General features: G+C 44.2%; 3 protein-coding genes and 3 long non-coding RNA genes across 9 annotated transcripts; 4 read left to right on the forward strand and 2 right to left on the reverse strand.

Annotated features, from left to right (window-relative positions):
* Nucleotides 1-721: 721 nt before the first annotated feature.
* Nucleotides 722-19,356, reverse strand: LOC127592437 (uncharacterized). The gene is made up of 3 exons (XR_007960131.1): nucleotides 19,276-19,356; nucleotides 18,583-18,767; nucleotides 722-1,345 (listed from the first exon to the last, which is right to left on the reverse strand). It is a non-coding gene; the product is annotated as an uncharacterized LOC127592437 (long non-coding RNA).
* Nucleotides 6,610-15,579, forward strand: LOC127592400 (PR domain zinc finger protein 1-like). Its single transcript, XM_052053133.1, has 7 exons — nucleotides 6,610-6,812; nucleotides 8,270-8,527; nucleotides 9,754-9,873; nucleotides 11,342-11,594; nucleotides 12,884-13,833; nucleotides 14,470-14,598; nucleotides 14,678-15,579. Exons 1-7 carry the CDS (start codon nucleotides 6,786-6,788, stop codon nucleotides 15,242-15,244), a joined length of 2,304 nt encoding a protein of 767 aa, XP_051909093.1. The 5' UTR covers nucleotides 6,610-6,785; the 3' UTR covers nucleotides 15,245-15,579.
* xkr5a (XK related 5a) lies at nucleotides 16,773-23,019 on the forward strand. Its single transcript, XM_052053149.1, has 8 exons — nucleotides 16,773-17,031; nucleotides 18,560-18,743; nucleotides 19,301-19,485; nucleotides 19,564-19,776; nucleotides 19,914-20,083; nucleotides 20,423-20,534; nucleotides 20,628-22,000; nucleotides 22,422-23,019. The coding sequence occupies exons 1-7, from the start codon at nucleotides 16,899-16,901 to the stop codon at nucleotides 21,569-21,571; spliced, it is 1,941 nt and encodes a 646-aa protein (XP_051909109.1). The 5' UTR covers nucleotides 16,773-16,898; the 3' UTR covers nucleotides 21,572-22,000; nucleotides 22,422-23,019.
* LOC127592395 (glutamate receptor ionotropic, kainate 2-like) lies at nucleotides 22,826-99,582 on the reverse strand. 4 transcript variants are annotated; one of them, XM_052053111.1, is made up of 16 exons: nucleotides 99,205-99,582; nucleotides 67,206-67,373; nucleotides 66,708-66,971; nucleotides 61,819-62,000; nucleotides 59,966-60,019; nucleotides 57,466-57,639; nucleotides 44,983-45,126; nucleotides 44,235-44,342; nucleotides 43,315-43,428; nucleotides 43,022-43,228; nucleotides 42,304-42,527; nucleotides 36,604-36,722; nucleotides 35,630-35,847; nucleotides 34,466-34,691; nucleotides 27,066-27,316; nucleotides 22,826-24,980 (listed from the first exon to the last, which is right to left on the reverse strand). In XM_052053111.1, exons 1-16 carry the CDS (start codon nucleotides 99,251-99,253, stop codon nucleotides 24,816-24,818), a joined length of 2,667 nt encoding a protein of 888 aa, XP_051909071.1. In that variant the 5' UTR covers nucleotides 99,254-99,582; the 3' UTR covers nucleotides 22,826-24,815. The 4 variants fall into 4 exon arrangements, with proteins under 4 accessions (XP_051909071.1, XP_051909070.1, XP_051909069.1 ...); XM_052053110.1 differs by lacking the exon at nucleotides 99,205-99,582 and adding an exon at nucleotides 87,833-88,506 and having other exon boundaries at nucleotides 66,714-66,971; XM_052053109.1 differs by lacking the exon at nucleotides 99,205-99,582 and adding an exon at nucleotides 87,833-88,506.
* LOC127592435 (uncharacterized) lies at nucleotides 24,980-26,015 on the forward strand. The gene is made up of 2 exons (XR_007960129.1): nucleotides 24,980-25,663; nucleotides 25,737-26,015. It is a non-coding gene; the product is annotated as an uncharacterized LOC127592435 (long non-coding RNA).
* LOC127592438 (uncharacterized) lies at nucleotides 77,423-82,545 on the forward strand. Its single transcript, XR_007960132.1, has 2 exons — nucleotides 77,423-77,678; nucleotides 81,712-82,545. It is a non-coding gene; the product is annotated as an uncharacterized LOC127592438 (long non-coding RNA).
* Nucleotides 99,583-129,313: the final 29,731 nt, after the last annotated feature.

A 129,313-nucleotide genomic window follows, 5' to 3' on the forward strand; every position in this document is an offset into this window, starting at 1 on the left:
CTGCCATTAGAACGGAACTTTGCCGCAAAGCGAGGCATGTATTTCCAGATCAAAATGTAACTGTTCACTTCTCCGGTATTTCGTCATCGTCAACCAGGAAGTAGACGGCTAACTGACAAACATACGGAGTGCCGCACGGTGCGTTGTTGGTTTTTTTTTTTCCACTTTTGTGGACTGACTTAACAGCGACCAAACAACTCGACTCATTAAACCCGTGGTGTCAAACTTATTTTTGTGGTGGGCTGTGTCAGAGTTACAGTACCTCATCCCTTGGAGGCTCGTTACGATAGCGAAAGCGAAGAAATGTTTCATTATCACATCGTATAATTACTTGTACACAACAAGCGGATGGATGACTAGTTTTTAAATCAGTCAACTATTTTGTTGTTTGTTCAATTGAGTTTAAACGGGGGAAAAATTTAGCGTAAAATGTCAACATTATTCATGAAAATTTGACATTTTGGTACAGATTCTAGCAAGGATCAAGAAAGTTGTTGACATAGCTTGCTTTGGCGGGCCACATAAACGACGCGGCAGGCCGCATCTGTCCCCCAGACCTTGAGTTTGACACATGTGCATTAAAACCATTCAACACATGAAACAGAATTTTGTCATCCTCCTAAAAAAAAGGGCTAAGTTGTTTTTTTCGTTCAGAAAGCACCCCCCACCCAAAAAAAAAAACGGAACCAAATGAAATTACTGGCATATCGATTATTTTTTTTGTCTGCCTGGCTAAAGATGCAGCCTGTTTTTAGCCGAGGTGACCAGCACCCTTAGGAGATGTCTAAAATTATTATTCTTTAATCAATATAGGACCATTGTTTTTGGAGTCTGACGATTTATAACATACAGAATGCCCTTGTTCAAAATTGACCCGACGAGCAACCCCATGAGAAAAATAAAAGATTATGATCTGTTCCAGCAGCTGATCAGAGAAGAAAAAAATGTTCATATTGAAAATTATTGAATGAAGCTTTCATCCAAATGTCATTTTATACAGCAGCGAGGAGCAAAACACTGTCTTTGGGCTTTGTAACGTAAGCTAAGAGTACAAAAGAAGACCCCCTGATGTCATCATCCCTTTTCCCCTCGATCTTTGAACCTCACTTTGTGGAGGGTTTAAAAAAAAAAAAAGGTGGACCGGGCAGTGAGCAGAGTGAGTGTAAAGCTTTTGCGTGCAGACGGATATTACCCTTTTAAAAGCAAAACAAATATGTGTGGGCAAGGTGTGCCCTGTAATTTGGCTGTTGACATGTGCACTTACAGTGGGGCTCCAGGACCCTGTTAATGACTAGGGCAGGTAAGACATGGAGACAGGTGGAGGGCAGTGCCGTCTGACTGCTCTCTAGAGAAGAGGGAGAGAGTGCGTGATTGCGTTAAAAAAAAAAGAAATGTCACAGACAGACACAGTGGCACCTGATGATGTCATCCATGTTGTCACCGGGCGCCTTCAAAGTTCCCCCGTTTACAACATACTCTCATTCCTAAAGCAGTTAAAGCTTTGAATCACAACCACATTGTTCTCCTCTCTTGCTCAACAAAACAAAATGACATCGCGGCAACGTTGCCTCTTCAAAACAAATGGCGGCAGGAAGTAGCCATGCGGGCGAGCTATCATCAAACGGCGGACCGGAGCAATTCACGGATGGCAGGGCCACACTCAGTGTTTGAGCTAGCAATCTTCGTAGTATTAAAAAAAAAATATATATATATATATACATATATATATTTTTTTTTTTTCAAAAGAGAGATTATATAATATTACCCCGATACTGATTTGTGAGCTGGAATTTGTCCTGACATTTGAATGTGACTGTGAATGGTTGTTGGTGTGTATGAAAATGACATTTAGCCTCTAAGCAAACGTGAAGACCAGAGAGCTGTCTATGAGAGAAAAAAAAAAAAATCGAAGCAGAAAGGAGAAAATCGATCTCTATGCATTTGATATAAAACGATCATATGAAGGCCTATTTTTTCTTTATTTCTGGTGAGAACAGACTGCAGACTGCTTGCTGGCAAAGTTCATGTAAATTCAAAACAATTATGATAATAATTTTTTTTTAAAAAAGGAGGGGAAGGAATGACAATCACAAACCATAAAGGAATATGGATATGATTTTTGGTTAAGTTGGTACAGAAAAAGGCCTTCTGAGATATTGGGGAGCATCGAGTGGTCCTGAATTCTTGCCAAGATGACAAATCAAGACTCAAGGGAAAGCAAAGAAGTAAATTATCGTAAGTGATGAATTGGAGTTAAACTGGCAGATTCAAGTCCAATAAAAAGATGACATTTGAACCGCGAATTACTCAAGGCGTCACTTTTGCACTATGACTGTCCTTTTTTTTTTTTTTTCCTCTCTGTGGGTGGTGTGGATAATATTTCAAGCTGCGTAAGCGCGCTTGTATATGTACGTGTGTGTAGCGCAGCAACATTCCTCTTCGCCTCGAAACTACGATAATAACCTGTCAACAGGAGATCATCCGCGGGTGGAGGAAGCACACTTGGTGGACATCCAGGTGGGTGGTGCTGTTGGATGTTTTGGTGCCTCGAAATGGAACTAAATGTCAGGCTGCCCGCACGCTTGGGTAAAGCTTCTATTGGACAAGCACTGCATCTCCGAGCCGTAGGAAGCACAAAATAAATGCTTCGCGATAATTCGCAGGAAGGACGCTTCTCTGTTTGAAGCTTGAGTGGAAGAAATGTACATACTCTGACTGCAACCTCAGGGGAAAAAAAAATCAGTGAAATCCCTTCAGGTGATCGAAAGGTGCAAGGGCGGTGGGGGGGGGGGGGGTCTGCGGGAAATCATGCGGACTATTTCTCCTTGAGTCAGCCATAAAAGTCAAAGATGGCCTGTGTTAGCTATTTCATGGGTTATAAAACTAAGCTCTGGCACCAAACCTTCCAGGTGAAGATTAGCAGTTTCCTCCCTCGAGGGGAGATAATTAGGACGGGATTGGTCACCTTCAGTCCCAGAAACGAGAACCGTAGGCAGGTGCAAAGTCATTCATTGGAATGAGAGTTAAGCTAGCTCTGCAGCATGACAACACACCGAGCTAAATAAAAGGGGAAACATCCGAAACTAACAATAGTCCACAAAGACATTGCATTGTAAACTTTTGCTTACACTTCCTTGACTAGCATTAGCATCCAAACAGTCACGCACATTCTTGGCGTAATTTATAGGGCCTGCTCAGCTAGCATAAAAATACAAAAAAACCTGTTTCTTAATGCAACGCTGCATATTGACTTGACTGATGCTAACCGCGACAATGAGTTAAGTGGAAGGAACAGCGGATAATGAAGCCTGTGAGGCAGGGAGCTAATTGTAGCAGCTAACTGTTAAATGTATCACATCAAGGGGACAGCAGTGGTTTTTTTTTGAGGGATTCAAATAGTTGCTGGTGTGTACACTTGGATGTACAAGTAAGGTTTGTCACATCGCTACAAAGCCATTTATCATCAGACGTCAAGTCATCGCGGCTACCTCCTCGAGCTAGCACGCAAGGTACTATGAACACAAAAAGCTAGCATAAAAATAAAAAAAAACTGTTTCTTAATGCAACGCTGCATATTGACTTGACTGATGCTAACCGCGACAATGAGTTAAGTGGAAGGAACAGCGGATAATGAAGCCTGTGAGGCAGGGAGGTATTATTGTTAGCTTTAGGCGCTAATTGTAGCAGCTAACTGTTAAATGTATCACATCAAGGGGACAGCGTATTTTTTTTTTTTTTGAGGGATTCAAATAGTTGTTGGTGTGTACACTTGGATGTACAAGTAAGGTTTGTCACATCGCTACAAAGCCACTTATCATCAGACATCAAGTCATCGCGGCTACCTCCTCGAGCTAGCACGCAAGGTACTATGAACACAAAAATCCATACGTGGACGGCTCACAAAACGCGCGCGCGTATTCAAGGCAGGCGAACGAGATTAGGGATATGGAAGCCTCAGAGAGGAAGAGGAGGGGAGATAAATAGAAGGTGATGAATGAGATGACCCAAGGCGAGGAGAAAGAGACAAATAGTGAGACGCAAGAGCGGATTCTAAATTACACGGTGGCTCATGTCAGCAGTTGTAATTAGTAGCTTAGTCAGGTGTGGCGAGCAGGACAGGATGTGTCAGAAAAGAAACTGAAGGGAGTGGTGGGGGGCGGGGGGGTGCAAAACAAAACAATAGCACACAAGACACAAACTCTGGCGCGGGGGGGCGGGAAGAGCACGCGAGGCAAAGGTACGGCGATGCTGAATGGAAACAAAACAAGGCAGGTTTGTTTTCGGCGTGTCGCGTGTCAAGCACGAGAGTGACGGGTGCGGAAATCCAGGCGCTTCTCGAATGGGCTGGCGCGGCGCCAAGGTAAATGTTGCTTTTGGAAGGCAGGACGAGAAAGAGAAAGAGACAAGAGTGAAAGCCGGATGACGCGTCAACATGCGGCGCTAGCACGCGCATTGTGGCGGTGGAGAGAGCAACGCGGGGAGGCCGAAGGAGGCACAGAAACATCCAAAAGAACGGAGATGACCGATACACTCGGCTGCAACGTTCGGCTAGGGATGCATATTCACTTGAGCTAAATGAGCAACCATGCCAGGGAGTGTCACATTCAGAACGGTGAAGCTATGTCACGGAATCATCATCAAGCCAGGAGATCCAAATTTCGATTCGACATCCGTGGAAAACGTCGCAGTCAAGTTAAAGCGAACCCACAAAAGACTCAAGAAAATGATGATATCACTGAAAATAAGGTCGGTGACATACGAGCCGAATCGCACGTCAGTGGATGAAAGTCATCAAAATTGACGAACAACCAATATTTCTCGTAAAAGGGAGAATTTGAAATCAGATTTTAAAAAAAGAAAATAAAAAGACCTGGATGAGCAACTGGGCTGAGATTAAATTTGGCGCTTGTCATCCTCTCTATCCACCTTGAAATGCATCAACAGATTTCTTCATGAAGATGCTTTTTCGTCTTGGCTGGACTTTGATGCGATTATCCATTCATCCATCCATCCATTTTCCGAACCGCTTAATCCTCACTAGGATCGCGGGGGGTGCCGGAGCCTATCCCAGCCGTCTTCGGGCAGTAGGCGGGGGACACCCTGAATCAGTTGCCAGCCAATCGCAGGGCACACAGAGACGAACAATCATCCACGCTCACATTCACACCTAGGGACAATTTAGAGCGTCCAATCAGCCTGCCATGCATGTTTTTGGAATGTGGGAGGAAACCGGAGCACCCGGAGAAAACCCACGCAGGCCCGGGGAGAACATGCAAACTCCACACAGGGAGGCCGGAGCTGGAATCGAACCCGGTACCTCTGCACTGTGAAGCCGACGCGCTAACCACTGGACGACCGGGCCGCTTGATGTGATTATAACACTCATTTTGTCTGCGCTAAAAATGCTACCACACAAAAACTTTTCATGCACCAATAATGATAACCCGCCACCTGATAACATGACAAGCTGTCCACTGTAGCAACCGCTGCGCCTGAAATGGTTTGTGCTCCCTCTGCAAGTCAACGTTTGGGAGTGTAAGGAACGCATCGAACGCATCTCTTTCCTTGTTTCCAGGTCGACTGGATGCTACATCTGTGAAAAAGATATATATATTTTTTTTTCCGCAGAGCCATGGTTTTAGCTAGCTGTGAAGTAGACGCCGAGCCAAGCGGATGTGAACCCAAAAGGTGGCGTCGAGTTTCAATATTCATTCATTCATTCATCTTCCGAACCGCTTCATCCTCACTGGGGTCACGGGGGTGCTGGAGCCTATCCCAGCTGTCTTCGGGCAGTAGGCGGGGGACACCCTGGATCGGTTGCCAGCCAATCGCAGGGCACACAGAGACGAACAACCATGCACGCCCACACTCACACCTAGGGACAACTCACTGAAAACTGGAGGCAGAAAAAAAACAGCGTGGCTCAGAAATCGCAAACTTGAAAGACAATCGCTTCGGCGAACAAGGTCGCCCCCCACCCCCCGCCGCCATTTCCCACACCTCCCCACTATGCCCGCCATGTCATGCCATGCTTGCTCTTTTGCCCGCACGGTGCTTTCACCTAATCAAATAAATTATGTAATCCCCCCCCCCCCCGATCAGCAGTCTTCACTTCTAAACACAAATTGTCTTGCACTCGGAGACGGGCGGAAGTAGATACAGTAATCCCTCGTTTATCGCGGGTTAATGGGGACCGAAACCACCCACGATAAACGAAAATCCGCGAAATAGCGTCCAATTAACATAAACAGGTAAAAAAAAATTATATACCGTATATTTTTTTTAAAGTCCGCAAACAATCTGCGAGAAGCTGCAAAACAACAGCGAGTCACATAGAGCAACATATACAGTACTGTACTCCATGTATATGTAAAAAAAAAAAGTTTACTTATTTTTATTTTTTTTATATGTTTGAAAAAATCCACGCTGCACTAAACCCGCGATAAACGAACCGCGAAGTAGCGAGGGATCACTGTATTTGGAAGAATGTAGACGGATTTGTCTGATCCGGACATAGCTGGGTGACAGGCGGGAGGGTGGTGGTGGTGGGAGGGGGGGGGGGGGCGGACGTGCTTCTGCCTTAGGGCAAGAGAGTGACACACACACACACACACACACACTGCAAGGAGGAGCCAGGGCTGTAGTCAGTCACAGACAGGTAGGTAAGAGGCTGCCTGAAACAGAGAGAGCGAGAGAGAACAAGAGAGAGCGCGAGAGAGAGCGAGAGAGTTTTTGCGAGTGACTGGTTGCTCACACACACTCAAGCTCACCACGCAGCCTCACTTATGTGTGGCTCTTCTCAAGGCTTCAAAGTAAGTACCGTCCCATCCTTTTCTGACGACTGCCATTTTTTTTTTTTTGTGGTTCCTTTTTTTCCATTTCAAGGTTTTTGCACCAGCGGCGTCTCTTCGTGACATGCACAAGCGAGGTCACAGCTGTGCGGCTTTGAGTCATGTCATGATTTTCTGCAGAGTCACCCGCCGGCATCCACAGTTTCGGAGTGAGCTGTCAGCCTTGTGACACTCATTCCGGGACGCGCATATTTTTGGGTGAAAAGTTAACATCGGTCGGCGTTTGGTTTGGGGCGCCCGCATAATTTTTTTAAAAATTGGATTTATTTGAGTAAAATTATGCAAATTGTATTTTAGTTGCGGGGTTATCGCTTGCTTCACGTGCGTTGCGAGAAATTCCTGTTGATTGAGTGCGTTATCATTTTGTTGAATTATTTTTGTGGGGGCGTCTTCAGTTCGACTTGACTCACTTACTTTTGACTCACTTGCAATATTCCAGTCGAGCGTTTTTTGAGACAAAAGTGGACTACTTTGGTCACATTTGCTATCTTATCACCATCGGAGTGGCAACCAGAGGATGCCTGAGGAGGAAACTGCTATATCCCAGCATTGTTGATTTGTAATCAAAGCTTCTTCTGTCTTCACTGTTTCATCCCATCAGTCGTGGGTAGGAGAGGGAGGGTGGGGGGGGGGGGGTCTTGGGTAATCAGTCTACGATCTTCATGTGAACTGGAGGGAGAGACAGTACATAAGCGAGGAAGAAGAGAACACAGAGCCTCTCATTGGGCTTGAGAGGAAGTCTGCTCCGTTCGGTGAGAACGGCCGGCCGGCTGGCTTCCTCGTGAAAGTGGAGTCGCATGCTGCAGGGCCCGAATGACGCGCACAGGAACCTCCCTCGCTGCTCCGGGGGGTTTGTGACTGGGATTTTCACAGGATGTATGAGGGGCGGGGGGCAGTGAGCATGAGGGCTCGGCTTTGAAGTCTGTTTGTCCGGTAGTAGCCCAGGCTGGGAAAGTAAGTTGCGGCCGCCTCCTCGCTATAATTTTTACATCTTGTAAAATGCCCCCCCCACGCCTACCCCCACCCCTCGTCCTGCTGCCTCACTGTTTCGAGTGACAGTATTTCGAAAACGAGCTGATCGTATTCATGTCTGATTGTTGATTGGGCAAGTTGGAGTTTCCTTGAGCGGCGTGAACAAGGGCGAGCGTATGAAAAATGAAAAAGCGTAAAATGCTCGTTTTTGTGGGTCACGTTGCGCCAAAGTTAATTTTGGTACTTGTTGAAAGCTCTTCAAAGATTACACTGCGGCCTAACTTTTGGGATATTCAAACGGCGTTTTTGTATCTTTCTCAGCAAGACGACCATGTTGGTGTTGCTTTTTTTTTTTTTTTTCCGGAAATTGTACATCAACAAAATATCACATACTTGACATCACAATTATGGTCAAATAACCTTATTCAAAATCTCGCTCCTTCCAGGCCTCGTCCTCTACGTGCGGCACAGTCATGTTAACCTCTGACGGCTCACCGAACAGGACAGAGGTCATGGCGGTCGCCATGGCGGAGTCTGCGGACTCGGACATGACGTCGTGGAGCGAGGCCGACTTTGAGGAGAAGTGCACGTACATCGTAAAGGACCAAGCTCTGGAAGAAGCGTCCAAAAAATGCAGCAGAACACGAGCCGAGGGTTCCTTGCCCAGGAACTTGGCCCTGAAACGCTGCCTGGACTCAGCGCAGGTCAGGAAAGCGTTTTCGTTTATAACCCCGCCCCCCCCCCCCCCCCCCCCCGACACGTTTTGCGCTACCTCACGTCACTACTTCATCTACGTATCGTTCGCCGAAACGGGAAGAACTTGACATGTCGCCGTCTAATTTCGGCCTTTCGAGGAATAGCCAGAGACAATTGCAGAGCCCCCTCGGGTCTGTGTGACGAGTAGCTCCCTCGGATTCTCAGCCCTTTTTTTTTTTTTTTGGTTCCTAGCGCTCAATTATACCGGAAAGCAAAGTAGAGGCACCGAGAATCCACCTTCGAGGTCAACCACATTCTGCGATTTTATTTGCATGCATGCTGTCAGGCGGTTTATGTTTAACCCCGTCGCAGGAGATCATACATAGTTAGGCAGACAGTAAAAGATTAACCCCGTGGATGATGTGTGGAACAGGGGTGGGGGTCGGGGGTCAAGATCAGAGGTAGCGGTTAAAGATGCTGAAATATTACGAAGGTCCGTCTGGGGAACCGTCCAACACCAAAGAGTCGGATTGGTTACAGCGACCCGTGACATAAAAGACCTGCCATGGAGCTGCCTGACATGCGGGCTTGAACGCACGACTCAAGGTGCCATTGACTAGAGTCGAGGGGCGGGGGGGGGTGGGGGTTGCCTGTGATACTTTATCCTCTCTTCACACCTGGATGTGACAGAACATGAGTCGCGGTGAAATTTTAATGCTAGGAAAGGGGGGGCGGAGCTAATGGAGTTTGACATATTCAGCATGCGAAAGGGGGAGGAGCACAATCCACCACATAAATGTTTTTCGGTAAGATTGCTTCTTCCCCCCCACCCCTCTTGACCCCCCCCCCCCCCCATGTTCTGCTTTTCAAGAAGTCATACAGCCACCGCCTCTTAAAATAACGTAGCGCTCGTTTGTGGGTTGTCAAGTTTCATGGGATCACTGGCTGGGACCATTAACGATAACCAATGTTTTTTTTTTACGTAATTCTTCATATGGGAGCTAGTTTTGCCAAAATATAGTTTTACCAAAAAAAAAATTGCAAAAAAAAAAACCTTAGCCGATTAGCTAAACTAATTTCTGTATTTAAACGTACTTCGAAGGGGCGAAAATAATGCCACAAGCTTTTTGGTTGTCCATCCGTCTAATTAGGCTCTTTCAAGCACCCGGACACTTGCCTCGGACTTCCAAATTGCAACCGACAAGATTGTTGACTCTTTGTCTCTTTTGGACAGGTGCTTGGAGTGACCAGTAAAGAGTTGATACCGAAGGGGACACGCTTCGGACCTCTGGTGGGGGAAACATACACCAACGAAACGTTGCTGAAAGATGCCAACAGAAAGTATTTTTGGAGGGTAAGCAAGTGAGCGCATGTTTTGTTTTGAAAACCATTCGCGTCTTCTCGCTCCGTGTGAGAAGTCGATGCGGCCTCGTCGCGGGATTGGCGAGCCGTCGTGGCTTTCGCCTCCTGTGAAGTCGCTGCGGTGTCAAGTACATGGCTGAATAACGCCGCGAGCGCACAGCTGTTTGGTTTCAGTGACGCAGCGCTTCTCTCCTCTCTGCCGGTAAATAGGACGTACAGAACAGCCGCGCTTTTCCAGCGTAGCGAACGCTTGCGCACTGACGCGGCAAAAGGAAGTGGCTTTTCAACCCGAGAAGCGTCACCTTCCATCTAAGCAGCGTTTGGACAACTTTCATCAGACACTCTCACGTTTCGACGCAATTCGCAGACATTGCAAGTGAAACTAGAAGAGTTTATTCAAGCGCTTTGTCAACCTGAAACAAGTACAGAGAACTGCTAAAATATTGTAAGGGCTGTTTTTGGGGGGGTTTGGCCTGTACTTACGAAATTAATTGGTTCTAAAAGAAATTTAACTAGAAAATTTTGTAAGTCGAGACGTGTTTTTCATGTAAATGCCCTAATCCGTTCCAAGCCCCGCCCAAAATCCAGACATGTTTTCTAAAGCATAAAAATGCATCAAAATGTGTAACAAATGCATGTTACAATTTGACTATTGCGCAATAAATGAGAGTTATGCATAATGTAAAAAGCAAAGAAGAGAGTCATGAATAAAAATGAGGTTCAACTTTTAACTGCATCCTCTTTAGTCCATGTTCTCTCTCAGAAGTGTTTTTTCCTGGCCTTTTGCGAAGAACTGATCCAAGGAAGTTTGCTTTTGTCGGCTATTAACAATCCTTTGAAAATGTCCGAGGCAAACATCAGCATAGTGAGATGGATGATTCACATTTACGTAAAATTATCGGAACACCTCTCTACGTAAGTGGAGTCTTGATAATCTCTTCCGATTCTGTTATTACGATGAGTCAAATCAGATCAATTTGGTGTCAAACAAGAGCTTCGGTCATTCTGAGCGTGAAGACGATATCATGCAGTTTAATGTCCAACGTACCGTTTAGAATAACGTAAAAGTAGCTACATGAAGAAGTAAGCTGTCCGCTGCAGTGACCGCCGTCCTTGAAAGAGTTCAAGTAAATCACGAGTAAAATCCTTCATAAAGTTCAATAAATTCGGTTTTTGCCAGGGCTGAAATGTGACGCTGATTGTGAATTTCCCAAAGCCAATAAAATTGCCGATTCATCCGTGATGAAGCGAATGAGAACGTAAACCGCCCGGTGCTCATTCAAGTAAACTTCCTCTGTTACTTGTTGCCATTAAGGCCTTGCGGGCGCCTATCTCGCAAACGATTCTTTCGCGTTTACCATAAAAGCATCAAGCGGGCGGTGACTTCATGGTTTTGGGTTTGAGAGCGCATCAGAAAGCCGATTAGTCATCGGCGGCTGACTGCATCCCCCCTGCTGCAGGTCTTCTCCCACGGGACCTTACACCACATCCTGGACGGTTTGAACGAAGACAAGAGCAACTGGATGCGATACGTAAACCCGGCCCGCGGCACCGACGAGCAGAACTTGATCGCCTGCCAGAGCGGTCTGGACATCTACTTCTACACCATTAAGCCTCTACTCCCCGGCCAGGAGCTGCTGGTGTGGTACTGCTCGGAACTAGCCCGGCGTTGTAACTACCCACCCCTGGGGCAACTTGCGAAGGACCGTGTTGGTAAGTGGCTTCTATTTCATTTGCGTTTAGGATTGAGGAAGCAAATAAAGACTCGCACGCCAAACAAGTAAACGACTGACACACCGTTTGTGAGGCCGTTCGAGCGCTGGCTCGGGCACGCCCATGGCCCTTTTGTTACCTGGTAACACAAAAGAGGGAAGACCCCCTGAATGGAGGTGTAGCCAGGAATAGCCATAGTCCCCCACCCGCCCGTAGGTAAGCCGAGACCAATTTCTGGTCTTGTGTCAGTTTCAGAACGCCACGTCGAGACACAGCTGTGAGCTGGCTGCCTCACCGTTCACAAACCTCCAAAATAGACGGCTGGAGGGTCCCCTGAGCTGCTGACAGCATTCTGGCACGACTCGTCTTATTTATTTGGCTCTTAAAATGAGGAGAAGTAGGAAGCGCTCCGGTGACTACTTGAACTTCCTGATAGGGCGACCCGCTGACAGACTGATGTCTCACTGAGTGTCGGCTGTTTGTTTGCCCAGGGTTTGGCGGAGGGGAGGGGCAGGAGGGGGTCGGGACAAAGGGAAATGGTAGATAAGGGCTGCACGATGTGTTTTTGTGGCCGAAATGTGTTTAAGGAGAGGTGAAAAAAGTGCAGAGGTTAGCGTAGTCGTACTTATGATCTCATCATGTGTTAACGTTATGAGGATATGAAGAGAGCAAATTTGAGGAACATTTAATGAAATGGTTCACTGGAAACATCCTTATTTTGGAGTTAGGTGAAAAATCTTTACGCGTCAATTTACGAGAATTGAACAACAACTTTTTTTCCCCCTCTCATAATTTTACATTTGTTTCTTTTTTGCTCAGTTAATGAGAATTTTTCTTGGAATATTTTGTCTTTAATTCAGTTTAGAACTATTTTTTTCTTTTCAGTGTGGCCCTAATACTAAATTAGCTAGTTATATATTTTTAAAAGTCATACGATTCTGAGAATAGAGTTGCAATATGAGAAATGGAATTTTGCAATAAATTAACAAAATCCGAATTTTGCATAATTTCCGGAACTAAAAGACAGACTGGAGTCAAAATTGTATTACACAAACATCCCGTTTTGTTTTTTGTTTTTTTGCCATTTCAATACACATTTAGGATTGTTCTGCCTTGCTGTAAGTTTACCTTCGAAACATGTCATTAGGGAAAACCTCAAATGAAATAAAACACACCCAAACTGACAAAAGTGGAATATAAACGACCACTTATATTTTCATATCACTTCTTAGTAAAACAAAAATGTTCTTGCGGGATCTTTTCAAATACCACGTTTCTTTCGCCAACAGAGCATTGCCATTTACAGAAGACGACGACGGAGAAACGCGGACACACCGTGACCGAGATCCTCCGAGAAGAGCCCCCCAAAGCCCTCGCTAGCTTTTGCCGACAGATGGACGGTTCTTTATCTCAGGACAACCTCTCCATTTTCCCCATGGCCTACCCAATTCAGTCCCGTTCGGAACCCGTCCACAGGTATGCAGCTCTGCCCCCTCTACCGGCTGCCAAAAAGTCAGCTTTAAGTAGCCACCTTCCTTCCAATTTATACAGCTTCCAGCACAGCCCGAGACATGTCCTAGCTAAACCTTACCCAGAACCCGGAGTACCGGATCGAGTTTATCCCACCTTGAGGCCCGGTCCCTATCTCCTGCCCCGCTACTCACCTTGCCCTGACAACATTCTACCTCACCCCTACTTGTCCTACGCCGATCGCCCAAAACCTTACCTGACGCTCTCCGCTCACTTACTGCCTTTGGATGGTTATGTAAACCTCCTCCACTCTGAACAAAATAACTTAACTTTTGCACTATCAAACACCAAAGATGACCTCGTTCCTTCTCCGACCGACGAGACCAAAGATGAAAAGAACCTCGTATGCCAAAGAACAAACTACCTCAAAAGTCCTTCCGAGCAGCCCGGACAAGCGGACGTCCCTTTAGCGTCCACATCCAGTGCCACATCTGCGGTCAGCGCCCCATGCAGAGCGCAGCCGTCACTCGAATCAGGAGGATGCTCTCCACCGCTCGGTACGGCGGCGTCTTTGGACCATGACCCCTGGAAACCAACTGAAGCGATGCAAAGCAACACCGCGGATGCAGCGGATGTCAGGAAGGCCAAACGAGAGGAGCACGCGATCGGCTACAAGACCTTGTCGTACCCGCTCACCAGACAGAATGGAAAGATCCGGTACGAGTGCAACATCTGCAGGAAAGTCTTTGGCCAGTTGTCCAACCTCAAGGTATGATGACTTTTAGAAAAGGCTCAAATTACCGTTTTGGCCCGAATATAAGACCACCCCCTGTTTTTCAAGACTCAAGTTTGAAAAAAGACCACCAAATTAATTTTTATACAGAAAATAATGATAATACATTTGAAACAAATGATTCTAACAATATATTTGAGAGAACAAGCATGTTATTTTGCCTCATTCAAATCTTAATATCTGAACATTTAAATATGTAAACTGAATGGCTTCTGGTTTTTGAAATGTAAATGACATCATAACTTCTCCTCAGCTGCCGGTTAATCTGGCCGATCTTTGACCCACTTTTCTCCAGATTGTCGCTACGTTTCTCCATTTTCTGTTATCTCTTCTATTATTTTCTTCTCTTTTCTTTCTTCCTGCTATTTTTTATTTTTCTTCTTAGTGCTACCGCTAATTTTATTTTTATTCTTCGTGACGGATTCACTTTGGCCTGGAGAGTCAAGTTCAGCATTCGCTTCAATGATATCTGGCGCCATCTAGCGTCGTGAATGGATATAATGTCTAGACCCCGAATACAAGACGACCTTATTTCAATGCAAAAAACACTGTCTTATATTCGAGCCAATACGATATTTGGAGGAAGTTAACCTGAACGAGCGCCACCCTCAGGTCCACCTGCGGGTCCACAGCGGCGAGCGTCCCTTCAGATGCCAAACGTGCAACAAGAACTTTACTCAGCTGGCACACCTGCAGAAACACTACCTGGTTCACACCGGAGAGAAGCCCCATGAGTGCAAGGTAGTTTTTTTTTTTTTCAATCAGCTCTCTCATGATGTGATAAAATTAGGTTTGGAAATGACCACCTTGTTTGGCGCAGGTCTGCCACAAGCGATTCAGCAGCACCAGCAATTTAAAGACACACCAAAGGTTGCACTCGGGCGAAAGGCCCTACCAGTGCAAACTGTGCCCGGCCCGGTTCACTCAATTCATCCACCTGAAGCTCCACAAACGCCTCCACACTGGGGAACGTCCGTACCGCTGTCCCTGCTGCCCCTGCGCCTACTTCCACCAGTGCAGCCTTCAGGTCCACCTCCAGGGGTTCTGCCCTATCTCGTCTTCGCACAAACACTCCCCCGAGGAGTTCCACAGGGTCAACTCTGAGATCGAGAGGTTCGACGTGAGCGAAGCGGCCGAGCAGCTCGAGGCCATGGCGGCGGAGGCCAAGACGGACAAGAGGGATGTGCTTGCGCTCATACAAAGGTTGAACACTCGCGCCTCCAAACGACACGATGGCGCCGCGGCTGACTTCGAACTCTTTGAATCGGCGAAGGCGGCTTCGCGACACCACCTCGGACCTCGTCTACCTCTGCATCCGAGCCGCATCAAGCGCGAGTCAGGCTGCATGTCAGAGCCTGAAGACGGCTTTGCTAATCCAGTCATATAATCCTTACAGGTCAACTCGGCAGCTGTCTGGCACTGCCCTATTTGAAGTAAAGCCTTATCTATAAACGACCGCTTCACGTGAAGTCCCAAGACTCCACCAGCACGACCTGACACTTTGTTGGTTTAACGTATAAAAAGTTGCTAATTTATTCAGTTCAGCTCATATTGATTTATACAAACGGGGTTTCGTGACATGAGGCGTCACTGTATCGTCATGTCAGCCAAACATGCCATTATGCATAACGCCATTTGTTTAAAATTCCTACCAGCAAGAGTAAAAATGTGTTTGTGTCTTCTTACTACAGATACAAATAAAGCAGTAAAGGTTTGACTGTGCGCGGGGGAAGCCTGCATTGTTTGCGTCGTGGCGGTGCCCTTTTGAGAGCGAGCTTCATTGACGTGAGGGCTTCAGGGCGGACATAAATTTCCTGTTATGGGCTCAGGGAGGTATTTACAACACAATGTGTCAACCTGTTACCTCGTCAACTCGATTTGAGCAGGAGTGGGCACCCAGTTTCACGCGCATACTGTATCGCCCCCACAGCAGCTTGGTGCGTGAGTACCGGCCATCAATTAGGGCCATTGTATAACTTGAGTTTTACAATGTCTGTTCCTCTCGCTGCATATGACGGTGGTATTGGCACCACCTGTGGTACTTTTAACCTAAAGGGAAAATAACGAGGCGTCTGTTTCACTGTTGATTATGATGAGGCATTCATGACACTGTAAAAAAACCCAAATTGCATTTAGGTTTTTTTCACTCATGTAAATTGGAACAACTTCCAATTATAAATGATTGACATAACATGGTAACTATGTTAATTAGCACGACAAAGCATACAAGTTGTTTGCACCAAAACCAATTAGTTGTGTCAACTCTTTTTTTTTCTTTGTTGTGGAAAACAATTTTCAGAACAGCACAAACTATTTTGTTGAAATGCGGTAAAATGTTGACATGGAGAAAGCATTACAAAAAAAAAGACATTCTATTTGTTTCAGTAGTATGGCAAAAGGTATGTTTATAGCCATGGTATGTGCATGGCCTATTATGGGATGTGGAGTAGTTCTTCCCATACAGACTGACACATACACACTTGCATCAACCACATATACGACTGACTTACTATAACACTTCCATTCCACACTGCTAATACAACATCAGATTCAAAATACAAAAAAAAAAAAAAAACATGTTTGCACTTCCCACTTCATGTTGCCTGGTTAGTGAATTTGACCCGCTCCGCCATCATGACATTGGATAGCCTGCTCGGACAATAGGCCACCTGACACCCTTTAAAATTGTAATTTGAGATTAGCTCCACGGTGGAACACAAGTAATGAAAGTCAAACGGAGTGTTAAAAAAAGTGCACAAAAGAATGAAAATTTTACAAAATTTAAATTTAACATATGATGGGGTAGAAAATGTGCCGTTTTGACTAAAAGTAAAGCGGGTGAAGAAGGAGAGGCGGTCACGGGCGCGCAGTGGATGAGCGGAGCGTCACTGGCCCTTTAACAGTGCGCAGTGACGTCATCTATTTTGACAGCAGGCAAGTCAGCGGGTGAAGAAAGGGAGCCCAAGCACGGAGGTGGGGGGGCGAAGGATGCGCACGATAAGGTCGCCGCTTTGCAGCCTCCGCCGCCGCCGCCCGGCAACATGATCAGCACGTCCGAGGCGGTGGGCCGCAGGATGCCGTCGGCGGCACGGCGGAGCGAGCGCTGGATCGCCTGGTGCCAGGCGGCGCTGCTCGGCGTGTCGGCGCTGGTCATCGCGGCCGAGAGGAGCGCTCGTAAGTGCGGAGGGGGGCGGATCGAAATCGATACACGGGCACGTTCGGGCTGCAAGGAGCCCGATCATATCGATTATCGGTGTTATATATTCGGCTCGGGTGGATTTTTTTTTTTTTTTGGACGTTTAGAAGCAACGAACGAAGGCCCTCGAGGTACTGTTAAGGGTAGTGCCGGTTCAAAAACTATTGGGACGATGATGCGGGATGCAGGTTTCTATTCAAGGAATGGCTGACCTTTAGGGGTGCTCAACTCGCAGTTAGAATGTCAAAAATATGCCTTCATTAGGATCAATATGGTGGTTGGTTTTAAACCATAAAAAATTGTAATGAAACAAAAAAAGAATCTATAGCTCTACAAAAGTGCATTCAATTAGGGACACATTAGTTGGTTGCGTGGTTGCTACCTCACAGTTCCAAAATAAAGCAAGTTAGGTTGAGAAAAGACTAAGTTGTCCGTAGGTGTGAATATGAGTGTGAATTGTAGTTTGCCTATGCAGTGTGTGAGTTCAGGGTGGGGTGGGGTGGGGGTGGGGGGGTAGGCTGGATGACCCAGTTAAGGTTGCAAAATATAATTTTAAAATGTTTAAAAATCACAGAGCCAGTTCAGGTGAGTCGAGCATGGCAATACTTTTCCCTGGCAGAAAGTGAGGGATGCTCAGATGTGAGCCTGCTACAACTCTTATTGTACTACATGCTGTTTGATTGTCTGGCCCGCACTGAAAAAGAACACTCACAGTGGTTTGTGTTTAAAAATATATCTTTTGTGACGCCGAACATTTCTGACACATTGATTACATGCCCTGCAATGGGCCGTGACAGAGTGTGACCAGCAACTGGAATAGGCATCAGCCAAACACTGACCTAATAGATGGATGGATGGATGGATGGATGATAGATGGATAGATGGATAGATGGATAGATGGATAGATGGATAGATGGATAGATAGATAGAGTGTAGTTAGCTACTCGGCTAGCAACATGCCAAAAACTCAAAAAGCCAAGATGTTAACCTTGAGCAAACCACCCTCTTTTGACAGAGACTATCGACGTCAGAGTTATCGTGTAGCAAACATGAAACTACCGGAGAGTGAATAAGCGTCTATTTTGGGGTGCGAACATGTCATTGTGCGCTGAGAACAGATTTGATGGAGGACTGCCCGACTAAGCAAATCGATGAGGCAAGGGCAGCCAGCCCATGAAAGTGGAGCGTAGACTTGAAGTGTGACTTCTCCCCAATGGCAGCAAACGTTAACAACTCCCGCGCAGGGTTCAGTGTCTCACAGAACCTCGAATCACAATATATCAGAAGCCTCTGTTGTCTTTGACAAGCAAATTTTCACACAGCATTTTCAAATCATGTAGTAATTTGCAACTGTTGTTGGTTCCTTGAAAATTTTGAATGGTAGTACGCCCTGTATGAGGCCTTAATATCGGGCAAATATTGTACCTCTGATTTGTTTTAGGTTTAATATTAAACATACCTCTCACAAGTGTAGTAATTCTTGTTTTTTTGGGGTGTATTTCCCAGTTATCTACTGTATAGGATTTTACCTTTGGAATGACGAGACACGGTGGGCCGGTTTCACGCTAGGGCTCTTCCTCCCGGGTACTGCGGTGCAGCTGCTGAGTGTCAAGTGGCATTACGACGATGGCGACAATAGGCGATGGTACCTCTCGACCATACACATTCTTCACTTGGGCATCTTCAAACGGTAAGACCCGTCCGTCTTCACCACCTGAAAAGTATATCCAGTGAAATCTCCAGAAATATTTTTTTTTTGGGGCGGGGGGGATAATACTGTTTAAGTGGCACAAAACAAGATGTCAGTATAATTTCTGTTGCGAAAGCATCGGCCTTACCACATTCAGTGCACATGCTCACATCATCATACGTGTCGTCACCTTGGATCAAATTTAACGGTGACGCATAATGGAGTTGAGCTTCCGTGCGATTTTGCTTTACCCACAAGCCAAAAGTAAAAGCTCCGCTGAGTTTTGGTTGACTAACCCTAACGCCTTAACTCATTCACTCCCAAAGACGTTTTTAAACGTCTTTTCAGACTTGGTCCAGAATTGGCTGGTACTGAATCAGTTAATGACCATGGGGAGGGAGGTGGGGGGGTGGCAATTGGACAAAACTACCCCAATTCTGGGGGTTGTTTTGCCCATGGTCATCGTGCCATTGCCCCAGGTAGTATTTGAATAATCGTGTTCCACTGTACTGGACTAGAAAGCGAGTCATACCTAAAAGGTGTCCCTCTGCTGGCAGGCTTTGGGACTGCATGAGGTACGTGTCGCGCACGCACGGCTCAGCGGCAGAGCTCGACGCGGTCGTCATGCTGCAGGCGGACGTCGCTGCACTTTGGCTTTTGGAGGCGCTGGTGGTCACCCTGCCCCAGAGCTTACTTCAAGCGTACATCGTCGTGTCCACCGACGTGGGCATCACGTCGCCGGGTGAGCATGTCTTACAAGCTGCGATCGCCCGTATATGTTTATCGTCAAATAATGCATGATTTTCGGGTTTCCGTACAGTGGCCTACTGCTGCGGTCTTTGCGTGCTGTCCGTTTCCTGGGCCCTGGTGCTGTACAGCCGCGCCTGCTGTCTCATCCGGCCGGGCCATCTCGCCATGCCTCCGGCGGCCCTGCTCTGCCAGCTGGTGTGGAGGGCGGGCATGCTGGGCGCCAGGGTGACCTGCCTCATGTTCTTCGCCAGGGTGTTCGACTGGTGGGTCTGCGGAGTGGCAGGTGCGTGCACGTTAGTCATTCGGTAAAATGCGTGTCGAGGCGGGAGTTGGAAGGTCGCTTTCGTACGACTCACCTGCGCCCGGTTGACAAGAGTACACACGTCCTCGTCTATTTTCTTTTTTTACATTGACCTGCAGGCTTTCACTGGCTGACTGCTTCCTTCTGGCTGGTATCACAGCAACCGGACATCTGCACCGGGCCCTGGTGTTGGCGTGCCTTCAACGCCCTCCTGGGGCTAGTCCACGTCTTCCTCTTTCTCAACGTCAAAGATGGACCGTCGCGATTCCGCATGGTCGGCTTTTATACGGTAAGCAGCGCTCAAGCTTACGTTTGAACGCGCCGATTCTTTGTCGTCAGACTGCCGCGGTGGTCGTTTCAGCTGCTGCCTTTTCATGGAGATGGTTTGCCCCGAGGCTGGATCAAAAATAGTCGGGTTGTGTCATCTAAAAATTAGACAAAAGCACGCGTGTGACTTGCTGCTTAGTTGCTGCCGCTGGCTAGCTAGTAGCGATAAACTTTGCGCAGTCTCTTGCTTCTTTAGCCGTCAAACTAAGCGACAGACTCATCGAGCGCCGGTCGTGGACTTCATTTTACCTCCTCAAAATAAGCTACTTTGGACAATGTGGTCTTTTCTTCCTCTTTTCAGTTCATGCTTATCGAGAACACCACGTTGTTGCTAGCTGCCTCCGACTTACTTAGCCAAGCGTCGTGGGACAACGTGACGCTCCCTATTGCCGTCCTATGTAGCTTAATCCTCGGTGAGTCCCAACGCTAAGTGCGTTGAATAATCGCAATTTGATTTTAAAGCCACTACATTTTCAAATATTTCATCGCCTCAATGGTGTCACCAGGTGCTACCTCACTGGTCGTCTACTACCGCTTCTTGCATCCCAAGTCAACAGAGATTGCGCAGGGTCTCCACCACAACCACATGGGTAGTACGTGCATTGAACGAGGGGAGTCCTCCTTCTCTCTCGGGGACAAAAGTCTTCCGGTTGGCGGCGAACAAAACCACGGCAGCTTCTCCCACTCCGGAGTGGCTGGCTCACTGCTGGAGGATCCGAGCGCGTGCGGAGGGAGGCCAAACAGCTCCTATCCTTTCTACCACCATCACTGGTTACTCATCCGGCTGGCCCTCAAAACAGGCGACCTGGGGAAGATCAACCGAGCGTACGGGGCAGGTGGAGCGGCAGCCATACTGGATTTAGAGGAGTACAACCAGGAGTTTAAAAGTAACGAAGGCATCAGCAGCTTGGCAGGAGGCAACTGCGAGGGCGTCTCCACGTCCGAGTCTCAGGGGCGAGGCTCGGTACCTCTGTCGGACTGTAAAGACGAGTTCCAGACTGTAAGTGAACCCACTTCTTTCGAACAAGCGGAGGACGACAGTCTAGAGATGGAGAGTCCGCTGGAGTCGCCCGAATCGGATTTCAAGCGCAGCTCACCAGAGGGCAAATCTGTATTTGGAGACAGTCCGGAGCCGGATTTCTGCCCCACGGAGTCCAGTTCGACCTTGTACTTCAGCGCTGACCCCCAATCTCCCAGCAGCACCAGTAACCCCCGTTTAGACCGGGACACCGGGGGTTCGGAACAGGGCGTGCGTCTCAATTCCATTCCGAGCGATCCGGCTCTTCATAGGGACATCCGAGGTTTAATCAGCCGGGTCGGACCGCGCTACACGTCCACCCCGAAACTGGACTCGGGAGCGCTGGACCCTCCCCCCTCCAGTGTCCCTCACCTCACCGGTCCCAGAAGACAGCTCATAATGTCCCGAAGAGACGACGATGAACATTTCTGACCGATTCAGGGATAGGCTGATAACGTACGAGTGAATCCATTGTTACGTTTTTATCGTCTGTATTTTAAAGTGAAAGGACGTTTCTTAAATCGAGCAATGTGAGGCTTGCATACAATACTGCACAGAGACCATTATATCCGCGAAGGAAGAGCAATATATCATACGCGTGCTAAATTGACACATGGAGCCATTCGATGCTCTTTTAATGCTATCAGTAATAATAAGCTAATTGGCTGTGTATCGACTCAGATTCAACCTCTCAGCTGTAATCGTTTATGAAGTACCGTATACCCTCAAATAGTGATCCTACCTTTCATTCAATGTCTCAATGAATCCCAGGTCGTATCATCCACTTATTTGTGGAAAAATATTATGAATGAACGCCGAAGAAGAAGAATGGCCCCAAAAGCGCCCGTGGCATTGTACAGGGTGGCCCACTTAAAAGTAGCCCGGATTTTTTTTTAAATTAAAATATATTTTTTATTTTTTTCAAAACATGTATTTAATTACGTGAATGTTACAAGTGACCCAAGTCTTTCCAAAACCTGTTTTTATTACTTACAGGTTACAAGAGATGCTGGAAGTGTTCCAAAACTGCTCCGGTTATACACGTTGGCGCTGAGCCAATTTTTGTTTGTTTTAGATTATACACGAACAGTAGTATAACCGGAGCAGTTTTGGAACACTTCCAGCATCTCTTGTAACCTGTAAGTAATAAAAACAGGTTTTGGAAAGACTTGGGTCACTTGTAACATTCATGTAATTAAATACATGTTTTGAAAAAAATTTAAAAAATATTTTAATTTAAAAAAAAATCCGGGCTACTTTTAAGTGGGCCACCCTGTATAAGGAAGTACGGTAACTGCTGACTGTTATAAGATTTCCTATTTCACATACTTTGGAAATATCAATATGGAGCTGCTTTCTGGCCTTAGATGCCGTGTAGCCTTTACGTTCCAAAAAAAATAAATTCAAATGATGTAATCACATAATTAAAGGCTGCACTTTGAAATAAATGCAATATCAGCACAAGCCGCCACTTCATTGGCTTCCTTAAAAGCACAACCTGCAATGTATCTGTTTAAAAAACAATTACTCACATGTATACACACACACACACACATACAGTAAAAATATCAATTTGCTGTGCTTTGAGCTGGATTGATGTGACAGCCTGGACAGATATTAGAAACTTGCTGTGACTTTCTTTAGTGTGTTCTCAATTGCTATTTTTCGAAGGGGAAGAAAAATGCATTTATCTTTTTTTTTTAACTTTGCTGTGAAAAGGAGGCAATCCACAATCGAGCAAAGATTTGCATTTCTTTTGCACTCGAGCCTTGTATGATATTTGAACTGTGAATCGAGAAGCCGCCTGCGGCTTTAAATGAGCAATACAACGCAGACATATTGGGGTGAGTGAAATAAAGGTGTTCTGCTGTCAACTGTGACACATTTCCCTTTGTGTGTGATGTAAATCTATTGCACAGTTCGCTATGTACACACACACACACACACACACACACACACACACACAAACACACAATTTATTCCATTCCTCTATTGATCTAAATTGTATTCAACACATCCGATATTATGCAAGTTCCTTGCCCAATAATGTGCCGCCCTTCACCCCGTCTTTCAAACCAAACACCGCCGTGTGTTCTATGTGCAGAAGTGACCAAGAGTGCCCAACACGCGCGTCATAAATGACATTTCAAACGACATTTTGAAGGCTACTCATCCCCCCCAAAAAAAACACCGATGTCGGGTGCAGTTACCAAGACTGACCTGTGGGAGGCGGCATTGTGACGCATAGCAGCCAGACTGACCCCAAAATAAAGAGAAAAGGGTGGTCGTCGTATTCGAACTTGTTTTTTTTTTAAGGTGGTCAACAAGAGCCTCCCCCCCCCAAAAAAAAGTTAAATTACAAGTAAGAGACAGAATTTAGTTCATCCAGAGTAGTAGGAGTCATAGATTTAGTAGAAGAAAGAAGGAAAAAGTAGAAGCAGCAGCAACAGTTAGGCTAACCGGTTGCTCGGAATTACTTTTTATGATTGTTGGGTCTTGACTATTTGCCTCACCGGAAAACAAATACATAAAACACCCACATCACAGGACATAATGTTCAAATTTTGCATCAATTACAGCAAGTCAATTTTTTTTTGGTCATCATATGGTGTCTTGAGCGTACGGTCGTTTCCCTGCTTGAAACGATGTTGCAGCACTGAGGAAAACTTAATGACACATTTGTATTTTTATTTTCTTTTGGCCTTAAGTATTGGTGGCTGGTATCGACAGCCCAAACAATTACCCGATATCTTAAAATATTCTGTTGTAGGTATTCCGTTTTAAAAACAAGCTCCTTTGAGACTCCAAGCACAGCTTTATTACATTGCCATATTTTCTCCAGACAACGCACACAAAAAAAATGAAAGCGGAAATGTGGCGTAAGTGAGCGGGATGGAATCCTACAGAGGCCCCCACCTCCCCGCCCCCTATGCGTTTTGGGGAGCGGAGGGGAAGGGCTTCATTTGCGTCCGCTACATGTCGTGTCCTCGGGAGGGGCTACCATGATATAAAGTCCTATAAAATGTCTTGATCTTGTACAAAAACAACATTTTTTTGTTTGTTTTTTTGGTAAGAAATCCTGCATTAAAAGAACTCGGAGAGACATTAGAAGCGTATTACATTGAGGCTTTTGAACCAAAAGCTTTGGCACGAGGAAAAAGACGGTACTATGAGTTGGCGAAGATGATTCCGAAATATACACACCAGTTCGTAGTAAAAGTGTTTGTGGTGATGTCTACTCATCATCTTCTTCTTGATGGGATTTCTTCGGGGTTTTTTTTTTTGTTTTTTTTTTAAATCTCCAAATAATCCTAAAGAAACTAAGGGGAAGGGGTATATTGGGGTCACACAGAGATCGGACTAAAAAAAAAAACCCTACATCCTGTGTCACTGTGTGTGTGTGTGTGTGTGTGTGTGTGCGCGTGTTGGTGTTTATTTGTCCACTCTCAGTCCTCTTCATGTCCAGCTGCCTTCACAAAGTGACCATCACAGTGAGGTGACACTGCTCACACAGCTAGCTTGATTTCCACGGGAAACATCTCTCGACATAAATCAATGGTGCCCATCTTCAACCCCCCCCAACTTCAGATGTGATGTCACCCAGCTCCCCCCAATGCATTCCCGCACACAGAGGGGATTTTTTTTTTCCTTTCCTTTTTTTTGTGTGTGTGTGTTTTTACGCCATGGTTTCCTTTCCCGGGAGTCTCCTGTCGTTGAACGTGTGCATATTGATGACTTCCTCCGTTTTAACGATGACGGGTGGCTGCGGCTTCTGCTTGAGACGACGTTGGCACTTCAGAGACACCCGCAGCTCGTCCATCATGGCGCTGCAGAAGGATCTCTGCACAGAAGCGGAGACGGCAAGCGGAGGAGCGTTTATGCCGCACTGCTCACGACGCCGATGATTACGTTCGCGGAGACGCGACATTAGGCACACCTGCACTGGAGACCCAAAATGAAAACCAAAAGGTGATCGTCACTCGCCGTGAGTTGCCTCCATATAGTGAAATGCGCAGCTCTGATCTGGAAACATTTGTTTCAACGGCATCCACACTTGGAGTGGCCCCGGGTTCCATTTTTGAAAATGAAAACGACTGACGGCGAATGAGCAGTTAACATTGTAATAACAGTGTTCACCACTAGATGGCGGGACGTTGCTCAAGAGCAACTCCAATAGAGTTGATTAACACGTGTATGAACCTTGTAACCCGATAACATGATAAAGCTGTCCTCTGTAGTAGCCGCTGTCCCTGAAAGGGTTAAAACCGTGATTGGCAACGCAAAACTCTGGCTCCTCCCCATTTGACGATTATGTTTGAAAACAATAATCTGTGATCTTGAATATGTTCAAAACGAATGCCGATGGTTATTTTGTGTACATGACACAAAATCTCTTATATAAATTGGTATCACGGCTGTGCTCGGCCAACGTTGCCGAGACGAAATGACTTTAAAATCACTTTCAGATTACGCCGAATCCTATTTGGGCGTAGGAGTGTGACATGTAGGCGGCTTGGACAGCAGGTAATTTCCTTTCATTTAAACACACAGTTTGGCTGCTGCATGAATGACATCTTGTGCCTTTCTCTCTGAACAGGGTGATTATAGAAGAAGAAAAGCAAGCGGAAGTGTGCGCGGGCAAAGGGGAACAGAGGATAGAAGAGGCGGATTCAAAAAAGGAAAAAGTCATTGGTTTCATGTGACAGGTTGAGCGAATAGAGCAGGTGGGAGGCGGGGCAAATAAATGAACCACCACCTCGGCGGCGTGGATGTTTTGGCATTTGAAGTGATTCAAACACGGCGAGCCAGCATCTTGATTAATGATCGCCGAGATGTGCTCGCAACATACGCAGCCCGCAACAACAACAAAAAAGAACAAACTAATCAGCAGTGAGATGGCAGGTGGAAAAAACCCCCCCAAAAGCATCCAGGTCATTGTGTAAGTAACACTGCCCTGCATGCTGTTGACACAACGGGGTGAGAAAACGCGTGAGCTCACTGCATTCGGAAAAGTCAAACCAATGTCAAACTGAAATGTTGCGTTTGTGAACGACAACGGTGGGCACTCAGCACAGCACAATCAAAGTTAAACTCGCCTTAAAAACACAAAAATGGCAGGACCGGTTTTTGATTCTGGGCTATGGGAAATTGTTTTCTTTGTTTACTTCAATAGGCATTGCGATGCCATTCTGGTGTTTGCGCTTTGCAAACCAGGGGGCATACCATATTTTCCGCACTATAAGGCGCACTTAAAAGCATTCCATTTTCTCAAATAGTGCACCTTATAATACGATGCACTTTCTATATGGATCAATATTCAGATTTCTTGGACGTAGCATCTTAAATGTTATGTAAAGCGCTTAGTCCCAGCTGCAGCGGTCTAATAGAGCTTACTTGGATTGTAATCCTTTAGTGTAGCTCCATCTAGTGGATGCATAACGCAACTGCAGCCACGATTGTAGCATCTATTCTGTAGGCCTTCTAATGCTGTGCTCCCTATCTTTAAAAACAGTTTTAAAATATGACATTCCTTAAAGGTGCGACTTATACTCTGAACCGCCTTATAGTGCGGAAAATACAGTACATAGATGGGTTGAATGATTTTGAAAAATATTCACATTATTAAAATTGCGATTTAATATAAGATCATTTTTGTCAGTTTCCCTCCCATTCCTTTTTAAACAAACAAAAAAATATGTTTTTGTCTAATCAACAAAATGTCATTCCCTCTTTTTATATTTAGTTTTACAGCTACCTTCATCTAGGAGTGGCACTCAACAGCTTGAATCAAGCACACTGGGCATTTATTTTCAGGAATTGTTGGCTATCTGCCAAACTGTACACCAAGTGATTCCGGTACTTAAATGATATACAATTAAATGTATAAATGGATATTGTATGGTGGTAAAAAAAAAAAAAAAGGTACCTTCTCGAGTTGGGCGTTCTGCTTGGACTTGTACAGCACCTCCCCCACGGCCACAAAGACAGACAGCACCAGGCCGGCGGCCAGCACGATGAAGATTCCGCCGATATTCTGCACCCCCAAAGCGCTGGCCTCTTTGCTCTCTTCTTCGGGGCAGCCATTCCCCCGCCACCATTTCTCTTTCATCATGTGCAACTTGCCCTCCTCCTGCAACTGCAGAATCGCAATGGTGATCTTGTCCCTGTATGGAGAGCCTGCGGGAGACCACCAAGATGTCATCGGGTTGGGTTTTGTATGCGGACTCAAACGCTGGCGAACTAGAACAGGAAAACTACAGTTGTCACTCCCGACTGCTTGCTTAAACTGATCGTGCGTAATTGTGAAGGCCGCATTGTAGCAAAAAGATGATCTTTCGTGAAAAAAGGAACCGATTTAATGGCACTCATGAAGAAACACAGCTCAAGTCTAACCGTGAATATAAACTTCTTTTGAAGTTAAGGACAGAGTATGAATGATTACGCTATGCAAAACACTGACAATGACATCTGTTCTTGTTTTGGTTATATCTGCGTAGCCCGCAGAGCGTCTTTAAATGCTGTTGAAGGTTGCTACCATTTTTTTTTGTCGGCGAGATGCTGCCTCAAAACGAGCCTACAGCTCGCCATGACCTCAACAAGTCAGAAGCTGAGCAGCACTGTGTTTATATACAGATTAAGATAAATTATTATTATTATTACTATGAAGATATTGATGTGCTTGAGAAAAAAAAACAAGGGCAGATTGGGGGTGGATGAGAAAAGCTAACTAGCATCTGTGATTTTAACAATGGGTACCAAATTTGTAATTGGCCCATCAGATTTCATAAGAGGGACCTAACCGTGTCGAAAGTAGTTGACGCCCCCGCGCAAAGTGCATATAATTGCCCGTATTAACAATTGTAACCACAACCCGTGACGACAAATGAAACTCATATCACGTCAAGCATCTTACGACACTATCCTTCAAAATGGCTTAGTTGATTTAAAAATGGCAACCCTTAAGCTCCTCCCCCACATGAAAAGTTCATCCCTCAATACAGATGCACCCCTTCATATAATTCTTTGACACCAATGGACTCCTTGCCGATTAGATGGTATCTCTTTTTTTTTTTTTTCCTCGACTTGACACCTGTTCCTCAGTTGCACGGTGGCAAGCCTATTTACGGCTGTGTCATCGCATAATCTGTTACATATGGCTGCAGGCGAAGGGGGTCCTCCTTCAACTCTCACTAATCCTGATCTTCGCAGAGTGACTCCCCCTTGCCACTCTGCGTTCCCATTAAGGCACAGGGAGTGGCGACAAAGTATCGGCTGCAGAATTACGGAGCGCCCCCCCCGACCCCCACCCTCTCCCCGTTTGCGCGCAGTCAACAGCGGCCCACCTGGGTGCACATTACACGGCGGTGGGATTATATATGTATATTTGAAATGGGGTTTCATTTTTTTTGTGCGTGGTTGAATATCGTGAGTGTGTGTGGGGGGGTGGGAGGGGGAGGGGGTGGGTAGAGGGGGGCATTCGGAGCTACTGGTGTGATCAAAGAAGGAGTTATCTTTGCAGAGCGGGGGACTTGTTCACGGCGGTTCCATAGAATAGTGCCCCCCCCCCCCCACACACACACACATTTCCCAGAGAGAGATGAATCTTGTTTCATTCATTTGTAAACCATGACAAAAGCATCTTCCTATTTCTGACTTTAAAAAAAAAAAAAGGAAATTCATATCATCAGTTTACAAAATGCACAAAACACAGAGGCAGCCTTTTGAACTCATTTCCATTTAGATGCACTTTAAAAAATCACAAGCATGCATCGTTTTGAAGGGCGAGGGGGAGTGGGGGGAATGCCTGAACGACAATTAAAAAAGTAAATCCATCATGTGACGGTAATGAACGTAATAAGCCAAAGTTGGAAGGTTTTTGCAAAGCATGCTAGTTGTGTTTAATCGTTCCCCCATATGTTGCCGACTCACGACTGCAGTTTCAGGTCTTTTTTATTTTGCAGTTTATTCTCAGCGCCATCCATCATTTTCTGTTATCATCCATCATCCTTTCATCTTGCAGACTCCATTTATTTGGACACACAAAGGGCAGAGCCAGACAATTACGCAGAGATATTTTTTTTAGAAGCACGCGCCAGGGTCCACAAGTAGTTGGACACTGAGTTCTGCAGATGTTGTCTTTGGCAAATAATAAAAATTGATATTTTTTTTTCCCTCACTCAAGTTTATTTATACAGCCTCAGCTGCACTAAAGCTTTCGACACAAAACAAAAATAAAAAAATAAGACAATCCAATCAGAAATAACCAAACACAATTTCCGTCTCCTTTCATTCACATATGGATTTTTCTACAATGCTGATCGCCATTTGGGTCACGAGGTGAGCTGCAGCCTATCTCAACCGACTTTGGGCGAGAGGTGGGGTACACCAAGGACCGGTTGTCGGCCAACTACAGTATAGGTATAGTTATAACTTGGGAGTCACTTCGAGCGCAGTATAAAATGGCTGTCGTTAGCAAAACGGTGTATTTTGGCATAATTTCCTCAATTCAAACTCACAATCGACTCTAAATGTAGCCGCGGGATTATTTTACTCTAAAGGCACTGTGATGGTTTACTAAAGGCAACACAGTAATATAAATGTTTCCAGACATGACTGCGTAGGCTCAGTATGTTGTTATTTTTATTTTTATTTTTTTTACGCGGCAGTCAATAATAGCAAATTTTTGCTTCAGGACTTTCTTACAGTTGTAAACGTGTTGCTTATTTTCAAGCCAGTAGTAAAAATGTACTTGGGAAAACTGACAAAAAGAAAAATAGAACGAAAAAAGGCACGTTTAAAAAATGACGACCTCATACTTCATCATAATTATAGTAATGGATCCGGCGTCATGTGATAGTTTCACGACTCGGAAATCCGCCATCACTAAATGCAATCCGCTGTCTCCGTGGCAGTAAGAGGGTTGCTTTTTTTTTTTTTTTTTTTTTTTTTACAAGACAGTGTGCCATCAGTGTCATTTTTAAGCAGTTGTTTCAATGTAAAGTTGTAAAGATGCTGCCGCTTTCATAGATGCCTTTAGGCTTACACGAGCATGAAAGCGGGTTTTAGTACAGTACATATAAAGGTCTATAAAGAAGGCATGTTTAACAACCCCCGCTACCCCGAGTGTGCTATCGACATGATTTGTAAGCTGTTGTTTTAAAGCCCCGTCCGACGGAGCGGCGAACCATTGCGAACATTAGCGACATCCGCGAACACTGCGTTCACAAAACATATTTAAAATTCCCTTGCAACAAGAAAAAAAAAACTGTTGGTGGACATCTTGCAACCGATTAAGCAACATTGAACGAACCCTGACGAACTCGAATGAGAAACATTTCGCTGCTTTCGCAAATGGGGGTTAACGTAAAAAAAACCCCCCAAAAAAACCCATCACATATTATTGATTCAAAGTCTACTTCCACGCTTACGTGCGCTCACATGCTTGCGTGTACATATCAGCCCAGACGACCCCTCATTTGCACGTTCGTGTGCTCAAGCAGATGCTTCATTTGAAGGTGGGAGATCTCTCAAGTATCACAGACTCCTGATGAGATCCCCCCCCGCCCTCCCCGTCTCCTCCCCCGTCCCGCCGCAAACCCCTTCATCATATTTCAAATGATAAATGATGGCCTAACAAAGGAGGCCTTGGATAAATGCTAATAGGATGAGTCCTCAGAGACAAAGATAGAGAGCCGCAGCCGCGGCAAATGGAAAAGTGTGATGCTTGACGCCGCGTGCATTCATAACTACCTTACAGATGTTGAAAAGCGTAAGGCATCCATCACTCCCACGCAGTCGATTGGCTGCGATGCTAACGCATTGAGTCGATAGCTTTGCTTTTAGGAAAGGGATGGGGGGGGTGTACACCATGCCACCGTCAGTGACTCTTTACTTTTTTCCTGGTCAAAACAATGTGAACAGGCAGAAAATTGTAAATCAGGGGCGAAGCTATGGGGTGCCCAAGGGTGGCCACGGCCACCCGTACAGATAGAAGATCATGTTGATATCTGAGTTTTTTTTCACGAAGTAAACCCACTCATCCGTTTTTTTAAACGAATGTTTTGAAAACAAACCATTATTTCGGGGGTTTCCAGGGTTTTTTTTTCTAGGGGGGAAACAAATGAAAACATTATATACGAATGTTGTGAAAGCGCTATATAAATCAGAATGTATTGTATTGTTGTATTGTACGAATGCACCCGTTTAAATTGTATTTAGTTGAAAAATTTTTTTTTTCAATTTTAGTTGTGGTTTTCATATTTCAATAGTTGCCGGGAAGGCGAAAAAAACTAAACAAAACGATTGGATACCGGTGAGGGGATCGACTAGCTTCCAGCTGTTGAACTGTTAGCCAAGCGAGCATTTAGCATTAGCCAGAGTAATAACATAACCGCCAGTCGTCACACTTATTAGTGATGTTCCCTCCTCTGCCCGAAGCAACGAAATAAACAAATTCAAGCGAGACGTGGCCCTACCCGATATTTTGTATTCGGTCTGAACCTAGCATAATAGCGCTAAATCTATCAAATAAACACATGACACAATCAGAAGAACCTATTTGACATACAATGTTTGACGAAAATAATGCTCCTTATAATGCCTACACCTTATTGATATGAAAATATTTTAAAATAGGCCCATTCATTAAAATTAATTCACATCCGATCGAACAAACCCCATCGATGGGGAAACAAACTAGTCTTGGATCAAAACATTAAATGAGAAGGACGCCCAAAGTCAGAAGGAAAAAAAAAATCCTATTCTTTTGGAGCGCTGCTGCATTTAATGATTAAAAGAGACATTTTCTATCACAGAGGAAACATTTGAAGGAGCGTAATCAGCTTTATTCTGAAACAGTGAGTCATGAACACACTCAATGTGAGCGCGAAATGAATTAGCGGGAAGTAATAACTCCTCCAAGCAGACGTCCTAATCTGTAGTTTTTATGCATTTATCAGTGCAGCACTTATCAGGGAAATGAAGGATTTGAAATATAGCCGGTTCCCGTTTGATACGCTGCCGCGTGGCAACCGATGAGAAGGAAACCGGGGAAGGTCTGATGTCCATCTCAAGGACGTCCGTGTAAAGTCGGCGCCGCAGCGGGGCGATACATCAACGCGCCCGCCTCGGCTTTGTTACGGCCGTGGCAATCATCGCATCTCTGCAGATCTATAACCGCGTCGCACTCATCAGCACGAGGCAGCTCCAGATGTGGATGGCCGGAATTAATCATCCGTATTTTGATGGCCTTCATATCGCCAGTGATGGATGCGGCTATTAGCCCCACCTCCCCCTTCCTCGCTCCGCCACTCCCTCATTGATGCCCCGGCCACAAGTGCTCCCATTGGCCTCGTGGCGACCAGTTTAACCTTTACGGCAACTGGGACGGAAATCATCGGCAGCTTTCCCCTCTGACACCCTTGAGATACATTTATCCACCCGCCAGCTGCTTTGCATACAGCGCAAACACAACACGGCACACTCCCCTTGCGTGAATGATGAGTGTTGCATAAAAAAAATAAAAAGTTTGATACTTTTAAGAGTGTCTCATCTTTTTTGACAGGCGCAAACGGAGATTAGAAAAACAGACGCGCGAGCGGTCGGATTGTCATGCGGTTGTTTGCCGCCGGAGTGTTTTGTTGAAGCGCATAAATGCTCGGCTACAATTTCCGTAGCTCTTTGTGACATGAAAAATACGCTGAATCAAACCATTAGGGGAAATTCGCCAATATAAAGCCGTTGCTTGTCTAACATTGAGTAAATATGGAATGACATCTGCATAAGCTTTTTTTTTTTTAAAAGAAAGCATCAGTATTGAACATTTTACATCTGACGACAATGTTTTGACAGATTATGAGAAACAATAACAAGCAATTTGTGTATTCCCGTTCATTTGAGCCGACATTTCGGGGAGGAATATGCTTTAAAAGTTCGAGTTCAAAGTATCATTCCAGTATATGGAATGTCTGAAAATCTTCTGAGACCTCAGTTCACTTAGTTTCAAGAACAGGGATGGGTGAGTGGCAGGCTGGGGAAGTAGCACATTGATCAAGTCCCACCCCCTGACCCCCACATTTTTAGAAAACTAAAAAAAAAAAAATGCCCCCAAAAATATTTAAATAAAATGTGGGTGGGGGGGGGGGGTTGATTGGTGTGCCCTTGGCACCCAGGAAAAAAAATATCGTATATGGTTATTTTGTTGTTTGCTTCAAATCCTTTGTTCATGGGTTAGCATAGTGGATCATAATATAATAATATAAAAACAACAATATATAATATACAATAGTTTGCACATATTTGGTCCATATGGAAAATTAGATTAGACATCCACATGAATTCCGGTAAAATGCCACTGGATGACTATTTTCTCACCATTACATATCTGTTTTTTGCAAGGGGGAGATATTTTACTTTATTTTAGTTTTGGTTCAACGTGCTTAAAATCTCTTTCGACTTATGTGAGACTTAAAATGCGAATGGTGACAGTCTTACACCAAAAGAAAGCCGATTCACTTGACATGATTTCCTATTTCTTATTGAATTCCAACAACTTGACAGTGACGGAATGGCTTGCGTTCAGCTTTGGAGGTTCTACAATATATGAATGTGATGGAGAGAGGGTGGGGGGGGGGGGTGGTGCTTTGTCTGCAGTGCTGCAGACTCGGCTTTTGATTTGGGCCGTGACCAGAAGAACAAGCTAGTGGAAACAAGCTCAGCAGGGTGTCCGGCCTCTCCCTTAGAGATACAGAGAGAAGCTCGATCATTCGGCAAGCGCTTCGAGTCGAGCTGTTGCTCCTCTACATGGAGAAGATGTGGCTCGGGCATCCTGCTTAGTGAGGTGTTACGGGCACATCGCACCAGATTAGGAAAGTGATGGGGGGGTGTACACCATGCCCCAGGGATGACATGCTGGAGAGACTACCGTTTTGTCATCCAGCTGGCCTAAGAATGGTCTTGGGGATCCCCGGAAGAGCTGCATGAAGTGGCTGGGGAGAGCTAAGCTTTTTACGTCTAATCTGCTAATCCCCAGATAAGCGGAAGGAAATGGATGGATGGAACATCCCCCTCTTCATGTTTTGAATTGTCCCGCATTGATGCTAGTGTTGTATTGAGCAAAATAATGCTGCCTGGAGGAATTTTGTCATTGTAGCTTTTTGCTCGCGTCGTGTTCTATCGACAGGAAGAAGTTGAGACGGAATCAATAGCCGCGCATGCCATGTCGTTTTGCCAAATGCAACAAATCACAAATCAATTCCACGCAACCGCCTGATAATTGACTGGCTTCCCCGTCGCTTTCGAGAGAAGGGTGAGTGTCACGCTCCTTACCCATCGGCGTTCCCACTCCGTAGGCTTTGGAGTCGATGAGGCCTCCGATCTGCGTGAGGTTGCAGTTGCGCTGGGTGACAAACTCAATGGTGGTGGACTCCATGAGGAAAGCGTACTCGGAGGTGAGGGCACGCTGGATGCCCTCCTCCACGTTTTTCACCATCACCGACTGCCTCCTGCTGTTCATGAACTCCCACATCTTGTCGTAGGTGGAGATCTTCGTCTTCTGCGTGAGAAAGATTGACAGGCGTTTGAGGGGGACTCAATGACGGCACTTCTGTTGATACTTAGACGAAAAATGTTTTGCACTGCAAAATGATCTGTGGTAACATCTTTACATACACTAGTTTGGTTGCATGGTCTAGCTTAGCTTTCACATCCAAGGAGAACAGAGACTGACGGATAGGGTGCCTGTTCTCAGAAGTGTATTGTTGAAGTTGTTCTTTTTTTCTTTGCAGAGGAAAAATAATATATGCCTGTGAGTTTGCGTTATATTGTGTTACTGCCAGTCAAATATCAGTTCTTTAAAGTGGCACAACACAGCAAAGTTAGGAATGAGCTATTCTTTAGCTTGACAGTTCACTTGAACTGGGAGTGGCATTCAACAGATTGCAGCCTCTTTGTTTGCCAAACTGCTGCTTGTATGCTAAAATTCAACTTTACGTAATATATTTTTTTCGTTGACAAATTTAAAAGCCGATAAAAAAAATACCTATCAGGTCTATTGTAGATTGTACAGTAAACGATCAAATGAATACATTGAAAATAAACTCCAAAAGCTCCTGAAAGAGCAATTGAAAAATGCACTATTTGCTAATTATGCTAACAATGGTTCGTTTTAGTTAGTTTAATGAACCTGAAATGTACTTTCAGTTAATTGTTTTTTTTTTTTTTTTTTCAAAAAAAAGCATTTCTGTTTCTTTATTATTATTTTTTTATTCAACTGACGAACATTTTTTATTTCAGTTTGTGTTATTTTGTTCGTTAACCATAATAACCTTAGGGAAAACATGTTGCAGAAGGTCTCGCTGTTGCTGGCATTGCTGTGAGGGTTTGATTATAAGCAGGACATTTGACGGCCTACAATGATTCCCTTGAGACACCTTGAAATGGAAAGAGCACAATGGAAAAAGAAGATGAGGAGTAGCATTGTTTTTTTTCTACCTTGAAAAAGGTCATGGTGGCCCCATCCTCGACCACGCCATAGAGGATCTTGGTTTGCTTGGCGAGGTCGTCGGCAGAGTCAATGGGCGACTCCATCCTCTCCACGGTGAGGAAGGCGGCCAGGTTGGCCGTGTAGGAGGAAATGATGATCAGGGTGAAGAACCACCAGATGCCTCCCACTATTCGCGTCGACAGCGCTTTGGGCATGAGCTCCGAGCCTGAGGTGAGGGAGGCGGGGGGAGTTAAGCTGCCAAATATATGCATCCCCGCAGCCGATCATCCGGCATTCACTCTTCCGGTCTCCATTTGGACCACATAACAGCACACAACAAGCTAACGCCGTATGTTCTAAAAAAAACTGTCAAACAGTCAAGAACTCTCTTGTGGTTTTTTTTCCCCTCTCTTCTTTCTATTCAGCCGGAGCGGATGCGCCGTTCGCTTCAAGATGAAATCACTTGGAAAAAAAAACTCTCAGAAAAGATAATTGTTGGATTTCAAACACGCTTACCCCCCCAGCCCTTCCACCTCCCGCCACGAGCTGACACAAGTGAGCACTTTGAATAATTCAAAGGGATGGGAGGGCTGGGGGGGGAATAGAACATGTCCCGCAGACAGGTTGTTTTCATGCGTCGAATGCATTCGGCAGCAGAGTGTGGAGAAGTGATGGGCTGTTTGGGCCAGAGAGTCATGCACCCAAGGTAACCTCACATCCTGACTCCACACCCCACTGGTCTCTCGGCGCTGATGGCCCGAGCGGGGACAGAGAGAGGACCGCTGGCGATCAGAGAATTCACACCCCCAAAAACATGGGAATCATTTTTTTGGGGGGTGCGTGAGAACGCCAGATGTCTATTTCTCTGTCTCGCGTCGGCTTGGGTGCACAAAGCCCCGCCCCCTAGCCCCCCCCCCCCAAAAAAAAGGCCAACCCTGAGAGACAGTGGGATATTGAGAGCTGTGCAGGCTGAGGCAACTACCTTGCTGCATGAGAGCCCCAACTCCAAACCAGAAACTATTGAGCAGCGTAAAATTGTTTTCCACTACATCCGAGTCGGGGTTGCACGGGTGCGGGTTGTACCACTCGTACGGGCTAAACCTGGAAAGGGGAGAGAACAGAAAAGCATGTCAGTTAATTATTTCTTCCCCCCCCCCCCCCAAAAAAAATGCAAAACAGGTTCACATTGTCAATGTAGGAAAAAATATATATTTGGAGAATAAAGTCTTACTTTTACGAGGGGATAAAAAGTCAGAATTTAATAAGGATCATAATTCTTTTTTTTTTTACGAGAAAAATACCAAAGTTATGAGAATCAAATCAAAACGGAATGACGGCAGGTTACAAGCAGATAAAAGAAAGACAGATAAACATAGTTAAGAATGTAGTTAAGTGGCATCTTTAAGTCGAAAGAAATGCGGAAGTGAAGGTTTCATGGGGGACTTTTGTTTTAAAAATACAACTTCATCCTTGCTACATGATGACTTGTCACATAAAAATGCGCTTGATTCTCAGAATACCTCCCCCCCGCCCACTCTTTTTTTTCTCTCTTGTAAAAATTCATGCGTATCCCTACTATGAGGTTATGACTTTCTAAAAAGTTTCTTCCTATCATAAAAGACATAAAAAACTCATAAAATGACAACACTTTAACCTGATTACGTTGCGGCTTTATTCTCGGGAACATTCTTCACGGGGTGGAACTTGTACTCCTATATATTTAACATACATTCGAGTATCATAAATACGGAGAGAGAGCTTGACCGCACTGGTGCCGAGACCAAATCATTCAGGCTTTCACCCGAGATCAACTTATTGGCATTCCCAAATGCCTTCACTTTATTGTGAGAAGCGAATCAATAATGTGGAATAACACTGTCACTGGTGATCATGTCCCGGTGCCTGATGATCTTACACGCTCGTTTGGATTCCCTGAGTCAGGAGCTGTTGTCCTCTCGACAGCAAGCCCACTAGGCTATTACTCGAGCACACACACAGAAACACACACACACACACACACACACCAAATTTGAGCTCAGCTTAGGCTGAGAGTCGGGTGTCTTCGGGTCAGCCGAAGACAGCGGCGATGAATTCGTATCAGCGAAAGTGGCGTGGCATTAGTGCGAGGTGAATGGGTTCGGGTTAATCATCAAGGAGCTGATGGAGTTTGTGCTCAAGTGCTTGATGCATGGCTTACGCAAGGTTGAGGAGCCCTTCAGGTGTTCCTCCAACGTTAAGTGCTGCACGGCTGCATCCAAAAGTCTTTAAAAGCCTCATGCAGATATGTGCAAAAATAGACTACTGCAGTGAAGTAAGCAGAGGAGAATCATTTGGAGCACAGGTGTCAAACTCGAGGCTCGGGGGCCAGATCTGGCCCCGCCACATCATTTTCTGTGGCCCGCGAAAGTCAATAGGTGTTCCTCCAACGTTAAGTGTGGCAACGGCTGCATCCAAAAGTCTTTAAAAGCCTCATGCAGATATGTGCAAAAATAGACTACTGCAGTGAAGTAAGCAGAGGAGCATCATTTGGAGCACAGGTGTCAAACTCAAGGCTCGGGGGCCAGATCTGGCCCCGCCACATCATTTTCTGTGGCCCGCGAAAGTCAATCAAACATGTCGACTTCTATGCTGCTTGCTAAAATCTCTTGTAAAATTCTTAGATGTACTAAATACTATTAAATAATAAAAAGAATAATAATTTAAAAAATGTAGACTGTAAATTTCCCCAATGTGGGACAAATAAATCCTTTATTTCTTAATCTTAATAAGAGAGACAGTAATAAGAGATAATGTAAGTATTTTCTTGTTACGAAACCCCTCATGACAGTAACGTCAACAACAGTCGGCCCTCCAAGGAAAATGGTAACAGAAATGCGGCCCGCGACAAAAATGAGTTGGACACCGCTGATTTAGACAGGCCGCCGTGCTGTCAAAATCGAAAAGTAGCAAGCAGAGGAAAAAGCTTGCTGCGTGTGGTCACCTACAGGAACGGAGTAGAAAAGCGTCATTTCGAACACGAGTCAAGAAGGCTTTTGGGTTTTTTTTTTAGGGACGGCTGCGCCTTGACAAGACAGCTCCTAGTGTTCCGTAATTTACGTCAGGTTCCCCTTGAAAGCCATCTTTTTCGGAAACGACCACCGCGCCACGCCATCATTCTTCCTGTCAGCGGCATCACGGCTCCTGATTTGCTCGAATGTCAATGAGCCCTGTCTCCTTGGAGGCGCAGCTAAGTGAATCCGCAAAATAGCCTTGTGGCTAATATACCGTACGTACGGGATGTACGTTTTTCCACACGCGTCCTGTGCTAAGAATCAGCTCAATCAAATGCAAAGTCAGACCTTCAGGCGATGGTTTTCCTGTGTTTATAGACCGCCGTCCGTACATCGATGTTTTTAAATACGGATCTGCAGCCTGCGGCTTTCTTTCGGTGACCGTGTGAATGCGAGCCGTCGCGCTTTGAGCCGTATACAAGATGGGTGGGTGTAAATCTGCGCAACACGCGCTTGATTGGATTGGGTTGTTCCAGATCGCTCCGCATCCGTATGTTTATTCTGTGAGCGTCGGGCTCCTCTGGATGACCTTTGCATGCAGCCGGGCTATATTCCCGCAGGCGGTGTTCGCCACCACGCCGTTTTTTGCGAGGAAGACGCGCATGAGGAACACGTGGACATGAGGTCACCTCCGCCCGTCGTGCACATGTCAAATTTGCGGGCAGAATGCTAAAGATTCCGCCTTCTTGGTTGGGCTTCCACAATGGCGCGACAGCACTACTTTTAACTGTCCCCAGGATTCAATTACTTGGCCTGGCTTTATAGATCTGTTGACTTAATGTTCAGGGTGTTCAAATCGCCACTCCGTCGACTTCGAAGCGGCACTAGTTGCAACTAAAGACGCCATTTAAATCATCTGCTCTCCTGGGCGGGGTGACATTTTCTTCCTTGAAAGGGACTTGTGATGTGAGAAAATATCATTTGTTGCTGTTAATAAAGAGAGAAATACGCACAAGCACAAGACAGCTCTGGAAGGATCCGCTGGGAGAAGTGTGTTTGTCTCTCGCCTGAGATGGGATAACGCAGTCAGGCAAGGAAAAAAAAAGTGTGTGTGTTTGCGTGTGTGAAGTGCTTCAAAGAAGTGAATCCCCAGCAGGAGACTCAAATGTTCTGTGTTTTATTGTGCAAGACCACAATTTCATGAACCCCAAACTGTTTATTTGCAAAGAACGAAGGAGGACTGGGGCAGCGCACAAAAGGCAACGTTGTGAGAATAAAGTCGCGACGTTACGAGGGAGAAAAAAAATGTCGCTTTAAACAGAGTAAATGTGTCATGTTACAGTGAAAATAGTCAAAATTTCTTTTGAAGTAAGTCAAGGGAAATGTGGCAAGTTGATCATCGTACGGCACAAGTGGAAATGCTACGAAGAATGAAGTCATTGGGTTACCAGAATCATTTAACGTTAGAATATGTTTATCGGATTTTAAGAAAATTGTCGGAAAAAAAAAAAAACGTCGTAAGGTTACTCGATAAAAGTCTGTATAAAAAGTCCAACAGTCAGGAGAATAGATGTGAAACACTACGAAGAAAAAGACCGTCACATTAAAAGAAAAAAATTTGTAAGATCACAAATCGTACGACAGTGACCAAAATTAAGTAACCAAAAAAAGAATCAAGTTGCAAGGTTGCTAAGTTAAGGTCACAAAATGACAACGTAAACTTCGTAAACGTAAAAAAAAAAAAAAAAAAATCGCTTCAGGTTACCAGCATAATATTACAAAAAAGTCATGTTGGCTAAAGTCGTGAAAATACAACAACAACAAAAAATAATAAATTAAAAAAAAAAACTCTGAGGGCTGCTTAGTAAAGTCGGAATATTATAAGAAAAAAAAATTCTTAAAGCAACTAGATTGGTCATAATATTGCAAGGAAAAAGCCTTGATATTATTTGAAATATTCATTGATGTCAATTCATTGCCCCGAGGGAAAAGGGGGATTCATAAGGTTTTTAGCGTCGAGTCAGAACATCACAAAGAAAGAACTTGTCGAGTTGCTCTGAAACAAAAAAAAAATGACATCACAAAGAAAAGGGTCAAAAGGTTACTCGATGAAAGTCATCACGTCACAAGACTGAAGTTGTAAAGTGATGAGAAAAAAGTTGTCACGTTAGAAGAATAAAGGAACGCTCTCCACCCCCCCCCCCCAACCCCCCAAGTGCTGGCAAGAAAAATTGTGCAATGCTACAAGTCATAATAGCACCAGAAAAAAACCCCACTCATAACTCGATGACAATAACAATAAGCATTCAGAAAGAATATTAAGTTGAAATGCTAACCGCAATAAAATTGCAATATTAGAAAAAAAAGTCAATCAAACTGCATCCTCAAAAGTCCCTTCAAGAGATATATATTTTTACATTTCCAAAACTTTTCTTTTTAGTTACATCTTCATTTTTTTTACTCTCCGAATGTTCTGTCATTCGTGTGCCCCCCCCCCCCCCCCCCAGTAAACCCCAATGCTCCTTTCCTGGCAAAGGATTAAAAGAAAAGTGTGTTTCTTTGTTTGGATTTGGATACAAATAAGGAAAGAGAAAAAAAGTGACTTTTACCTTCCATTCTGCGAGCATTTTGAAATTCCAAATCGTACACAAACAAGAGCTCCATTTGATATTTTTCCCCGCTGTGGTTTGCAATTAAAATCATGAGGCATAACACAATTAGATCAAAGCCAATTCATGAGACGAATATCAACAATCATCGCATGCCCGTCACTTACCGCCGCCACGATTGCTAAATAGTTGTGCAAATTTGCATATTCTGAACTAACTTAGGTGACAGTTGCTGCTTTTCCTCTCGTGAGATCATATTGCCGGTAACATTTGGCAAAAAAGAAAGATGGGCGGGGGGTGGTTGTAGTCCTGTACAATGTCAGCAGTTCATTTTGCGCCTTTCCGAGCGCTAAATGAAGTCGTTTTCTATGTTTTCATCCATTTACTGCATTGAGATCAGAGTCATCAGTTATTCGTCTTGATTTTTCTTTCCTTCAAAGCATCCCTATTTTAAAATTCTGCTTACACCGCAAGTTCTAAAACATCCCACGGCAGAGTGTGATGTTTTTAGTCCAATGTACTCATTTTTTTGTGTGTTGGCAGCATTACATTTTTTAACAGAAATTGTGGAAAGGAGTGGTAGGAAAAAAAAGGAAGAAAGCATAAAAAGTGGTATTGATCCAAAGTGAACATCGCCACCACCTACAGGTCTGGAGTGGAACTGTTTCAGTTATTTAAAATGACTCGAATTAGCACATTTTGGTCAGGGAGCTATCATCATTTATTCCCTGAAACAACTATTGACTGTTTTCGTGCTCAAGCCAGGACAATAACAGCGCCACCTGGTGGCATGTTGATGTCGGTGTCGTAAGTTGAAGTGAGTGGAGGGGGCCCTATTTTTGTAGCCGGCGCAAGTCTAGCTGCCACACGAGTGGAGTTTTCTTTTTTCGGGGGATATTTTTCCTAAACTGGCGCGGCAAGCACTGGTCATTTGCGCCGTTGCGGATTGTCTCGAATGAAATATGACGGCATGCGCCACACTCGTCTGCAGAGCTCAGAATCAGTCCACAACCTCAATCAAATCCAGCAAAACTGACTGAGGAAGCGGAGTGAGGTGAGAGGGTGGGAAAGGCGTCATGTTACCTGGCTATGACAAACAGCACACAACTGACACCCAAGCAAGCCAGCAGAATATACATCCAGATGTCAGGTGAGAGCGGGTTTAGGAAGGAGAAGACCCCCGGGTTGGTGCCGTTGGGCTTGCGGTACAGGATACTTATCCCCAGCATCATGAAGGGCTTGGAGAAGTCAATGACCTTCTCTCGCACGTAGGTGATGGCCAGAGGAGCGACCGCCAAGTCGACTTTCTGCAGCGACAACGTAAAAGCAAAGTGGATGAGGCTGGTTTCGGTAAAAAGAAAAAAAAAAACAGCAGAGTAGACAAATCAAATTAGCATTCGATTTCTGTCGTCAGCCGGCGAGGTCAACGTGTACGGGCGGAAGAGCCGAGAAGGAAGAGGTGAAATAATCAGGGCCCTCGATTCAGTGAGACTGCGGACGGGCGTATTAATTTTTAATGGAAATTACATCCTTCGGGTTTATGTTTGAACTTTCCTAAATGGTGTCGCAGGTGAGTCACAAAGGCAACAACTTTAGGATTACAGTTAGCAGGCAGGAGGGAGAGCTTCTTCCACTGTGCAAAGAGATTTAAACGCAAAAAGTAATTACAGTCATGATTGTGGATGTAGGGGTTCTTCTTGAGGTTGGTTAAATAAGTTTATCATTGAGAAAAAACAAAAAAAAAGATTGTCTATTTTGTTTAGTACTGTCTGATGCCGAGTTGAGGAAACGGGAGACTCACATGGTCCATGAGCTCGCGCACCATTCCGTTCCATTGGCCCGTGCTCTCATCCAGGGCGCCATACTTGCCGTCTTCAACCAGCCGCACTTCGTACTGGAAGCCCAAGATTCCCGAAAGCTCCCTCAGCAGGTCGATGCAGTAACCCTCGAAGCGGTCGTTCCCGTACAGAGGTTTGTCCGACTTTTTAAACATGACGTACGGCTCCTCCTGAGCGGGGCGGGAATGTGAGCAAAAGGTCAGCTTGTGAACATTTTGTAGGGCTCTCATTGTTATTTATAGCCGACTTTGTCTACCAGTATGGTGGAGACGCGCAGGGATTTGTTAGCCAGCGAGTCGGTGATGTTGGACGTCTTGCTTTTGTGAGTCTCGGACATATTCAGACCGCTCGGAGGATCCCATGTCCCGATCTGTGGAGACAAGCTCAGCATCACACTTTTTCTCGTCCCGTCAATGTGCGCTCACAAGAATATTGGAGGAAATAGGGTGTGTGTCACGTTGCGTGGTGGTGGTGGTGGTGGTGGACCCCAAAAAGCAGGCAAGAGGGAGGAGCAGGGTTGTATTTGAAGAAGTGTATTGATAAAACACAGAAAATTAAATCCTAATCAAACAAAGTCCAAAGTATCAAACAAAAACCATGACTGACGCTCAAAACTATCAATAACAGAACCAGGACCAAAAACATGACCTAAACATGACAAACAAACAAACATGACAGCAGAAAAGAGCAACAATGAGCCGAACATGAGTGGTCGGGTGGGAGTCCTTTTATAGCCAAAATTGCCTAATGACCAACAGGAGTGCAGCTGCAGGGAAAAGCCCCGCAGTGCCACCTGCTGGTCACAAATTATTATTTAATATTATGTAATGTTAGCATCACTGTGTGGAATGGCGCCAGCACGAGTGGCGGTCTCGGTTAAGCGCTCCCAAGTATTGTCTTCGTTTTTGTCATTTTCGTTCGTTTTGGGAGACCGAGACAGTTCTAACACAGCAGTCATCGAATCAGTCGGTGTTTCTCTGAAACCCTACCTGGATCCGTTCCTGACCAGGTAATTTAAGGTAGTCCTTGGTCAGGTGTCTAGAGCTTATGTAACACCAGTCCTGGAACCATTCTGACATACATCCTATCATTTGGGACTACATAGGTCTCTTGAGACCAGTTATTTCCCTCCCATTCAACATCGACGCGGAAGACGGCGAAACCGCATTATCGCACCTTTTCCAGGCCTTCCTCCTTCAGGCTGATGACATCCAGGTCGAAATCCGTCCTGAGTCCATTGGTCTTATTGAAGAGAACGCGGCCGGTCAGGCCGTCCCAGTGAGCCTATAAACATAATGTTGATAATGATAATGAAAAAATCTTCAAGCCTCCGAGCGCAGCCGCTCCATCAAGCTGAACGCGCCGTCTTTCTCCGCAATATCAATCTAACCTCTAACCACCTCATTTTATTTCCGAATCATGCACTGCGCCGAGCTCTCTCCTCTCACTGTCTGCCGCAGTAATTTAGCACTAGACGGCCGAGCCGCTAAAAGGGGGGGAAAACAGTGACGAGTTCATCATGCTTGCGTGCTGCAACTTCAGCTTTGAAGAAACGGAGCCTCGGTAGCAGGATGAAGAGGATGGGGTGGGCGACGGGAGGGGGGGACAGGGGGTGTTTGTCCGCCAGTACGGCACATTGATGATCATGAAAATTACCTGCAATGATAACGTCCCCGGAATGAAAGAGGAGCAAGAACAAAGCGAGCAATCTGCTGACCCGCACTACAACGAAGACGCTTTGATATCTACAAGGACGGAGACGCGCACTGGAAAAAAAAAGCTATAATGATGATGTTTAAGATGTAGTCATGGGTTATTTTCGGCGGGAGATGAGGGTCTAAAAATCAGCGATTCCACACGGTAGTCCGCGTTCATCAAAGGCTCAGCGGCTACCGGGTCAGAGGTGGACGTGGCGCTACGGTACCTCTTTGATGAGGCCGATGAATCGCCCCCCGAAGCGCCACGGCTTGTGGCGATTGCACTGCAGGGAGCTGACGGTGATCTGCTGCGACTGCTGGACCGCCACCGCCACCACGTGCACGGCATCGTACATCAGGGCTGCGTCCGTCTGCCAGGAAAATGGAGAGAACATCAGGAGGCGAGTTGGGCGGTGCCCCCGCAGATCTGGCAGATGGCACTGTGGTGAAAATAGCTTGTGAAGTTATTTTTTTTTCGAGAATCGGGATTTTGTCTTCAAACCCGGGTCCCCAAATGTTTGCATTGTCATTAAATCATGAGCCAATTTAGTGGAAGTCTGTTAGATTCGGTCAGGGGCGTCCAAACATTAATTTAACTCATTCACTCCCAAAGACGTTTTTAAACGTCTTTTCAGAAATCGGTCTAGATTTGGCTGGCACTGAATGAGTTCGTCAGCTTTCTGCTAAAGGTGTGAAGGCAAATCGTTGAAGAGGTTTTTGACAAGTTCAAGACCAAATCCAACCTCCACATTCAGAAAAAAAAAAAAACCTTAAGTGAGGTGGCCATTTTCAAGTGACTTGAGAATCACTAATGGGATTGTCTTCATAAATCAGCCAGAGAGTACAAAGTGGAAGAAACTATTTTTGGAACTAGCTTTTATTGTGTCGGTATGACGATGTGGCCGCCGGCTGTACCTGTCCTTTCTCTGTACTGTGAGGCAACAGATCGCTCAACCCCAAGGGGCATCTATGCTTATTTTCATCGAGTTGGCTTTGGGGGGGGGGGGGAAATTAGCATGTCCCAGAAATACTGCCAAGCAACGACCACGCAAAAGAACATAATTACTAAGATTTTATTATTATTATTATTTTTTTTTTTTTTCATAACGAATCACGTATTGGTTTAGCACATTGCTATTGGGGGCGGGGGGGAGGATTTTGATGTGAAAACATCACTGTGACTTGCATTCTATGCCTTTATCGGATCATTGTGTGGGAGAACACAGTTCAGAAATTGTAAAAAAAAAAAAAATGTAATCTCAGTGTCTCATCATTTCAGTGTAATTTCAAAAGCTGCAACAGGGAGAGTCTCCGACCTCTCGCCGTGGAAACTAATGATTCCTGATGGGTGTTCCTGTCCCCCAGAGAGATAGCAATGCAAGCCAGGCAACCTGTCCAGACGGGAGGACTCTGGGTGGTAAACTCCATGTTACATGAAAAGTACAGAAGCGTAAAATACAAAAAGTGGAAAATACACGCACACAAAAAAAAAACCCATTATTGATTCTCATCCACATTACACCTTCAAACTACTGTACCCATCCAAAGATAAATAAATAGGAAATAAACACCCTGCACTTATATTTCAATAAATACTTACCGGTACTTTCACACACACGTCCAGTCATTCAGTTATTGGCTTTTTCAACAAAAGGCGTGCAACAGGGCTTCTAACTCAGCATTCAATATAATTGCACGGATTGATTCAACGCGTCTATTACGAGACTGGGGATGCATTATAAAATAGTGTGGTACAAATTATGTAATTGTAGCACTTTCAGGATACTTGATTAAATATTCCTGGCCCTATACAAAAGCAATCTCAAGAAGTCGGCCTTCTGAGTCCAAATTCCACACCTTACGTGACACTTCCGTCCAACCTCATATTTCCATAAAAGGTACAATTTGACTGACAAGAGTTCCCGTCGAAGCCACACAAGTGCTGAAAGATGTGGCTCATTAAAGTAAATGCCCGAGAGGGACAAAAGGCAGCAACGTGTTCATCCGTCTTACGGTTCTCCGGCGTCTCTTACTCCGTTGTTAATTATTTAAATCATCCTTTGCTCACCACTGTGAGCGAATTGCAGAATCTTGGAATATTTTAAGAGCATACATTCATTGTCATATTTTAGCTGCACACTTTGAAAAGGTCTTTAGAGAAGAGCAATTCCTCTATGCACTGGCTTGTGAGGGGAAACAAGAGGCTGGTGGCATAGAGTGAAAGAGAGACAGATCAAGGCAGCAAACGTGAAATAATGGCTTACATCTCGGGCAGATTGCCTTCCATTTCAAAACAATCCAAGTGTGATCTGGATATTTGCTTCGGTGCCAAACGTGGCTGCTGAGGGCTGTTTTAAGTGCTTTAAGTGAAACCAATCTCCAACCAACAGGGACATTCGGGCGCTCAGGGGAAAGGTTTCAAGCAAGATGGCAGGGGAGTGAAGTGGGGGGGTGGGGGGGGCCCTCTTGTGCCGGCTTCTCATATGAAATTAGGCAATCAGCAAACATGTTCCAACAACTCCAAGAGAACTACTTTTATGTCTCTTCATTCGCCGATGGCGGACAGCTAGTAAAAATTACCTCAAGAAATCATCTAAATAAAACTCCAATGCAAACAGGAGTTTATGAGAACACTCACAGCCCCATTTCATTAGGTCAGTAAAATTTTACCAAGTTTTAATTTCATTTCAGTTTATATCACATACTGTACTGTAAAAAAATGAGACTTACTCTGTGTCTTGCGTCATATTCTTTGATCACAAATTTCCCTGTAATTATTCCTCACATTTTGCATTTTTTAAAGTTACATTTGTTCAGTGTAACGAGTGTTTAGAAGGGTATAAACATCACGGAGATCATGGAAAGTATCACCCCGGCAATGTGAGGGAACACTGTAAAATCTAAAACTAATGCTAAAACTAAACAATACTAATACAAATTAGATGAAAATGAAGCATTTCCGAAAACAGCTCGAAAATCCAATTAAATTGAAAAAGAAAAAAAAACTACATTAAATAAAAATGATTAGAATTCTGATCCTTCTTCTACCAACGGAGTATTTTTGGAGTAATTCCTTCAGTAGGTGTGGCAAATTTATTTAATTTGTTTTTGGGGTGGGGGTTGCGGGGGAGACTTTGGGGCCACAAATGCTGGTGCTCTGTGATTTGCCTGGCAACAAGCAGTCCGGAGAATGTGTGACATGACCAATGGGGTGCAATTTCCGTTGATCTACCTGTTGGCATCGACTGAGACAGTTTAAGTTGTGCTTCAGTTGCCAAGGTTTATGAATCCCGAATGATTTTATTGAGTTCGGGAAATTGAAAGTCATTTTTAAACAAGCGCATCCCCTTAAGTGGTTGGTGCCTCATCACTTTTTCTAATCGAAAAACACACCGTATATGTAAGAAAGAAAACAAATCATCGACACAGAAGTGGTGCGAATGCCACATGCGCAACGCATGCACTCAGCAACAAAACCCAACTCTCTGGAGGCACGCATCATTTACCCAAGTTGCATCCGGTTTCCTCATTTGGAACAGGAGGAGTGAAAAACGGCGCTGTGTGAACATTTATACAAATATATTCCTTCCCGCCATATCAGTATTCACGCCATCCATCCACCTGCGCATAATTCCATAATTCCTTTGATAATGTAGCACTCTGAAAAATGACATCCTTTTTTCTCATTTCAACTCCGCGCGCACACAAACATACACTAACATCCACAAACGCACGCGACCGCCGGCCCAGTGATGGACGGCAAGTGCAGCTGCAGTGGTTTCTACATATCATATACATCTGATTAGCCTTAACGAGATTAAGCCTGACCTGTTATTCACCATGCATCAGTACTCTGCAGCTGTCGGGCACATAGCAACAACACACACACACACGCACACACACACACCAAAACGGCAACCATCAGCGTCTCAGTCTGCCACCGAAAAGGGAAGCTGGCTGTTTTCACGGCGCCTCAGCCGCTCTCGCTCCACAGACGGCCCCGTGGGACTTGATGATTTACTAGACGAGTGGGCTAATTATTCATTTCATTACCAAGTTCATATGCATGTGCGTCGCTCCACTAGGCACTGGATGCGGGCATTTAATTCACAAACGCCACTGTCGGTGTCTCCAAATGTATGACTTACAAGCGGCATTTGTCAAGCGGAGTTTTCGGCGTGGAAAAAGTGCAATGATTAATGCAAGAAAGTCTGAAGCAAGCTTTGGACTCTCGGTTGTGGTGTTTACATGCTGGGAGATGTCTGCACACAATTACAATTTGGCAAGAATACTGACTCCTGTGGTGGAGCTAATCAGACTCCTGCACATGTAGCTAAAGTGACGCCTTTGCAAATCTAATGACTGAATTAACAAGTGCTTTAAGTGTGCAACAACAACAAAAAAACCCATACATTATTACTTTTGCTATTAACGTGTTTTTGTCTAATTTAAGATACAGGAATTCCGACAGGTTTGCACTTATTTTAAGATAAACTGATTTTAATTCCAAATCTGAAAATCCCAACTGATGAAAGGCATTGATAAACTTATGCCGATCCAAATAAATAAATGAATAAATAACATTTCTAACACCGAGTCTTATTTTCGTTTAGACTGTTATGTACAAAGCTAAGCTAGGCTAATTTGAGCTCTGCTACGATAATAAACCAAGCCAACCAAAGTTAAGCTAACTGTTTGCCGGTAGTTTGTACAAAAAAATACAAATGTGTATAAAAGGAACATTCAATCCAGTTTGTAGATGTGTGAACATTATTCCTAACATTAAGTCTCATTGGGATTCAGACTGTTATGTTCAAAGTTAAGCTAGGCTAATTTGAATTTTGCTAAGATAATAAACCAAGCTCACCAAAGTTAAGCTAGCTCTTTCCCAGTAGTTTGTCAAACGTGTATAAAAAGAACATTCAATATAGGTTGTCGATGTATCAACATTATTGCGAACATCCAGTCCCATTTGGTTTCGGACGGTTATCTTCAAAGCTAAGCGAGGCTAAGTTGAGCTTTGCCAAGTGAAGATCATAAACCGAGCCACGCTAAGTGTGCTAATCACTTGTCGGCGCTCTGTGTCAACAGAACATCCTGAAATATTTGCGGTTGTATAATAATGTCCAAGTTAAGATGAAGTAAGATCAGAAAAGATAAGCTAGCTACTGGCCGGTTGTTTGTCAAGCTGCCTGTAAAAAGAACATTTTATACAGTTTGTGGTTGTGTTGAACATTATTTCCAACACCCAGTCTCATTGTGTGCTGTTTTTTGGCTCGCTTCCATTATCGATAGAGCCATTCAGCCATTGAGTGTCGTACTGTGTGACTCACATTTGCCCATAAAAGTGAGTTGCTGCATTGCAAGCTGTGCAAAGCAGTGATAGAAAGCGTCGAAAAAGCCGAAATGTGAGAAAGAGAAGTGATTTATAAGGCATATTGTGGCTGTTTCAGGTTTCTAAGTGGGCTCTCGTCAGATGATGTAGGCAAGTAATGCAGCATCATGCAGTTTCATCTCACCTTCTCTCCTCTTTCCTTTCACCCTGTCAATATCTTCTTTTATCCTCTCATTCCTCCATCCTTCTCGCTCGTGCTTTCTTTACGTTATGAAATTGAGGTGCGTCGCCATTGTCACCACTGATTTTCTTCATTTCTGGCTTCTAATGTTGCAATTCTACATCCTGCATTCAAAGTGGCACGGCAGTCTTCATTTATTTATGCGTGTTGGTGTTTTTTTTGGTTTTTATTTATGTCGCAGGAAAATAAAACTTTTGCCATGGAGGATCTGTGGGGTGATAGATCGACTGATGGCGCCGAATTTATGTGAGAGCGCATTCACGTTTCCACTCGAGAAGCAAGCACACTTGAAAGTGTTGGAAGCGGTGTGGAATACTGCAGAGTTTTCGGTCTAACGAGAGGCTCATGTGGGGATAGAAGGAAGAAAATACGATTATTTTGTCGACACGCAATACATCTAAACACAAGTTGCCTCCTGACATTTCGACTTTGCATACATTTTAAAAGAAAAAATCCCACATAGTTTTCCCTCTTCTGTAACCTGCCAGCAAAAACAAACATATTCAGAGAAAGCAATTGCAACTGCCCCCTCACCCTCCTCACAGTAAAAGCTAAAACTTAAACATCCCTGCAAGTTTTCTAAAATATGTAACTTTCCAATGTGAGCCATTAAGGACTGCGGTATGGCGTTACCTAAATAGATCTTTCAAGTGACAGCTGGCTGGCCACTTTTCACTAATTAGCAGCATGCCGCCGCCCAGGTATGTCTTCTCAAAAGACGGTTTAACACAAGGACCTTTTCTGTCAGCTTACCTCGGGCCACTTTAGCTCAAAGGCTACAGAGGCGAGACATGCCAATTTGGATATTCGTGCTTCTCCTCAGTTGCAGTTTTTTTTTAGCGTCTGCAAAGATTTAAGGGGCAGGGGATTTATGCTGGAACAAGAATCAGTTTGCTGCATGGTCAAACATGGTCGACAGTTGGACCTCCAAGTTTTTGTCCAACGTCTGATACATACTTAGACCAATTCTTTTCCTTCACTTATTTTCTCGATCGTATTTCATTTTGTGTGCAAGATGTTGTGCTTTTGTGTTTCGTCGTGATATTGCTCCATATTCTGCACAGCATGACGTTTGTGCTCGTCTTGATGACTAGGTGGGTTGGGGAGGGCCGGGCCGGCTCCGCCAGGGATGATGGCTTGTCACGACCCCCCCCCCCCCACTCCTCCCCCAAGGCCAGGCAATATTCCTGAGCGCTCGTGTGACCGTGACACACATGCGCCCCTCGCTGTCTCAACTCATGATGACTGCCGCGGCCCTCTACGGCCCTCCTATGTCACAGCACCACTGCAGAACATCACTAAGGCAATGGGGCTTGTGCCCCCATTAGATTGTGCAACATTACCGCTTCAGTGGGGTTCACAAATACTCATTTTTGGTAAGAAATCACATGCATGATGAGGTAATAAAGCTACATGTGTGTTTCTTCTCTTAACTCATTCAGTACCAGCCAATTCTAGACCAAGTCTGAAAAGACGTTTAAAAACGTCTTTGGGAGTGAATGAGTGGGCGCCATATTCAAGATGATGATCTGTTGTAGTACCGAGACTGACATGTGAGAGGCAGTATGGTGCCGCAAGACGTCCAGACAGCCAGAAAACAAGAAACATTTGTTGTCGAAGGAGATGATACAAGAAGCGAGGCTAACTGTCAACTTGTCAAATCGTTTCCTTTTCGGATGTAGGTTCTTCTTGTTATTTTCACTGCGGTGGATCATTTGGGAGACGCGTCATACAAAGCTTTGCGATTGTCGCATTCACTCTACGTCGCTAGCAATTGTTTGACATTGGATAGTTGTATTTATAAAACAGCGCATGGGAATCATAGCTAAAATGAAGGAAGTGCACGAGGGGTAAGGACAGACGTGCTACTACCGCATCACAAGCTAGCGCCTCCGTCGAAATAATTCTATGATATCAAGACCATTCGGTGACATATTGCGGCTTTCAGATGACGACTATTATATAAGACACCAGGACACAAGGCAATCTTAGACTGTGTCTTCCTGCCTCTCCTTCCCCACAGAAAGGCTTCTATTGGCCAAGGGAGTATTGGCGCTAATGATGTTGATGCTGTGCCAAGCCCAGCTGGTGGTGCCCGGCACAGGGCACCGAGTGTCTGCTCTCCACAGCCGTCGTCTTAAAAAAGCCTCTCTCTCTCTCCCCCTCTCTCTCTCTTGGCCCACTGGGGACACAGTCATGAACCGACCATAACCGCCTCAAATTAAAGCGGCATAGTCTCCTGCGCCGCCGCAAATAAAAATGTTGACTCGGACGCCGCTTTCCAACGGTAAATAAGTATTTACCCGAAACATTTTGCCGAATAAGGCTTGCCATGCAATGTGGGCTGACTTGCTGACAGGGTGCAATATATGATAAGCTTATACGCGGAGTGATAACAGTGCTGAGCTGTCAGTCAAGCCTCGCTCCTTAATGGCTGCAGAATTATATTAGGTGTGGATGCTGCACGCAAGCATACCCAGTGCTGTGTAAAACTTAATTTAGGCTGCAAAGCTTTGAACAAATAAAATAAATCCCCCCCCCACCCCTGCCTCTCACCCACCAATGCCGAATATACTATCCAGTAAATCCTATTTGCGCATTGATTCATTTCAGGCAAAAATGCTGAATCTGTCATCTGACCAGGAGGATGGACCAGAAAGGGCTAACCACCCACAGATGACCATTATTCGCTTGAAATGTTGTCTGAATGGAGCCATGGGGGGGGGGAAAGTCTGGGCGGTTAGTGTAGCGCCACTGTCGGATTCAAGCGGCGCCGTGACAAAATGGAATCAGACGTTATCGCAAAAAAATCAAAACAAAACAAAAAAACAAAACAAAACGAGGACAGCACTCAATCGGGAGCAGAGCTCCGCCGTTTCCTCGGCCATCAGCATGACAAGAACGTGGCAACAAATGTCATTTCGTATGAACGCATAAAAAAAAACAAATTTGCTCTGCACTCTGGTACGACATCAAATGTTAAAAAGAAGAGCAAATTCACATCCTTCTCCACATTTGCTCTACTCTATAAAACCTTACCGCCACATATCATTAAAAACTCATGACCAATAATCCATCTAACTACTACACTGAGTCAAGAGTCTGGTCATAAAGTCAATTGCATTCACAGTTGTCACTCCCATTATGCAAAAATGCATGCATGCTCCATATTCCAGCGAGGGGCCTATTTTGATAAATTATATTGCAAGGGGTGATCACGTACGGGGATGCAAATGATGCCGGTGCCAAATCACTATCGCAAATAATAATAAAAATAAAATCATCTCCTTGCTAATTGCACATAAATCTGCATGCATCTCAAGCGTGAAAGAAACGAGTGTCCAATCGAAAGCGGGAGGCAAAACGAACGCGTGTTGCAGACTTGGCGCAATGGGCATGGATCATTTCCTGAGGATCCCTTGGAAGCGGGAAGCAATTTGTTTCCTATGGAAGCACGCGCAAGCCTTGAAGAACAACCGAGGGAGGCGGATGCATGACTTTATGGAATCGTGTAGACGAAAATCCCCTCGGCTGTAAACTGCGTGAGCTTCTCGTTTTACGTTGCAAGCCATAATTGAAACAACCATATTTAGCATGTCTAGTCGCTATTCGACGCAGTTCTCGCCGTGCCTACTGTACACAGACTTGTATTAGTACCCACACCTGTAAATAGGGTGACTGTTTGACTCATGTAACCACAATGTTTGGGATGTTCAATTTTATTTTATTTTTTTACTTCAGTATCGGGGCGGCCCGGTAGTCCAGTGGTTAGCACGTCGGCTTCACAGTGCAGAGGTACCGGGTTCGATTCCAGCTCTGGCCTCCCTGTGTGGAGTTGCATGTTCTCCCCGGGCCTGCGTGGGTTTTCTCCGGGTGCTCCGGTTTCCTCCCACATTCCAAAAATATGCATGGCAGGCTGATTGAACACTCTAAATTGTCCCTAGGTGTGAGTGTGAGCGTGGATGGTTGTTCGTTTCTGTGTGCCCTGCGATTGGCTGGCAACCGATTCAGGGTGTCCCCCGCCTACTGCCCGAAGACGGCTGGGATAGCCCGAAGACCCTAGTGAGGATTAAGCGGTTAAGAAAATGGATGGATGGATGGATGGATGGATGGATGGATGGATGGATGGATGGATGGATGGATGGATGGATGGATGGACTTCAGTATCGGTGGCTGGGTATCAGCAGCCTACACGATACCTTAAAATAAGGCCGCTAATGACCAGATACCGTTACGGTATTGGTACTCGAGCATCCCTAATTAGAACCTAGCCACCAACCACCGCAGATCACGAATACATTGCTCAAATAATCCCACTCAAAAATGAGCGTGATTATTTTCGTAAAGGCGGTGCCTCTTTAAATACGCCCTTCCCGAACACAGGCTCACATTTCCGTTTTCCACACTAATTTAAGCAAGCGTGTTCGTCTTCCACACGATCCATTTCCTAGCGTTCTAGTTTAACAGCGTCCCATGGGGAAAAAAGCCCCATCATGTCATATTTATTATTCAAATAACCGATCTCAATTAATGAGCCACTCATTATAACGAGCTATTACACCAGAATTTTCTATTGTGCGGATGACACCGGAGAACACCGAGCCCGATGGGTAATTATAGCTCAATGAAACAGACATAAGTGCAATGATGCCGATGAAGAAAATGGTCGGGCTTTAATCCTTGGCGAGGTACACATCTGGGAATCCCCCCCAGCACCCCCCCTCCCCAACTCTCCTTCAATTAAATCCAAGTACGTTCTGAGCTCAGTGAAGGGGGATTTAGAAGGATCCAAAACACCAAACAGAATACGAATCTTATTAGCTAAAGGCAACAATTATAGGCAGGCGAGAAAATAATGATCAGAATAGTCCATCCATACATCCATCTGCATCTTGTGCGTCTTTAATGGTGTTTAATTCACATTTGATTGGATTCTCCCTCAGGATACGCTTAAAAAAACAACAACAACAACAACAAAAAACAAATAAAGCAGACTAATCAGTATCTTCGGTCCAAACAGAGTTTCGACGCAGCAAGTGCAGCTTTGTTTATGGCTGCAGGGGCACTGAAGGACTTCTTATTATGCGCCCTTCCCTGAAACAACAACACTCGGCCTCACCCGAGGCGCAGAGTGTCACTGAGATTATACACCTCTCTACATTAATGCCAGCAAGTTGTGGTAAAGGGTGGGGGGGGGGGGCACGACAAAATATACCACGCGTTTAATGCTCACAGCGCAGCCATTAACAACCATCCCCCAGTCAATCAAACCTCGAAAAATCACAAGGTGACCCGGACAGCAGTTGCCTTGGCAACCATTGCTATACAACTACAGTATTACCTGCCTCCCGAAGCCCGGCGAGGTTTCCACCCCCCCACCAGGCAAAGAATAAGAACAAGGCAAGAGGGAAAGGGAATAAAAGGCTAGGGGGAGTGAGGGATGGAGGGGGGGGGAGCAGGAGGGATAAAGGGTGAAAGGTTAGGCTACGACTGCTGCAGCTTCCCCCCCTGGCTTTTAATTGAATGACGCCGAGAGCGCCGCAGGATGCATGTCATAAATAATAATACAAATCTTCTTAAGCACAAATGAGAAACTCCAAAATTAAAAACATGATTATCACGTGTTGCCCCCGCCGCCGCTTCCCAACCTCAGCCAGCCTCTGCATTTATTATAACCATTAAAAGTAGCTCTTTATATTCAGTCTCTTATCTTTGTAGTCACTCATTATAAAGGGTGGGAACACTCTAAAGAATAAAATACATGAGCGCCAGGTTTATAAATAGTCCACACTAATGAAATAGTCTACCCTGAGCCTCTGGACTTCTGATTATTTAAAAGAGCCCCCACTGAGCCCACTGTCTTCAGAGATATGCCGATACGTGGCACGGAACTTGACACGATTCAAGCAAATGGTAATTTATCAGTTCAACATCCTTCGTTTACAGCATCGCCGTTTATTTCATGGCAATTTATGAAATATTCATGGGAGTATTCCCTTATATGGGCACGCATCCTGCTGCTTGTCTTTACCTATGGGATCAGGAACAGGAACGTACGTCGATTAAGAATGTAAAAAGCGTGAATGTGAGTTGATGAAGGAATTAATAAAACCACGTATACACACAAAAGCTTTATATTATTTAATTATTCAGTGGTTAAACATAAGATAGGGCGACGTGCAACGCTTCTTCTTCCACTTGAATGGTGCTTAAAAATGCCGAAAGGCTACTTCAAAATTACCTTCGCAATTAAAGCAGGTTATGTGAAAGGATAAGATTGGTTCAGCTTCCGTCGCTCTTTGAGGGCAGAAAATGTGAAATCAGAGCTTTGACCTTTTGTTCCTCTCGGTTCCATCTTCAATGTAATAACCAGTATCTGTGATACCGGATCTTAAAAATGCCACGGTGAAGGCCAGACCTGCTGAAAGATGCGTGCGCTTTGAAGGGCCGGCGGAGAAAATCGATTGTTTCCAACAACAAAAAGACTAAAAGAGCGACCTTGATTGTTCCCAACGAACTCCGAAATCCTCTTTTTCACTTTCAAACCACCTTATCCCACGCACTCTTGGAGAGTTTCCCAAAAAAACAAGGCCGTAATTTACATCCAATAGCCTACTCAACGCTAAAGCCCCATATCCTTTCCCGGCCAACTCTCTTCTCGGTCTCGGCACGAACATTGACAGATTGTCATATTTTGGCCACGCTCCCGGAGGAGAGATGAGAGAAGCAGGAGGGCAGATAAATGCCTATTACCATTCACACCAGCTCATTACTGCGCATTTAAAACCCATGAGCACCAGTACAAAGCTCCCTGCGGAGAACCGTCCATGCTATTATCAGGCGGCATAAACATCATAAAAGCTCGCGTCGTAACATCGAACTTGATGGAATATGTGGTAAAAAATATTTGGAGGCCACAGAGGTTATTCGGGTAGAACACAATCTGCTCTATGCTTGCTTGAATCGGTGAATCGTGATGGTCACCCCCCCACCCCCTGCTTTTATTTTTTTATTTTTAATCTCTTTTTGAAGCGGTAGAGAAAACTGGGAGGCAAAATTACAAATTGTACCACCTCGGGGAGGCGTTCAGCTTCAGCCGCTGCAAAAAAAATACAAGAAAGTTTTTGGGCCTACCGTCATGAATCCATCCAGGAGGCCCGAGTCGGGTTTGGGCGGAGCTTGTAGCCGCTCCATGGACCACTTTTCGATAATGGATGACACCTGTGAGTTTTCTGTGTTGAGGATGCGAAAACCGGTCATGTTGACTCCGCTGAAACGGTACGGCTCCATGTCCAGGGCAAAAAGGTCCTGCAAGCAAGCGCAAAACTTTCATGATGAGTTGCTGCAAATCTGAGCACGTCTGCAATAATGGCAAAAATAAAGAACCTGAAACTAGAGTTGAAGGTTTTTCCGTTATATTACCTCTCGCCGAGGCGGTAGTTGTTTATTTATTATTTATCCCTCCCCCTCCCATCCTCCCCGCAGTCATTCAAGGTTACAGGTAGGCGTTTGGTGCCTTGCCATTTATCACACACGCATAGAAGGACGATCCAATTGTCCTGCATTCTGGCACTCCGAGCCGTCACAGCACTGTTGACGGAGCGGCCCCGGAAATGGAGCGCCAGTGTCACAGTTAGCCGCCTGAACCATGAAAGCGGCATGGTAACAGCGCTTTGGCTGCCTCCCAACATACAGCGGCATTGGCCTTCAATCTGACAGTGGCTGATGAGAAAGTCGCCCGACAAGCAGCATGCGGTCCAAGTCTACGTACTATACGAGTCACTTACAATATGTTGACAACAGTATAGGGACTCTTGACTTTTACGCCGCAATGTAAATCCAGATGTGTATTTATGAAGTCCACCCCTGACGAATTGTTTCACATTATCATCCAGGCATGCACTAATGCAGTGGTTGACAAAAAAAAAAAAAAAAAACAATATGCAGTCATCATCTCGGTATCTCACAAAACAAACAGTTAAATAATTATATTGTCGACTGCAGTGGAGACTCGGCTCAGTACATTTACACGACATACACATGAGTAGAGCTACTGAAATATTTTGACAGCTCCTGTTCATCAGATGTTTCTCCTTGTCCTTCCTAGTTTCACATGGAGAGTAATGAAGCCCCCCCCCCACAAATTTGCCTAAGCCTGTGCAGCACTTACTGATCGTGTGCCAGTTTGTGTGGCTGTGGGGATTTTCTGGCCAGGTCACATCAGAAACAAGGATGTGGTGGAAGCAAGTCTTGTTGTCTCCATGTGCAAAGTACGGCTGGATTGGAATAATCTCATACACTCCCGTGTATGAACCACATCTGTTGTCAACAGCTTCTTTGTCTTCGGGGATAAAGCCACCAGTGGAGATTGAGGCATGGGCAGAAAGCCAAGATTGCCGTGATTCGATTTGTGCAAGATGGGTTTGGTTTTCAAAGGCAATTCCAGTTAGTTGATCAAACGGGGGGCATGACCAAAAAGTGCTGTTGTGCGTGCGTGTTGAAAGATTGTAGTCAGCTATAGAATACACTCTAAAGTACTGCAAGTAGATGCCAGAGTTCAAAGCAAACATGGTGAAGCAGCATTTCGCTGTTGTGCTGCACGCAAACGGAATAAGCTGCCAACGGAAGGGATGATTTGACCTCTGTTTTGAAATGTTTTTATTTTCATTATGGAAAGTACATTCTGTTACCTTGTGTATGAAATGTGTGATATAAATAAAGCTGTCTTGTTTTTGCCTTACCGCAAGAAAAACAAATCCCTTCCGGTCTCTTGCGATGGAACCCGTTTATTTTCATTTAAAGACTAGAAAGGATTAAAGTGACTTGAAAATGTTCCTAAAACGGAAACCGATGAGACCGTGAATACATTCTTATCATAGATTTGCCCAAAATGTCTTGGAAAAACCAAGACTTAGGTATGAGGGGGAATGAATGCTAATGCTATAATCACCAATAAGCTCCTCATGAAGATGGCCGTACGCTGTCACATGTCATTTGCAGGTCAGTCTTGCTCAACCTTTGTCTTTTAGCGCTCAGGTAACAGAGTGTCACATGTTTATTAGGGCCATAATGGTCCTAATAGCCGACAGGACCATCTTGTCAGGGCTATTAGCCCAGCTCCAAGACCTCTTCTCCTCACTCGGGTTCAGCCGAGATGTGCCTTGTTTCATCCGCGGCTCTCTTTGTTGGCCGCTTGATCAAACGGCAACGCTGTCAGAAGCACACTCAAATATTTCCAAACTGCTTTTGTTTCTGCCTCTGGAGATTGCGGATGGCGAATTTGGGTGCAAAAGGTTGGCCGAGGTAGAGGGATTGAGAAAAATCGATTGAAGTCGAACGCGCTGAAAATTCAAAAGGGTGTATTTATAGTTAGCTGCCTGCGTTGGGGAAAGTTCAACCTTGTCAATCACAACAAAGTCAGCTGATGGTTTAAATAATGGCGAGTTGTTTTTGAACGGGCGCTCGGATGAGTTATTCTCGGCGACCAAAGACACAGCAGGTAAACAAATGGAAATTGGACAAGCAATTCTACTAATGGAGCAGTACGAAAATAACAACAACATCATGTCACCACAGCTACAGTATATCTATTTACAATTTATTTTTATTTTTTAAAGGGGGGTCGTTGACTCACCAGAGTGGTAAAAATGTAGTGATAGTACTCTGTCATCATCCCCATGGCAAGAGCCTAAAGGTCAAACAGATCATTCAAAAATGAACACGTTACGACAACAACATCCCACATTTCATTTCATCCGCAATGATGCGCCGCCTCGAAAAACAACGATGACGCATCTCCCGACTTATAAAACGCAACTGAGAGGTGGAATTAGACTTAACAATACCCTCGCGTCCCGGTTACTTTTTGTTACGAACATATGACATTCAGAGTGACGGACGGAATGGAAAAAAAAAAAATGAGAGAACGTAAATGATCTTGAATATTATAATTTTGTTTACTTCAGCCGCGGCACTTTTCTCATTGCCAATTTTTCAACCTGACATTTTCCGTGAGCTCAAACATGCCTGACTTTTTGTGTAATTTCATCCATCAAATTTTTCGGAGAAACTCTCAGAAATAAGGGGGTGGTCCACATTGCGTTTCAGTTCCTTGATGGAAAAAAATCTGACGTATCCAATTATTGGGACTGCTACATTTTCAATATCCCCCAAAAAAAGGTGCAGCGGATGCTTCGTTACAGACTTTAATGTAATGTCATATTGGTGGACCTGCCACGACTCCTTTCACGTTATTAACGTCATTCCTTTCTGTATTTCATGAGCTGTTAAACAATCAACAAAGTCTGCTAATGCGTGATTAACTGGCTACAGCCTCTGTCAACTTGTCCACCGAAATCCCCTGACAATCGTCGTTTACCGGAGAATATTATAATACGCAACTGTTGGGGGAGCCCCGGAGCAAAAAGAGCTCCTAAGTGCTGCTTTAATTTTTCAATAAATAATCATTCTTGTTGTTTCCCGCCGAGACGCAGCTGTAAAGGCAATTCAGCCGACAATATGCTGCCGGTACGACGTCCGTTCATTTAGAAGCCCCGCAGTTCTCATAAAGAATATGGCCCTATTCAACTAAATTTAGCATGCATGTGAGTGAGATTAGATATTCTAATTAAAACCCTCCATTGTGCAATGAAGACGGGTGGGTTCGTCGCCTAAGATCTCATATTTTATAAAGCGATTACGAATGCACAAGCCCGAGACACGATCCGGGATCATTTGCATCCGTTTTTTTTAAAAGAGTCTGAAGTGAAACTTTCAGGCAGATTTAGGAGCCGTTTGCATGACAATGACTTCATTAAAAATGTGAAACTTTTGCCTTTGAGTTCCCCTGGTGATCCACAACTCGATATGTTGCGCACAAAAAATATATATATATTAGTGCTGTCAAACGATTTAAATATTTAATCACACTGAAATGTATAAATGTCATAGTTAACTCATAATTAATTGCAATTAATCACACATTTTTATCTATTCTAAATTTCCTTTGATTTCCTTTTTTTCCCCCATTTTAATGCTCTCATCAACATGGAATCGTGGATCCGTTTTTTTTTTGTGCAAAATGCAAATATTTACTGAGACAACAATATTGATTTTCAATTTTACATGAACATATTTCACGTGGAGCAGTTATTCAAATTTGGAGCACGTTTTATTCTTTTAGAGCAACGTAACATCCGCTGTGACGTGGATGCTGCATTAATCTCGCTTAATCCCGTTAAAACTGATTTCAATTAATGCCGATAACACGTTATACTGACAGCACTACTTTACATATAAAAAAAACATTTACACTTTTATTGCCAGCTATGGAAATACATTTCTCCAAAAGAAAACAGATGATGACAACTGCCCCCTTTCATTTGTAGACATTATATAAAAGGGCACATTTAATTCAATTCAGAAATCAGCTGGATAAAATGGCCGCTTCTTCCCTATGGCTGGTGAATCTTAATGCGGCACTCATACCTGTTTTAATATCCAGGCTGCCATCTCGTGTCCGCAATCGAAGATGACGTGGAATTCTTTTGCTTTCTTCATCTCTTTGAGAAGCGGCTTGGCGTCCTTGGTCTCCGTGGGCAGCTGTCGGATCTTCAAACGAATGTTGTATCGTGACGGCGCCTTGATCAGCTCCTGCAGTCGAATGAGTCCTGCAGACAAAAGGAGACGCAAACGCTGCCGGAGCGTTTAAAAGAACGGCATTGCGCGCGCATTGTTTGATGTGCCGCCATTTTGAAGTGTTGGTGAAGATGCCATAAAACCGAGAGGTTCTTCCAGGCTCATCTCCTTATGATTCCCTAATCCACCTCCCCCCCCACAACCCCCCTCATTGATCCTCCTACTCATACTTGGAGAGCAAATATACCAATATGGACCTATCGAGGCGAGTTTCACACAGAGTCGGAATGTTGCGCTACAGTAGGAACAAAGCCAGACAATCGTACGTCTACGTCGGGGGGTTCTGTTTGTCGAGCTTGCACCTTATGTCATCCTCACCTTTTTCCAGTCTGGACCACACGCTTGGGTCGAAAGCTCTCCCTGTGATGAGATCACAATGAGTCGCCCCCCCCCCAGCCTCGGTGTGAAAAACTCCAGAGTTCAGTGATGAAAGCGGCCGGATTGATGGCAGAGATGATTACTTGTCATGGTTATAAAAATGGATGGAGGGCCGAGGGTATTTTGAGAACTGAGAGAAGAGAGAGATAGGATTTTTTTTTTCCTTCTTTTTTTTTTTATGGAACCACTTTAAGATAGCTGAGCCTATTTCTTATGTTGAAATGAACTACTGTGTGAGCACTATAATGGGGTCCCCGGGAGCAAGACTGGATCTCTGGATGGGGTGTCAAATAGGAACACGGATGTCTTGTTGTGTGAAAAATAAAACCATTGTGAGGAAGGATGGCCAAACTCCCATAAGCTCTCCTTGGGGGATTTCTAATAGATGGCCACATGTTACAGAAAGTCTCCTTATTGCAGAAAAGAGAAGGACATTTTATTTTCTTGACTTCTACATTACTGGCAGAGAGTCCTCTTGTTGACAGTCAAGTGCCTCGGAAATGGTGGGAGGTCGACCTAAGATTCAATTATTATGTATGACGTTGCGCAAGATTTCAGGATGAATTTTGCTAAGCTTCACTTCAGAAGTTTACAATCCCCTCTAGAAGCAGTGGAACGGCAAGGCTAATTCTTTCGGGATTTTTTTTTTCTTTTGTTTGAAGCTGGACTTCTCAACTTTTGTCTCAAATTCAGCTTTTGATGTGAAACCCAAACGTGAAACCAAAAAGGAATGGAAATTGCCGTAAAGACACCAATCTCCACACGGAAAGGCAAGGAAATGACAACGCCCAAACCTGTGAATATTGAGGCAGTCACATTAAGCCAGGCATGTCCAAAGTCCGGCCCGCGGGCCGACTTTCATCCGGCCCTCGGCCCCTGTCATAAAATCAGTGCCGTCTGGCCCGCAGGTTGGGCGCAATGGAACACGTGTTGCATTGACTGAGGTCTCGTAGACTGGTGAGTGATGTTTCATAGAGTACTGCTTCCCTCTAGTGGCTAAATGAGTAATAGCATTCACTAAATGAGTAATAGCATTTAGACACTAGAGGGCATCACTCACGAGTTAATAAGACATCACTCCGTGTTTATATTGACTGATATGGCATATTTCAAATGATCCTTGCAGTTGTGGATATGTGTATTGCTTGTTCATTTCCCTGTTGTTCGAGTCAAAGGTTTTGTGACTATTGAAAAGTCATGGTGATCCATTTTATGTTTCAAATCAATCAATTTGCACTCAGGAGACTTCTGTTTAAGAAAAAGTCAAGTGAATAAGCAGTTGCATGTGATATACCCGTTTCAAATGAACCAAAAGAAATTCTTAAGATTGTTGAAATTCAAATAAAAATGGAAATGTGAAACAGACTGGCTTACTAAAATTTGTTGAACAATATTGTTGTTCAATGTAAAGAATGTCAGCCAAGGTCGGCCCCCCGACATTTTACCACATAAAATCTGGCCCCCTTGGCAAAAAGTTTGGACACCCCTGCATTAAGCGCTCGTGAAACGTGTCGCTCGGAAATCAAAATATAATTGACCGCATTTTTCTATGCGAGAAACCGATTTGAAATAAGAAACCATTTGTAAGTCGAGCGGCATTAGGAAACAGATTGCGTGCAGCTTCGGATGTCCCACTGGACGTCTCGTGGGATACATCTCAAAAAGGAGCATCAACACCCGAGATGCAGACCAATTGTCTTCTATCGGAAGGTTGAGAAGCTAGACAGACACACGTCTGCTGAAGTGTTCATACTGTCATTTTGGGAGGTGTTAATCTTACAAAAAAAAAAAAAAGGCTGTCAAGGGAAGGGGAACGTTTGCGAAACACTGTCAGTGTAGATATTTGTGGGTTCTAGCTAATGCCTTCAGACATTCCCCCCCTGGATCTTCTAACGGCTGTGTGTGAATATTTTATCCCCTCCGATAGTCTTTCCCGCCAGCCGTCAGATAGGCTCCAAATCAGTAGCTAAGGGCCCTGGAGCATGAAGCTGTGTGATTTGTGAGCCTGGGGCCAGGTGAAGGTGGTGCTGGTGGTGGTGGTGTCAGCAACGGGTGGGAGGGGTTTCGAAGGCAACACAGCTGTCACACTTTTCAGGCCGTCAGGTGTGTTCTACGCAGGCACTCTCCTGCCTAAATCCCCCTTTGGAGCCAGTCTCGGAGTGGGGTGGGGGATTGTGGGAGTGAAATGTCGCCTTTCAACATCACACCGTGGCGATTTGCCGGACAACACGCTGAGCTGCCAGGCAGGCCACGCGGGGAGGAGGTCAAGGGGACTTCATAGATGAATGTGGCCATTGGGAGGGGCGATAATCTAAGGTTAACGCGCAACGGGCTAGCATGCTGCGATGTGACGTACAATCGCCGGGAGTTATCCGGTGTAATCCCATAATAAGCACTGTGGCAAATATGTAGCCTGATACGAAGGGAAATGGAATGGCACTCATACCGACCAAAGTTGACCAAAATGTTGTTTGTATTTTTATTGTTATATATATTTTTTCCTTGATAAATTAGCAGGGGGTGTGGCCTTGCTCATGGAAGATGACGCGAGCTGACGGAACGGGAGCATTTTTTTTCCCCATGTGGTGTCGGCGAATGCTCCCATCAAGTCAGAAAAAAAATAAATATATAGACATAGATATGTATATGAATTTTTTTTTTTGCAAACAGTGAATGACCACAGCGTGCAACGAAATAAAAGACTTTCAATAATTTTTCACCTTAAACAATCTTTTGTTAAAATATCTCAAGTTTGACGAGGATTCGATAAATTTGAACTCTACAAAAGGGCAAAAATCTAACTGGCAGATTTTGTTTTAGGTTTAGCATATGGCCCCAAAATACTTTAAAAAATTGTTTTTATAAGTCCGAGGCTGTTGCATAAGCCTCCTAATTTTCACAGATCTCGGTGAAAGCTATAACCGAGAATGTGTTGTTAAAGATTTTGAGATGGGGGTTGGAGGGTACTGAGTCATTTCTTGAAAATTGCACAGAAAATCTGTCAAATATATATTTTAATGACAGGCCTGTGTGCAAAGTTTAATGAGTTTTTTTCCCCCCCACTTTTGTGTTTTACCCTCATGAAGGCCAAAACACTCTTCTGACGTACAGGAGATCTCGTTAACCCACTTGGAGGAAGCTCACTTCCTGTGCATTTTAAGGGATGGCAACAAAGTGATTTTACGTTTTGGGCTCTCCACCTGCCTCCCGATTTTCGGTTTCTTCCTGTTTCAATGTGAGGGGAATCGAGAAGCAGAGCAGGCTGGGAGGAAACGTTCCATTCTAAAGCAGCCACAAGAAGAAAATGGGCTCTCGCGAGGTACCCCGTCATTTTGGAAATGAATTTTTTTTTTTTTTTAGGCGGTGGGGGCAATCGCGACGACAAACATTGCTCAAAACAAGACGCCGTCACCCTGGTGGAGGTATCTAGAGCAGCCTTCATTCGAAAACAGACCAGCGCTGAGGCGGAATGACATCGTATTGCATCAAATATCATGTATGCTAATACTGTACCAATCCAACCTCGTCGGTGGCAACTAACTAAATGAAATGTAACGCACTCCCGAGCACCAGAAATGTTGATTCCCCCCCCCCCCCCCCCCCCACCATTGTGTCACTCGTCAATATTTCAAAGCTCCTCATAACGCGCGCTATTTTCCTTGCATTAAGCTGCCATCTCCCCCCAAAAGCTCGTAAATTGTGTACCATTTGAATGTCGTTACCTTCGGCGGGGCAATTACCTTTTCGCTCGTAAAGATATCAAAGCCGCTAAAATACAACTGGTCTCTTAAAAGGCACATTATGAGGCCCTTCACAAAGCGTACGGAGAGACAAAATGGCTCATAGCCCCCCCCCCCCCCCTCCCTCCCTTAGAGATCAAGTGTCTGTGTGTTATTAATGGCGGCTGTCAGAGCACACACGGCACAGTGCGGCATTGCATTAATCTGAAGAGACGCTGGGTCATTCTGGGTAATGTGGTCCTCCCCCTCTGTTCTTTTTTTATTTTTATTTTTTAAAGCCTCGTACTGCTGACGTCTTTGTAGGAAGACTGGCAAGAGCAGCACCTGGAGGACCCGAGCGAGAACAGTAAGCTATTGATTTTGGAATTAGCTTGACAGGTTGCAAAGCACTCGCCCAACTCTTTTGAGTGTCTCTTTTGTAGTTTCCATCTGGTGCCTCTTGCCACTAAAGGCAAAAAAAAAAAAAAGATTAGCGCTTTTCACCATCGTCAACAACAACCTCCTGCGACTTTGCGGAAATGGCTTATGGGCTTAAGAAGGAAATAGAGCGGCAGCTGTTACCTGTACCTGTGCTGTCGTCGTAGACCACGGTGACGGTTCTCCACTTGAAGAAGTGCACCAGGTCCAGAATGGCTCGGCTGAGGGACGAGAAGTCCGGGTACAGGCTGACGTAATAGGAATCCCTGTTGTCGGACACCTGATGCTTCCACTTCGTTTGGACGTGGGGCACTCCCAGAGCATTGCAGATGGACTGGACCGCGTTGGCCGACGAGCTGTGCGACGGTCCAAATATGGCGGCCACTCCCAGGGACAGCTGGTCACATGCTGGGTGAGGATGCGGCAAGAGGCATAAAAGTGGCAATTTCGACGCTAGGATATTCTAATGAGATCCAATAAAAAGACTGGAGCTGCCAGAGAGTCCACCTGCCTACCAAGGTTATTTTAGTTTGCAAAAACTAACCAAATAAGCAACATTGATTTTTTTTTTTTTAATGACATAAAGACTAACTCGAGTGTTAAAAAATTCCCAAACTTCTTTAACCGTTGCTGGCGGCTCACCTTTGCGGGAGGCCTCGAAGCTGTCAAAGATGTTTATTCTCTGGATGTCGTAGGTCAGCGTGGTGTTGGGGAGCAACGTGCGGTTCCTGTTGATTGTGTTCAAGGCAAATTTGAAGGCGAGTTCCTCCGCTCCCGAGGGGCCGCTTTCGATGGATTCAAATATTCCCCCTGCAGGCAGGAAAACACGAAAAAAAAAAAACAGACTTGAACAATTTCAGTCCACTCCAGCTCTTTTAATCCTAATCTAGATCAAAAATTTCTTGTTCAATTTACAATGTCGCCAATATGTTCCCTGGATCCAGATTACATTTGACATCTTTTTGGCAGTGCACAAACAAATATTCTGATGTTTCCATCACTTGGGACCGCTACATCCACTACAACAGCTTTATATATAGATTCATAACATTAAAAAAAACATACAATGCATAGCAAATGCTGGATGTATTGTCATGTAGGTGTGCCTTTAAGAGGCGGGGCTTGGTGGTCCAGTATGCGCTCACTGTTTATTTGGTTGACCTTTCTACCGACATTCAATAATCGCCGCATTTAAGGCGTTATTGAATTTTAACGCGTGTATGAGAGTAAAGAATGACTTCAAACATTGAAACAAAATGACTCAAGTTTTTTTTTTTTCTGTTGTTTTTGATGAAGACGCCATGACCCCGGAGCAGAGGAACTCAATTTCCATTATGTCCTAACGCGAACAAATTGGGATGGATACCGCAAATGGCGCGTGAAGGTGCCGAGTGGTACATTGACAAGCAACATAAGCGCATTTGGTTACCAGCACTCTTCGGTATAATTAATGACGTGCGGATGAAAGGTTGAGTTCAGTGGTGGGCGACCTTCCTTAACCGCCTCACTCATGCTTGACAGGAAAGGCTGACTTTCCCATTTCCCTCTATTGATTTCAATCAATCATCAGACCAGAAGTTAGGTGGGGTATGGGGAGGGGGGGGACAAAAAAAACAAGAGCAGCGAAGAGGTAAGCTTAGCCTGTGTTTTGAATATACAGTAAACATCTTTCTCAAATGTCACACCACACGCTCGTGTTCATTTTTTTCTTGATGTCTGCACGGAGACGATCTTAATGAGCAGGAATCGACAATAAACTGCAACCAACACACACTGTTTGAGACTAAATTATTACCGCTGAGGTATAGTTAATTTTAAAACAGCTCCCCTTGGAAATGTGGGGCTTTTCGAGTGGGGAGCTGAACAAAAGCCATTAAAGCTACAAACAATCCCCTCAGTATCGTTTGCAACATTAAATAAAGGAAAAGAAACGCTTGCATTGATTTTCTTCAACGATTTTCTTTTTCTTTTTATAACAAGCAGAAAATATCAATGAAATAGGAGTGTATGAAATGATTTGTTCATTGTTAATTAAGATAACTAGGATCCCCTGCCATCTTCCGGTTAATATTAATTGTGTACCACAAAAAAAGAAAAATGAGTCAGGACCCAATAAAAATACGAATACTCTGAAGAGGTGCAGCTGTTTTGAGAAACTATTTATATAATTGATAACGAAAACTCCAATTCACGGTGCCAAGAGGATTTAATACTGTATTATGTAACGTTTTTATGTAGAAATGAGGTAGGACTTGGCTTTGGGGGCAATATTTTCTTATCCAATCGTTTTCAATTTTAGATTTGTTTGACATAATCAATAATTATAACAATAATAATAATAAGGTAAAAAAGTCAATTTCCCCAATGTTTTTTCTTTTTTTTTAAAGAATTCAAGCATTCAAACCCACGTATGTCTTTATGTATTTAAAAATGCGGCCCGGTAGTCCCGTGGTTAGCACGTCGGCTTCACAGTGCAGAGGTACCGGGTTCGATTCCAGCTCCGGCCTCTCTGTGTGGAGTTTGCATGTTCTCCCCGGGCCTGCGTGGGTTTTCTCCGGGTGCTCCGGTTTCCTCCCACATTCCAAAAATATGCATGGCAGGCTGATTGAACACTCTAAATTGTCCCTAGGTGTGAGTGTGAGCGTGGGTGGTTGTTCGTCTATGTGTGCCCTGTGATTGGCTGGCAACCGATTCAGGGTGTCCCCCGCCTACGGCTGGGATGGGCTGCAGCACCCCCCGCGACCCTAGTGAGGATCAAGCAGTATGGAAGATGAATGAATGAATAAAGGACAGAAAATGTCTGGCACCTTGTTCGAGAGCAAAAACGACAATGACGAGATCGAGAGGTCCTGAAAACAACATTTGAGCAAGAGCGGCAACAAGGTCAATAATCCGACAAGAGACTGCCAAAGCAGACTTTGTCCACTTGGATGACCAAATGGGCAGCAGGTGTGCAGGTTGGAAGGAAAGCCCTCCACAAGAACCCGATCGTGGCCCTTATTTGCACGAGACGTAACGCAAGTAACGAGGTTTGCGTTGGGCGTACAGTGAGCCATTTCCATAGATTCTCACTTTCCCCTCGAGGCCTACTAGAGAGCTGAACGCGGTTCAACTAAGTGGAAATAGATGAAAGGTGGTGGCGTATGAATTTGAACTCATCAAGTCACTTAAGTACAGGCTGTTTGGTTATGCTGTCATTGAGTAAGCTACTGAAATAGAAATAAATCTATTTATCTATCACATCTCACTTTCATTTAAAGGGGGGAAAAAAATAGTAGAAAAAGGCCCGAAAGTTGCAATGCACCATGATTGGAATCACATCAGCCGCAGCTAATAGACAATGATTACGCTCTGGCCTCACGGCCTCTTGCGAGCAGGCAGAGGCTCACTCGGTGTATTCAAGCAGACTTCAAATGAGCAGCGGGGGTGACACTCTTACCTTCTTTGCCACATTCTGCATGGCCCGGACATGAAAGTGGGATTGAAAAGGGACGGAAAACCAACAGCAAATCTTTTTTTCTATGGGTTAAGTTGGGCAAATTTCAAACTTTAAAAATCCAACCGAACAGTGTGTCACTTATTCTGTTCAAGCGTGGTGGGGAGTTGGAGTCTATTTCAAGTGACTTCAGGCAGAGGGTGGAATACACTCTGTCGGGACCGCTCGCCAGTTGAAGCGCTTTTATTTTGAAAATATGTATTCGTTCGGCCATAGTTGTAACCGAGGAAGTCCTTCACACTTCAGAGAGAATTCCTCAGGTAATTTTTCTCGGTTAAGTCACTCATTTGTGTGGATACACGCTGCTAGGCAGAATTTGCGAAGCACAACTAATTTGTTCTTGAAAACGATGCTGCACTGTCAACTGAACAGGAGAGAAAGGACAGGGAGACTGGGCAGCAACGCAGTCGTACAAACATACTCGCCGAATGACTCCACAACTATCGGGCTTCCTCATTAGGTACGTCAATTTTGTTCGCAAGATTGAACCACTAACTATTGAAGAAAAAGACACTCCTGAGCGTGCAACAGCCTAATGCTAAATCATTTTAAGATTACACCAGCATGGGGAAAACTCATTTAGGCGTGTCCTGGGAGTCGAAAATTAAATTACTCGGCGAAATTATCAGATAATAACTCGCTAATTCAATTCGGAAACGACTCCTACATGTTGGGTGGCACCTTTCAAAGAAACAGATGCAAAATTGTTTTCACGTGCTTAATTTATGCAGCGGAGCTGGTGTGGTATATTTTTTTTCTTTCTTTCTTTCTCGCAAGAGCACTTTCATAATTGAAGCAAAATAGCCTCTGTCCTGTCCTGTCCTTTCACAACATGTTGTTTTGGTCCAAATGACTGCAGGTGCAGGTGTGTGAATCATAGCGGCGTTTGGTGTGTGTGCGTTTGTGTGTGTGTGTGTGTGAGTTGAGCGATAGAGCCGCCATCAGAGTTACGGGTGTGAATAATGGCGCAAATGAAAGCTCGGCGTGAGTTAATGTGAGATAATCACCTTTTGGGAGAAAACAGGTCTGCCGATTTGAGTGTTTCACTATGTTTGTGTATGAGCTCTCCTATTCTCTTGAGCAAGCTTGTGTGTGTGTGCGTCTATCTGTGCGTGTGTGTGTGTGTGTGAGCGCCAAAGAGTGAGAGGCGAGTGGAAATGAAAGTGCCGCGTGGGAGGGTGGTTTTCTATGTGTGCTTTACTCCCTTTAATATACACACGGCAAACTGAGTGCGTTGATATGTTGCAGAGAAAATTGGTTTATTATCTTTTTTGGGTGGTGGGGGGCTGGGGGGGGGGGTAATAGTAAACACACAATCGTAACTCTGAAGTCACGTTCATTCCTTTTGAATTGGAAGTAGAATTTGATGCACGGACAGCGAAGGGGAAGGTTGGCCGGTTACGCGATGCACGAAAGTACAATTAGCTTTCTTTACTCAAGGATGCTGACGGGAGATTGAGTCAGATATGTTGCCATGGCGACGAGCGCATCGACGCCACGGCTGAGAGGTAGCGGCGCTTTAGGAGCGCGAGCGGCTGATTGGTAGAGGAAGGACGCCGAGATAGCGCGGATGGGCCTGTCTCCGACTGCCTGTGTGACTAATGACCGGCGGCGTAGCTGCGGGATGGTGGCGGGGCCCCGCGCTGCCATGGCAACCGGCGTACAAAAGCGTCGTTAGGCTAAGTGGCCCAGGTGAGTGCATGCAGACTCTAGGTCAGGCCGTAAAAGCCCCTCGACCGTCACCTATTTCGGTTTTTGTGGGGGTCACACTATGTGATGGAACCCCCCCCCCCCCTCCCACGTAAATTCCCAGAGGGAACGCTCCCCCTGTATGTTTGCCTGGAAATGCGTGATGATTCATGAAAGCCACCCCCGCTCATTAATCTGCCGCTTCCGTTGTAATGGACTGACCTTCAAACATTACACTGGAAGACCACCGACAAGTATGACCAACACACTGCCGACATCGCCCAGTTTGGATAGTGTCAGTGTGTAGGAATAAAAATATGAAATCAAGCCTTTTTTTTTTTTTTTTAGGGCTTGTGCAGCTCTCGAAATGGCAGCAAAGTACCCTTTCCAGGAATAATCACCAATTGCTCATTCCTTTACAATTCTGTCAAATGTGCGAAAGCGAGCGAGCGATCGATCACGTTTTGAAGCAAATGGGGCAAAATGGAGTGCAATACTGTCGAATTATTCTCGACACATTTTTTTTTATGTCGACGGCATAGCAATGGCCTCCGTCTCCTTTCACGACGCCTTTTGGCACACATATTTTGCGGAATACAGTGAAACGCCTTTTGTGGTCGATTATTTTGATGAAAGCAAATGACCATTTAAAAAATCTGTTTTTTAAAAATAGTTTTACCCTTCCCATATGCTTTCAACACATTTGAAACATATTTGACTGCCCACAAAAAAATAAATTTCAAGGACCAATTGGATTTAAAAAAAAAAAAAAAAAAAAGAGTATCTATCTTAGCGTCCTTCACTGCATGTCTCTTTAAGAGCCATGGCAATGTCAAGAATTTTCATTACAATAAAAACCCTTTTTGATTTGATTCAAAACATTAAAAAAAAATTAATAATGGAAACAAATCAAGTTGTCAAGGTGTCACCATGTGTGCTCAGAAAAAAAAAAACACATCAATGAACCTCGGCCAGCATTACGATAAGTGAGCAGAATGTTGTTTTTTGAGAGCGCACACGATCCCTTCCCTGTCAGACCCGAGCATTTTGACACCGAGCTCAACTGTCCCCTGACACTCGGGGCCGCTAAGCCTCCAGCTGACTCAGACACTTGAAGTGACGCACGCGAGCACACACAATCACGCGCTGGCACCGTTGAGCCTAAACCGAGCTGTCAGCCACAAAACAAGCCAGGCTGGGGAAAAGGGGTGCGTTGCAAGGCCACACCTGTGGCGCTCGCTGCAACTTTCACAACACTCCGTCTCGCGAATGCAACAAAAGTACAAATGCGTTGTTAGGTGGATTTGTCAAAATCCCGTATTTTCCGCGCGATAAGGCGTTTCGCAGTATCGGGTGCACCTTCAATCAATGGCATATTTTCAAACTGTTTTCACATGTAGGACGCACCGCATGATAAGGTGCATAGGATAGGAGCTACAATAGCGTTTGCATTATGCCTCCACTAGATGGAGCTACACTAAAGGGAATACAATACAATACAATACAGCTTTATTTGTATTGAGCTTTCACAACTCTGCACGATGCATCTAAAAAGTGAATTACGATAGAAGGGAACCTGTACCGTCATATTTTTTACACAAGGCTGCCTGAATTCTCACTCAGGAGGTCCAGAACAAGTCAGCCTTTTTTTTACCAAACGGTCCATCTCATCAATTTCCTATTAGGACTGTGTGCACACTTTAATTAGAAAACGTGCTGCCAAGCTGACCCGGTTCCAACAAGAGGCACCGGTGATCGTATAACATGTATTCACGGGGAGCGCCGGCAACAGATGTGCGCGTTCTCGCCGCTCTCAATAATGTGCCAGCTAACTCCGCTAAATACGTGCTAATTTGCAAGGCCTCACAGTGGCTGCGGTCAACTACCAGCTGACATTTTGTGTGCTAATTTGTCAAGGAGGGAGCCCTTTTGGTGCTAATTGTGCCAAATTGTGAGTACACTTCTACGGGCCCCCGCGTGCCAGACTCTCAAATGACTTCACGTCCGCTCGCAAGCTCTTCTCTGCACTCATTTGCGAATGTCGCTGAATAATAAAACAGCAAAGAGGAAGAGGACGCACGCAAACGCAACTACTTTTAAAAACGGAAAATACCACCAGCGCGACATGTTGGTTATCGATACCAATACGTTATGTCGATATGGGCAAAAGTGCTGATACTACAACAGCCGATACTCATTCACCAGCATGACGTATACCTTCCGAATAGGAGCATTGTCAGCCCATTTTTAGGTGACCGCAAATTTTGCATAATGGATAATAAACTGTTCCAACAACTTTTTGATTTGCGTTTTGTTTTTGTTTTTTTACTTCAAGCAGGTGTGAGTTTTATTTTTTTTTAAATGCGTCATATTAGTTTCGTGTTTAGTAGTTTTATAGTAGTATTATTTTAAATATTTGGAGTATTTGTTGAGTGATAGATTAAAAAAAAGGTGCATTGTCCAGTAAATTCCAGAAATACCGAAATAAAAACTTAAAATGAATCCCAAAAGCGGATTTAAGATATTTATTGACAAAGATGACAACGAAGGACATTTTTTGCTTAAATTACGATTTGAATAAATGCGAGATGTAATTTCAGTTAGCTTTCTTTTTTTTTTAAAAGCATTTTCATTGTCATTTAACTGTGTGAAGAAAATGTTTTCCGCCCCCCCATCCCCTTTTTATTTCTTAATTTCTTTAAGTATGATAACCTTGGCAAGTAGGTGCGCATATTCTAGTCATGTTTTGAATTTCGCGTTTTGCTTTCAAAACAACTTTGCTTAATTACAATGGTGCTCGCCCGTGATCTGCGTGGCCTTTAAATTGACATTTTGCAGACAGACACTTTTTCCGCATTGAACTCCTTGGCAATTTGGTCCGTTTCATTGTATTTTCAGTCTTTCAAAGCTGCTATTTTTCACCTGTTTGACCCTGCCTGACTGGCGGGTTCATTGAGACTGACATTTAACGTTTGCATTGGCAGTCGCTTGGCGGCTCCGTGTGGTGTGTTGAGGGACACCTCGTAAATGAAGGGTGAAAGTCTTCTTTATGTCGGTAAGGATTGTAAGACGACTGCAAAGAGAGATGACATTTGTGCCGGAGTTCTTTGGCGAAGCACACATATGCGATCACATAGTTATAGCGATTGCTTATGAGTTCATTTACCATAACACTCAGCCGGGTGACCGAATTCCATCGCCTCCTATATCATGATCTCTGTTTCGATCTATTACTTTGAGAGAGATATGAACACGAACAAAAGCGAAATACCGTATTTTCCGCGCCATAAGGTGCACCTAAAAGCCTTCCCTTTTCTCAACAGCCGACGGTGCGCCTTATAATCCGATGCGCCTTATATAGATCAATATTCTGATTTCTTGGACATAGTATTTGAAAATTTTCTGCCAAGCGCTTTGTTCCAGCTGCAGCATTTGTGAAAGCTCAATACAAATAAAGCTGTATTGCATTGTATTTCCTTTAGCGTTGCTCCATCTAGTGTTTGCATACCGCAACAGTAGCCACTATTGTAGCTTCGATTCTATACGTCTTATAACGCGGTGCGCCCGATATATGAAAACCGTTTTAAAATAGGCTATTTATTGAAGGTGCGCCTTATACTGCGAAGCACCTTATACTGCGAAGCGCCGTATTGCGCAGAAAATACGGTTAATCCACTCAAGGATTAGTAAAGTATAGTGTGGTGTTACGATTTTCATTCGTGCAAATGAAACATAAACCAGCATGCAAGCACTTCATGATCTGCAAGATAAAGCACTTATTACAGTAGGGATTTTTATTCTTTTTTTTTGTAAGTGCTTTTCCAGGAGAGAACATAATCAAGTCCTGTGAAACCATGTTCAGTTTTTTTTTTTTTGTAAATTTGGCTTATTTCATGCAGGTCCAAGTACAGAATATCCAAAAGAAGTCAAAATAAATCCCAAACCAAGGGCAGGACCCCCATCGCCAATGAAAGAAGGCAAAGTGTGCAGGGGAATGAAAGTGCGATGATTGAATATGGAGCAGGCGAGGGGATTTTGGAAAAGTCGGTATGAGAAATAGAAGGACCGGGAAGAGGTGAGCGTGTTTTGTAGCGTGTAACATTCCATGTATAAAAATGAGAATTGCCAACACTGTAGCCTCCAGGTTGGAAAGTTCAAGTACATATCCTCATAAGAAATGCCACGCTCGCAGTGCTGATACGCAGGACAAAAAAAATTATAATTGGAGGTTCCGATTCACGAGCCGAAAGCGAACGGATACCAAGGTTAGCATTAATGTTGACACTTAAAACTATTTCTTTCAGTGGCCCTCGTATCTTATCAAACGGCCACATATGGCGCAAACACACCCGCTCGGCGAATAGAGTCTGTTTCCTGACGGCCTCCGCAGGTGACAGATGGCGACCCCGCAGCACGGCTCGCTTTTAATCAAGAGCGATATGCTAATTATCGTCTGCATGCGGAGAGAGCGGCGAGTCAGTCCATCCTTGGCAACGTTGTTTTGAATGTCTTTTTTGAATGTTGATTTCGCTGGATTTCATGGGCCCTGCCGTTGTGATGAAATCGGGGCGCGATGGGAGTTTTTACGGTCACGCGAACCCGGGATATAACTTAACTTGTCGTGTTGTCATTAGATTATTTGCAGCAGCTTTTTTAAAAAATCATTACGCTGACATAAAAACACAAAAATCAAGTTTTTATGAATTGCGAAGAAAGCCAGTTTCAGTTTTATTTTGAATTATTATTCGGAGTGTTCCAAATTTCCGATCAGGGTTTTATGCCGCCGATCATCCCTGAGCGAGATCAGCCAATCCCGATCATACGGATTACGATCATACGGCAGATTTTTTTTTTTTCAGTTTAGAGCTGCTCACTCATGATTATTTAAATAATGAATGAATCTGCCTCATCTCTTTATGAAAACATTTTAATAATTAACAATGACTTTCTTTTGTTGATTTCATTTGCATTACTCACGCTTCAATTTTCATTTACGGCAGTAAAAAGGTTGGTTGATTTTTTTGGGGGGGGGATTAACTTCTCATTTCCCTTTCATTTGTTCCGATGAAGGAAAGAAAAAAAACGTACAATGCATTCATTATGAATTCCGTTTCATTTATTTAAACATTTCAAGGAAATCACTTTGTTTTATTTCTTTGACTTTAATAACCAATATCCACTTTAATGGGAATTTTAAACAACCCACATTTTTCATTCAATTATCACATCGTTATTTTTACATCTCTCTTTCTCTCCCCGTCTGTCTATCATTTTAACCTCATTCAACCATTTAGCAGCGAGGTAACGAAAGAAAAATCCATTATTGTTGCAATTAAGTGCCACACTATTGTTCGGCCGCTCCTTTTCCTTTATTCTAATTCTCACTCTTCCCCCTGCTCATCACCCCGTCCATGTTCCGCTCTCTCTCCTCTGCATTGTAAAATGAACAAAATGTCTGTAAAATTACACTTTCTTTCTTGTCGAGAGGCAGATGTTATCCACCAGCAGAGCCAAGAGGTCACAAATTAATTCAGGTCGAAGCTCTTTAATGCTCACAGCTGGTTTGGACCAAAGGGAGGCGGGAGTCAATTTTACAAGGGAGTTCATCCTTACATTTGAATAACCTTGTTACTGAAATATAAACGGTAACGCGTAAGCACACCGTTCGTGTCACTTTGTTTGACACTTTCAGAAAAGTATGGAAAATTAGGGAAGCAACGTTTTCGAAACAGCTCTCCGGATGATACAGTGCCCCCCCCCCCCCAACTACGCAACGCAGGCGACACAAGGTAATCATGGCAGCGAGTACAAAGACATGAGGGGAGGAGGCGAAACAAAGGCGGCGCACAGACAAAGGACAGTGAAGGACAAAAAAAAACAAAAACAAGGAGGAGGAAGAAGAAGAAGAACACCTTGGAGGCGAGAGGCAAGTAAGTCCAGTACATTGTAGGAAGTTATCTTGCAGCACTTAAGAAGTGAACCAATGGAGGAATGAAAAACATCAATAGATGGACTGCAGGGGGTTGATACAGTATCGACTTTAGATGTAAGGAAAGTAAACACGCAAGTTTGACAACGCCGAAGATATACTGTCAGCTTGCAACTGGAAAACTTTGGAGTCGAGCTACTTTGTATCTCAAGGCACGGATGTACTTGCAGAAAGTTTTTTTTGTGTGTGTGTGTGTGGAGCAGCTTTGCTAATCAATGACGGACGGTCCGATAATTTCTACTGTGCTTTAACTCATTCAATACCAGCCAATTCTGGACCAAGTCTGAAAGGACGTTTAAAAACGTCTTTGGGAGTGAATGAGTTAATTTACGTCCAAGTCATTTCAAATTCATCTCAAATAACCTACCCTGCCCCCCACTGTCCAAAAAAACCCCACAAAAAAATAAAATAATAATAACAACCTTTTGCAATTTGGGTTTCCACACCGCTGTCCAAAGTATTGTAATTTCAGACATTTACGCCGTCTCAAAAAGCACAACTTCACACTGTGTCAACAGGTGATGTCCAAAGTCTGAGTAAGCTGTCAGAAGAAATCACCTCCACCTCCCCAAAATAAATATCAAAACGGTTCACTGAAGAGAGAAAATGGGGAGGGGATGGGTGAGGCAGGAAGAAAAATGGATGGCAATGATTTTAAAAACACACACACACACACAAAGGGGTTCAAGGAAGGCAGATGAAAGCCACTCAATTAAAAGACAGTCCACGAGCTGAACAGAAATCTACACGCACACACTCCTGTCCACGTCTTCCAGCCCGAGGGCAGGAAATTGTCAGTTCCTTCGTGCTGTAGTTATCAGGCCACCGAGCAGGCTGCACGCAATACCCGACAAACACAACTACAGGTGCAAGTCGATAAGCTGCACTTTGCTGCAAAGGTGTGTCCATTTCTCATTCTTTGGCACAACAAAAGGCCAATTGCGGCACGGCAACCTGCAGCAGCGAGGGGTGAACAGAAATGAAAGTCAAAGGCACCGATTTAGGGGGGGGGGGGGGGGGGGAATAAGCCAAAGGCTAATGGATTCCAAAGGAAAAGGGAGGATGAACGGAAACAGTGAAATTGGTGGAAAATTAAAGATTTTATTATTATTTTTTTAGATCATGCGTCTCACGTTGGTTATCACCCCGCTGAGTGGGAAAATGTAGAGCTTTTTGTTTTAAAAATAAAAAGGGAAAGATGAGTAGACAGCCGTCGTTTGGCAGATTAAATTCTACACGTTTTCGTCGAATTCCAAAACTGATCAGGCGTGATGGGAAAATCAAGAGCGTGTCTGAGGACTGAAGAAGCATAATGAGTTTAAAATTTTAAAAATAAAAAGAGATCAAGCCGGTAATAGCATCACAAGCACTAAAGATTAAACAAAGTTGTTAAAGGGCCACGTTTGTGACTAAAACTTTCAGTCGATTGAAGACTTTGAATCTATTTAGTTACCTCTGGTGTATCCCTGAGTTCTGTGATAAAAACGTAAATGGAGTGCGCCTTCTGCACATTAAATTGCGACGTCAAAGAACAGATCGTAAAAGGGGACATCCTACTTGACATTGGATCGTGAATGGTGGATAAAGGCAGCGCTATTGATTGAATGCAGATGACGTAAGCCAATCCGCCTGAATCGTTGCTCCTCCCGTGTCCTTGGTTCACTATTCAAACAGGTTGTGCAGTCAAATTCGCATTTCCTTCTGTTACGCTGGCAAAAGAAGATGGTGAAACTCGCTCGCGGCTAGCGTCATAGCAACAGGGCATGTGGGGCTTTTTACCCAATTACTTGACCTCCGCGGCTTCGATGCTTTCATTTACTGTATGATGCCTTTTTGTGTTTTCTTGGCTTGGAAGTCACATGAATTGCCTCGGTGGGGCGGGGGCCGCCCTCTAGGGTTGGGGGGGGGGGTGGTGTTGTGACGTCTCTGACGAGAGGCAATCACTTCTTAGGGTTATTCATCACAAAGCAAGTAAAGATTTAGCCTGGCGGCAATTAGCACTACTGGCGGCGGTCACAATGAACCATTGTCATGTTTGTTTCCCCTCCTTCAAGCAGTAATCATATAAGTTTAATTACCACGGGTCTCTTGTGTACTCTCTGTAAACCAGACAGTGGTGGCCGTTCTTCCCCTCCTATCCTAAACACGATCAGAAACACTGACCTACATTCACAAAACGTTCATATTTGATCCATGAAACATGAAAATAGCAAAGAGCAGTCAAACGGACAATCAGCAATGCATTGCAACGGCTGACTGGTGACTCGGCATTCTGGAAATGACGTTACTTGCTGGAGATTGCTGAATAAACGCATTTTCATTGTTAAGCGCGTTCTAAGGGTCTAACTATAACTTGGTTGTGTTGTGTTAAAAAATAATCGTAATAATAATAACCAAAGTATGCTTGATATTGTTTTAGCCCCGAGTATTGCTCAAAAGATGGGTGGCTAACTTTACTTCACACCTGACCTTTAACTAAACTGACGCTAGCCGCTAAAGAAATGTCGCAAGCTTAGCCAACGCAAAATGCTAAAAGTAGCTAAATTGCATTACAGCAACAGTACGTATCTCAGTCACATTTATCCTCTCAATTCCTTCCTCTCACACACACACACACACACACACTTTTATTCTATTGCTGCCAAAAACAAGGTGATACCTTGTGCTATGTTAGCTGTTAGCAACTTCTGTAGAACTCCGAAGTCTAGATCAGAAACCAAAGTTGCTGCCGCTCGTGAGCAGCCCACAACACGTTTTTAATCCAATCCCTCACGCTTGCGCCTTGTTCACGTTCTCACAGATGGTAACCTGTGATAGATGCACACAAGCGGCGCCATCCGGGACTTGGCGCCGTTAACTTGCCGCAGCTGCCAGGGTTTTTCTTTTTTTTTTCTTTCCATTTTCCTTTTAGCAATACAAACATTGATTTTTTTTTCTTCGTCTTCTGATTCCTAATGTCTCACAGTCGGGTGGAAGTGGAGACAGCCAAATGTGCCATGATTCAATATAGAGAAGCATGGATGAAGCAGGATGATATGATATAAATGTGGGATTTATAGAGTTCAGTCCCTTGCGTTTTTTACGGGTATTTGCTTTACTTACAGTGGACCTTCTGCAGTGGAAGACCCCAAAAGTGTTACAACTGGAGTTCAGTCAAAATGTTGGGAGAAAAATAATGTCTCCACTCTGGGTTACACGTAACCCATATTGGCTGAAATGGCTAAACCTAAAGGAATCGAGCCAAACTTATTTATATTCGGCACATTGGGTTGAGGATTTGAGCCAGCAGCATGGGTCAATATTTTGACCTAATACGGGGTAACAACTACCCATACTGGATGAAATCGCTAACCCAGTGCTAGGTCTCAAAGGGATCAAGCCAATGCTTAAAGAAGACAACTTTGACCTGTCACTCGAATGACACGTTTGACAATTTTTACACCGGATGCACTTCCTGAGGCATTTTGATCCAGTTTTGAAAACGACAGCAGCTAGGAATCAGCATATGGCTCATAAGGGCTTGCTTTGGGACCCAAGTGGAAGCTCCAATGTGCCCTGACCAGGATTGGAAAACCCGATCCCCTTGTCCACAGCCGCCGGGATGTTATCCACCAAGGAATCCACCACCAATGTTACATTAAATTTGCTCAGTCGTACACAAGACCTGTTTCCAAAATGGCGGCTGCCCAGGCTGCCCAATTCAAATCTTCAACCCAATCTGCTGGGTCAAAATACTTCACCCAATCTTGGAATTCAATCTGCTAGCACAGTTTTACTTCACAATAATTGAATGGACCGTCCATTGTGGCTTGTTGTTATTATTATGATTATTATCATTATTATTATTATGCAGTGCCTTATTATGGATTTTGGTTAGTTTTTTTTCTGAATCATAAGGACCTTCCTCTTCTTTCTTTTTTTTGTACTTGCTCCAACTGAACATGCTCTCCTCTGGCTTTCTTTTTTCTTTTTAGCCCAGCGTGACATCAAATTTCCCTCCCCCCCCCGATCCCCCATGCTCATCTTCCCCGGGTTGGAGCGTGGAGCTGGACAGATCCACGTGTCCTGCGTTTCCTTCCATGTGAGTGATCTCAGCTTTGACCTTCACTCAGCGCTGAGCTGGACACGGCGAGGAAGCAAGAAATGCAAGCACGGGGGGCTCCTCTCGCGGAGCAAGCTCTCTCAGAACAATCGCATACATAGCCCCTCACTCGGCAGGGAAACACTTGAATTGCGACCACCTCGAGTGAAAGGTTAGGGGGAAAAAAAAAATGTTTTGGGGGTTGGGTTGATTGGATTAGACCGTAAAAAGTGAGCCTCAATGCCAATGCTGAATACAACCAACGTATAAACATGTCTTTAATGATGATTCCCATTTGGATGTCTGTACCATGAATCTGTCATCAATGCACCGTTTGAGGCAAAACCTTCAAAGACGGTAAACACATTTTTAGAAATCCATCCAGATCATATCCGCCGCTTCAGGTCCATGTGCGCTGCTGCATGCTAATGTCAGCGCAATCTCCTCTTTGTTCTTGAAACCCACAGTAGATATTTTTAAACCGTGGAAATCATTTGCCAGCAGAGAGGAGATGGTTTCATATTTCTATAAGCTACGCCACGCAGGGCCAAGTGACACATGAATATTCTAAGCAGCTTTGTGCCTCTTTAAATGTATTTGCGCTGAATGTGCTGGCAGTGGGCCCGGGCCGTGGCTGGGGCGCCGGGTGTTATCTCTAATTCTTGCAATCCTAAACTAAACTCCGCCATGGTGATAATTCAGCCTGGCACAAAGCAAAAAAAAAGAAGCTGAGTTAATTAACTCCAACTACTCCCCTTGCATTCTCTTTCACTTTGCATGTCCTCGGAACACCCTAAATTTCTCACAGTGGCCACGGGAGACCCCACCCACTGCCCTCTCCCTTGTCCACTGCGTGTTAAAGACTCAGATGGACGCAGCTCTGCTCGCATTTCCGCTAAACAATATCACGAAGAGCATCATACAAGCGTTCTTTCTTTTTGTCAGTAAAAGGTAAGCTGTTTTCCATTCAAAAGAAAAACTTCATCTAGTTATTAAGTGGATGTTTCATCGTTTGTAACACCGATCAATGTTTTTGCCAATGTTCTGTCACGTTACAGATCCAACTTGTAACTGCATCACACTCAGTTCAAGTTTGTACATTTTCTGCCCTGCCAATTTGAAATCATGTCCTGTTGTTGATTAGACGGATGGATTTTTTTTTCTCAAATATGATTCATTGCTTTATGCAAAAAATAAAATAAAAATAAAAACAAAAAACATTAACTATTCAATTGTTCATTGCAGTTGTACATGCTAGCTAGCTACGACAACCCCAAAGTATGCACTGCGCATACCATAAGATGCTAAAAATAAAATGTACATTGTTTAAAATCCCCGGGGAAGTGCATGCAGTCACGATTATGCTATCCGTTAATGTTGACACAATTGGAGCAGCACGCATTATGCCTCTGGACCTCACGTTTGGTCTGGCTATGGCCGCCGATGCTAACATTAGCTTGATTGCTAGGTTAGTGTTGGACGCTACAGTGTTACATACCTCAGCGTTTTTTTACTGTTGCCCCACATATCCACAAATAAGTTTACAATAGGTCTAACAAATGTGTTTTCATAAGTTTAAATGTGTTTAATGTTGGGGGGGGCGACTAAATGGAGGAAACTTTCACTCATCATCGGAAGAAAAATAAACATCTCAATGTTGATTTTCTGTCTTTTTCTCATCTTCCAGAGGCATTTTATGAATAACAAAAATAACTAAAGTGAAATTAGATCACATTTTCGACTGTGATTCATTTTTTATTTTTTTTTATGTGAATGAATAAATGAGCTCCGTTCCTATTTGCTCATCGGTGAGCTGCCGCGTGACGCCACTTCTTGCCGCATTCCGCCTCATTTCACTCTTACCACCACCCCACCAAAAAAAACCCCCAAGTGAACGGTTATGACGGCCCCCTATCCAAAGTGGCCGTTTTCCAGGAAGTGGCTAAATATTTACTTGAGCGGCTCCGAGACGTCCTTGCTGTATCCATGACTACAACATCCCGTTTAATGCCCTCCGTAGGCACGAGTGAGCAGGATATAAAGGCGCAAGTGTGTTTTATTACGCCGTGTAAAAAGCCGCAGCAGTTCCTATAAAAATGCATGTATCTTCAGCTGATGACTATAAAAGCTCGTCAAGCATTCTTTTGCGCGACAAGGTGAGGCCGCCGCTACACGAAGCAAGACAAAAGGCCACTGTTTTCTTTCATGTTCCAACACGCTCCCGTGCGCGCTTGTGAGGACAAGCGTCTGACAGGAGAACAATACTACGGGCACCGTGCGGGGCCCGCCTGTCTTGGCACAACACAACCGGGCACCGGAAGAAAACAGACAGGCCCAAGGGGAGCTGACCTCCTCGTTTCGGACGCCTTTTCTGCAGTTCTGCAGGAGCAGCTGGGATTATTTGATGACTCAGTGCATCCCAAATGGACAGGACATGCACTGGAAAAGGACCAATGATGCTCTAGAGGCTCTCGGTACATTTTCCTTATGTGATGACCCCACCCCCGTAGCTGTCATCTATTTTTGTATGGAGAGAAGACAGCACTGTATGCAAAGTAGGAAAAGCGTCACACTGTTTTTGTCCTTAACCCTTCCATGCACCAAAAATGATAACTTGTAATCTGGTTATGTGAGAAACTGTCCACTGTAGTCACTTCCGTCCCTGAAAGGATAATTGTCAGTGCTGATGACATGAAAGTACGCCGTGCTTTTATTTCTACTTCATAAAAACAGATCGTTATGGCATAAATAAAACGGCGTAACAGCTATTTACACTTTTTTTTGGTTCAAATTCAATGAACATTGTGCTGCTCCTTCTGCTGTTTGAATGTGTGTGTGCCATGGCCACCTGGGGGCAGTATAAGGCACAATTACATCAGTCGCAAATCCAAGTGTTGCGTTAGTTAATTCTAACTGAAGTCAGTCAAAAAGTTGTTTTTCACATTAATTCACAATTAGTTTATTTTTGAAAATCATTCAGCCCTGGATAGATTGTTAGCTTATTTTTCTACATGCGTTTGTGTTCATATATCCATCACTTGAATTGTACTACTGTCTTGTACAATTAAGTTCAGCATTGCGTTACCGGTTCTCACACGACCCCTTTGGAAATTAATTAGCGGTTGTTCATTTAAAAAAAAAAAAAAACAACAAAAAAACACTTGCATCTTCAATTCAAATTGTTTTAAAATCCAATATGTTATTCAGACAAGAGTCATGGCAGTGTAAGCGAGGGGGGACATGCGTGTAATTGGATATCCTCAGATCCGTATCAGGTCTTGATTACGCATTTTCTAAACTGCTTATTCTGTTCAAGGTCGCGAGGAGCTGGAGTCTCTCTCTCTCAGCCAATTTCATATCCTCTAACGTGGGTCTACCCGAAATCCGCTTTAGCCTTTTGGTGACACTTATTCCAAAAATAAGAAGCAGCCTCAATGAGGGCTGTTGAGAAGAATGTGAGAAAAGAAGGACAATATACAATAGAAATCTGCAAGGAGACACTTGTCGCGAGTTGGCAAAGGGAGTTTTGTTTGTCTTCCTGTTTTCCAACATAGTCAACACTTCTTTTTATTTTTTTTATTTTATTTTTGTTTATACTTGGAGACAATTAAAAACTACAAATGGGAGATCATAGACGGCAACGCAAATTGCCTTTACATTAGGCCATTAAAATTAACGGCAAAAGGTCATATTATTGTTAAATAATTTTTATCCTTATACAATGATTAATTTGTTTTCCCTTTAAATAGAAGGTGAAACACATCCAATCAAAATTGAAGGTTGGCCACCATTCAGTACAACAATGTCAAGCGCAAACAATACTTTCACAATTAACAACTGTGACATTTGTAGCTTTTCAAAGAGGATAAAGAAGATATGCCTTTGAGTATTGCAACACTGTCAGTCCACATTCGTTGCTGCACCATTAGTGTCCAAATATCTGGTCCTGAAATTAAAACTGTTATACCACTGACAAACAGATGCGATTCGTTAACCCCTCTTTAGCGTTTTACATTATGTGTTAGCATTAAGCTAGCTGACCTAAAGGCAGTGTGATGTGGTTGTTTTTAAATACACAACCTGTCATTCTCCTTATTTTTTTGTTTAGTTTGACGATTGATTCCAAGTGGGGGCGGCATTAAATAGATTGAAGCGGCTCAAATCTTGGAAAAAAAAAATCCTAAATTGCAACGAAATTGCTAGAATTGTCATGATTAATAAATACATGGCACAGACTTGGAAAAAATCCCACAAAAATATTTAAATGTGCTGCATTTGAATGGATATGTGCAAGCCAGGTATGTGCAAATACCAATGTTCAACAGAAGCTTCCTGCCTTGCTGCCCAAAAAAAGCAAAGTCTCTGTTCAGGGTGCTGAAAAAAGTGTCTCAGAAGCGCCAGAATTGACATTTTTTAGCAGGTTTTATGGTCTGGCACCAGAAGAGGGCCGTGGAAGAAAACGATTATCAAATTTATCCTGCAGCCAAATGTTGCTGGTGACACGAATCACCTATTATCTGCCGTGAATATCGACTCTGATGCCTGTCTGATGGCAACCTGCGCACGGGCCACATGCTTCTCATCAAAATGCGCAGGGCGACAAAAGCCAGAAAAGATCTTATCTCTTGTGATTACACACATCGGCCACCACATTTGGTACCCCTGACATGCTCGAAAAAAACGCATTTCAGTCTAAGAATTGCTCAAAATTTCATCGTGCTGCGTTTTGATCGACACTGTCAGATATCTATCAATCAATTGTGATTTTCACATATAATTATAGTCATGCGTCAAATTTATATAGCACTTTCATGCACTTCATGACCTCATAACATGATAAGCTATCCACTGTAGTGACCGCTGTCCCTGAAAGGGTTTTATATATATATATATATATATATACTGTATATATATATATATATATATATATATATATATATTCAGAAGTTGGGGGAAACTTTGCCATGAAGATGTTCCTTTAACTGTCAAAAATTAGGGCTCAGCAGACATCCTGACCTCGACTCGGAGGTGGCTCATCAGGCCGAGGTCGCACCAGCGAGACAAACCCGGCTCATTGTCATAGCGGCGGCTCGCGCAGACGTCGCATGACTTTCAAATAGGGGCCTCCAGGGTGAAGGGGGCGGGGAGGGATTGCAAGGACGTGCTGTCAACGCACGCCGACACCGACTGTCACCCCTGTCACTCTTGAAAAGCGCTCTATCCGCGCCGCGGTGTGCGCCACCAAGAAACGGACGGACACAGCGAAGATGCTGCGAGGCTAAACAACACAACTGCTGGTCTGCATTAATTATAGAACTCAATGCTCCATGTGATTACTTTGGAGTGTGGCACTTTTACAATACCTTCCAATTTAGCCAATTAGTTCCAAAGGCATGTCGATGCCAATAACATTAAGTAGTAGAGTTGCAGGTGGGGATGGGGCGGTGGAAGGTGGTGGTGGTGGTGGTGGGGGCGGGGGGTGTCACATTGTATGCCAAGCCAATTGATTGCGTAGATACACACCTGAGCTCTTTGTTTAAACAGACATTTCCTGCAGTGGACGTGTTGGCTTGTCCGAGTGAGGAATTGACCAATTAGAGCGTGACAAAATATACCTGTGATGTCTTACTAAAGACTTTAAAAAGCAGGACAGTGACAATCATTTACAAAACAAAGAAGTCCACGCATCCTTCATTAGGTTCGCGGGTGAGCTGGAGTCTATCCCGACTGACTTGCGGTGAGAGGCAGGGTACACCCAGAACTGGTCACATTTGAAAAAAAAAGTTTGCTGGGTTGAAAAAAAAGAGATAGACAGACACACACACGCGCACACGTAGCATTGCGCGAGAAAGTAAAGCAGCAGCAACAGGGCTTTGCCAACTCTGGTTGGGATGGGGGGGGGGGGAACGAGCCTCAACAAACCAGTTCCACCCCCTCAATGTCATTTCAATGTGGCCCAGCGCACACGCGCACACATTGTTTACAAAGCCAAGTGTAAAGAAGTGGAATCTTACCAAATCTTAGCACATGCGGCATCCCGCGAGAGTGACCGAGAAAGAGCAGCAGAAGCGGAATGAGGCTGAGCTTGGACCTGACAACGACACTGCTTATCATCAGCGGACAGGAGGTAATCTTCATGTTGTTTGCGGGGGGGTGGGTGGGAAGAAAAAACAAAACAAAAACAAATGCACGGTGGTTTTTTTAAAATCCCGCCTGCGCGCGTGTCCGAGCTCCCTTTCCTTGCGATGCACGTCGCTGTTTCTTTATTTTGGAGATGGCCGAGTGAAGCTCACGGCATGGTCACTCGCGCTCTCCCAAAATCCATTAGCAGTCCCGGCATGGTCCTCGTCTTATTCACTGCACCAACACGCGGCAATCCTTCGGCTCGAGGGACGACGGGACATCCATGTCGAGGGGGAAGAGGGGGGGGTCCGGTTTGGGGGGTGGGGTGGGGGGTGGTAGAGGAGGAGCGCGTTGCTGTCAGTAGCGCCGGCGGCAGGGGGGAGAAGGAGCCCGAGCATGGGCTTGTAAAGGTAAGGATGTGGGAACGGGGGATGACGAGCGCCAAGCAGAGGACGCGGCAGCGATATGCAGCCCCCCACCCCTCTCCACCTATGAGGCACTGTGGCTCGCATGCACTCCCGTTCTACTGCACTGCTGCACAGCCTGTGACGTGGTGCCAAGGTTAGTGGAGAGAAAGGGAGAAGAGAGCGGGAGAGAGAGAGAGAGAGCGCGTGGCGATGAAGATGAAAGCGGGAGGCAGATCACGTGTGACAGCGATAAACAGAAGAGAAAGTCAGAATGTTTATCTCCAGCAATCGTTATGAAGAAGTACATCTGGATTGTCTTTCACAAAGTTCAGAGATTACTAATCTCCACTTCGGGCTTCCAGTCTGGGAGTTTATACATTCTTTGCCTCCACATTCGCAAAACATGCAACTCGGAGTCCTGCAATTCGAAAAAGTGGTACACAGCAATCTGAGGGAGAAATGGTATTGGACCGAAGTGGGAATCCTTGTCGCGCTATACTTAAGAGTCACTCAATTTAAGGTTCAAACTGTGCCTAATATATCAGTGACATATTTTAAAAATGTGCCGAGTTCAGTTCAGTTGTGTTTAACTTACAAGGCAAATCGTGTTACAGTTTGCTAGAAAAATGTACAAATTCCAATTTTGATTTTGATGCGGGACACTTAAATGTCGGAGCTGTCCTGATTCCGTTTTTGTTGTTTCACCGTTTACTGTCATGCTTCTGTTCCCGTTTCTGACCAACAGGTGGCGTTGGAGGGCTTCTCCTCCAGCCTCGCACCTGTTGGTCATCATGTCATCAGCTTTTTCCGGGACTGCCGCTGCCTGTTGTAAGTCATACAATACGATCTTTATCACTAAGTACACTTTTTGTATCACTGCAAATAAGAAAATTGAAGAAAAAAAAAATCGATCGGATCCTAGTGTTTGTCATTCTTTATTCAAACACCGTATTTTCTTTCCACGGGGGAATGACGGTTTGCAATGTTAGAAACATCCACTCGGTCATTCCACAGAAAGGGAAATAACATTTCATTCATTCATTCATTCATCTTCCGAGCCGCTTGATCCTCACGAGGGTCGCGGGGGGTGCTGGAGCCTATCCCAGCCGTCTTCGGGCAGTAGACGGGGGACACCCTGAATCGGTTGCCAGCTAATCGCAGGGCACACAGAAACGAACAACCATTCGCACTCACACTCACACTCACACCTAGGGACAATTTAGAGTGTTCAATCAGCCTGCCACGCATGTTTTTGGAATGTGGGAGGAAACCGGAGCACCCGGAGAAAACCCACGCAGGCCCGGGGAGAACATGCAAACTCCCCACAGGGAGGCCGGAGCTGGAATCGAACCCGGTACCTCTGCACTGTGAAGCCAACGTGCTAACCAATGGGCTACCGGGCTGCCGGAAATAACATTTGACCTATGCAAATGAAAGGCCTCGCAGAAAGGGACTGTTTATTACTCGTGTTTACGTTTCAAACAACAGCGGCAACCACGGAGGTGGTGAGAAGGCTTATCGCTCTGATTAACGACTTCAAATAGCGGATATGTCGCGCCGAGATGCCGATCTACAGTTCCAGCATGCGCCTACATGTTATTGATTGAACACTACCCCGCACCTTATCAGCATCCAACCCCCTATGAACATCTCCTAGTGGGTCGATGGACCTCCGCTAAGGATATGGGCAGCAGCCCCGCTACCAAAGATCGGAGTTATATTTCACCCCAAGAAATACGTGAAAGCAGCTCTTGGACCGATGGGGATTACTGAGGTATGAATAACTTACAGTGTGGAATCTTGACACGACGTGACGGAAAGACATTCTTTTCAAGGAACTCAATCAAGTTACTTTGTCTTAATTGGAAGACAATGTAAAAATGCAACAACAACAAAACAACAACAACTAAACGAGAGTCAGCTTCAGAATTATGTTTCCAAAGCTGCCATGAGCCAAATTACCCAGAAAAAAAACTCTTCTGGGTAATTTCAAGTTATTAATAATTCATGTAAGTAGCATGCAAATGATGTCTCACAATAGCTATCATTTGATCATGGAATAGAACAAATATCACGATGCAGCACTTATTTCTCGAACTGTGCGTTTACGTTTTCAATTGATCGCGTCTACAACGTTCCAAGGAAATCGCAATGTCCCATCATCGCTGAGCTATTTTTTGAGCAGTCTTGTGGGCCTTGAGGGCTTACTTGGCACGCGTTGGCGCCACGTTCGTGACATCTGCACGAGCTGAATTAAAAAACAAAACAACAAAAAAAAAATGTATGTATTATAATATCAGTGTGAAAACTGTGCCTTTAAGAGGCGGGGCTTTGTGGGGCTAGCATTGGCTGAAACTATGGAGAGTTTGCATGTGAGTGTCTGGGTGTGAGCTGTGGTCAACAGCAGCTCCATGTAAATGTTTGTGTATAAGCATAGCGCCATTGATCTTTTTTTGGGGGGAAATTTTTAAAGACGCGTACACGAGCTAAATTAAAAATTAGCCGCTATGCTAAGTTTGTTGCCAAACTAAATTGCAAATCCAAACAACACCTGATATTTCCTGTGCAGTCTGAAGCTAGCGGAATCCACATTTTTTTTACAACGCAACCCTTCCTTAGCGTAATGCGCCTTATCGCCGGAATTTGTCCATTTTTAATCGGAATTTGCTGAATCATGAAAAAGAAAATGCAATTGTATCATGTGATGAACACTCACTTTTCATCATGAGCACACCGAGATGACGATATGTGTCAAGAAGGACATCCTGCTGACGCCCACCCCTATTTTTTATGTTTTTTTTTACTCGAAAGGCTGCATAAGTGAAAAGAAAAAAAAAAGACAACACATTTTTAGTAGTCGTAGTAATCCTGGTGGTGCATATGGAAATGAGATTCCCTCGCAACGGGATCACAAATGCGGCATGAACATTGACGTTGAGCGAGTGTCACTTTGCGTGGGTCTGCACGGTGGCCATCTGCACTGTCGGAAAAATCAAAAGAGAATGGGAGCCATCGTGTCGCCATCTGGGCCATTTGCATAATTACGGAGAAGTTGAGGATTTAGGCACAAGTCGGCGGAGCCTCACAAAGTATGAAAGGAATACTTATTGCGCGCCAGCAGAAGAACTGGTCCTCTTAAAGCCACAGCAGCCTCGAGTCCAGAAGTCGCCGGAGAACGAGTTGGGGGACTGATTCAAGTGAAGGGCTACTAGTCTGATGCATATTTTTGAAAAAAATGCAGTTCTCCATTTTGCCAGCTGTCTATGATGTTCTGTGACTCAATAAGTGCCAATCCTATAAAAATCAACAGCGCGTTATTTTCTATTCCCAAAATTCTAGCTTCTTCCACGCTCATAATCTGCAGTCGAACATGGGCACTGGTTTCTGACCCAAAAGTGGACAAAACATATTTTTATTATTAGTAACTCAACTCATTATTATTATTATTATTATTAAAAAATAATAAATCCTGAGGGCGGCCCGGTAGTCCAGTGGTTAGCACCTCGGCTTCACAGTGCGGAGGTACCGGGTTCGATTCCAGCTCCGGCCTCCCTGTGTGGAGTTTGCATGTTCTCCCCGGGCCTGCGTGGGTTTTCTCCGGGTGCTCCGGTTTCCTCCCACATTCCAAAAACATGCATGGCAGGCTGATTGAACACTCTAAATTGTCCCTAGGTGTGAGTGTGAGTGCGAATGGTTGTTCATTTCTGTGTGCCCTGCGATTGGCTGGCAACCGATTCAGGGTGTCCCCCGCCTACTGCCCGGAGACAGCTGGGATAGGCTCCAGCACCCCCCGCGACCCTAGTGAGGATCAAGCGGCTCGGAAGATGAATGAATGAATGAATAAATCCTGATGTGATACAGAAAAAGCAAGGGTGGATTCGTAATCAGCGGCAAAAATAAATAAAATGTTAAAAATCATCTCTGATTAAAAAATAAAATAAATGATTGTGAGCAGCGTGGGTACATTAGTAGGCAGCCGGACCAAATTCTTGATTATCCTTGAGTGAATCTCACCACCAGGCTTTCAGATTGTCTCCTCGAGTAAACAGATGGCACCGGAGATGCTTTATGAATACACAGATTCCAGCAGCTTTGCATCTCCCCGAGTTGGCTGGCACAAGAGTGGATCCACTTATCCCAAATGGGAAGGCTGAAGCCAGCATCTCGGTGAAACTTAGTGCCGAATGCTCGCATATTTCACAAAAAGCGCCTCGCATACACGATGGGGGCTTGCATCTTTCTGCTCAGCTCGGGCGAGTGTAAGGATGATAGATGAGAGCCAAAGTGTTGTGTACTCAGGTAGGGATGGCATAATGCACCCGAATTTCTCAGCTCATTATACTGCAGTCGTTACATCAGGGGTGTCAAACTCATTTCACATTGTGAGCCACATACGGCCTCGGTAGATGTCAAGTGGGCCGGACTATTCAAATTAGACCATACTCTGCTAGAAATAACCAAAATATCATGTATTTCCTTCGTTGGAAAAAGCTTGTCGCTTCTCGGGACATACAAGTTCAGCCGCCTTCATCGCGCATCGTTTAACAAAGTCACCGTCGGAATACGGCTTTGATGCTAATGCTATTTTGCTAGCAATTAGGTAGCTGGCTTTTACTGCTGTGTCGGGTCCGTCTCGGTGACAGACGGAAACGGCTGTTGTCTTCCTCTCTGATCAAAACAATGTTGTCTTCTACTCTGATCAAAATACTGTTCCCCATAGCGTGTCTTTTATGTATTTTTTCCCTTTTAAATTATTCTGCGAGCCTCCTAGGGGGGCCAGTTCTGGCCCACGGGCCGTATGTTTGTCACCACTGCGTTACATGGATGCTCGGCGTCGCTACGTTGGTCAGTGTTGGAGTCATTCAAGGTATATAGGACAAGCCTTCCCAGGTGGCACATTAAATTCAGAAACCGTGTAAATATAGACGGACTAATATAGTCAATCGGTATATTCAACATTTTCGTACGAGGATTAAAGTGGTTAACTACCAAGAGAGCTTTAAGTTTGATGACGGACGACAAAGGCGCAACACAGAGGTGAGTCGGCATTCGTTTTTTTTAAAAAAAAAAAAAAGAAGAGACAAGAAGAAAAACATTTGTGTATCTAATTGGAAGCCCTTCGCATTAAAGTACCCACAAAGTAAGTTGCTGATCCCTGGTGTGTCCTAATGATTTGCTGCAAACACTTACAAATGCTCCATGAACCAAAACGGTTGATGTGCTACCAGTTGTTTACGTCCCCGCTGACTGAGTTACATTGAGCGGCGCTCTCCGAGACGGCCGTGACTTGCGGGGAAGCGATCCTGCGCCATTCGAGGGGCTGTATCCCATTTGCATCCCCCCCCCGATCAAACCGTGCTACTTTTGAAGGAGACTGCAAATGAGTAGCGTTTACACACATGACGTGAGTTGTATACACGGCCGCTCGCCTATATGAGTCGGCGGCTGCGTCGTCTCTAAAAAGCATTGTCACGCCGCAGAATGCAAAGGGGGACTTTATGCAAAGGCGAGATAACCGCTGCTGAAAAGCCTTCAGTCGCACTCTGTGTGAGCGTCTCTCACTCTTTCTACCCCCCTCCGTCATCCCTCCATCCGTCCTCCCTCGCTCACTTGCCCAGGCACGCCGGTGGAAAACAGCACTGGCGCACACGGAGATGAGGGCTGCCATGGAAACCAGAAGCTGATGCGCTTTGAATGGTAAGCCCTGACAGAGAGGACTTTCATTCACTTCAATTGCCCTGCGCTAACGGCCGCTGCATTATTCAGTATGTCACAACTGCATTTTAATAACGAGTGTCCTCAAAAGCTAACAAGCGTCCTCCTCACCTGCCTGTTCTGTCGGCGTGACTGCGGGTAAAGATGGCCTCGCTTCGTGACAAGCTGAATTGGGAGCTTTACGCAAGACTGTCACTGGCCTGTTGAACACACCCTTACACACACACACACAAAGAGTTTTGTTTTGGAACGGTGAGGTTAGCAATGAGTGTATGCCGCCGCTCTATTGTGGTTCATCGTTTGCAGCCATGCTATATCGTAGATCATTAATGGGTTTTTATGGTACACAGACAAATGAATAGAGTTAGCGTAGTACAAAGGCCAGGTTCACACCACCACAGGATGCGGTGCCCAATTTGGATTTTTATTGTTGTTGTCAAATCCAATCTTTTTATATACTCATCCACATTACAAAAACGTGACTTGTGAAATGCGAACGGAACCCGGCCGCGATGCGGCACGCATGACGACGTCCCAAGCGGTGTTTTCGGAAGTAAACGTGGTTCAGCACTGTTGAGGGGAGCGATGCGGGAAGAGGTAGAACTGTTTTGGTGAAATGAAAGGATGCTTGGGCGGCACCGTGGTTCATTGTTTGACGACTGTGTCCGGATTAGCGTTCATACTGCAGACACAACACATGCGTATCGAGAAAAAAATCTGGGAAATACAAAGGGAAAGTAGTCGAAGAAATACTGCATTGCCCAAGCTCAGCGTTGAGTACACCCACACAGGGACTTGCGATCATACATATGGAAGTTGAACATTTTCCGACGGATTTGCGAGTAGATTGGGAAGGAATAGTCACACCTAGCATACCCACGACACAGGATAATCTCTCAGGCGAATCTTTGCGAGAAATCCAAAACGTCGGTCTCCACTGACTGTTACAGGGAGAGGAAAAATGCTCACATTCAGCCCGATAATCGATATCTCACTTTAGTATCACAGCAAAACAAATCATTTGCTAAAAAATTTAATTAAATTAAAAATAAGGAAAACCATGAGAACATTTCCGACAGCTAGCAGGCGGCGCATAAAGAATCTAAATTGTTTTGATTATTTGTTCTGTTCAGGTCAAGTGTTTGCTGTCCGATTCTCACACAGCAAGCTAAACCACTGGGCCGTTGAATTGACGATCTGCTGTGTCGCCACCGGAAACATCCGAAAAAGCAACAATATCACAGTGAGTGGCGAAAGACAACGTCCAAAGAAATGCTCTCAATGACATCTCAAGGACCTCTGTGGGAATACATTCCTAAGAAATGACAATTAGGCAAGTGAGACAGTTATTAGGACCTCTCCGCAAACTGTCACTTCCTGTTAGTGCTGACACATGCCTGAAGACCCATCAAGCCAACCCCCCCCCCCCCCCCCCCCACCCTCCACTGCTCGCTGCAACCCAACAAAACCGCACCACCCTCGGGCAGGGAGGAAATCTTGCAAACGGAGTTGCCTCATTATTTTGGCATGTGACAGCCACTTGCAACTTTGCAGATGGTATCTCCTGTACGTATGTGAAGTATATACGTCTGGGCGAATGAATCGTGGCCGAATCAAACCCATTCGTCGTGTATGCGAGTGCGGGGTAGGAACCGCAGTCTCACTCGCTTGACACCTGCATTTGAAAAAGATTCTGTTTGAGAGTGACGTCGCCGCCAGACGATTGCCTCCGAGGGGAAAGCTGGCGGAGCGATTGGGTGTACTGTTGCGTACGCTCATAGTACAGTCCAGTAATTATGCTATCGTGAATATTTCATCTTGAAAAATTTTTTTTAAAAGGAAATTTCAGCAATGCAGAGGTGCTGAGTGTTTGTGGTAAGGAGTCGGTCGAATCAGCTTGCTTGGAGGTACGGTGTTGATAGGGGTCAGCCCTTCAAGGCCTGTTTCATTTCAACACATTCAGACAGCTGTTAAATGGAAGTCATTTATTCATAACAAGCGTAGAGCGTCCATGGCACCTTGACAGACATCTTTATTGCTGCCTTGTGTGGCCAAGTCAGTACGTCTGTTTTCCTGAGTGGTCTTGCAATCAATATTTGCAATTAGCTTGGCATTTCTAAAGCCTGGAACAGTTGTAAGGCAAATGCACGCGGAGCACAGACGTCCAATGAAAACAACACCTTTGGTACCGTTTCATTTATTGATAACGTACCCGCAATCAGGAATTGGAAATGGAGCCGAGAGTGCAAAATAAAGAGCGACGGATCAAAAACCATCAAAATGACGGCTACCTAACACTATTGATGCAAATATTACAATGGGATGACTGTTGCAAATGTATCAGATCATCCAAGGAAAGAGATAGCCGAACAAAACCCAATTGTTTGATGGCTCAATTTGCGCACAGAAGTCTGAATATTAATATTTGCTTCTGTTCATTTCAACTCATCTTTTCTCAGCCTTGCAGTTTCGGCTCTTCAGTAAACATGCACACATGCACGCGCTCACGCACACACACACTCAGCAGAAAACCAGCTTGATTCGGTGGAGGATGGCTGGTGTCGGACTAGAACCTCAGCACAGGCTGGTCTGCAGGATAAGGATGTCCTTACAAGGCAAGTCTCAGTGTGAATAATGAGGAAACTTGTGTGTGTGTGTGCGTGTGTGTTCGTGTGTGGGAGAGAGAGAGAGAGCGATAGCGATAAGGAAAGTCTGAAATGGAACCAGAAGTAAAATGTAAAGAATATGGGCACATTCATTCAGCTGCTAATATGTTGTGGTTTTGCAATGGAAACGTAAATCAATTTACTACCGTATTTTCCGCATTATAAAGTCGCACCTAAAAGCATTTAATTTTCTCAAAAACTGCCAATGCGCTTTATAATCCAACGCACTTTATTTAAGGATTAATGTTCTGATTTCTTTTACGTAGTAATGTTCTCTGTAACGTGCTTCGTGACCGCTACAGCTGTTGTAAAAGCTCTTTATAAATAAAACTGTATTGTATTGTGTTGTATTCCCTTTGGCATAGCTCCATCTAGTGGTTGCATAATGCATCTGCAGCAGCAACTGTAGTTTCTATTCAATTCTATTTCTATCCTATATATGGGCCTTAAAATGCCGTGTAATGGGACTTCGCCATCTAACAGTGCCAAAATGGAAAGAACTGTTCGTACCATTGAATGTGACTTGAAGCAAAATGGGGAAGGACACTTTTTTTTTACCGACCGAGAATCGGCAACACCTTCAAGCAAACAAAGTAACTTGCAATCAAACAATCTGCTCAACTCGTTACAACACAAGTCACACATTCATCTGCACGAGAAAGCACAAAAACGTTTGCCAAACAGATGGGTTTGAATATTTATGCTTCGAAAAGGCAAGTGATGTGTATAAATCCAACAGCACGCAGGCACTGCCTGGAAGCCTATTGATGTGTTCACCACCATATCGACAATGTCCGAAGATAACGTCGGATGTGCGCGAACATCAAAAGTCAGACTTTTTAGACGCTGAGATTGGTTGCGTTTTTACTATTATTTTATATTTATGCAGGTAACAAAATAATGCGTCGGAGATCAAGCTCTTTGTGTCAAGACGATAAAAACTCAATTTTCATATTTCCTCTCTTTCAATGTGAGCCGAGTATGACACGATGGTCAAAATCAGAATTGTATTTTTGTCTTTGTGTTTTTTATGGCTGGTCGGGGGGGCAAAGTACCAATTTTTGGGAGGTCTACTCAGCACAGATGTCACAACAAACAAACTGATCCAAGAAGGGAGAGGGATACGCTGTCCAATTATTTTCTCTGCCGCTCACAAGATCGCCCGTTTTGTATGTCGTCGAACGATGGTTAGAGGCCAAAGCAAATCATGGTAATCGGGCGGTTAACGGAGAGTTGGTGGATAACGCGCCGATGTACTTCGGGGCTAGATTTGCCGTCAAAGCCAACACCAGACTTTGCATAGTCTGGCAGAGAGTGTCAACAGACCAAAGTACTTGTGAGCACTCGATTATTGACAGCAGTGCTGCTTGGAGCGAGGTGGGGGGGGGGGGACGGGGGAGAGAAGGGGAACGTGGACTAAAACAAAGCACCAGGCACATCACACTCAGGCTAAAAGGATTGCAAGTAACAAAACAGCATTCGGGGAACAGATGTGACCCTGATGGATGGATCCGTCCATACACTGAAGCGAATCACTAAATTAGCCTTCAGATGTTGGTTTTTCAAGTGAACTCCCATTTTTCGTGGGGCTATGCTCTAGTTCGGATCGCAATAGATGAAAATCCACAGTATTGACTCCAGGATGAAAAAAAAAGCCTTTCTTAACCCTTTTCATGCAACATGATAAGCTGTCGACTGTAGTAACCGCTGTCCCCAGAAAGGGTTACAATATTTGACCGCGTGTCACATATACACCACAAATTAATGGATTCTCATTTCAGAAATCAATAATATGGTGATTGCAAAAAAAAAATACAAAAAAAATGTTGGGATTGATTTCAGCAAGGAACATGGAAGTTGATTTGCTTTCCCGGGCCACAATAAATGATCCGGATCAGGCGCCCCCGGGCCTTGAGTTTGACACCTGTGTTGTAACCTGATTTATGATTTGCTGATTTATGTTCACGCCACACTCGGTTGGTCGAATTTTGTGCGATTGTCGTGGCGAGGACTCAAAGTCAAAAAGTTTCATAAGTTAACAACATTAATTAACGTAGAATTTTTCAAATTAAATCATGGTTCATCTTTTTGTCTATTATACAAGACCAAAATCATATTTTTGGTCATCATTTATCATGTATCTGGTCATGAAAGTTTTTTTTTTTTAATTAAGCTTTCAAACATAACTGCATATTAATCACAATCCCTTTTTTTGGGGCGCAATTATTTTTCCTTCTGCCAGAGTTGTTGACATTGCAGTTGTTGAAGCACATATGAATTAATGTTCGCATACAGGTTTGTTCTTAATGAATATGCAAAACAACATGATTCTCGATAATTCGATATCCTGAACCCGTTCATTAAAATTCCACGCCACGGCCCACAATCCCGTTTGCACTCAAATCCAATTCAAACAATCCTTTGGCATGACTAAAAACATTTCCGCCCTCGGTGTCCAAACCAAAAGTGCCTTACCTGTGTTGGAGATCTTCGCAAGTCGTCCGTTCCCGATGCATTCCCGCATGTTCCAGCACCCCAAAAAAATAGAACAAAGAGGGGGTTACATACAGTTTGTGCTCACCTTGTACCTCACCCGCTCCAATCGTTACGATAATGTTTGGGAGGTACCCAGCGGTGGCTCCAGACATTCGAGTTGTACAGATTACAGCTGACATGTTTCCATGCAGGAGGTCAGCTATTGTGACTGCGGTTATTATATTTCAGGCGGCTTGGGGAGGCCCGCAGAAAGAAACCCGGCCTGACTAATATGACTTATCAGTGTGAAAAAGACTCCTTCTATTGTTCTCACTCGCTTGAATGGGTTCAGGAGAAACATCTCAGGGGTTCTGCTCTTAACGCCCCTCCGCTTTCCATTTCCGTACTTATATGAGGAGAGATGAGCAACAGAGGTTGGGGGAGGAGGGAGGGGGTTGTGCGCACACAAGACGGCGGGAATCACACTGTGAAATGTGATACTTGAATAAATGTGAAAGTCGTTGCCTTGGCGAGAATACAGAAGCATGATGTACGAAATATTAACCCTCGATCGGAAATGTTAAAAAAAAAAATTATTTAAATTGGGCTGTTTGATACCACGTTTTTGTCTCACTGATACCAAGTACCGATAACCTCTAATACTTTTCATGTATAAAATATTTAACACCTTTCTTTCTGAAGCGGGTAATAATTCGCCGATCTTATAGCGCCAACTTCTGCTGAAGAGGACTTACCGGATATCATACTTTGTTAGCCCTAAGTATCGGTGCCTGGTATCGGCAGCATTCAAAATAAGGCTGGTATTGACACCGATACCTGATATCAGTACTTGCCAACCCCAAATTAAAAAAAAAATAATGGATAGGATTGTGATGATAATAAATCCTGTTAATAATTTAAAATGAATGTAAATTAACATCAAAACTGGTCATTAAGACAAACTATATTGCAAAAATGAAATGAATCCCTTTTGTAATTCTGTTTCTATTTTATTTTATTGTTGACTGATTGATGTTAAGACTCAAAGATGATTGAATTGAATCATCCAAGTATGTGTTCATCTTCTCATTACTTTCTGTGAATAACAATGGAACATTTCCCACTTTTTTTTTTAATGCCACTCCTGGTACAAGAAGCTCAGACTGCATGAAATTGCGAGAGTTGCCATTAAAAATGTTGCGACGATTACTTTTCGCAGACTAAATTCCGATACCGATCATCCATGAGTGACATCGTCTGATTCCGATAGCCTTCACGTCGATGAGCTGCGCATTTTTTCAATGGTAGTGCTGCTCACAAATGATTATTTTGACCCTTTCACGCACCCTGTAACCTGCTAAGCTGTCCACTGTAGTGGGCGCTGTCCCTGTAAGGGTTAATAATCAATTCATCTGTCAATCATTTTTGGGATGGGGGAAAAAAAAACAGACATGATTTCAAATTGACAGTACAGAACATGCACAAAGTGATGATTCGGTGACTGGTTTGAGATCTAACGTGCTGCGCTGAGGAATCGACGCTACACTGCACACAGGCTGGTTTCTAATTGGCTGCGGGCCGCAAAATACAAACCGCAGGTGATCGTTTTTTTTTTGGGGGGGGGGTTCGTCAATGAAAGGCATCGATCGACCAACTGTATACGGATCACGTACTTTTCCACGGAAACCTGCAGACAGATCGGAGCATTGCTACTGAGCACTCACCAAAACAGGTTCCACCAAAAAAAAAAACAAAAAAAAAAACTTATTAGAACCTAAAGAAACTATTGCCTGCATTCATTAGAGATAAAGAATCAGTCGCATAAACACTTTGCGACAAAACCGGCCGTCCAAGCACATTTATTGTCTTCTTAATTAGTTTTTACGGCATCGTGCGTTTGAAGTCCTTCAGGAAAATGGAGCCACCGAAGCGTCCTTTTAAAACAATCCAGAAATATCTGAGGCTTCATTTATTGGACTCCGCTCCTCTCCCCATTAATCATGAGTGTACGCATGGAAATGGGCTTAGTCGCTCTTTTTTTTTCTCTCCCCACCTCCGCGCTGCTCCACATCCACTCAAGGACGACTAGCGGTACAAGTCTAAGTAGAATCGCGGCTCATACGTTCCGTCTCTTTGTCCGCTAATAGGTGCCCTTTGAGCGTACGTCGATGCTGGCGGGGAAGTGATAACAATTAGCGTTTGCATGACGTGTCTGCAAAGGGCTCCAAAAAGTGGAGAAAAAAAAATACGACTCAATGTAAAAGCGAAACAAAGCAGAGAATAAGGATGTAAAGCAAGCGGGAGGAAAAATGAAATGAGCTTGGGCCCCCTTTGTGGCACTTGTGCGTCTCCACTTAATCATCCCCCGGCCTATAAATAGGCCGTCACTGCCGCAGGAATATTGGGAGATTAATGGATGAGAGTGAAATGATGCCGCGCCGGAGTGCAGAAGAATTCATATCAAGTCGCTTCACTTGCTCGCAATCGTTCTGCTTTATCCGAAAACGATGATTTGCAACAAGCTATAGGCCGAGGCTATATGACACCTACGAGCACAGAGACGCTTGGTATAAAGCCCGCGAGCGCTTCTTCCCAGAGCACCGAGTGGAGAAAGTTTTCTTTTCCTGGCACTTTATTTTCCGTGCGAGGCGCCGTGCAGTTTTGCGTTCGGTTCGATAACGCTCACTTGCTGGGAGCATGGAGATGAGTTGGTTGAAGCAGAGGTCCTCGTAAGTCACCGAAAAGTTTTCCTGTCGGATGGCAAAGGCTACAAACATGAGGCGAAGGCGCATTCAAAACTAACTCAGTGTTTTTGTTTTTTTAATACTTTTGATCACTGGATGGAAAAATTACTTTTTTTTCCCTCCCTGATTTACTAGCAAATGTCACCCTCAGCGAGTGGTGGGTGTTTTGTAGGATTTGGTTAACATGTGCATTTCTATTCAGAATATTTCTTCTCATAGAGCAGTGATGTCAAACTCATGTCATATTTTGGGCCACATACGGCCTCGGTAGATGTCAAGTGGGCCGGACCATTAAAATGATATTATACTTTGCTATAAATAACCAAAAACAATATGTCTTTCCTTTGTTTTGGTATAAAGAAGCACCAGAACATTAGGAAAATGTTGACATTTCATGAACATATCTTTTACAAAACATTTCATGAAGCACCTTTGACAAATGTGCAATTTACTTTTATCATTCACAAATATGCATTGTAATTGATCCCACTGATTGTACAAACGTTAACAAGTAATTGGTATTAAAAAATATAGTAATGCACTTTCAGATTAAACGAGATTTATAAAGAAAGGAAGTTTTAAACCATTTACACGTGCATATAAAATCTAAATGTAATCCCTGCCTACACCTTACAAACTAAGGAGAGTGCTATTAAATGTGTAAACGTGAGAGTGCTATTGATAGCGTCTGCTGTCATCGGTCTGTCTCGGTGATGGACATAGGCTGCTGTTGTCTTCTTCTCTGATCAAAACAGTGTGCCCCTAGCGGATACTCAATGAATTGCACCTTATTAAATTTTTTTTTTCACTTTTAAATTATCCTGCGGGCTTGATTAGACCTCCTTGCAAGCCGTATTTTGAAACCACCGCTTTATATAATCATCTTGCGGGCCGGATTTAACTCCTTTGCGGGCCGAATTCGGCCCACGGGCCGTATGTTTTACACCACCGTCATAGAGCCTCCAACGACAGCGTTTTTTCCTTCAACCCTTTCGGGGACAGCAGTTCCCACAGTGGACAGCTTATCGGGTGACAGGTTATGATTATTTGTGCATGAAAGGGTGAATATGTCTGAAGATACAAACGAGAATACAACTGTTATTTTAACAGTGTCGACCCTTTTACGATACTTGAGCGGAGAGCGCACGTGAATGAATTGCCCTTTGAGAAGAACCTCTCACTGCCTCTTGTCTCATCATACATCAGCATTAAACTTTTGGTCATCTCGAAAGGCCCGTGTAATATTTTACACTGAATTGTGCCTTTGACTGGATGCCAAAGTACAAGTGACAGCAACCGTATAGACTCATTTGTCATCAGCTAGCAACGTGCTTCTTGTTCTCACCACCCCCTTGCGGCGCGTGGCAAGGGGGGGCTGACTGTTGTCATTCTGTTGACCTTTACTCGTGCTCACGTCGACCAGACAAGACGCACGCCTACGCGCACTTTGGGGTTCCGTGCAAAGCGACCTCGCGTCATATTCTTTCAGTTTCGAGTCCTTACCTTACAAAAAGCAGGGGAGCCCCAAGGTGTTGAACGCTTTCACGCAGCCTGTAACCTGATCACATGATCAGCTGTCCAATGTAGTCACCGCTGTCCCTAAAAGGGTTTAAAAAAAATTAAAAAATTTGACTCAGGTATTAAATTCATAGACAAAGACGACAATCTGTACACAAAGATGGTCCTCTCAATCTTGTGAAAATGCAACATTGTTCAAAAATAAATAAATCGGGCCTGCCAGTCTGACATTTCTTACGCATAAAAGACGTTGATGATATTGCGTTTTTGGTGCCGAGCAAAAACAAACACATTTAAAGTGAACACACGAGTGACCTTCCCATACTCTCCGCGCGCTGTGATGAAGCGGTCTACATCAGGGGAGTCATAAACGGAGCAATAACATAAGTGAATCACTCCAGAAAGTGTCTCTCCCACTCACTTACTGATATTACATTTTATTTGAGCTGTTGTGATTATTCTGTTCTCCCATGAGCAGATTCCAATTGAAGTCATCAACATTTTACGTTAGCTGGTTTTGATTTTAAAAACGACAAACACAACTGTACGTGGAAACGGAAAAATTATACTGGACAAAAATGTCCGTATAGATGCTCTTGAATCCATAATGCAGGGGCAAAGTGCAAGGAATCAGCTTTTTGATTACAGCCACCGTGAAGTCTATTTTATTCCCTTTGAGAAAGTGTCTTTCTTCAGGATCCAGCTGTGTGACTACCCCATACAGCAGAAAAAGTTGGTTTGAGGCTAATTATGTAAAGTAGAAGTATATGAAAATGCGGGGAGGGCTTAATTATCACAAGAAATGAACTGGCGGGGAGGACAAAGAGCAGTTAGGAGAGAGAGGTTTGGCATAATCTGACATTTACAGTAAATGCGTCTCCCTCTGTCTGGCCTTTCTTAAGGTTGCGTCAAATGTTTGAGCGTGGTTGTTGCTTATATATTTTACATGCATTATTAATGAGAGTGCAAAAGAGGCGTTGGGAAGAAACCGCAGGATAACTGAAGCAATTTTACGGGAGTGACTGCAATCTTTTGCCCAGTGGTATTTATGAACCTTTGCACCTCATTGTCAACAGGTAGTATGGAGCGTGTGCTGTAAATGCAAATTGCGGTAACTGCAAACACCTAATCCCTTTTCAATTTTCGTAGCTCACAAGTAGATGGACTCGCACAATATAAAATCCTTATCAATCCGCCTTTGTGCTTTCCGCACCCTGATTGCCGTTTTGCTGTATGTTGTCAAAAATTCTTTCGCATGTTATCGAAGGAGCAATTGTCTTTCAAGAACATACTTGACACAAGGCACCATGTAAAAATCAAATCCCTATCGCATTAAAGTTTATTAGCTACGTATCGATTCTCATTGGAAATACCACAAGAACAATGTAAACACAATACTGTATACCTGCCTCGGCGATTTCGCCACCCAGGTTGCTATCTTGCTCAAGATTAACGGAACAACTGCAAGCCAAGCATTAAGTCTATTTTCTTTTACAATGTCGATCTGTCCGTGCGGTTTCTGCACTGAGAATGGTCCAGTTTATCTACACATATCAATATATACGTTATTTTGAAAATCAATTTGCCTAAATTTACCACAGCCACTTCCGGCGTATGTCAACCATTGCCTGAAGGCTGAAGCTACCTCCACCGAGTCTACAGCTGGATACTGCACTCTGCACTCGGAACGCTATTAGCATACCAACTGTTAGCATCCTAAGTGTTAGCATTTTAGCAACAGTTCGGAACGCTATTAGCATACCAATTGTTAGCAGCCTAAGTGTTAGCATTTTAGCAACAGTTCGGAACGCTATTAGCATACCAACTGTTAGCATCCTAAGTGTTAGCATTTTAGCAACAGTTCGGAACGCTATTAGCATTCCAACTGTTAGCATCCTAAGTGTTAGCATTTTAGCAACAGTTCGGTCGAATTTGGATCATTGTAATCCTTACTTTCAAAGTAAAACAGCTGTCAGACCCACTCATAAAAATGCCTTGAGATTGCAGGTTTTTGACATTCAACAGTTTCCGTTCAAAAGTGCCACGGGAATTTTCCGAGTTATTGGGTTAATTTATAATTGAAACTCAAACAGACATGTATATTTCAGAATGTGCATTATTCTTTGTTGTCAGGTTTATTTAAACAAAGTACTCACCGCAGAACGAGGCGTGGCAATCAATACGGCGTATATCAACGATTGCATGATGTTGCATCGTAAAATTAGCGGACATTTTTTTTTGTTGGTGTATTGATACTCTACTGTGACAGCAAACCAAACTATATTTCGCAAGATCTATATTTCCCTCCCAGCACTGCTACTTGCGCGTTCGATACTCAAAAAACTTCTCAGTGTGTGTGGGCGTGAGTGTGTGTGTGTGAAACATCCCGCCATACGTCATCATTTGTCTCGCATCCTGACAACAGTTCAATCAAACACCGAGCGTCGTGGGATTCAACTGGAACCCTCCTCCGTTGGGACAGCTGTTACCATGGCAACTGTGTGAGCTATACGATAGCAATGTTGTGTTGTTTTTACTCTTGATGTTGGGGGACATTCACACACACACACACACACGTAATTGTAAAGATCGCGGGTTAGTTTCTCAGACTATAATTTGTCTCCCGTCGTCATTTGGCTTGGAAAAAAATCTTCCTTGTGGTTCTCCTACATGGCCACGAGGAAGGTTTGCGTCAGCTGTGATGATAAATGGAGGCAAATATATCAAAACATACCCGAGTGTGTGTGTGTTTTCCCAAATTATACATGTGTGTTGGTGTTGTTGTTGTTTTTTTTTACTCTGGCCTTATACTGTAATTATTCCTCTCAAAGTTGCAGGCAGGCTTCCGTGATGGATTGCAGGCGCATAGAATTATTTCCAGAAAGTCGGCTGGCCCACAGCAGCAATCATCCGGCACTACTTGCTAGGAAGAAACCTACTTGCTATTTTTACTTGACATCCTCTTTTTCTCCGCGAATAATTAAAGCGAGCGTTTGGGCAGGGGCAATGACAGGAGGTCCACTGAGATAGCCAGTGGTCTAATTAGCAGTGCATATCCCCATTCTTCTCTGTGAAAACATTAGTCACTACGGTGCTTTTACACCAGCTGTGATTTAAGTATCCTGCTGCGGGATTTGTCTTTATTGGGCGCCGCAAGAGTTCTGCCGCTTGCAGACTGCAAACAAGACATCACTCGGGAGAATTAAGGTGTTCTTACGCTTCAGCGTTATTTCCGAAATGATGATGAATTACAGATGAAGGGGGGGGGGGGGGCAAGCTAAGCGTCACGTCGACAACAAATGCGCACCGGCATATGGTCAGTACTCGAACGGATGCTGGTTCATCATAAATGTGGCGTTTCATCGAGATCCGAGGACGGCCATGAAATATTAACCGGGGAGGATAATTATGCGGGTGTTTGCATTTTATACCCAACAGGCTTCTGTTGTCAGGGAAGTGCCGTGAACTGATTCATTACATCGGAGGATGCTGTTTACTCTGCTTAGCTCGGTTTTTATTTCTCATTCACCACGACAGCGTCCATGATCGCTCGCCTTGAACCACGCCGCTTTCCCGCTGCCAATCTGTACCCGGATGGAGTCCGAGGAGACTCTTTAGAAGGACTCGGCTTGACAGCCTTGCGGTAAAAACAGCTCACTTTTCAGTGAAGTCAACAACAACAACAAAAAAAAAGATTAACAGAGAAGCGCAACGAGACAACCATGTCACGACTGCGTTGCACTCTGACCTCGTGAGTGAGATGTCATGGCAAATTGCCGCCAATCAAGTGCAAAATTAAACATCCAAGTATAACCCGTTAGAAGCCACAAGTCGCCCATTCTAACCACCAAAAAACACCGAGCCAGCTTAACTAAAGGTCACCCAAAGTTAACCTTTCCCTCTGAGAATCAAGTGTCAGGAAGAAAATAACTTCACCGATCATTTTTGCCGGTAGCTCTCCAAATTTAGAGAAGTTTGCGTGCTGAAAAGCATCATCTGACGCTACTCTGCCCTGGAAAAGCAAATAGACTCGTGGTAATGTTTTATGATCGGCCTCTCTGTGTCGTTTGAGCACATATGTGCACTGGGACACTCGCTTTAGATTTTAGTACCTTTCCCGACTCGTGTTTCAACTCCGTGACAGGACGAATGTCTCACTCCAGGGGATGCGGAATTGCTTTGTCAGAGCCGTGTCATAGATATTAATGTCATGGACGAGCGTGATGGATAGAATTCCTGCGTGATGCCCCGTTCTATCTCCGGCTCTGTCTCTCACGGCTCGGCATGACTCCGACAGCACTTTAATGAGCTCTGGAAAGCATCCGTATCCGCTGACAGCATTTTCCCTTAACGGCCGCTTTGCTGAAAAGCGCTCCGGTGGGTATTGACATGCGGGAGGTACAGCGAGTGGGGTGGGATAAGGTCAGGGAGGGGGTATTCGGTTGTACACTTGGTTGTAGCAGATCGAGAGTTGCGCTACCTAGTGGCATAGTTAGTACATTACATTTTAGTACGCACAATGTTTGGGGGTTCAAATACTGCACAGTCCAGCGGGACCTTTATCGTTTGTGTTACGAGCCAAAATCTGAGTTACGAGTGATCATCAGATATTGTCCGTGCTGCTTCCTGGCAGGGCGCTAAGCAACCACTTCCAAATATGGGCAACGTTGCCCCTGGGCGTACCCGTCGTCCCTATGCCTAAAGCCAACTCCAGATCGTTCCTTCGAGGCAGACATCCACGCACAGTAATTGCACCCGATACAAGACATTGTGCTTTCGTCTTTTTTTTTTTTAACGACAACAGAGTGCATGTTTTGCTTAATTAAAATGCAACTGGCTGGAACGAATTCATCGCATTTTTTGGTTCATTTCAAAGGGGAAAATTGTTTCCCTGAGAAAGTCACATTTTAACACGCCGACACCTGTTGAGGAAGTAACATTTCCAAACAGATGTTGTTCAGAGCTCAGAGGTAATAAAATCAATTCTATAATCTACAAACAAAACGCACTCAAGTGGATTACACACATACAGATTTAATACACTATCTTAACCGATTTTAAAAAACCTTAGAGACCCCACATGATTTAAGGGGAATCTGTGCGTTTTTGGGGGGGGGGGGGGTGGAGAAACATCACTTAACACACCCAACACCACGTGATCATCACTCAGGGTAATCTTCCAGAGACACCCGACAATTGGGCCTTTGTTGACTTTAATTGCAAGGGAGGAGAAATGCTCAGATTTGCCCCGATAGTATAATGATGGGGATCTCGCACCCTCTCTCGAGGCCCTGACTGAAGGCTCTAAATCAGGGGTGTCCAAACTTTTTGCCAAGGGGGCCAGATATTATGTGGTAAATTGTCGGGGGGCCGACCTTGGCTGACATTCTTTACATTGAACAACAATATTGTTCAACAAATTTGAGTAAGCCAGTCTGTTTCACATTTCCATTTTTATTTTAATTTCAACAATCTTAAGAATTTCTTTTGGTTCATTTGAAACAGGGATATCACATGCAACTGCTTATTCACTTGACTTTTTCTTAAACAGAAGTCTCCTGAGTGCAAATTGATTGATTTGAAACATAAAATGTATCACCATGACTTTTCAATAGTCACAAAACCTTTGACTCGAACAACAGGGAAATGAACAAGCAATACACATATCCACAACTGCAAGGATCATTTGAAATATGACATATCAGTCAATATAAACACGGAGTGATGTCTTGTTAACTCGTGAGTGATGCCCTCTAGTGTCTAAATGCTATTACTCATTTAGTGAATGCTATTACTCATTTAGCCACTAGAGGGAAGCAGTACTCTATGAAACATCACTCACCAGTCTACGAGACCTCAGTCAATGCAACACGTGTTCCATTGCGCCCAACCTGCGGGCCAGACGGCACTGACTTTATGACAGGGGCCGAGGGCCGGATGAAATTCGACTGCGGGCCGGATTTGGCCCGCGGGCCGGACTTTGGACACGACTGCTCTAAATGCTTTCCACACAATGGCTTCACGGATGTATAGCTGCATACATGGAGAGATGCCAGATGGACAGCGAGATCATCGCATGACAGAATACATCTCATTATGCTGATCATGATTGCACACCTAATGATGACGGGGGGGGGGGGGGGGGTGTATGAGAGTTAATTAAATGAAATGAGAATAGATTGATGAATATCATTATGTTAATATCAATCGAGGTCTTTAACTGTCTCGTTAGGCGCATTAATATCTCCCCGACTATTCCACGCCGAGGGAAGTCGGTTGATAGAATTAGGTGCCGTTATTCGGTGTCCCGATACTTTTGCTCACGGCGTGGACAAATAAAATTTCTTCCGTTCCATTTGTCTCGCCACCGGCAATGATTTTGTAATCTCCAAAACCGTTCCTCATCATTTCAAAAAAAGTGCTCTGACGACTATTGCCTCCGCTTGCCGTTCGGCATGACCGATAACGTTTTCGGAATGGAAATTCCCGCCGTGGGATCCTGAAAAACAACTTAAATGAGATCTGCCGCCCCGATCTGCTGCTTTATAGTATTCAAGAGTTCTTGATGGTTTTGCCTGTCAAATGCATGCTCCATAAACTCCTCGGAAATAAATTTCGAACGTGATACTTTTTTATTTTGACATTCTGAAATTTTACATCCGGTCTCAAAAACCTACGTTCTATTACTTCACTTGGAAACTATTGTGCATACAACACTCATTAGTACATTCAATAAAATTGTTTTATCATTAGTAGCAATTCAGATGAGTCAAACGTTCACACAGCGCCATTTTCTGCAGTATTTTGTGAATCTTGGGTGCTATCTAGTGGTGAACATGGTTAACTACACCAGGCTGTGATGCAGTTTTAAAAAAATATTTTCCGGATTTTATGTCATTTCAAGTGCTGTAGACAAACTCTTCGTCATGCTAAGCGATGTTTTAATTTTTTTTGTGAGGTTACCAAAATATTAGGAAAGGTTTTCAGTTTTCCTACTGAGATATACAGGTACATTGCAACAAACCACAACGTTGATATTAAAACAGTTCATTACATCAGTTACATTAATGCCAGTTTAAATTATTGTTTGCCCATTTTTTGTGTAAAAAAACGTTTGTAAAATGGTCTTTGCAAAGACATTTTTTTCTCAATATACAAGTCGGGTATTGAGTTCCATTCGTGTCAGTGTACCCAGTTTTGCGTCTGCTTTATTATATTTTTTTTAGTTTTAGGAAATAATTAGCAGTGGAGGTTGTGATGCAGGTTGTGATGCAGGTTGTTTTTGTCAACTATTCCCTCCCGTTAGGACACAACTGTAAATTCTTGCAAGGGGTGCCAACTATGGAAATCAGCCTTGTGGCTGTAGTAGTGATGCATTTACATTTTTGGGGCAACTATTGAAACGTTCATACACGTACACTCTCCCTTATTGAACAAATAAATATTGAAAGAATCACTGTCCAACTCCAGTTCAGTTGTATTTAAACTTTAAGGCCAAGAGTTGATGTTTAAACCTTGCAACATGATACAGTGACTTGCAATGACATTTTCATGAACACTTCGACCTAGGACTCTGATTTTAAAGCTGCTTGTATTTTATTTTATTTTTTTACAGGATTTTCTTAGGTGGCACTTGGTCCAAAAAAATCTGAGAATGACTAATAATTTTCAGCAAAAATAATTATTTTTCTTCAATTGATTCCAATACACTATTGTATACTGTATAAAAATGCATACAGGGTAAAAAGTGACGTCTAACAAAGTGGCGGAGCAAACCATGGATAGACGGTATGCAGAGGTAATTAAGGACACAAGAGGGCGCCATTGCACAAGTGTGGTTAGCTTGCCGGGATGCTCTCATGAGCAACAGGGGAGGCCTGCCTTTCCCCTCTTTACTTGAAACAGTGCAAAAAAAAGGGGGACAACTCGCTTTTGTTGATAAACTATTATAATTCCAATCCAACAAGTCATATCTCCACGGGATTAAGAATTCAAAACCCGTAGGATAGCCCCTTCCTCATTGGGGGTCAGCAAAGCGCACATCTATTTCCCCTACGGCAGGATATCAACGCACGCGTGTCTGCCCGCCTGCACGCAAGTGAAATCCTCCACTTCCTGCGAGTGCCCTCACACGCCGTTTTATTGTTCATCTGCGATGTGCGGCGGCGTGCATCCACTGCCGTCTCTGCTTTCGACCTGACCCGTCAAACATGTGCATATTTACGCCAGACTGCTTTCAATTCGGATAAAGAGTGGGCTTAATGACGGCATTGGAGGGATGGGCAGAGCTGTTGATTTGGACTCGATCGCGTCAGGAAGGCAGGGAGACGCCCGGCGTCTCACGCAGGGTGAAACTCATGTTTTAGGGGAGTCCAGCGACACCATCGCTGTGATTTACAGAACTTCATGTTGGTATTGCTTCCGTTCAGCCCCAATTTTAGTCTGTGTTGAGGGACTGGACTACAACTGGACAGATTTACTCAGTGAAATCTCCACAATGAGTTTCACAGGTCATGACAGGCAGGGTGAGGGGTGAAGATCCAGGGCCACTTTCAAGCGCCTGACGACACCATTTAAAACATGATGAGTTTCACGTAGAAACACCCACAACAGCCCACGGGCGGGATCGTGTCAAAGTTACTTTATCCCGGGATTGCCAGGTGTGTTGGTCTTCATGGTGCTGTTTGCTCCCCATTCTTCTGATAGACCGCTGAGACCATCACAGAGCAGGTGCATTTAAACTGAGACTAGATTACACACAGGTGGGCTCTATTTATCCTCATCAGGCATTTCGGTCAATGTTGGATCGTTCGTAAATCATCAGGGAACTTCTGGAGTCAGGTGGCTGCACTGGGAATAAAAGGGGGGGTGTATAATTTTGCAAACCCGACTGATCAGTTCTTTTTTTAATTAGTAAAAAAAAAAATCATCTAAATTTTGTCAAACTTCATGCTTGTGTCCCACTTGGTGTTGATTCTTGACACAAAAAAAAAAATCAAATTTTATATCTTTATGCTTGAAGCCCGAAATGTGGCAAAAGGACCAAAAGTTCAAAGGGGGGTTAATACTTTCGCAAGGTTCTGTCAACATAGCTGCATTTCGCTGTTCCTAATCAGCGGCACTTGACTACTCGATCAAGTCGTGGATGCATCGGTGGGTGGAAGCACATCCATCCGCCACATACCCACAGTGTCGTTTCGGAAGTGCTGCCTCCACCAGTGAAAATTGTTTTCTTGTCTTCCTACGTGTTCACCGTTTTTGTGCTGCCACAAGTTAAAAACAACTTGACTAGTCAATCGATCCGAGCTTCATCCTGACAAGAAATGTCGCAATTTTAAATTGTGCGGGAGGGAAAAAAATGGCTAGTCGAATAGAATTACTGTTAGTAAACAGGGCGCTAAAAACGACCAACCAGCCATTTTCGAGGCATAAAACCCTTCATCAATCTTTCTCCTCTGAACCAAAGGAGGGTCTATACTCGGGTAAACGGGAAGGCTCCAGGTGCTGGAAGCACGGGTGGGGGTTGGGGGGGTGGGAGTAAATATTTGTTTTGTAGTTCCTCCTCTGTAAGAAAACTGTCTCCCGCACCAGAAGCGGGAAAAACAAACAATACCGCAATCGCGCCGTCTGTCTCGCTACCGAACGCCGAATGGGTTTGTTTGTTCAGACGGACGCAAGAAACGCTCAGAAGGCAAGAAGACTGATGAAGGGCAGAGAGGGAACCAAGAGTTGAGAAGGAGGAGGAGGAGGAAGGTGCCTCTTTCATGAGATAGAGGATGGATGGAGGACTACACCTCCCAGATGGTGCGCTTGTCCAATTCCCAAAGCTTGGCTCTGAGCAGACACGGGTCAAACAGTATTTAAAGCTAATCCGTAGCACATGTCGTAACCCGCTTCACAAACAAAATGCGGCGCGCAGGCCGACGCTTGGGAGGGGGGATCGCGGCTTCACACACCGACGGGACATTTGAAGAATTACAATCGGGGGGGAGAGCAAGAAGTTGGAAGAAGCGTTTTGGATGAAGAGAGAATGGGCAGTGCAGCCAGATTTTTTTTTTTTATTCACCCTTTCACACACCCTGTAACCTGATAACATGATAAGATGTTCACTGTGGTCACTGCTGTCCCTGAAAAGGGTTAAACGTTCATCAAACATCTTAGCAGGTTTCTCCATGATCCATCAATATTTGCTTCGTTACTTTTGTTCTCCTTAAATTCGATCGTAACTGTCAGCTTGACTTCAAGATGGCGCCGCGAGAGTGGCTGCCTTTCCAGCAGCTCCTATACTTTTTGTTCTTCTACTTTCTTCCTTTCATCACTTTGCTGCTGTAAAATTGGGAATTACTCCATTGTGAGACGAATAAAGTTTTTCTTATTCTTATTTACAGATGCCACGTCTACTCTGGAGGGATCTTTGTGGTAAAGACATCTAAAGCAAGACATCGTTCCATTCTGCAAATGTCCAAGTGGATCTGTCGGGAACTTTGGGCAAGGCCTCTGCAGTAGAGCCCCCCCCCCCTTTTTTTTTTAAAGGAAATACGGTAAACACAATGACTCATATGTGCAATAACGAGGAGATATTGCACCAGCAAAGCTGTAAATACGTCAAGTGGGATAGTAGCTACATATATCTGTGTGTGTGTGCGTGTGTGTACTGAAAATTCAAAACAAATCTTACTGCAACCCTGGACTCATAAAATTCACATTTAACCCTTTCAGGGACAACGGTCACTACAGTGGACAGCTTATCAGGTTACAGGTTCTCATTATTTGTGCATGAAAGGGTTACGTGTTCCATTTGAGTCAAACCTAAAGTCTTCTTAAATCTCTCTGACTTTATCCTCCTGGTATTTTATTTTATTTTTTTTTCCCCTTTTCAGATTGGCCCTAGCGCTGCGATTGAAAATGTGTTAAAACGAATACAACATATCAACCGACCATTGATTTGCAATCCTGGCATCTGCCCAGGTTTGTGTGTCAGGCTTATTTTGGCGTGTGTGTGTGTGTGTGTGTGTGTGTGGCGGAGAGTCTTGAAGGAGCTGATCTAAGTATGCTGAAGAGGCTCGCTGAGCACTGGGGTAAGATTAAGCTCGCTCAGAGCGAAATCAAACTGACCTGGGAGGCATGCCATCAGAAGGACAGATGGATAAGAACTATTGACCTGCTGACCTGCATCACATTCTCACCCGCTCATGCTAATTCTCATGCAAATTGCTACAAATACCCACTTTGACTTTTTTTTTTCTTCCACCCCTTCGTTCCTTCTCTTCAAAATCTATCCGAGGGCGATTTTGGCGGCGGCTCGTATTTTCTCGCAAACTGACGACGGTGTGCGGGAGGGAAAGACGTAAACACGCTAGTACGGTCGTCTCCCCGGTGGCGTGCCCTCATGGTGGTCGGCTGCACTTCTAAAAGCTTAATCTGTCGGTCCCGCCTCTCTGGTTAAGAGAACAAAGGCTCCTCTCCTGTGACACAAAGGCGGCTCACACAACCCGACAACGCGCGTCCGGACGGACCACCCATCCTTGAAGACCACTGACTCACGCTACACAACACAAACGCGACGGGGGCGCGTATCAATGACAAGAGCGGCCGCCACATTTACTGACGTTGCCGGGCACGTTAAAATCTCCTTTCCCTATTATCCAGTTCACACACCCTTTGGGAAGAGGGGGTATTTTGTCCCCCCCCCCCGCCCCCAACTCTCCACGGTCATCGGGGGAACTGGAGGGGGCGCCATGTTGGCAGGCTTTGATCCGCAGCTTCTCTCGAGATCAGATTATCGCACCGACCGCATTCAGTGTAATGAAAAGCAACAGAGAAGCAATTTGCCCAAACGACTTCAGGTCAGCGCAGACTACAGAAGGATGTCGTGTCACACTGGAAATGTTGATTCCTTTTTTTTTTTTTTGCAGCCATTCACGCGCTAATCCAAACCTCGCCCCTGGATTTGTTTTGTGCTAGCGACGGCGCATGCTAAGTAGCGCCGACGTTCCATGCGCTCGCAAACGGAGCTTCGGGGCTGTGAGAACGCGGTGATTTAGTTGACTCGGTTTAATAGTCATTCAAGCTGTATACGCCAGCCCCGCCCACTCGACGCTGTTAACTGGTGGGGGCGATTTATTAGCCCATTAAAACGACATTATCAGTCGGCATTTGCAGCATACAATGGAAGGAGGACTCATCCATTCCCGAAACCGGTGGGCCGCACAGTTGAAAGAACAAAAATTAAAATGGAAAAAAAATAAAATAAAAACGACAGCGTAGTGTATTTATTATCAGAGGCTGAAAAGTCTTTTATTTTGAAAAGTTTAGATCCCTCTATGTTCGCTATGGACGCTTCTTCCTTTCATAATTTTGCTGCTGTAAATGGGGAATTTTTCCATTGTGAGACAAATAAAACTTTTCTTATCTTATCTTAAAATCCAATGACGCAAATGCATCATTCTCGAATGCATATCGACTCCAACTGCAATCTTCATGTGCACTTGTATGACTTTGACATTTTTTTTTTCACGTCCATACGATCATGTTTGTCTAAATGATTTCAACGACCTTTCCTGCAGAGGCCTTTTGGGGGGCCCAGTATCCAAACCCCCCCCCCACCCCCCCCCCGGATCACAGCGTCGTGTGTGCCATCGGGCTTACGGCGCCATTGGCGGACTGAGTCCATTTGTTTGAACTGAGCTTTCTTCCCGTTTACTCACAGCCTCTGCCGAGTTACCAGACAGATCTCCATAATCCGCAAACAATTATCATATTTGCCTCGGTGGACGACTCCGCTTTTTTTTTTTTTTTTTTGGTGTTGTTTACTGATTCAGAATTAACAATTGACACAGCTGGGTTTTGTAGCGAACACCTTACTTGCCGGGCGGAGCTCCATCTGGAACGTGGACAGCCTGGAGAACGCGCGGTGAATAAAAGTGCGTCTTGATGAAGTCAAATCAAATGTGATCGTTTAACTCTAACGATAACCCGTCAACAGATAACACGATAGGCTGTCCACGGTAGCGACCGCTGTACCTGAAAGGGTTAAAAACCAGAAAAGGTGTCCCGCGTCCCACTTGTCATTCATGCAAATAGAAATTCTCATTAGCACCTGAACACTCTTGTTTGTCTCCTCATTACAGACGGAAAAGTGAAATTCTGTGCGAGTCACCCTCTGCTTGGTAAACTGCCCCCGAGAGCTCACTCAGACGAAACCTGTTCATGACTGCTCATTTGAAACGACCACTTGTTCCTTACATTCTCATACATTATGTCCGTGCTGTAATCTGCCCCTAAGACCTCGTTCACGATTCGCACCCTCACACTCGCAGAACAAGTGGAGAACTCCTCTCAATACGCCCCATAAATTTCATTTCGGCTTACTGTGTGGCTCACACCGAGTGAACAATTCTGTCAAACTAAATACAGGGGAATCACACCCCGTTTATTCAAAAGACCCACACAAAGCTCCGCTTTCCAGTCCATTAGCCTCATGCTAATGCCGTGTTACAACTCAAGCACCGTACTGGACAAAAACATTGCAGCAACGTGTACATACATGCGATAACAGAGACATAAGAGTACCCAGTCATAGATTCTTCATCCTCTGCAAAGAATGGCTCATATTAGTGCCGTACTGATGAACTGATGAGCTTTTTTTTCCTTTTTTTGGGGGGCATGCAGACCATTAAGCGCCTTTCTGAGTTCAAACTAATGTAGGAAAGGAACGTGGCCGGATGACATCACCATCAATGCACATACATTTTTCCATGTGATTTTTGTCAACCCCTTTGCATGCCACATTAAATCCGTACATGGATAAGTGAAGGTTCTAAAGATGGTTGACTCCTATCTCACACGCTGCCTTTTGACTGCGTCTGCAAACAGAGATTGATTACGGAGGCTTCTGTGGGTGTCTCATATAAATACACACTACGTCTTCATCATTGCAGTCATGTCTCAATCCAAACCCTGAGCGCAGTGCAGTCTATTATTTCTTTGGTGCAATTGCACGTTTTGCTGTTTCCCTTTGGCATTCCTGGAAACAATGAGGCCACACTAACATGTCTGCATCCCTTGAACATTTAAAAAAAAATAACGCCCCCCAAAAAATGCTCTTTTCAAGCTTTTGCCCATAATGTTTTAAATAATATTTTTACATTCTTAATTGGTATTCAGGGTAAAAATGATGGATAAACTCTGCAAGCTCAAATCCCAGAACCACACGAACCCAGAACTTGCTTCGAAAGTAGATTTCGCACCAGACTCAACTTTGTCAACCACGCAGTTTGTGAGCTGAACCATAATGTGTTGCTTTGCACTTCGTGACAAATTATACAGCATTCACATTACCTTGCCGAGTTTATCAGTCATCAACTATTTAGCATATTGGCTCTGTCTGACGGCTACAAGGTGGATGCACCCTCGTTATTATTCTTGCATATCTAAAAATAAAACTGAGGACTATTATTTATGGAGCGTTGATATATGCTCTATGTACTGGTAGTTTATGCAACAGAGGGTTCATTTGAGTGGTATAGTAACATCCCTTATTCTTTTTTCTCATTTTTGTCATGGCAAACGATACGTTTTCTGTAAAGTTAAGATACAAGCTTCTCGAAAGTCTATGGAGTGACATGTGGTGTGCCTCAAGGTTCAATTTTAGATCCCTTGTTGTTTAATTCATATATGTCCCCTTTCGGTGGTGTCTTTAGGAGTCATGGAGTGAATTTTCATCGCTACGCTGACGACATGCAGTTGTACATCTGCGTCTTCTGATGATGCTGGATGACTTTCTCCAGCTTCAGCAGGAAGTCGCTTTTATCAGTGGTCCTCAGGCCCAGACACAAACATTTGACTAAAATACGAACACTATACCTGCATACGTATGTTTTTTTTAACTCGCGTTCAGCGTTGTAGGAGTTTTTTTTGCATGAAAAGTGCGATATAAATGAAGTTTGATCGACGAATTGATACTTATGGTCAAAGGGTTATGTGATGTGAAAGTCTTCAAGGATCACAGTTTGTGGTCTATATGAATGGCTTTATGATTATTAATCAATAGTGGCAATTAATTTTCAGTGAAGACATCAATTACTTTGCAGTTTTTGGTAGGGGGCGGGGGGTTGCGGGAGGGTTTGCTCAAAGTCTTTTACATCTCGAGGTACTTAAAGTCTAGTTTGTGGCTGTCAAAAGTCTTGTCGTGACACAAGAGTGTGAACTCAATTAAGTGTGTAACGTCAGCTGTCTCCAGACTTGCAAGTGTAACAAGAGGCCAGGTCTGGGCTTTGTCAAACAAATAGCGAGCTGGACCGTGTATGTGTGTGTCTGTGTCAGTGTGTGTGTGTGTGTGTGTTCCAGTGATTTATTCAGCTCCCATGCTGCTGAATGCCATGTAATGGCTGGACACCCCGCTGCTCGCAATGACAGGCTCCATAGCGAGCTGCCAGACACACAGCAGGAGAACACAAGCGTCGCCGCTTCCAATCTGGGCTGCAGAACGGAATATCCATCATATTGCTTTGCTCGGAGACAGCCTCCATCCCTTTGGCTGGCTTTACTCGCTTGCAAGGATTCAGAATTTGCATCGGTTATGGCTCAGGGTTGCGCGGTCGCACCGTCTGACTGTTCAAACACAGACTAAAGCAATGATAGAGAATGATGGCTTTTTGGGGGGCGGCGGTTGGTTTGTTTTTTGCGACCAAATGGCAATAATTGTGAATTGGTGCTGTGCATCATACAACAGAATTAGTTGGTTGGTATAAATGAAAAATATTGCTGGACGCTTCAAGAGGATTTTGGATTTCATATTTTATTATTTGGTTCCTTTTTGGATGCACCAGGGTGATAATTGTTTGGGATTTTTCATTATAGTTACTGGTACTTTTCATTTCATTTTAACTTTTAGTTTCAATTTGTCTTTCGAGTAGGTTTGTATTTATTTATTTTTAAAATTCATTTCATCATTAATCGCCTAAACATGAGGTCTCTGCAGTCAATTTCGGCAAAAGTTGAAGTCGCCAAAATGTTTGATTTTGTCCCTATGTTGACAGTGTGCCATGATTTGTTTGCATAGCTAATGAGTTTTTTGCTGTTGGATTAAATGAAAGTAGATCCTCTTAAGGAGCTTGAGGTGAGCGTACGAAAAAAAAAAAAATATTGACAAAGCTCGCAAATCTTAAACGCTCCACTGTTACACTGGGCAAATCGACACGCATCCAAACAACCGCGGATGCAATTCCGCATACGGCTTCATGTATTTTTGCCGTGGAAAACATGACGCCTTGTTGCTCTAAGCCTTCCCCAGTCTCACCACTCACCCAGCCATCCCTCCTCTATAATGACAGATCAATCACGGCGGCCATACAGTATGTGGTGATGTCATGTGCCAGAGTCAGGGGGGGGAGCGGATGGGAGGGGCTTTGCAAAAATCCATCTGTTCCAGTTTGAGGAACATTCCAGCGCTTGAACATTTGCATGGCTGTCGGATGGATGATAAAACTTCGTTTTTAGCCACGGTGAAAAAATAAAATAAAGGTTTGCATGTCTTGATATTATTATTATTATTATTCGCGTACTATCGATAAATGAATACAAAATAACGTCAATTAAGACCTGGAGAAAAAGTAAGAAAGAAAATATCATATGGTACACTGCACAATACCATGACTGAAAAATACGGTCAAATATGGCGCGCGCGCACACACACACACACACACACGCTCGCTCACCCGCTCCCAGGGGATGCATCGCCGCAAGAGTGGGACAACCCCGGGCAAAACCCTTCCGCTCATGCTCCACGTGCCATGAAGCTATTACCGCCATTAAACTACTCGCCACCTGTTAACTGCCATGTAAATATTCATCTGCAAAGCAGGGACAGTATGCGAGCCCGCTGGGCTGCATGGAAATGACCTATCCACTAAATCAGGCCGGTGACAAGTCAACGCGAAAGGCCTCGGCAAAAAGGTGAACGAGCTCATGAAATGTAAATGCGATTGTCCCGCTGGAAAAAAAAAAAAAAAACAACAGCACGCGGAGAACAGAGTATTGCAGATTTGCATGACACATGGGGGACTCGGCTGTTATTGTTGTCAGCACTGTCTATCCTGGGCCACCGGCCTATAAATGAATCTCAAATCACGACGTATTTGGATAGAAAGCCCATAACTGAAGCAGTTGTCGACGACGTGGGACGCAGCCTCCCTCTCGTCGTAATCTCACGTGGAAGCGTTTAGCCGCGTCGTGGGATATCGGGGAAATAGAAGCCATACTTGGGGCAGCACCTTGCATGCCTCAGCATGTGTGACCACTTTAGTGGGCCTTAAAAAGTTTAAAAGGGTTAGAATCAAATGAAGGGAATGCAATTTCAGGTTTTCACAAACGCGCCTGTCTGTCTATCTATCCATCCATCTAGCAATCTATCCAGCTAGCTAGCGAACTATTGAAAATGTGTAATTAATTAATTACAGTTAATTAATTAACTAATCGAATAACTTTGAAGTTGGAATAATTGACATTATTGCAGAGTGTGACCTGTATTGGACAGCCACTCATTTACTTTTTTTCAGTGATATTAAACGAAATACAAAGGCAACAAAAGTTGACCCTTGTTTTCCCCCACCCAAAAAGGAAATATCTGGAAAATGCTAGTTTTGGCCACAAGGCATTGAGGTGAAACATTGAGCCCAACACATAAATTAGTAAAGTGTTCCCTGTTGTCTAAACACGGCCTTTTCTCGCCTGATTCTAATTCTACTAATCAGCATGTAAGGAGGTTTGGATGGCAACCAATAAAAGCACAAAACAACAGCAAGAAGATTGTTGTCTTGATGTGATGGGAGTAGAATTAATTGCCCAATTTGACCATGTTGCGCCACATAATTGCACATAATAACACTTTTTAAAAATATATATATATTGCTGCCTTGAGGAACAAAATCAATTCATTCCATGACCACATCCCAATCTCAAATAATCTTTCCCTATTGAAATGAATGGAAATTGTGTGAATCAGTTCCGGCCTCGCAGAATTTTTTTTTTCCAAGAAATAACACAATAATATTTGAATGAATAAAAACATACAGTAATGACAAAATTAAATAGGAATCAAAAGAAATAAACAGAGGATAAAGAATGCATGATTGTGAGTACGGTTATTGAGAATCTCTAAATGTGTGCAGACTCAAGGCTAATGTATTTTTTTTCTAGTTTGATGTTTAGTTTGACAGCAAGCTTCAACTTGAACTGTATCCTGAAAACGTCAAGTGAAAGTCATTGTATACTATGTCTTTGTACCACCCGTATTGTTTAAGTTGGTGCTACTGTCTAGACACGAGGACACCCAAAACCAGTCCCTGCAGGTCTTGAACCGGCTGGTTGAGAAGCCTGTGCGATCCTTTACGGGCTCAACATAACGACCCGTGACCGGGTGGAGTTTTAACGTGGGGTTTGTAAATCAATATTACATTAAAAGGACCTCCTTTTTCGTTCTCACACAACTCTGCGGCTCATGTTTTACAGCGTGTGGGGTGTTTAAAGACGACAGTGAAGCACCATGAAGAAGATTGGGTGAACCATTCACAGATTTGATTTCACACGGCGGAACTGGGCTAATAACCACTGAATTGAGAGAAGGAAAAAAAAAACCCCAAACAAAAACAAAACACGTTTCAATATGCACCATATGCTTTGATTTTATAGAAAGGAAACCGCACCTTAACAATAAGCGTAGGACTTGGAACAATTATTAGCATTTATCCCAATCATTTCTTTTAATCCCAAAGAGACCACATATGTCTCCTTTTACACCATAAAGCACTGCCTGTTACACACACACGCACACAAACACACACCGCTGGCCAAACTCATGCCTAATTCAAAGCTGCCTTATGAGTCCCCTGACACCTTCACACCGAGTCGTCTCGACACATGCACACGGACATTCAATCACTACAAGGCAGAGAGGGCCACATATAAATCCATCCCAGGAAGCATCTTCCGGGCCGTTCCCGGAGCGAATGAGACGCGGCCGAGCCTTATGGTGTTGTCCGCTAGCCACCGATGCGAGAATGTGATCTATGCCGCCCTAATTGTAGCAGTGTGGTGAAGGTGGTGGGGGTGGTGGGGTTGGGGGATGTTTTATAAGCACATAAGGAATAGGCCAAATGGACCAATAAATCTTTCAGCTCATTTCCACTTAGCAGAATAACAACAAGTGAAAGATAAAATGTAATTGGTTGATTTGATTGAATGGTCGCCGTAGTATATGGGTGCAAAACACGGCTCGGTGTTAAAAGTCATCCGCTTCAGTGGCTGTGGAGAATTGGCGTTGGTGTCTATTTCTTAATATGGATGTCTTCTATTACAGTGGGCATAGTTCACATGCAGTGCACGGGCCTGTGAAGAATGAGGCCCGTATTTGACTTTGGCGTCACTTTTATCTTCTGTCGGTCAACCCTGACACAATAGCCTTTGTTGGCTACAATCTAAAGTCAACTGTACTAGGGCTGAACAATTAGGCGAATATGAATGGCCATTGCAATGTCGAACAATGCAATTTTCCAACTCCCAAAGTTTCAACGGCAAACGTTAATCCAAATCTATCAGCGTGAAACTGTACTATAGCGTTTGAATAATTTTTCCGAAAAGCTACGAGTTGAATTTATTCTACGACCACACTCGCAACTTCAGACACTAATATGGCAAAACATTTTACCAATTGAGATGAAGGGGAATGCAATTAATCCGTTCCAGACTTTTTTTTCTTCTGTTTGTTACTAAGACAAATAGCATTCTATATCATTTGAATGTATTCATTTGTTTTAATCACGTCTTAGTAAGAAACAATTTTGTGCATCATGATCAAATCCTCGCCGATTGTACAGCACCTTCTACTGCTGCGTGACCACGAGTCATTTTTCATAGAGGATAAAGAATCTCTGTGTTGTGTTGTTACCCCGTCTGTCTACATGTGCTGCGCCATACGCAATGTGTTGCCCATAATTGATCGCCGTAATATGCCGTACTCAACTTTCAACAATTACGCTGTCGCTAACACAAATGAGATGTGTCCTGGCTGGTCCGGTGATTTTGTAGGCCACTAACCCCTATCCATCCCTCCAACAGGGGCCGCTGACCCCTGGCTGACCCTCGCGGCCAGTGGGTGGGTGTTAATGTTCACCCGGACCAAGGTCGCACCCATCATGTTTGTTTAATGCACGTCCCCCAGAGGGGGGAGTGTGGAGAGTGTGGGGAGGCGGGGGGGCGCTCGTCACACAGTGCCCCACAAACCCCATTAGAAGACCCGTATCAACCTCAAGCCGTCTTCTTTTGGGAAAGAAAGCATACAGTGCATTGCACTACTTGTTCATGTATTTAGTAGTCATTCATTGACTTTTTGTGGATTTGCGTCATTTCAATGGGAGTCAAATGTTTGATTTGGTTTGCAAGCGAGGTTTTGTGAGCGCGGCGGCAAACCACCACGTTTGTTGCATGCAAACGCGCGCGAAAGGCCCAGTGTAACCCGCCCGAGCTGCTCGCCCGCTGCTGCTTTGCATTTGTCATCACGCTGCGTGCTGCTCGATGAGGCGCTCGCTCAAATCGGCCCGCGGCGGGCTTTACGGGGCGCTGCCGGCGGAATGAAAAACTGTCGACCCAAAAAATGTTAAAAGCGTTTGATTTGGGTATCGATGGACAACTATTTTTTTTGTTTTTGTTAAATCTGAATAAAGTAGAGGTTGATCGACGCGTGTTCGTGAATCTTTCATGGACAGCGGTCACTGCAGTGGACAGCTTATCATGTTATCAGGTTACAGGTTATCATTATTGGTGCATGAAAGGGTTCATTTCATTCGAAACTAAAGAGTAAGCCCCCACCAACCGAATGTTCTGTCATGTTTCATATTTGAATGATTTATTTGTGATTTTTCACCCCGTTGTCACTGGCTGTTGATGACACCTGTGGCGTTATTTATGTGCGCGGTGAATGCCAACGCGGCCATCTTGGATCGGTCACTTGAAATGCAAACGTGAATAAATACGGTCAAAAAATAATAATGATAAATCCGATTTGGGCATAAAATTGATTTTGAAAATATCCTGTCAAATCATTTGATTTCCCAGGCACCGCTATTCATTGGACAATAGCGCTACGTAAATGACGTGACAGCGTTGGAGCGCAACAGTCAGCCGCTAATGAGCTTCACAAAGAGGAGAATGTGCCAGTGTAAACATGGAACAACAAGGGAGGAAGTCCAGCATTTTGGGTCTGACTGCTTGTTACACAAGGAAGACAAGTGTTGAGTTAATTGCTTTTGTGTTGTTACGCACAAGTGACAACTGCCTGTCAGCCATTCCACATTGTCCCTTTTTGGTTGGTACTTGGAGTGCAACAAAAAAAAGATTGATTTGGGGCAATATGGTACAATGTTGATAACACTACAATTAAATCTGATATTTTGAATAATATGCGGGTGTTTCAAAGTCATTTTGGCGGGTCCATACTTGTGATGCAAGTTCTAAAAAATCTCCACAAAGTTAAACACAACCATGACATGATGGCAGCGAACTCGACTCAACTCAACAAAGAGCAGGAAAAATAAAAACAGTTCATTTAAGTTCGCTGTCAATCTAAACATAAAACAAAGAGAATTTAATGCTCACGTATTATGGGAAACACCATAGACGAGTGAATGGAAAAAATAAAAAATTTGGGCCCTATTTTGGGTGAAGTTTTCTTTCTTTTGGTATTTTGTAGATGGGCATATTTAGAAATGGGTGTTTGCGCCACTGCGGGAGTGAACACAGCTGACTGGATTCCTTGTTTATGATCGTTACATTTTCATTCATTTCAATCGGGAAGGATGATTTGATCGGGTAAACAATAAATTTGGACCAAGCAGATTTATTTTGACATTTCTTCACCATTCCCCCCCCCCCCCCTCTCACAAAAACACAGAAAATGGTGAAGTGGACCGAACAGCATCTTAATGGAAACAAGGCTTAACGGCGTGTCACTGCGCCCTCGGCCTTGTGCACACACATCGCTAACACAAGCCTTGGGCCGCATTTCCAATTCTGCTCAATTTCTGCACGAATCTCTCGTAATCCCGCTGAAGAGCCGCGCTTCTCCCACAGCGACATCCCATAATGGCACTAACGCCAAAGTGGCGGGCACCCAGTTACGACTCCCGGGCTCCATTCGGCGCACGTTTCCCAATCCCCAGCGCCGCCCTCCCACCTCGTCGCCCAAGCTGTCTGTATGCAAACAGAGCCCCTCTCAGAGGAGAACGGTGAGCCTAGCAGCCTTTCCCTGAGTCCTGTGTAGACATATTTAATGCCTCGATAACCACTGCTTAATACCGAGCGTTGAACGTCAGGGGTATTCATTACCGCACGAATTTCATACGTGTGCCGCGAGCGCGTCGACGCAAATAAGTCGTCCTCTGTCATTTGCCCATCGGGAATGTCAAGCTGTTGTTGTTTTAACACAAATGCATTTGGCGCCCCTTTCGCCGGAACCGGAACATATGGCGCAATGATTGGCTCTCCTGTATTAATACGTAGTCGGCCAGACGGATGATACTAATCTGCCTTTCAGCATTACAAATTTATTTTGCGGTTAGCATTTCACAGCCTGTTGACAGCGCAGACGTGTGAAATATAGTTGTTCGGCCATGTTTTCTTTTGACCTAATGGAGGAGAAAATAATGTTACATTTTGGGTAATATTTGTCATTAAATAATTTTTTTAACCCTTTCAGGGACAGCGGTTACTACAGTGGACAGCCGTTCAAGTTGTCAGATTACATGTCATCATTATTGGTGCGTGAAATGGTTAAAACTGGATTCCCAAAGCAAATTTGACACTATTGAAAACTACAAGACTAAATGGAGTGATTTGTAAAGGCATTACAAGATATCGATATTAGACTTTAAAATCCTTCCAAATCAAGCCAATGCTGCCACTCTCGTACTTTGAGAGAGAGAAAAAAACAAAACAAAAAGAAATGCCTTGATCAGCTACTAACTGAGAATTCAAAACCACTTCCACGCTTTCACTCTCTGTGAATGTCGTACACTCAATGCTGACGAGGCACTCTTAAGCTGTCACGGCAGCGGACGAGTATTTTCAAGGTGTCAGTAAGACTTAACTAGCTACCTAACTGCATGTTGCATAGAACTAGCATTTTCATTTTCAAGGTATAAGGCTTAGCTAGCTAGCTAACGGCATGTCGCATGTGTTGAATAACTGTTTTTGTTTTGTTTTTTTGGGCGAATGAAGGCGCATAATCGCATATTAAATCACAATATTGAGGGGGTGGGGGGAAATTACAATTAGATTCATTATCAAATTTGCTCAGTCCTACTTCACACACAGTAAGCTACTAGCTTCACACGGAATGCTTTTGTTACACTTTAGCAATGAGCACAAGAACCTTCACTCGGAAAGTGTCTCCTCTTTTCTCGACGCCCGTCGCCCACAGAAGGAGAGAACTGACGGGTGGAGGGGGGGTTCCGTTTTTTTTGTCCGCACAGGAAGGAAACTGTATAATGTTAATCACAACTTTAATTTGGGCCAAATTAGCATTTTGATGAACTTGCTCGGCTGACTCGTGCACTCTCGGCAACTTCAAATGGAGGGTGTATGTAGGAAAAGGCAGCGTACTTAATTAACGCGAGCACACAGCAGATGGGCTCATTGGAGGGCCTGGCGCACGCACACACACGCGCACACACACACACACAGACACACACACAAGTGGTAGCTGAGAGTCACTATTAATGTGAGGAAAAGAACACATCAGAGGATGTTTCCAAACAAGACTTCCCAAATAAAACGGCTGGAGGTAAACCATGTGGTACATTGCGCTGGGAGCTAGAAATGGCATATGAGCCTTTTAGTGAAAATAAGAGACAAAAGAGGCAACAATGATGTTCAGTAGATTACGGTAGAAGCCTCGTCGAGCAGGCCGCTTGTTTACATATTCCCAACCGTTCCAATCTTGGAGCACCGAGTGGAACTCAACATGGTGCTTTTGCTCTCATTCCCTTTTCCCTCGGATTGATTTATAATGGAATGTGCAGTTCTTCCACTACCCCCAACCCCTCCTCACATCAGCAACATCTCTCTAGTCCACACAGACTTCATATTCTCCATGACATGTCATGTTACATCCAATTAGATTATCGCAACCTGCTCGTAATGAGGTTACATGTGGCTGTCTACAATTTAATAAATCACAAGAACATGAGGACGGTGTTCAAAAACACATGACATTTCCATGACAAAAAAAAAAAAAAAGAAGGTCAACAGATGCATTAATTTACATGAGGCCAAGCGTGAGCAGAATGATCTGTCAAGAATTTTGTGGGAGATGTACAAAAACTTAGGCCTGTTCAAAATGGACATGCACATGCTACAATTAAAGCACAATATATATATATATATATATAGGGCACATTTAGAAATGGGTGTTTGCGCCACTGCGGGAGTGAACACAGCTGACTGGATTCCTTGTTTATCACAAAAACTTAGGCCTGTTCAAAATGGGCATGCACATGCTACAATTAAAGCACTATATATATATATATATATATATATATATATATATATATATATATTTGTACTACAAGTCGCCTTCAAATATTTTGTGTCATCATCAAATTTCGAGGTTAGAAACTGCACACGGTTAACTATTTTCGCAGCGGTGTAAAAATCCATGTTAACCCTTTCGTGCACTCTGTAACATGATAACATGATAAGCTGTCCACTGTAGTAATCGCTGCACTACCATGTTGGATTTTTTTGCGATGTTATATATATATTTTTTCGTACTGTCGCTATATTATGAAACCGGCAATAGGAAAATGAAACAAGGAGATGATATGAGATGAGTGCTCCTTAAGTTCCTCATTAGTTATAACTAAAACAGACCCCTATAAATAAAAAGTCCTTTTAGCCAATGCAAGAGCTCAACCATGACAGAAATACGACTCCCATCTATCCTTCCTCCACCTTTTCCTTCCATAAATAACCTTCGTGCGATAGCCCCCTGCAATACCTAAAGCTTCTCTCGCACGCTGTGGAGAATCTCCAGCCTTTTCTCCCGCTGGGCAGCACAATTTGTAAAAACACAATCAAAAACGGAGAGTTGGGTGCAGGGAGGGTAGGTGGAAGGGGACAGGGGCATAAGGTTGGTAAGTATCAAGGCGAGCTCCCCCGTGGTGGGACGCTAACAGCACATCGAGGGAGGCTGAATCTCCAATCAGAGCTCATGCACCCTCCAAGAATGTTCCAATTCTTTCTAAGCCTGTGTCTGCATTGTTGTTCTTCATGAATAAATAGAGTTTAAATAGTAGCCAGTTGTTCTGGAAAGGAACCACAACCAAGCGTTTGTACTGAGAGGAGTCTTGAAATTGAAATTATCGCGGTGAACTGAAGAAATTAGCAGGGATATTAATGCAGTGGTGAGGGTTAGGTTAGGGGAGGGGGCGGGGGCGGGGGGTATTGTAACTTCAAAGACAATGCGATACATATATAAGGTACATCAAGATTTACAGGAATATACAGTATATATACCTGTATTCACACACACACACATACGCAGATAAATGCTAATTGCTATAGCTTCACCTGTTGTTTTAGCCTGCACTTGACAACTGGTGTTTTGAATGAATCCATCTGAAAGGTGGTTTTTTTGTTGTTTTTGTTTTTTTAAGTGGCTACATATTTGAAAAATATGTCACTCGTGCGTCTACCTGTAGTCCACTTGGCATTTGGGGGACCTTCTTCTCATTCCGAATGTGTTGGGGTTTTGTTTTTGTTTTTTTTGGTAAATGCGTCAGAAATGGGAAAAT

This window comes from Hippocampus zosterae, chromosome 19 (assembly GCF_025434085.1).
Source record: "Hippocampus zosterae strain Florida chromosome 19, ASM2543408v3, whole genome shotgun sequence".
In the NCBI taxonomy this organism is placed as follows: Eukaryota; Metazoa; Chordata; class Actinopteri; order Syngnathiformes; family Syngnathidae; genus Hippocampus; species Hippocampus zosterae.

What these genes read in the sequence shown, in the direction of transcription:
- LOC127592400 (XM_052053133.1), top strand. Translation starts at nt 6,786, where the DNA reads ATGTGTGGCTCTTCTCAAGGCTTCAAA. An exon ending in GCTGCCTGGACTCAGCGCAG is followed by an intron (nt 8,528 to 9,753) that starts GTCAGGAAAGCG and finishes TCTTTTGGACAG; the next exon opens with GTGCTTGGAGTGACCAGTAA. An exon ending in ACAGAAAGTATTTTTGGAGG is followed by an intron (nt 9,874 to 11,341) that starts GTAAGCAAGTGA and finishes CCCCTGCTGCAG; the next exon opens with GTCTTCTCCCACGGGACCTT.
- xkr5a (XM_052053149.1), top strand. Translation starts at nt 16,899, where the DNA reads ATGATCAGCACGTCCGAGGCGGTGGGCCGCAGGATGCCGTCGGCGGCA. An exon ending in CGCGGCCGAGAGGAGCGCTC is followed by an intron (nt 17,032 to 18,559) that starts GTAAGTGCGGAG and finishes TGTATTTCCCAG; the next exon opens with TTATCTACTGTATAGGATTT. An exon ending in CGTGGGCATCACGTCGCCGG is followed by an intron (nt 19,486 to 19,563) that starts GTGAGCATGTCT and finishes GTTTCCGTACAG; the next exon opens with TGGCCTACTGCTGCGGTCTT.
- LOC127592395 (XM_052053109.1), bottom strand. Translation starts at nt 87,956, where the DNA reads ATGAAGATTACCTCCTGTCCGCTGATGATAAGCAGTGTCGTTGTCAGG. An exon ending in CAGCCTGGATATTAAAACAG is followed by an intron (nt 60,020 to 61,818) that starts GTATGAGTGCCG and finishes TTTGACCTTTAG; the next exon opens with GCTCTTGCCATGGGGATGAT. An exon ending in AGGAGGAAGGCCTGGAAAAG is followed by an intron (nt 43,429 to 44,234) that starts GTGCGATAATGC and finishes TTGTCTCCACAG; the next exon opens with ATCGGGACATGGGATCCTCC.